Source organism: Molossus molossus, unplaced genomic scaffold (assembly GCF_014108415.1).
Source record: "Molossus molossus isolate mMolMol1 unplaced genomic scaffold, mMolMol1.p scaffold_m16_p_2, whole genome shotgun sequence".
NCBI classification, from domain to species: Eukaryota; Metazoa; Chordata; class Mammalia; order Chiroptera; family Molossidae; genus Molossus; species Molossus molossus.
Genome location: NW_023425355.1, coordinates 138846982 through 138986371, shown reverse-complemented (window position 1 = coordinate 138986371; position 139390 = coordinate 138846982). Strand labels below are relative to the sequence as shown.

At 38.6% G+C, this 139390-nt stretch overlaps 2 protein-coding genes and 1 pseudogene across 4 annotated transcripts; all 3 read right to left on the bottom strand.

The window, feature by feature from the left end:
• Positions 1 to 5233: 5233 nt before the first annotated feature.
• ACE2 (angiotensin I converting enzyme 2) lies at positions 5234 to 54177 on the bottom strand. 3 transcript variants are annotated; one of them, XM_036271599.1, is made up of 19 exons: positions 53983 to 54177; positions 53044 to 53332; positions 45399 to 45557; positions 38977 to 39070; positions 38413 to 38556; positions 36891 to 37003; positions 34855 to 34960; positions 32462 to 32559; positions 29690 to 29859; positions 26111 to 26337; positions 23806 to 23950; positions 21304 to 21402; positions 20478 to 20600; positions 19899 to 20068; positions 18702 to 18760; positions 11277 to 11377; positions 9508 to 9624; positions 7222 to 7416; positions 5234 to 5461 (listed from the first exon to the last, which is right to left on the bottom strand). In XM_036271599.1, the coding sequence occupies exons 2-19, from the start codon at positions 53227 to 53229 to the stop codon at positions 5353 to 5355; spliced, it is 2415 nt and encodes an 804-aa protein (XP_036127492.1). In that variant the 5' UTR covers positions 53230 to 53332; positions 53983 to 54177; the 3' UTR covers positions 5234 to 5352. The 3 variants fall into 3 exon arrangements, with proteins under 3 accessions (XP_036127492.1, XP_036127493.1, XP_036127494.1); XM_036271600.1 differs by lacking the exon at positions 53983 to 54177 and adding an exon at positions 27827 to 27833 and having other exon boundaries at positions 5353 to 5461; positions 26111 to 26330; positions 53044 to 53229; XM_036271601.1 differs by lacking the exons at positions 11277 to 11377; positions 18702 to 18760; positions 19899 to 20068; positions 53983 to 54177 and having other exon boundaries at positions 5353 to 5461; positions 53044 to 53270.
• Positions 54178 to 83415: 29238 nt separating this feature from the next.
• Positions 83416 to 119329, bottom strand: CLTRN (collectrin, amino acid transport regulator). Its single transcript, XM_036271602.1, has 6 exons — positions 119192 to 119329; positions 118827 to 118885; positions 115043 to 115128; positions 97717 to 97830; positions 92829 to 93023; positions 83416 to 84196 (listed from the first exon to the last, which is right to left on the bottom strand). Exons 1-6 carry the CDS (start codon positions 119247 to 119249, stop codon positions 84040 to 84042), a joined length of 669 nt encoding a protein of 222 aa, XP_036127495.1. The 5' UTR covers positions 119250 to 119329; the 3' UTR covers positions 83416 to 84039.
• Positions 119330 to 133467: 14138 nt separating this feature from the next.
• LOC118636491 lies at positions 133468 to 134214 on the bottom strand (annotated as a pseudogene).
• Positions 134215 to 139390: the final 5176 nt, after the last annotated feature.

The window sequence follows — 139390 nt, the reverse complement described above, 5'->3', positions numbered from 1 at the left end:
TTAGCATAATACTCTCCAGGTCCCTCCATGTCGTCTCAAAGGATAAGAGATCTTTCCTTCTTACAGCTGCATAGTACTCCATTGTGTATATATACCACCGCTTTTTTATCCACTCATCTACTGATGGACACTTGGGTTGTTTCCAGATCTTAGCTATTGTAAATAGTGCTGCTACAAACATAGGGTTACATATATTCTTTCTGATTGGTGTTTCAGGTTTCTTAGGGTATATTCCTAGAAGTGGGATCACTGGGTCAAATGGCAGTTCAATTTTTAACTTTTTGAGGTAGGACCATAGTGTTTTCCATAGTGTGTGCACCAGTCTACATTCCCACCAGCAGTGTGTGTACTAGAGTCCCCTTTTCTCCACACCCTTGTCAACACTTGTTGTTTGATGATTCTTTGATAGCGGCCATTTTGACAGGTGTCAGGTGATACCTCATTGTTGTTTTAATTTGCATCTCTGATGATTAGTAGGGTTGAGTAATTTTTCATATGTCTCTTGGCTATTTGTATGTTCTGTTTGAAGAGGTGTCTATTTAGTTCCTCTGCCCATTTTTTAATTGGGTTCTTTGTCTTCCTTTTGTTGAGTTGTATGACTACCCTATATATTTTGGAAATTAATCCCTTATCTGATGCATCATTGGCAATTATGGTCTCCCATATAGTGGGTTCCCTTTTCATTTTGATGGTTGTTTCTTTTGCTGTGCAGAAGCTTTTGAGTTTGATGTAGTCTCATGTGTTTATTTTTCCTTTGTTTCTGTTGCCTTAGGTGTGTCAGTGAAAATTCTGCTGAATATGTCTGAAATTTTGTTGCCTACATTTTCTTCTAGAATTTTTATGGATTCACGAGTTACATTTAAGTCTTTTATCCATTTGGAGTTTATTCTTGTGTATGGTGTAAGTTGGTGGTCTAGCTTCATTTTTTTTTTTTTTTTTTTTTGCAAATAGCTGTCCAGTTTTCCTAACACCATTTATTAAAGAGACTGTCTTGACTCCACTGTATGCTCTTGCCGCCTTTGTCAAATATTAATTAAGCATATTGTCTTGGGTCAGTTTCTGGGTTCTCTATTCTGTTCCATTGATCTATCTGCCTGTTCTTGTGCCAGTACCAAGCTGTTTTGATTATAGTGGCTTTGTAGTATAACCTGAAATCTGATCCCTCCTACTTTGTTCTTTTTTTTTTTTCAAGATTGCTGTGGCTATTTGGGGTCTTTTTTGGTTCCATATAAAGTTTGGAGTGTTTATTCTAGTTGGTATTTTGATGAGGATTGCATTGAATCTATAGAATGCTTTGGGTAGTATGGACATTTTAATGATGTTAATTCTTCCAATCCATGATGAAGGTATGTGCTTCCACTTTTTTATATCTTTCTCTATTTCTTTTTTCAATGACCTGCAGTTTTCTGTGAAGAGATCCTTTACTTCTTTGGTTAAGTTTATTCCTAGGTATCTTAATTTTTTTGCTTCAATGGTAAATGGGATTGTTTTTTTAGTTTCCCTTTCTGTAAGTTCATCATTGGTGTATAAGAATGCCATCAATTTTGTATCCTGCTACTTTGCCAAATTCATTTTAATAGATTCATTCTAATAGATTTTTGATGGAGTCTTTAGGGTTTTCTATGTACAATACATGTCATCTGCAAATAATGACAATTTCACTTCCTCCTTTCCAATTTGGATCCCTTTTATTTTTTCTTCATGTCTAATTGCTATAGCTAAGACTTCCAATACTATGCTGAATAAGAGTGGCGAAGGTGGTCATCCCTGTCTTGTTCCCGTTCTTAAGGGGAATGCTTTTAGTTTCTACCCACTGAGTATGATTTTGGCTGTAGGTCTTTCATATATGGCCTTTATTATGTCGAGATATGATCCCTCTATTCCCACATTGCTGAGCATTTTTATTAAAAATGGGTGCTGGATTTTGTTGAATGTTTTTTCAACATCTATTGATATGATCATATGGTTTTTATCTTTCCTTTTGTTTATGTGGTGTATCACATTTATTGATTTGCAAATATTGTACCATCCTTGCATCCCTGGGATGAAACCCACTTGGTCATGATGAATAATTTTTTTGATGTATTGCTGGATTCGATTTGTTAATATTTTGTTAAGGATTTTGGCATCTGTGTTCATCAGGGATTTTGGCCAGTGGTTTTCTTTCTTTGTAGTGTCTTTTTCTGGTTTTGGAATTAAGATTATGCTGGCCTCATAAAATGAGTTTGGAAGTGTTCCATATTCTTGGATTTTTTGGAATAATTTTAGAAGAATGGGTATTATATCTTCTTTGAATGTTCGGTAAAACTCCCCCATGAAGCCATCTGGGCCTGGGCTTTTGTTTGCTGGGAGTTTCTTAATTACATCTTAAATTTCCTTTGTTGTTATTGGTCTTCAAGTTTTCTATCTCTTCCTGGTTCAGTTTTGGGAAGCTGTGTGTTCCTAGAAATGTGTCCATTTCTCCTAGATTGTCCAATTTGTTGGCGTATAATTGTTCATCGTGTGTTTCAATGATCTTTTGTATTTCTGTGGTGTCAGTTGTTATTTCTCCTCTTTCATTTCTGATTGTTTATTTGGTTTCTCAGAATCTATATTTTTAACAAGCACCCAGATGTTCCTGTGCAAACAAAACTTCACTAGGGGACCTCATTATGTGGTGGGCATCATTAGGTGGTCCATAATTCAATCCAAATAATACAATTCTCATATGATATCCAAATTGTAACAATGACTTTCTGTCAACATGTACACAAATAGAACACTAAAGTTCAACAATATTATTTTATAATATATTAACTATGTTTCACATACAGCAAATTTTCAAAGATGCTAAGATATAACTCAGTGCCTTTTTTCTTACCCTTAACCATTATCAATATGAACTCAAGTGTAACCATGATCTTATATCTAGAATTGATTAGATTGTTGCTTTCTAGTCATTTTAAATACTTGAGTTCGGGGCCCTGGGGTTTCTAGCCAGTTTGAGAACTGTAGTTTCTATTTCAGTCTTCCTTCTTGACACAAAGGTACAAAAGTATGAGTTTAGTTTCTTGAAACTATTATTAAAACATACTTTAGCTTTAAAACTCTTCTTGGGAACGCCCTCCTTCACAGCCTACAGCTGAACCCATAGGTTTTTATCTTTTTTTTTTTAGTCCTTCCATGTCATTTCTATGTCAGGAAGGGAAAGAGAGAGGTTATGTGGAGGGCACTATTACAATGAAAAGACACCCAATTAACCCTGCTACTACTTTTCAGCTATAAGTTAACAATCTTTTTTTAAGAGACATTCATGCCCTTTCTCATCCCACTCACTCCTTTACCCCCCAGCTATTTCGAATGATCCCTCCTTGTTATTTGTTTCTTGACATTTAAATAATAATCCCTTTCTTTTCTGTACAATTGACTTATGATAATAGTCTTCTATTTTTATAGAGGTACACAAATCTCAAGTTATAATAAAATGGAACTTTAAAAATAACCACTAGGGTATTTATACATTCAGCGAGCATTTATTTAGCATGCTCTATGTGCCAGGTTCTTTCCTACCAGAGGTGAAAGAAAGAACAAGTAACACAGTACCTCCTCCTCAGTGGGTCACAGTCAGATGGGAGTGTGCCAGTCTTGCTGTGCTCTGTGATTCTGTCCACAAGGGACTGTGACCCCTCACACACAATGAATTTTTTCCAGGCCCAAACTAGGTCTTTCTGTCCCCTCCTTGAAGCTTGCCTTCCCTTTTTCTTTTTTATGTATTTGATCTTCTAAAAATAATCATCCTTATAATTAAAGTAATACATGCTTGTTGCAAAAATTCAAACAATACAAAATTGCCTGGCTTAGAAGCCTGTCTTCAAATATCAAGTCAAGGAAGATGTGGAGGTTTATCAGAAAATACGTCCGGCATTACCAGAGGAGCCAGGTAAAGGAACAATATTCATACTATTTAAAACATGCATGAAAATAATTTAGATGCTGCTTAACTGTGTTTAGTGGTGACACCTGGCATTTATTGTTGTTATTGTTTTAAGTGAGGGAGCTGCTTATGCTTCTTGCAAGTGAAGAAAGTGTTCATCCTCCCGTGACTTGGCTAACTGACCCATATTTCTATAGAATTTATTAAGAATAACGTTATCTAACATTTTGCTGATCATCACACAGAGTAAGTTGATGGGTAGAGTTTGGATATTTTCATCTATTTAATTTATTTTAAATCAGTCTTCACGTATGCTCAGAACTGGGCTAGGGGCTCTGAGATATATGTAAAAGCAGCATCAGGTTTGGTTCCTAACCTAAGGGTGTATATCATCTTAACACAACTCTTTTTCAACTGAATTTGCAATCGCTTCATACAATAAATAAATTTAAGAAATTGGGATACATTCCAAGACCTCTGGAAGGTCCAGGGATCTAGACATTCAAATGGTAACCTAGTCCCTAGAAATAAAAAGTGGACAGAATCCACAGAAGCCCCACTACATAAGTACGCATGAGACCACAAGCGTGTGCAAATCTAGTATTTATTGAGTGTCTGCTTTGTGCTCAGTACTACTCAAAATATTTAAGAGATTGGGTGCCCTCTTCACAGGGTGGCAAGCAGTTGGGATTTCCATTTACTCCACGGTTAGAGAACAATGGAAGTGAGTTTCTACCGGGTATGCTGGGTGGGGTATGTCATGGAGGCCCCATGGGCTACTTTAATATTGTCAAGGAGATAATGATCAAGTAGCTTGGGAGTGAGAAAACAACATCTTCTGACACTCTCTGGATTCTTCTCTTCTTTAGACGTGTCCTGAGGAAGGCATGGCCTAGTCCTATCATCACTAGGCAAATTGCTATAGTACTTAGATTAAGTTAATGTAGATTAAGTTAATTTGAAGACAATGTGTCATCCTTTACACTTGAAGTAAAATAAAATGAACAATGTGTGTCATTCTCAATCCCTGCAGCTCCATCAGTTCATGTGCACTGTTCTTAAACGCCATTCATCCGGACTCCAAGCAAGGCTCTTATGCTGAATCCTCTCACCATATATGCTTTTTTTTTCAACTCCAGCAACACAACAAACATTTGCATCTCCATTATCTCTGAAAAGCTAAAGACACACTTTCTCTATTATTCTCAAAGATAAATATCTGTTCTAGGAAGTAGATGAGAAGTCAAATTTGAGGCAGAAGTAAATAAAAGCAATGCAAGTGAAGAGGCCCTCTCCTCAGCATGTCTTTATACAATTTTCCTGAACAGAGCCATTATTTTGATATTTTATGACATCTTCATAATCTCATATTTTCTGTAATGTGAAATTAACATTTACATACAATAAAATCACCTCAAGAGGAAATAAAATAGATTTTTCTAAAATGAAGTTTGGACATCATCACCACTTTGGAATCCTGGATTATTTTCTCCTTTACTCAAATTCACAGAAGAATAAGGATTTTCTTCACTACTTGCTTGATTTTTCCTGTTAAACGAAATGAAGTCATCTTAATATAATGATGTTAGAATGACACTGCCTCCCTTGCACTCCATTGGGCCCAGGCATCTTTTACATCTCGACATCTAATCACTGGTGTATTTGTTTGTGTATCAGTCCCCTAGTAATAGACTATAAACACCTGTAGTACATTAAGGTTACTTCTTTAGCTCCAAGATTGTCACCATGCCTGGCAGAGCATAAGAGTCTAGTTAAGATATGAGCCTGGAGTCAGAGGGGGGGGGGGTGTCTCTGTGCCCAGATTTTCCTGTTCAGAACATGATGGCAATTATGTGGGGTCAATGAAATAATGCTGGCAGAGCATTGACAGTACCTAGCATGTAATCCTCCATAAGTATTAACCATTATTATTATTTTTAGGAACTCAATGGTCATTTGGCCAATTGCCTCATATTAAAGAGCTTCCCTACAATATTAGCAACTTCCATAATATAAAGTTCAGGGTAAGACAGTTTTGTAATACAACAACCAGCTTTGAAAACTGGGTATATATCCCAATCTGTTACTTATTATCTGTGTAAACTTGAGAAAGTCACTTGGCTTCTCTGAATCTCAGTTTTACATATACATGAGAATAATTATACATTTATATCATAGGTTTGTTCAAAACATTAATGTATGAAAGTAATGAGCAAGGTAGGCAGTCTTATTTTTCTGTGTAAATACACACTGTGTGGCATGAAGGAGGTGTCCCCAAATAATGTATTTAATTAATTAACTTTGGAATAGTATCTCATGTGCAAATTTTTAATATGTAGAAGAGTGCTTCTCAAACTGTAATGTGCATACAAATTACCTGGGGTTACTTAGTAAAATAAAGATTCTTATTCAACAGGTCTCTAAGAAATCGATAACTTGGGTTGGCTTTATGAAGGGAACTTGGAGACAAAGAGTGACAGAGAGACTCTAAGTATCCTTAGAGATTCTAAGTATCCTTAAAAATGTTTTTATTAAAAAAAATTTAACCATATGGATGTATTCTATTCAATACCTAATTTGTTTAAATGAAGCTACTTTGGGGAACTAAAAAACTCTATAATGAAGAAAGTTGAGCAAAGTAAACAATGCACATAAAAATTCTATCAAGAACATGTTTAAATAACCTGAAGTGTGCATAGAGTTCTATTAGGTGCTATAATACATTATTAATCTTAAATACATAAGCCCAACAAAAGTAAATGATTTCTCAAGACTAGGAAAAAATCTAGTGGCAGAGAAAGACCATAAACCAGGTCTTTAGAGATTTAACTACTCAGTGAACCTGGATCAAATTAGAGGGCACTTGACCCATGAACTAAGGAGATAATAGTGAGTCTGTGCTACCCGTTAAAGAATGAAGATATTAATGAACGGTAGTTTGAAGCAAATCTCAGAGCTCATTCTTGAATATTTCACAGTTCAAACCTATCACCAATCCAGTCTCCAGGGTCATGTCTAGACCAAGGAGCACTCATCAGTAAGGATAACCCCCTGAGCCAGCCCACTGCTGAGTTTACAGTGCCTCTTGGCAGTAGGAAATGATGCTGTGGCCAGGATGGAGTTTACCAGGGCATGCTAGTAAACCCCAGCCTGGGCCTCTACTCTGTGGTAGGGCTTGCTTGGAAGGTGAAGTGCTGATGAAATGTGGCAATTATCCTGTACAACCTACCACTTACTGCAAATTTTCTAGTTAGTTTTCCCTAAACTTTTCTGTTTTAGGATGGGTAAGTCTAGGAGAGGCCACTTACTTCCTTCGGTCTCTGATCCCGGTGAAGATGAGCACAACAATACCAATCACTACCACTCCCATCACAACCCCAAAAACAATCAGCCATATGGTGACAGGTGGCTGGTAAGGCGGTCCCAGTGTAGGCTGAATACCCAGAAACTCCAGGCTGTTGTCATCCAGTTGAAAAGCAGCATTGATACGGTCCCGGGACATCCTATTCCCAAAAACAAAACACTTAGGCAAAATAAAATGGTGTGTAATTATTTACTCCTTATATCATTATTACTGAAAGGATTTGATGAGGCTTATCCTAAGAATGTACACCTTAAATAGCAATAAAATCAAAATAGATCACCAGGTCCAAGGATAGAGATGACTTTTAACAATTATAAACCTTTAATATCTTGCAACCTGAATTAGGTTTGGCAACAGCTTCATTGGATAATTGTGTGCAAGTGTGGAAACATGCAAATGGTTGGCATTTGTTCATTTGTGATGGTTATGTTGCAAAGGAAAAGTTAGCATATTTGGCAAGAACTTCCCTTCTGTCAGAGTATGTCCAATGACTTTATATCAAATAATGAAAAAGGACAATTAAATACATCTCTTCTACAAATGAATTGGGTCCTGTACCCAACTGTATTTTCCAAATGAAAGGTGTTGACATTTGGAAGCAGCACCGTGGAGGAACATAGGAAAAGGGCCTTTGCCAATTTCTCCAGCACTGGGATGGCATATGGCAGAATTTTACAGATTAAAAAAAAAAGGATGAAGATTCTTTTAAAAACAACAACAACAAAAACAGTGAAATGGAGAATATTCTGGATCAAAAACCAAAGTGTCTGGCATCCCATCCTTCTACCCTTGAGTATAGTGCAGGTCAGGAGGTCAGAGCCCACCCAGGGAAGGAGAGAGGTCAAAGCAGAATTAGTTGTGTAACCCTTGGCAATCCTAGCCTGAAAGTGTCTAAAGTGATTCTGGAAAGAGGGAATTTGAGGCCTCCTGCAGCTTGCAGGAAGGCTGGGCTCTTTCATGATGATCTCAGATGGCACTTTCCCCCAAAACCAAGCCAAGTCATTTGGAGGCAGTCAGTGAGTTTCTGGGTGTGGTTAGGTTTTACACCCACTTAAGTCAGATTTTCTAGGCACATACACTACCCAGCAGGTCTTAGTTCTACTTCCAAAGATGAACAGCTCAAGAGAGCCACCTAGTGAGCTTTCCCTTAGCAGGGTATCCTAAGCTTTTTTTTTTTTTTTAATTCACACTTTTATTTTATTTTTTAAATTTTGTGTTAGGATATTCTCTTTCTATTTTTGTTTTTTAAATTTATCTTTATTGTTGAAAGTATTACAGATGTCCCCCTTTTTTCCTCCATTGACCCCTCCTCCCTGCTCCCACCCCACCCCTGCCTTTACCACATTATTTTCTGTGTCCATTGGTTATGCATCCTAAGCTGTTTAATACAGGGGGAGCCATCTACATCTACCCATTCTTCACGTTTGCTGTTTCAGGAAACAGCTGAGGCAAATTAGACAAGCTGTTTCTTCTACTTACTGTCCATAGCAAGTTTCTCTCCTTGTGTGGAGGCTAACCAATGTATAAGGAAACCTATGCTTGCCTACTTTGTTCCAGACTTTGGTTAATTAAATAAATCCTACATCAAAGTCCCCACAGCAAATGATGGTAATACCTATCCCTGTCTCTTCTGAATGTAAACAATTTTCCATGAGTGTTGGCCAGACTTTCTTCAGCTGGTACCTGCTGCCTTTGCCTGAGAGCATTCTCAGGCCACAAGATTCTACCCTGTTTGCAGTCCAGAAATGCTGGGGAATTCATGTCACCTATAAGCAGTTCTCAACCAACGACTGATGGGAAGTGGCGAATAAATACCCGGGATCTTCTGGGACAATTTAGGTGCACAATCTACATGGTCTCCCAGAATTCCCCAGCAAAATGGAGCTCTGGTTGCCCACATTATAACTGGCTCAATAACATTTGATGTATTATCTTCTTTCCATTCCCCGTCTGCTGTCCACATTTCTCTACTAGAGCTTCTTGAGATCACCTCCCTAATAAACTACTTATACTCAAATCCTTGTTTAAGGGCCTGCATCTGGAGGAACCCAAAACAAGACAATTCCCTTGCTATGAGATCCTTCTGGAATTAAAAACCCAGTTTTTAAGATTAGATAAAACATGTAAATGACTCAGACCAGTGCCTGACACACAGTAAGAGCACATTCAATATTATGGTTAACGCATTTTTTAACCCCCTCAACCTAAAAGTTTGAAAATAAAAAATCACCTGATGGCGTCTTCAACTTCACTTCTAGGGATGAAGTCAGACATATTATTAGGCGAAGTGACATAGAAGTTGAAGGAGATTCTTGGTTTGACATCACTCACCCACACGTCCTCTACCCTGTGGGGAAACAAAAGAAACATCCCTTGTTTAGTACAGAGGATACAATGAGTAGAATGAAGACTTCTGCTGGTCAAAGGAGATTGGCAGAGGACCACGGGGTTAAATAGAGAAATATGGATCACGGCAAATAATGGAAGGATGTAATTGTCCAAAAAATGCTTAACATGGCCCGAAGCACATGAACTCAGCTACAGAAGTTGTGATAGCATGTTTTGGCACTATTGGTTCTGCCACCATATAAAAACCACATTTTTTTTCAATTATAAAAAATTCAAACACAAAGCACCAGTAGAATCAGTGAGGAATTGCTGGTGACTCAGGATTGTGATAAACAATATGGTGGGCAGTGACAGCTTAGTAACATGGACAGATCTTGCCCCCCTCAGCAGAACTGTCATGTTACACCCACAGGTGTGGGTAAGGAGTGGGGTTTATAATACAGTTTGATGAAACTGTACTCTCACAGCTGCCAGAGTCATCCTAATAAAATCTAAGGCAGATCATGTAGCTCATAGCCCTTCTCACTCAGGATAAAAGCCTAAGTTCTTAGGAGGGCTTGTGAGGCCCACATGAACTTTCTTCTCCTCTTCCAACCCCCATGTCCCAATACTGCCCTGACTACAGTGTCTCTTATTTGACTTCTAGTAGTTTACTATGCTCTAGCCACAGTGATCTCCTTGCTGTTCCTTCAACATGTGAAGGATGTGTGTTCCTCAGGATCCTTTCACCTGCTATCTTTCCTGACTGAAACATTTTAGCCCATTGTCTGCATTACTGGCTCTCTCTCCTGCTTCAGATATTTGCTCAAATATTACTGACACCTTTTCTGACCATTTTTATTAAAACTGAACTCTATACACTCACACACACACACACACACACCAGCACTCCCTAGCCCCTTTCCTGTTGTATTTTTCTCCCTAGCACTTGTCACCATCTAATTCTACTATATTTTACTTATATATTTTTTGATTGTGTATAACACACACACACACACACACACACACAAAACATATCCATTAGAATACAAACTCAGTGAAGGGAGGTTTCTGGCTTTTTCTTTCTGTGTTGAGGGTGGGTGAGAGCATTTAGGGGAAGAAAAGAGAGAGGATAAAAGAAGAGAGGAGGGGGCCCTGGCCAGTTTGGCTCAGCGGTTAGAGTGTCGGCCCTTAGACGAGAGAGTCCTGGGTTTGGTTCCTGCTAAGGGCTTGTACCTCAGTTGCAGTTTGTCCCCTGGCCCCGATTGGTGTTGTGTGGGTGGCAACCAGTTGATGTGTCTCTCTTACATCAATGTTTCTCTCTCTCTTCCCCCTCTCTCCTTCCTACTCTATCTAAAGATAAATGCAAAAATGTCCTTGGGTGAGGATAAAATATATATATATTAAAAAAGAGAGAGAGGAGGAAAAGGGAAGGGATGGGAGAACAGAAGGTGTTGAATAAGAACAATGTTCTTGCAATCTACAAGTCAAATAAGCCACAATCATCTCTACATAGACTGGCCTACATTCCAGGATATCAAAGAAGTTTAAGTTAGTAGGAGGGTTTTCTTAATTTCACTTGAATAACAGGTTAAGCATAATATCTTCTCAGACCCAACAATAAGGGAAGTACTGGTTGGAGTAACTTGAAAGCATAGCAAATTAACTCACCTAAAAGGAATCGTCTGGTTTTTCTTTTTTGAAAAGTACTTTCTCATGGCATATGCAACCGATGATTGGAACAAGTACATTTCATTGTCATCCCATTCATACTGCACATTCAAAAGAAAAACACTGCTCAGTAGGGATCATAGGATACATGAAAGGATTGAGAGCCCACAAACATTATTTTTAAATTGTCTAATATTCCAAAGACTCTTGTTATTAAGTCAGTGACTTTTCACTTGAGTCTGCTTCAGCATCACCTGGCATCCTTGTTAAACCACTGCATACTGAGTCCCACCCTCAGAGTTGTAGCTCTAACAAGTTACCAGGTGATGCTGCTGCTGCTGGTCAGGCAACCACACTTTAAGAACCACTAGATTCATGGACATAGACAACAATGCTGGGGATGGGGTGGGAGGGGCAGGGATAGGGAGGAGGGTGTCAATGGGGGGAAAAGGAGAAACATCTGTTACAAAAATAAATTAATTTAAAAAAAGAACCACTAGGTTCACTGATTCTTTAACTTTAGTTTCATGTAACATGAAATAAACACTCTGAAGGCAGGTTTATAGATGGGAACCACACAAGTCATGGGTTTGGGTTAAAATGTGCATATATTTGTAGATAAACATGCTGAGTTTTTGCTATTTTATAGTAAGTTCTCAAATATTTATAAGTGTAAAAGAAAAAGAAACTTGACGTTCAAAGGGGAAAAAGAACTCTTTGTAAACAAGGTAATTTGTTCGTTCTTGTTTTTCAATGCTAAACAAATGTCTTGTGTATTTGCATAATGTATGAAAAACTTGTTAAAACGGAAAAAAATGCACTCTTTCCTTCAGTACTTGGCAGTAGAGATTAATGAATGGCACAAATTTTGCATCTCTCCTTTTTCTTTTAAGAAAGACAATTATAAGATTTCACAAAAGAATTGTTACATTAGCTTCATGAAGCTTGATATCACTCAGGTTCTGGAAAAAGTTGCTTTAACAGCAATAATATTATTAATATTTACTACTAATAATATTCTGGTTACTATTTCTATATTAAAAAACACAAAGGATGCGTTTTCAAAAAATCTGATTGAACTTTGCCATGAAATAACTTGAGCTGGACAGACATTCTAGCCCTGATATGTAGTAGATGTGCTAGAAGTATGGTTCTGGTCTCATCAGAGGAGCCTTTTGCTCAGTAAATCAGATTCAGAATATTCAAACCCTCTGAAGACTATTTACCAATTCCTCACTACATGTAAAGAACACATGGGACAAATGTTAAGAAAAAAGAAGATAATTGAAAAGGAATACAATCTACTGGATACTTTAAAGTGATTAAAAGTTATGAGGTCAAGGGAGAGCTAATAATGACAGACAGAGAAAGAATCCCACAGACACTTAATGATTGTTAAGAAATAGAAAGTTGCCTAGCCAGTGTGGCTCACTGATTAAGCATCAACCCATGCACCATGTGCTCTCTGGTTCAATTCCCAGTCAGGGTAAATGCCCAGGTTGTGGGCCAAATCTCCAGTGTGGGGCATGCAGAAGGTGACCAATCGATGTTCTCTCTCATTGATTTTTCTATCTCTCTCTCCCTCTCCCTTCCTCTCTCTCTAAAATCAATAAAGACAAAAAAACAGAAAGTTGATCTTTTAGGATTTGGGAAGTAATGCATCTCCATTTTTATTATTTTTCAAATGTTTATTTTTACTTCTACTATGTTACTTATATTCAGATGCCTTATTTATGAAAATTACACTACAACTAATGTGGACTCTTGGATAATATTTAACCTCCTAAGGAAAGTAAGGGGGTAGAAATGCAATCTTTGGATCTATAGTGCAAATAGCAGTTTACTATGGCACCTTGGATTGTTTTATCCAATAGTCCCAGATTGTCCTCTAATCCTGCAGAGCCTTCAGAGTGCCATGCCCCCTCCCAGGCCTTTGATCCTCATCTTCCTGCGACAACATTCTCCTCTTTACCAACCAAAGCCACTACTTCTTCAGACTAGGTAACCTGAAACAGGCGCTGAGAAGAAAGCACTAGCTGACCAAAGTAATTCACAAGAGAGTGTTAGTAATATGATTTTCTGTAAAACATTTTGCTATTCAGGGGAGAGCAGCGAGTTGCTGAGAGGTAGTGTTCCAGGTGCGAAGAGGAAGCCAGCTTGCCATCAGGAAGCAATTCTGTGTAATAAGCATGTCTGTTAAATTGCTTAATACCATTCAGAAGAAGGGAAATCAATCTCCGAATCTCCAGTAATTTGTGGTGATGTATCAGTGAAAATTCTGCTGCGTATGATGTCTGAAATTTTATCCCCTACATTTTCTTCTAAGATTTTTATGGATTGGAACTTTTGAAATATTTGTTCTAATTCTGTGAAGTATACCGTTGGTATTTTGACGGGGACTGCATTGAATCTATAGATTGCTTTGGGTAATATGGACATTTTAATGATGTTAACTCTCCAATCCATGAACAAGATATTTACCTAAAGAAATTGAAAGCGGAGAGGAAAAATGGCGGCAGAGTGAACGGAAGCTACACAGACCGTCTCCCAGAACCAAACTGGAATTACAACTATAACACAGACAAATTGATGGGAAAAAGCAACAGAAAAGCAGCTTGCAAGGACAATATAATGAAGGACACTGACTCCATCCTGGTAGGCTTGCGAAGGCACGAGACGGGGCTGAGAGCCCACGGTCGCCAGCTCGGCAGCGGCCTTAGCTGAAAGCAGAACCCTCAGGTTACATTCCCAACCGGCTACTATGAACAACTATATGGAAACAAATTCGACAATCTAAGCGAAATGGACAAATTTCTAGAAACACACAGTCTCCCAAAACTATTCCCGGAAGAGATAGAAAACTTGAACAGACCAATAACAACTAAGGAAATTGAAGAGGTAATAAAGACTCTTCCAGCAAACAAAAGCCCAGGCCCAGATGGCTTCACGGGGGAGTTTTACTGAACATTCAAAAAAGAACTAACACCCATTCTCCGCAAACTCTTTCAAAAAATTCAAGAAGGAAGACTTCCAAACTCGTTCTATGAAGCCAGCATAATTCTTATTTCAATACCAGAAAAAGACACTACAAAGAAAGAAAACGACAGGCCAATATCCCTGATGAACATAGACGCCAAAATCCTGAACAAAATATTAGCAAATCGGATCCAGAAATACATCAAAAAAATTATTCACCATGACCAAGTGGAATTCATTCCAGGGATGCAAGGCTGGTACAATATTCGCAAATCAATAAACGTGATACACCACATAAACAAAATGAAGAATAAAAACCACATGATCATATCAATAGATGCTGAAAAAGCATTCGACAAAATCCAGCATCCATTTCTGATAAAAATGCTGTGTAATGTGGGTAGAGAGGGATCATATCTCGACATAATAAAGGCCATATATGAAAGACCTACAGCCAACATCATACTCAATGGACAGAAACTAAAAACATTTCCATTAAGAACAGGAACAAGACAGGGATGTCCACATTTGCCACTCTTATTTAACATTGTACTGGAAGTCTTAGCCACAGAAATCAGACATGAAGAAAAAATAAGCCCTGGCCGGTTTGGCTCAGCGCTTGGAGCGTCGGCCTGCGGTCCGGAGAGACCCGGGTTCGGTTCCCGCTAAGGGCGTGTAACTTGGTTGCGGTTTGTCCCCGGCCCTGGTTGGTCATGTGGGTGGCAACCACTCGATGTGTCCCTTTCATATCGATGTTTCTCTCTCTCTCTGTTCCTCTTTCTCCCTCCCACTCCACCTGAACAAAAAAAAAAGAAAAAAGGGATCCAAATTTGAAAGGAGGAAGTGAAACTGTCATTATTTGCAGATGGCATGATATTATACATAGAAAACCCTAAAAACTCCATCAAAAATCTACTAGACTTAATAAATGAATTTGGCAAAGTAGCAGGATACAAAATTAACGTCAAGAAATCGACGGTATTCCTGTACACCAATGATGAACTCACAGAAAGAGAAACTGAAAAAACAATCCCATTTACCATCACGCCAAAAAAATTATGATACCTAGGAATAAACTTAACCAAAGAAGTAAAGGACCTATTTGCAGAAAACTACAGGTCATTGAAAAAAGAAATAGAGGAAGATATAAAAAAGTGGAAGCACATACCCTGTTCATGGATTGGAAGAATTAACATCATTAAAATGTCCATACTACCCAAAGCAATCTATAGATTCAATGCAATCCCCATCAAAATACCAACGACATATTTCATAGAACTAGAACAAATACTTCAAAAGATCATATGGAACCAAAAAAGACCCCGAATAGCCACAGCAATCTTGAAAAAAAAAAGAACAAAGTAGGTGGGATCACAATACCAGATATCAGGTTATACTACAAAGCAACTGTAACCAAAACAGCCTGGTACTGGCACAAGAACAGGCATATAGACCAGTGGAACAGATCTGAAAACCCAGAAATGGACCCAAGGCAATACGCTCAATTAATATTTGACAAAGGTGGCAAGAGCATACAGTGGAGTAAAGACAGCCTCTTTAATAAATGGTGTTGGGAAAATTGGACAGCTACATGCAAAAAAATGAAACTAGACCATCAACTTACACCCTACACAAAAATAAACTCAAAATGGATAAAAGACTTAAATGTGACCCGTGAATCCATAAAAATTCTAAAGAAAATGTAGGCAGCCCTGGCCGGTTTGGCTCAGCGGTTAGAGCGTCGGCCTGCGGTCTGGAGAGACCCGGGTTCGGTTCCTGCTAAGGGCACGTACTTCGGTTGCAGTTTGTCCCTGGCCCTGGTTGGTCGTGCGGGTGGCAACCACTTGATGTGTCCCTTCACGTCGATGTTTCTCACTCTCTCTCCCTTCCTCTCTCTCCCTCCCATTCCATCTGTACAAAAAATGGAAAAATATCCTCAGGTGAGTATAAAAAAAAAAAAAGAAAAAGAAAATGTAGGCAACAAAATTTCGGACATCATACGGAGCAGAATTTTCACTTATACATCACCTAAGGCAACAGAAATAAAGGAGAAAATGAACACATGAAACTACAGCAAACTAAAAAGCTTCTGCACAGCAAAAGAAACAATCATCAAAATGGAAAGGCAACCCACTGTATGGGAGAACATCATTGACAATGATGTATCAGATAAGGGGTTAATTTCAGATATATATAGAGTGCTCATACAACTCAACAAAAGGAAGACAAAGAACCCAATTAAAAAATCTGCAGAGGAGCTGAATAGACACCTCTCCAAACAGGACATACAAATGGCCAAAAGACATATGAAGAAATGCTCAACATCACTAATCATCAAAGAGATGCAAATTAAAACAACAATGAGGTATCACCTCACACCTGTCAGAATGGCCGCCATCAACAAATCATCAAACAAGTGTTGGCGAGGGTGTGGAGAAAAGGGGACTCTAGTACACTGCTGGTGGGAATGCAGACTGGTGCAGCTGCTATGGAAAACAATATGGTGCTACCTCAAAAAATTAAAAATTGAACTTCCATTTGACCCAGTGATCCCAATGCTGGGAATATACCCTAAGAAGCCTGAAACACCAATCAGGAAGAACATATGTACCCCCAGGTTCCTAGCAGCATTATTTACAATAGCTAAGATCTGGAAACAGCCCAAGTGTCCACCAGTAGATGAATGGATAAAAAAGCTGTGGTACATATACGCAATGGAGTACTATGCAGCTGTAAGAAAGAAACATCTCTTATCCTTTGAGACGACATGGAGGGACCTGGAAAGTATTATCCTACGTGAAAGAAGCCAAGCAGAAAAAGACAAATACCACATGATCTCACTTATATACGGAATATAATGAACATAACAGTCTGAGGAATACAGTAGACCCAGAAATATGGAAGTAGGGCACAGACTGACATCCCTCAGAAGAGGGGGTGTGGGGGTGGGGGGTGGGAAGAGATAAACCACAGAACTTATATGCATGTATGCATGACCAATGGACATGGACAACTAAGCCGGGGACAGGGCGGAGGTGGGGTGGGGTGGGGGGTGCCAATGGGGTAAAAAGGTAAAATATCTGTAACAAAAAAATAAATAAAAATTCATTAAAAAAAAGAAATTAATAAAAAACATATTTAAAATAAATAAATAAATAAAAATATTTTTTGCACTTCAAAAAAAAAAAAATGGGCAGAGGAGCTGAATAGACACCTCTCCAAACAGGACATACAAATGGCCAAAAGACATATGAAGAAATGCTCAACATCACTAATCATCAGAGAGATGCAAATTAAAGCAACAATGAGGTATCACCTCACACCTGTCAGAATGGCCGCCATCAACAAATCATCAAACAAGTGTTGGCGAGGGTGTGGAGAAAAGGGGACTCTAATACACTGCTGGTGGGAATGCAGACTGGTGCAGCTGCTGTGGAAAACAATATGGTGTTACCTCAAAAAATTAAAAATTGAATTGCCATTTGACCCAGTCATCCCACTTCTAGGAATATACCCTAAGAAGCCTGAAACACCAATCAGGAAGAATATATGTACCCCGATGTTCATAGCAGCACTATTTACAATAGCTAAGATCTGGAAACAGCCCAAGTGTCCATCAGTAGACGAATGGATAAAAAAGCAGTGGTACATATACACAATGGAGTACTATGCAGCGGTAAGAAAGAAAGAACTCTTATCCTTTGAGATGACATGGAGGTTTCTAGAAAGTATTATCCTAAGCGAAACAAGCCAAGCAGAGAAAGACAAGTATCATATGATCTCACTTATTTGTGGAATATAATGAACATAACAGTCTAAGGAACAGGGTAGTCCGAGACGTGGAAGTAGGGTACAGACTGACAATCCACAGAAGAGGTGATTTTGGGGAGAGATAAACTACAGAACTTATCCGCATGTATGCATAACCTATAGACATGGACAACAAAGCTGGGGACAGGGCAGGGAGCGGGGGGAGGGTTTCAATGGGGGAAAAAGGAGAAACATCTGTAACAAAAATAAATAAATAAATAAAATAATAATAAAAAAAGACTTTCTTTTTCAAGAACCAAAAATATATGTGTGTATATATATATATATATATATATATATATATATATATATAATCATGTTCTCTTCCTCAAATACAAGTAATGGTATTAAGAGTGAATACTAAGGGTGGGTATTTGATATTTAAATTTGGATATTTTCTCATTGGTCTTCATAACACCTTTAAGGTAACAAGGAAAAAGTAGATATAGCCAATCAAATGAGGAATGTGTTATTGAAAGTAAACAAACAAACAAAAGCCAAAGTCCAGAATCTGGGACTTGTGACTCCTAAGAGAACCATGCGGGCTCTCACCTTTTAGACCACACTGGAATGGACTTATTATGTCCTACTTAAGGGAGTGCACTGAAATGTCATGGACACATTGCCCAGAATACTCACTGCTTTTTCTCCAAGAGCAGATTTTAGGCTTATCCTCACTTTGATGCTTTGTTCAGCATCTGATGAAAGAGAAATCACAGGCTGTTGTTACAGATGATAGATTGACGATGTGTGTTTATCTTCTTCCCCTCTCAATATCTCATTAAAATGATAGCAAATGAGTTTTTTAAAAGATATAAACACACTTTTGGAAAATGAGAAGTAATGGAAGAATGGTAAGTGCTTTCTCAAGGCTCAGGAAGCCATTGCCGAACGTGTACACAAAGGCAGTGCAGACCTCAAAAGTCCCAGAGAATCCTGGAGAAGCTTGGGATTCAGGTACAGCTGGGGGTGGAGAGACGATACCAACTATTCCAATATACTCATTCTTTTCTATTTCTTCCCTTTGCTGCTTTTCTGAGTTGAATCCACTGTTTCCTGGATTCTGTTTTCTTCCTTGAATTAACTCCTTTTTTCTGGCAATTACTTTTATATTTCTAAACAATTTGCTTATATTGTTATGTCTTTATTGCTCAGTTTTAGACATGCACTTCTGCCTATCCTTCCACGTCCCTTTATCACAAAAAGCCATAAAATAGTATATTACTTGGTTCTACAGACATAATGATGTAAATATTGATCATTTCTTTACTAAAAATCATTATTAAGCTTTATTGTCTTTCTAGAGCAGGATTTGAGTACAGTAGGTTCGGGATTGTTATACTCTTTTATTTTAAATATCAGGCTAACAAATCAGTAGTTGAGGGGTAGTTTTCTCTATACATAGTAAGTACTCAAGAAATATTGTTTCCTCCCCAATAAAATGGCAGTTGCCATCATAGCAGTCAAAAGCAGACTGAGAGTGAGAACATATTCTGCTGTGTCACAGCCCCATAAGACTAGGGCCAGGGAAGACTAGGGGAAGCAGAGAGGAAGCGATTTTATTTTTAAAATTTTTTTTTTATCCTCACCCGAGGACATTTTTCCATTTTTTATTCAGACAGAGCAGGAGGGAGAGAAAGGAAGAGGGAGAGAGAGAAACATCGATGTGAAGGGACACATCGAGTGGCTGCCACCCGCATGACCCAGCCAGGGCCGCGGACAAGTTAGCGGGAACCGAACCCGGGTCTTTCTGGACCTCAGGCCAACACTCTAACTGCTGAGCCAAACTGGCCAGGGTGAAGAAGCGATTTAAATGTGGCAACTGAATGAACTCACATGGACTCCAGTTGGTGTTCCATCCCACAGAATTCCCGTTCTGCTCTTTCAGCCAGGTAAACAAAGGCTTGAAGTAGTTGAGCAGTGGTTTTGCATCCATACTCTTCTTTTTTACAATACTCTCTAATGCAAAGGTCCAGGGTTTTGATTTTCCAAGTTTCAGCATTTGGCTACGTGAAAGAAAGGGTAGGATAGGTTCAGAACCTTTTGAGTGATTTCAGGTATACATATATTTACATGTATAATCTATGGTTTCTGTTCGTTGGCTTAGGTAAGTTTGCTCCTGGCAGATAAGAAAATAAGGTATGTTAATGGATGTATTCATCCTTCAATCTCTCCTCCCTTCCAATTACTTCAAAGGGAACTCAAGTAATGACATGGAGAAAGGAGGTGGCCTGTCCAGTCATCACATGGTCTAGATTCCTGTGTGACCACAAAATAAACATTTAATTAGTGGATGAGAACATTTTGAGGCCAACATTTGTTTTTTTAGAAGAAAGAAATCAAATTTAACCCTAGGCATTCAAATGAGTAATTTTGGATAGTAGGAGAGGTTCAACATTTTGAAGCATTTCTTACAGCAGCTCTTCCCCAGCTTTTCTGGAATTTGAGATATCACATTTATGCAGGGGACCTTCATGGTTAGCTATTTGACAAAGGGCTTCTTGAAACTGGAATTGAAAAATGGTCCTTGTGAAATAACTGTAAAAGAGACAAAGAAACAAAACAAGCAGGCCCATGTTTAGTTTCTGTGGTAGAGTCATAGATTGGGGTATATATTTACATTCTGAGGTCCTAATAATCAAAGAGATACTCATCAAACCTCTTTCTCCAGAAAGACCCAAACATGAACCCTTACAGACTCATCATAACCTACTTGCATTTCTGTATCAGCTCATGAAAAGGCACTATTATTTTGTTAAATGTTAGCTCACATTTGTATTGTGTTTTACAGATTTATAGCACTTTCATATAAATTATATCAATCAATCTCTACAGCAGGTCAATAATATAATTTCCTCTATACAAATAAAGAAACTGAGGCTCAGCAAATTCAAGATCTGGGGCTCATAGGTGAACAACATAGATTTTAACACTTCATGTTACAATCACTCTGAACTCTGCCAGTACCAAGGCAAGCAAAAATACTTGTTTGTTTTTATCCCAAGGAAACTATAAATTCCTTTATGGAAGAGAAAATATCTCACAGTTTTATTTAACACAATAAATTGTATTGAGTTAAACTGAATGAAAATTAATCATCTATTTTGAGGTTTTAGGGGGAATGTGGTTGGATATAGAAAGAGAAATTATAGCCTTCGCTTCATAGATCCCTATTTCTCTGCCATTATCACAGCTTTCCACAAACCCTACAAGTCAAACAGTGAAAAGAAACTATAATTACCGGATGAATGAGTAATCACTAGCAACATGGAACAGAGATGCGGGGTCACAGTATGTTTCATCATGGGGCACAGGTTCCACCACCCCAACTATATCTCGCCTTTGGGGAAAAAAGAAGATACATTAGCTGTGGGTCACTCACCATGAAAGGGTACGGTTGAGTACAGTTAGTGCCATTTGATCAGCCAATGGTATTTATACCAGAATTGGTTGTCAGGTGAAATAGAAACTGTGTGAAAAATTACAGACTAAAGCCCGTTATGTGGTTATCTCTTCCTGTTTTAATTCAGCCAGACTATACCATTAGAAAATAACTGTGTCTTCAATACACCAATTGAATAAAAACATACAGTGAAAGTCCTAATGATTCCTCTCTTGGCGTCACAGTTTATGTGCAGACAGAATTTTATAAAATTGAAATCTTACTTATTCTTCAAAGTTAGCTCAAATGTTCCCTTCTTTGAGGCCTGCCCCTGTTCCCACCCACCTAGCGACACAGTGAACCTCTCCAGCTCTCTTAGCCTTCTCTGGCTGTGCCTTCTTTGCCATGTATCTCTCCATTTTATAATTATTCACATACAGGTCTTTCCTCCATTGCAATTATAGAAATGACCAAGATAAGGGCAGGGCTGTGTCTTGACACTATAGTTACAGTGTCAAAAATGGTGTTTAATGCTAAGGAAAGACATCATGTGTATTTGTTGAATGAAGAGAGTAATTAATGCTTTAATGAACTATTTTAAGGGTCTTATTCCATGTACCTTTAGAAATAAACAAAAGAAATCAAAACATAATTTATTTAGAAAAAAAAAAAAGGCAATCACGCATTTGGCCTTGTTTAAACTTAATACCTTTGGCCCTGGCTGGTTTGGCTCAGCAGTTAGAATGTTGGCCTGTGGACCAGAGAGTCATGGGTTTGGTTCCCACTAAGGGCACACGCCTCGGTTGCAGTTTGTCCCCGGCCCTGGTTGGGGTTGTGTGGGTGGTGGCCACTCGATGTGTCTCTCTCACATCGATGTTTCTCTCTCTTCCTCCCACTCTCCTTCTCGCTCTTTCTGAAAATGAATGCAAAAATGTCCTCAGGTGAGGATAAAAAATTTAAAAAATAAAAAAAAACACTTAATACCTTTGTCCTATTTCAGTGTGGCATCATTATAAATACAGTTTCAGTAATACTCAAATGCTAGAAATTCCAAGTAGGATCTGTGTTAACAAAGATAATATTGGCAAAATAGTGGCACTAACTTAAACTTATGGATATGGGGCTGAATATTACATAGGTAGATATCTACAAAAAGGACAAAATAATAAAAACAAAAAAATGACAGGAGTTTCACTAATAGATAGTGGGGAAAAGATTTTCCTTCCTTCCTTTTTTCTTTCCTTCCTTCCTTTCCTTGTTCCTTCCTTCCTGTGTCCTTTTGTAATCTTTCCTCTAAAACCAATTTACTTCATGTATTCATGTGTCAGGCACTGTGCAGAGCACTGGAGAAATAGTGACAAATAATGTAGTGCTAAAACTATTGAAAAGGATCATTATCTGTTGCCCAAATGTGCCAGGCTCTCACTAGCTTGGAAGTCTCTCTGTCCCCCTCTACATATACCTGGTTAACTCCCACACCTTTCTCAGAACTCAACTTGGATACCTCTCCTCATCTGACCCATCAGACTGGGCATTGAATCTCTACTTGGCTGCTCATGGATCCCCATTCCCTCTCATCATAACACAACATGTTGCAGTGGCTTCATTTTCCACATCTCTCCATAGACTAAAGTTCTTTGAAGTCAAGGATAACATCTGAAATTATCAGCATTAGATCTCCAGGGCTTTGCCTAAAATGTGGAATCAATATTTTTGTTTACAAGAATAAGTAGAATGAATTGATCACTTCCTAAATAATATCACAATTTCATGGGTGACTGAACACTTAAGAAGACGATGTAAGAAGTTGTGTCACCTGATCCTGCTTGGGTGGGGGGCAGAGCCAAAGAAAAAAGTTATCTGAGGAGAAGGCGCCCAAATAAAGACTTTTAAAAAGTGGAAGCAGTTAATGTGTGACAGTAGTGGTGATGATGATGATGTGTGTGTGTGTGTGGTGTGTGTGTGTGTGTGTGTGTGTGTGTGTGTGTGTGTATGTTGTGTTGTGTCTGGTGATGGCATTTTCTGACCCTAAATGCATTTCTCTCTCATTTTCACATATTCAGCCCACCTCAGAACATTTCAAGATTTAATTGTTGAAATTCAAGTTATTCTGACTATAAAGAATTCTCTGAGAACCCTAATCCTAGTTGTTTTAGATTGCATTATCACAGAAACAGACCCTGAGACAAAGTCATGAGAAATGACCCCAGAAAACATTGGCAAAAGAGTGAGAAAGTGAGACAGGGAAAGAAAAGCTGTCCTTAAAAGATGTGTTATCAAGCAAGTTATCAGTCAAACACTTTTAAATAAACAGCAAACTCATAAGAAAACATTTTACTGATTGCATATTCATTGACTTACTTCATTTCCCACCACTTTTGCATCCACTGCTCTTTAGGAATTTCACCCTTAAAGACCATCCACCTCCACTTTTCTAACATGTAAGTGAATGGTAGAGTTCCAACAATACTAAGTGCTTGTTTGAATAGAAAGTTTATTTCTGTTTCTGAAAGTAAAACGGAAAAGGATAAATATTAAAATGAGGATGACAGATGTTTTTTGTTAGATAATTTCCTAAACTCAAAATATTCCTCAAGATATATTTACTATAAGGATGATTACATGAAAAATATTGACAGGGGACATAATATGTATATATTCATTTTCTCAGCTAAGGTTTCAGAGTAGAGTGAAGTCTTGGATTAGAACAGATAAGGTAAACCCATAAGTAACCCCTAATCCTCATCTTTTATTAGTTTCAATTGCCTTACTCAAATACTTCTTATCAGAGCTAATCAAAGCTGTGCCATCTACTTTCCCAGTTATACTGCTTATTTTTTAAAGTTCCATGAAGGTAGTGACTGGTGATGTTTCATTCAAGACTATATATCTAGCCTGATGTCTACTACATGATGCTCTCTGTGTCTTTGTTAAATAGACAAATAATAAACAAATATGGCCAAAAGCCAGCATATCAGGAAGTAAAACAAACAAGAACCTCCCTAGAAGAAACCATCTACTGGATAATTAGAAGTACAATGTGCTTTAAATGTACTGACATTTTCCTTACCTGAGTTAACAATGCTTTAAGAAATTGTTATTTCCTTTATCCTTTATTAGTGATGTAAAATGGCAGTAGAGCCCACTCCAGTGTACAAATGAAGTTCATTGAAATGTAACCAGGGGAATATTATGTATTTAGCACACCACCCTATCTCTGGTGTCCAGAAATATTTCTTGCACATAGTATGTGCTCAATGAATATTTTCCAAGTAGAAATGGAGAGAGAGAAGGCAGGAGGGAGAGAAGAAATTAAGGAACTAACTTTTTAAATATAATTCACCAATCAGGGCAGAGCCAAGAAAAGAAGAGTTTTTCAAACCAGTGATTTAACCATGTTTAATACTATCTTTGTGATTCAGCCATTTCTTCATGCTGTCAGGAAATATAGTTTTAAATAATAAAACAAATAATTGCCTATTAATTGACTTGAGAGTTATATATATTTTTTGAGAATGATATTTTAAAATTAGGAAACAGTTGTGATTATTATGGACTCCCTTTTGTTTGTTGCCCCCTTCATGGGAGGATGCCACAACTCATCTACTATCCATTGGGTCTGCTTACAGTAACTTTTTCAGACATAATGATAGCTTAATCTGACCTACACCCAGGCTCTCATGAGCTCACTAAGGTCTAGAACTAGAAATTACAGCCAAGTGAATTGCCCACACAAGTAGGGAGCTCATGACCTTGACCTCATTGACCAGACCTTCCAGCCAGCAGAGGTGATGTTTATATTTCAAATAACTAAAATGAGAGGAAAGAAATACTCAAAAAAGAAGAAAATATTTGGCTCTAAGTATCCTTCTTTTACAAAGAAGAATTAAAAGCGATGGCATTCTCACTGAAGAATCTGGATCTTGTGAATGTTTGTCGTGTTCTATCAAGTCTAAGCCATCCAAAGACAAACAGGCTACCTCAAGCAAAGATGTTGAAAACTAACATGGATCTGCAGGAATGTTACAGGTGAAAATTCATGCTTCCTGCAGATGAACAAAACATTTTAGTCCCTTCTAATCATGATATTCCACCATCTGTTCTTTAAGAACTACCAAATTTCAAGTTATATTTACTTTGCATAATATTATGGAAAAAGCTTTAGATTAGGGCTCTGGTTCTGCTTTGGTCATGTTGCTTTTTTTTACCTTGGGCTGGTTACTTTCCCTCTCTTGTCTTCAGTTTGCTTCCTCTGCAAAATAGTGTTTAGAATCTGTTCCTTCTAACATTTGGGAAGTTTTTATCTAGAATCTGAAGGATCTAGTGAGAACTCTAACACTAATTAGCTAGGCAACCTTGGAAAGTCATTTCAGTTCTGTGGGCCTGTCTTAGCATCATTTAAAAAAATCTCCTGTTAGATGTTTCTTAGAGTCCCAAGACCATTCATTGTTACCACTCTTATGCCCTTTTCAAAGATATAAAACCACAAATTGACATGTCATGATAAAGACTTAATTTTTTTTTACCAGTTGAAATTTCCAGTTGCCCACAAACACTTTATACTTTATGTGGCAAAAAATTAAATATATCCAATCATGATAATAAATAACTTTTCCTACATCAGACTAAAGAATCCCCAAAACAATCCATGAAAAAATATCTGTACCATTGTCTTCATTAAAATCAGGTTGCAGAAGACCAATGACTTTCAAATGCTTAGGTGTAGCTACGGAAAGTGAGATGACTTCCCCAACAGCTTCATGGAACCCTTCATTAGCTCCATTTCTTAGTAGGTAGGGTTGTTCGGCATATGCCATGTCATACTTGATGTGTCCCATCTCATGATGGGCTGTCAGGAAGTCCTCCATTGTCACCTTTGTGCACATCTTGATCCTGAACATAAAAGGACAAGATTAAAATGAATCTCACTAAATTTCATTTAATCATCACAGTAGAGTTGTATGTGATTTTGATAGCATGGATCATCTTTCCAAGATTTATTCACCAGTGAATGTTGAGGACCTAGCTTTTATTTATTTATTTATTTATTTATTTATTTATTTATTTATTTTTCTTTATTAATTTTAGAGAGAGAGGATGTGAGAGGGAGAGAGAGATAGAAACATCGATGAGAGAGAACATTGATTGGCCACCTCCTGCACGCACCCCAGTGGGAATCGGGCCCACAACCTGGGCATGTGCCCTGACTGGGGATTGAAATGATGATCTCTTGGTGCATGGGTCAACACTCAACCACTGAGCCACACAGGGTTGGGCGAGGACCTACCTTTTAGGTCCTGGAAACTATACTAGGTGCTGAATATAAAATAGTGGCCAGGGTTGAATCTGGTTCTCCTCCTCACAGACTAACAAAGAAAAATAAGCAGAGTCCTCTACTACAAAAACTCTGAGACAAGTACTCTATACATGATCAGTAGGCATGGCTTTGAGCATAACAATGAGTGAATGCAGGCACAGTGTCCTAGAAGTACCAAAAAGGGCATAACTGAGGAGGCAATGAGCAATCTGGACCTTGATTAGCTTGCAGAAGTTTGCCAGGTAGATGGCATGGAGAGACAAGAGGTTGACATATCTGGAGGTGCTCAGTGAGAAAGGCTTAAGAAAAGAATGTGCCATATGGGACACTGCAAGCAGTTTGGTATAGTCAGAATAGAGAAGTAGTAGGAGAAGGAGCTGGAAATTGACAGTTGAAAATCATTAGCCTGTAAGTCAGGGAGTGGATGTGGTGGCTCATGAAGCAGGTACAGGTAGAATGGCAAAAAATTAAGGGCCAAAGACAAAGCCCTAGGAGGTCCCAGTATATACAGAGTGGGGAGATGAAGATGCCTCAGAGGAGATGGAGAAAAAAGTAAAAGAAGTCCAGAAGAGGATGACAATGCAGAGGCCAATAACAAATAGTGTTTCAAAGACAACTTGTAAATGTTATCTAATACTGCCCTGGCTGATTTGGTTCAGCAGTTGGAGCGTCAGCCTGCAGTCCAGAGAGACCCCGGTTCAGTTCCCGCTAAAGCAAGTACCTCAGTTGCAGTTTGGCCCTGGCCCCAGTTGGGTTTGTGTGGGTGGCGACCACTCGATGTGTCTCTCTCACATAGATGTTTCTCTCTCTCTCTCTCCCCCCCCCCCCACACACACACACACTCTATCTGAACAAAAAATGAAAAAATGTCCTCGGGTGAGGATAAAAAGAAAATGTTATCTAATACTGCTGTGGCCCAATGAAATAAGGACTGCATTTGGCAATTAGGTAGTGGTCCTTTTCAACTTGGCAAGAGCAATTTCATTCTGGTTAATGTGGGAGGTCATATTTCAGTAGGTTCCCAAATTAATTTTCCTACCACTCTGACCATATCATCTCCCTGACAAATATCCTTTGGAGTCCCCACTGCTTAAGAATAAACTCAACCTTCTTCATATACTCCAACATGTCCTGCTTTTCTAACTTGGTTTTTCTCTATTTTCTTTTGGAACAATTATAAGAATAGCTACTATATATATAAAATGTCTACTGTATGTAAAATCCTGTGCTAGGAAATTTACCTATACTTATTTTTAAACCTCACTCTAGTGAACTATGGCCTCTGGCTGACCACCTGTTTTGATAATAGGGCTTTATTGGCACACAACCACACCCATTTGTTTATGTGTTTTCCAGGGCTATTGTCATGCTAAATAGTTGCAACACAGACCTGAAAAACCTAAGCTATTTACTATAGGAGCCTTTACAGATACAAAAAGCATTGCCAACTGCTACTCTAGTGGATGCTGCTGGGGTCCTGCCCAGATCTACTTTAGCAGGCACATCCATCCACCTCCCACTTGCCTGAGGCATAGCCCTTAAAGACCAATAGCTGCTTCCTTCTTCACTGTTTTTGGCTAAATGGGAGTTGCCTCAACCAGGAGGTTATGTCCTCCCCACCACTTAGGCAATGAGCGGCTAATGTAGGAGCACATATTTGTCTGTTACATACATCTTGTCTCAAGGTGTGAGCAACTAAGGTACAAATCATGCTCCAGAGAGCCCTGTGAGATGATGCTGAAGCAAGTCTCCAGCTGAGACCACATCCTTACTTAGGTCCTTCTCCATCCTCACTCAGCTTCCTTCACTTCCCTTTGCCTGAGAACTCTTGCTCAATGCAGCACTTGTATAAGAGTCTCCATCTCAAGCTAGAGAATTTAACCCAAGACACTCACAAACCTGCAACCTGGAAATTACTATTCCATGTTATACATAATGGCACTGAAACTCAAGAAGGTTAAATACCTTGCCCAAGGTTGCCTAGTCATTAAGTGGCACCTGGGATTTAAAAGCCTGTGCTCTTCACCCAGCTGGCATAGTTTAGTGGTTGAGTGTCGACCCATGCACCAAGAGGCTGCCGGTTCAATTCCCAGTCAGGGCAGGTGCCCTGGTTGTGGGCCAAATCCCCAGTGAGGGGCATGCAGGAGGCAGCCAATTGATGTTCTCTCTCTCATCGATGTCTCTCTCTCTCTCTCTTTCTCTCTCTCTCTCTCTCTCTCTCTCTCTCTCTCAAATTAGTAGAAAAAGAAAACAATAAACAAACAAATAAATAAAAGCCTGTGTTCTTCATGCCCTATCACACAGACCCTTCTTCACAGGCCCTTTATTCTAGCCTAATTTGCTGATTCCAGGACACAATGTCAGGTCCTGCCTGTCTGTATTTAATCCAACTTCTACCAGCTTGGAGTACTCCTCCAAGCTCTGTCTGTCTGAACCCTTGTCTTTCAAGCCCAATTTAAATGCCACTTGAAAAGCCCTTTCTGAGCCTAACTGCTATTCCAGGTGTGGTCAGTTCTCTTCCAATTCCCCCACTGAGTGTTCTCTGTCACCTCTTATGACACACACCACTTTCTTTTATCCTAGCTTATTTATTCACCTGTCCTATCTCACTCAATGCCTGATTCACACATCCACCTTCCATAAATCTTAGTACCAAAAGTTTCCTAATGGGGCACCACCATATCCATGACCATGCAACTCTAACGGGTTCATATTATTTCAAATGAAGCAAATTGTCTAACGGTGCTGTTGACAAACCCCTTTCCCTGGGAAAGCCCAGACACGCTCTCAAGGACTCCCAGCCTTCATTAAAAGGAAGTTCATTCACTTCTCCTGTGCTCAGAGAAGCAAAGAAAGAACCTAAATTCATCCTCTTCCCTGCCTCTATTATATCCCATTTTAGTATCAGTTGTGTATCAGTCTCCCTACCTGAAGTCGTTATTCCCGAGGTCCCAAGCTGTGGGGTGGCAGACCACTTTCCGGCCGTCACTTGGCTCAGTTAGCATGGAGTTATCCCAGAATCCTTGAGTCATATTACCAAGGCCAATAGAAACAAAGAACTCCTCAGCCTTCTTGAATATCTTCTCTGCATCCCAGGACTGGAAGAAATAGAACAGCGTTTAATTCCAACATTAAAACAACAGCATTCTTTCTATTGGATGTGTACATAAGCATAACCTTTCTGGATGGCAATTTGGCAACATGTATGTACAATTTTCAAGATTTTTATACTCTTTGTCTCAGAAATCCTATCTCTAGAGAACTAACCTAGGAACTCAGAAATTAGTGCAAAGAATTAAATTTTAAGTGATTTTTTTTGTTTATTATTGTTTTATTTTTTTATTTTTTTTTATTTATTTTTTTTTATCCTCACCCAAGGATATTTTTCCATTCTTTGTACAGATAGAGTGGGAGGGAGAGAGAGGAAGGGAGAGAGAGAGAGAAACATCGACGTGAAGGGACACATCGAGTGGCTGCCACCCGCACGACCAACCAGGGCCGGGGACAAACTGCAACCGAAGTACGTGCCCTTAGCGGGAACCGAACCCAGGTCTCTCCAGACCGCAGGTCGCCGCTCTAACCGCTGAGCCAAACCAGCCAGGGCTGTTTATTATTGTTTTAAATTGAAATATCTTTGACATATAGCATTGTGTAAATTTAAGGTGTACAACATTAAAAATGATTTTTAATAACAAAAAAGTGTAAACCATTGGAATGGTTAAATAAATAATGACTTTGTAAAATGGGAAATAGTAGAATATATAAACCACTTACATAGAATATAATCTTAATGAGAAAATGCACAAAAATATTCAAAGACTGGGTGACATTATGTATGATTTTTTGGTCTTTATTCTCTATATTCCAATTATAACATAAACAACAATGACTTCATTGCTAAAAATTATTGAACTCAAGTGAACAATTGTGTTTTTTTTAATTTATTTATTGATTTTAGAAAGAGAGGAAGGGAGAGAGAGAAAGAAACATCGATAAGAGAGAACATTGATTGGCCACCTCCTGCGTGTCCCTCACTGGGGATTGGGCCCACAACCTGGGCATGTGCCCTGACCAGGAATCAAACCAGAGACCTCTTGGTGCATGGGTTGATGCTCAACCACTGAGACACACCGGCCGGGCTCAAGTGAACAATCATTGATTGAGCTCCTTCAAGGAGTAAGGCCCTGGTATTAAGCTCATTGGAAGACAAAAACATTAAGGTGGACATGAAGTCATGGGCTTTTGAAAGCAAAAAGGCCCACATATAACCCACTAGCAAATGTGTAGTTGTGTCTTGGCTTCATAGTCTGTATGGGAATCTAAACTTCAGAATATTCTGGCACCAGACAGGGGCAGCAGTAGATGTCTCCCATCCAGCAAATTCTTCTGGGAGCCAGTGTCCCTGGAGCTGACATTTCTTTGGAGATAAGGCCCACATCAGACAAACTAAGTCTGTGTAATTGGCAGATACTACATGAATCACTTCTAGTGACACAGAAAACTTCCTTTGATCTCAAAGACCAGTCAAGTCTGGTTTTTCTCCTATGTCAGCCCTGGTGATATGAAACAGGATATGACACTATGGCTTTTTAAAATAATTGATCTATAAAGGCTTAATATCAGGCAATATTGTCTTGAGCAGAATGAGTGTATACCAAAACAGTGTAGACTAGTAAGAACAGTTAACATCTGTTAAATAAAGAATAAATTAATATAAACCCATACTGGAAATATTAGGAGTTCTGAGTTCAAACCTTAGCTTCCACTGACTGTCTTTGTGACTTTGGCAAGTCATATACCTGAACCTCAGTTTCTCACCTACAACATGGAACTATCACAATGCCTGTCCTGATAGTTTCATAGATTTACTGTAAAGATAACATTAGGAGATATGGTGGGTGTAAAAGCACTGTAGATAGGCTAAGGGGTTAAAGATAGGCCTCTGCTGCTGCTCAACTACAAAATAGGGTTAGAACAGCCGCAGGAGTCTGGAGGCCCTTATAGCTTCACGTTTTTATTTAGCTGTAGACTTTTCCCAGGAATGTGTTATGTATGTGAAGATGTTCATTGCATTGCTGCTTACAGATTTAAAACTATTAACAAGCAAAAAAGTCCAGCAATACCTAAAATGTAAATTATGGTGCAACTATCTGAAGACATTTTATACAGCCAATAGAAGTATGACTATGAATTCTACACAGAAATGTAAACTATTATCTGAATTTAATAATATATTATAATTTCATCAATGGAAGGGAACACAAAGAATTTAAACAATTATATCAAGATGGCAACAGAAAGGTAATTTTAAAATTATTTTAAAGACTTTTGTAATATTTTTAACAATAATAAATTTTAAATATGCAAAAATATTCTAATGATATTCTTTTTTCACTAGTCATACAGATTACTTAGCAATGACTAACTTTGGAAAGAGTGTGGCCAACAAGTTGATAATTCCACATCTCACTGCTTAATGGAAAACTTAGGTCCTCTCCATTTTCAATATCTCTCAGTAAGATCAATACCCTAGCTGTTATTCAAGGTACTTGATGTTATTGACATTGTAAACCACTTTTTCATGAGCATGAAAATATTTATTTATATAGTTTCATATACAACAGATAGGAAGAGAAAGATGGCCTAAAAAGAAATGAAGTTGAGGGTTTAGATTTGGTTTTCAAGACCTCTTCTTCCTACCTGGTTCAGCATTGCTTCAGTAACATCTATGTTTGGTTTCTTTCTAAAGGGGACTGTCAAAGGGTACAGATTTGTCCAAAATCTACCCCACATATCACCTATTTAAAAAAAGATTTTGTTAATACATGAGAAAGACAGCAGCAGTATAGACCTGATATATACATAGTACATAAGGTGAGATTGATAAACAGGCCACATAGTGTTATAGATTTAATCTAGCTTCTATGCTTCCTTTTTACCACCTCTTTTCTCCTCTCTTATTTTAAAGTTTCAATGCTCCCTTCTTCTTCTATCTCCTCTAAAAGGTTAAAATGGCAGAAAATTATGTGGTTAAGCAAAACTTGTTAGGGAATCATCCCAGTGTCTCCCATTTAAAATTAAAGTTCAAAGTTCAAAGCCACCGTTTATTAAATATATGGGACATCATAGCTAATATAGATTTGAAACATTTATATAATCTACCATTCAAGGGAGAAAATACTAAAAATTAAACAATTAGTAATCCCTAATGTTGGATGCAAGAGAGAACATATAAGATAATCATTCAGGAATCTCTACTAACTTGTGACTAAATTTCACCTTTATAACTATAATATAGTAATATACTTAACTGGGTAATTTTTTCAAACATTTCAAATAAATATTAAATTGGATTTCAAGGCCAGACCCTAAAAGGGAAGATGGATCTAGAAAAAATTAATCTAATAGCAGGACCAGAATCCTGACACCAAAGGAATGGGGCAACATAACTAACACAAAGAATACTCCAATGAACTCATGTTTTAAGAAAAATCTACCTATCCACTCTGGAACCATGTGATATGTGACATCAGGCTGAAATACAGCCCACATGTAAAAGACCAAAAGGGGCCCAACAAACAGTATCGCATTGCTTCCAAAACCCAAATATGACCTTAACATAAATGAATGGAATTATAGTGTCTAGAACACAGGAAGCCATAGTACCATTTATACTCTATGTTGGTTAGACCTTATCTGGAATGACTGTTCAGTTTTGAGCATGATATTTGAAGAGAGATATCAACAAAGGATATCTTATACAAAGGAGAACAATTAGAAAAGTAATATTCTAAAGAATGCCTTAAAAAAGCTGTGTAAGATATTTAACTTAAAATAAGAAAACAGTGTATACATGATGATAACAATAATATTCACAAAAAATATATTAAGTACATATGATTGTGCCAGGTACTATGTTATGTCTTCTATGATGGTTATTTACAAATATCAGAAAAGCCATCTTATAAAAGAAGAATGGATATACCCTGGGTAACCTCATAACATAGAATTTGGTATAATGAATGGAAGGCATTAGATGTATGTTGATTCCGTTCCACACAAGGTAAAACTTTCTTATAATTAGTGCCATGAAGCGATAGAATAGTCTACCTTGGAAGGAAGAAAAAGTGTCACACCAGGCATGTTTAAGCAGAAACTGAATTACTGAAGAATACCTGCCAAAGACATTGTAGAGAGTATTTATATATTGCTTTAGAGTAAAAAGTTTCCACAGGTCCTTTGTCCATATTCTCTCCCACTGAGAGAGGCTTGGCCTTGGAGAAGAATTATCTGCCAGTAACTTAGCTTGTCTGTAGTAGGAATGCTATGTATACATGACATGAATTTTTCAAACACATAAATTTTATTTGGCCTCAACTTCTGTGGTGATGGAGAGAGAAGTGGAGGACAGCCACTCTCTGGAGGGGAATTGGCAGGTTCAATAAACAGCCCTAGGTCATGCATGGTCTACAAAGGCTCCATGGCAGGATCCAAAGTTTTTGGAAGATTGATTTTTCTCCTAGGCAAGGCATCTTTATTCATAATGAAGACTTCATTCATTACTCATCTGATTTCAAACCAAATATTTTCCAACAAAGGTAATTGCTACAGTTTAGAATGAACTTATGAAGCTTTAACTCAGGCTATACCTTAATTCTAGAAAGCCTTTCTCTCATGACTGACTACCTCCAGCCTACCAAGCTTCTTTCCCCTGACAATCTGATACTAAAATCCCAAATTCCATTTCAAGAGAAATGGAATTATCCAACCAACTTGAATATTAAGACTTATTTCCCCCCATTTACACTCTCATTTGAACTTGGAGTTCCTTCTCTAGTTATCTTAAATCACCCTTTTATCCTTTGGACTACAGCCAACATAATTGTTTATGCACAAAATAAAATAATGCAATAGAGAACAATTTTTAAATGACTTTTCTATTGAAGACAGTGCTTTCAAAATGTGATTTGTATAATATTACTAATTCCATTCACAGAATTTTTCAAAAGTTTTATGTTGGTCCTCACTCCAAAAAAACAACTTTATTGGTGGAAACAAATAGAGCAAAGTACACAATTTGTGGAATTTCTTACCAAGCAAATGGGCAGGGAGGCATCCAGTCGGACTGATATGGGAAGGGTAGGTATCCATCAACTTGGCCCTCACATAAGCATGAAGGTGTTCATATAATGGTTTAATCTGAAAAGCCCAGGAAGAAAGTTTAACACCAAGAGAAGCCTGCTCCTGTTTCTAGTCCTCATCACTAAAAATAGAAGCTTCTTTAGACAAGTAGAATTGCCTTAAATTCCCATTTCTTTTCCTCTCAAGTGTTCTGGAGAATTTGAAAACATTCCTTCGGTCCAGATGTTGATGATAACTAGCCCCATTGCATAAAGCAATAAACACACCTGGAGGAATACACATTCCAAATTGAAAGCAGATGCAAAAATACTCATTTCTAAGATGCTACCAACTTCCTTTGTTTTTTAATTGAAATACCATTTACATGCCATAAAATTCACCCATCTTTAAGGGCATAGTTTCATGAGTTTTAGTACATTTATATAGTTGGACAACCATTACCACCAACAAGTTTTAGAACATGTCTTTACCCCCATAAGTTCCCTTGTGCACATTTGCAGTCTATTCCACTCCCATCCTCAGCCCCAGGTTATCACTGAACTAATTTATGTCTCTGTAGTTTTTCCTATTCTGGACATTTCATTAAATGAAAGTATATAATATGAGACCTTTTGTGTCTGGCTTCTTTCATTTAGCATAATGTTTTTTAGGTTCATCCATGTTATTGCATGTATCAGTAGTTCATTCTATTTTATTACTGAGTAGCATTTCATTGTATGAATACATCAATTTGTTTCATTTAATATCTCATGGATAAAACTCACCAGTTGTAGAATAACTAGGTTGTTTCCAGTTTGGGGATATTATGAATAATGCTTTCATGAACATTCATGCATAAGTCTTTGTATAGATATACATTTTCATTTCTTTCATATAGACAGCTAAGAGTGGAATACCTTAGTCATATGGTATGTGTGTGTTTAACTTTTAAGAAATTCTCAAACTATTTTTCAAAGTGGCTGTAGCATTTGACATCTCTGTCAGCAGTGTATGAGGGCTCCAGTATCTTCATATCTTCACCAACATTCGGTATTGTCAGTCTTCTTTAATCAAAGCTCTTCTGGTGGGTGTGTAGTGATTTTTAATCATGGTTTTAATTTTAATTTTTCTAGTAATGCTTTACTTGCTCATCTGCCATTTCTTTGATGATCTACTTTTTTCAAATATTTTTCCCACTTCTCTTTTTTTGTGGGGGGAATGTTTGTCCTGCTTCCAATTTTTATAGCTCTGCCCAACCATGGCTAGAGAGAGTAGCTACACATAAGAAATTTGAAGGCACAGGAGTAAGGGGAGAAGATTTGGGGATCAAAATGAAGGAAGAGGGAGACATTAAAAAGTGTCAATGGGACACTCATAGGCCTCTCCCTTCCCTATAAAGACTTCCTGCTGTCTGGTCTGGTTCAGCGGATTGAACATCATCCCATGGACTGAGAGGTCCCAGTCAGGGCACATGCACGGGGTTGTTGGCTCAATCCCCAGCAGGGGGCATGCTACAGGCAGCTGATCAATGTTTTTCTCTCACATCCATGTTTCTGTCTCTCTTTTAAAAAAATCAATAAAAACATATTTTTTAAAAAAGCTTCCTTAGTCAAAGATAAGGAAACAATTGTATTGATTGTTCTGTGTAAGGAAGGAAAACCGATGGCTCTGCTAACTGAGGAAGACAGTACTGGCCCCAGGTAGCTCACAAAGACCATTTCTTCTTATAATCTAAAAGATTGCTCCTTCTATAATCTTTCCTTCTTATAATTTTGCTGTTGGTGATTGCTGGTTAGGAGCTGAAAAGGGGAAGAAAGTAAAGCAATTCTGATCATATGTAGGAGTTGCCCTGTTATTCTTTAAAATATTTTCAGCTCTATTATTACATAACTCTAATGCCTAGTAATGGCTGACCAGTGTGTTACAACAAGACAGAATGCCTTTGGTCACTTTCCCTCCTTCCCATGCACTGCCCTACATCTGTCTCTGGGTATAATTCCTTGGTTACCTCTAAAAAGATACGTTCCACATCTTCAATCAATTGGTTGCGGCTATAGTTATAGCCATCTGCACCTTCTGTTTCATAATCTCCTCTCCAATAATCCCCATAATCCTCGTAATCTGTTTAGAACATAAGGGAAATAAAGAATAAAAGTACAATATACATAGATTAACCTTGCCTGAAAATGTTTTAAAAATCCAAAGATTTGTCTTATTTTTATTGCCCTTCTAAATATCAACTCAAAGGAATGCAAATGAATAATAACACTAGCTAATGTCTGTTCAGCACTTGCTCTGTGCCAGAAATTTAAATGCATTGTCTCATCTAATAAACTCAAGCACTCTACAAGATTGACATTATTATAATCTCCACTGTGCAGATTAACAGCCTGCTCTTAGATGGTCAAATCATTTGTCCAAATCACACAACTGGTAAGGTGCAGAGGCACATTCCTAGTCTCCTAACCCTGGGTCTCTACTCTCTCCATAGAGCAATTTACATCTTTACCTTTAAAACATGCAATTGTATCTGAATTTTTTAAATTCTCATTTTGTTCAGGGACTTATATTTTCAAATCCAACCCAACTCATTTCAGACATTGCCACAATGGGTCTGTGTTTATTTGAAAATCATATGTATACACAGTACATCCATATCTGTTTAATGTAGTATCTTATCATTGGGAAACAAGAGCTTGTGTTAGGGTATTAGCTAAGAAAGTTTGCCAATGTATATTAATAATTTATATTTTTACAAGTACATTGGTAATGAATGATCAGGAAGATAAGGAGAGAAATAAATACTTGGATGGAAAGATATGGTGATGAGTTACTGTCTCCAGCTTACCTATGGCTTGAAAATATGAGTTTAAGTAGCAGTGAAAGACATTTAGAAACAACAAATGAAAAAAATTCTTCCTTGCTCAACCCCAAAAGGTAGCGAATCACCAAAGCATAAAGTCATTCATAATGCCGTGGCTTCAACACATTACTCAGGCAGGAGAGTAAGTTAAGAGATATGGAAATTCCTTCCCATGTTAAGATTATAACCACATGATTTGAGTTATGACTACAACTGGAGAAAATAATGGTTTTCCAGCCTAAATTAATCTGAGTTTTTCTTTCTGTGACACCACCCTGAAGTAAACACACAAATTACCTTTGAGAATGAACCATAGCTAGATGGGAGTTTAGGTGAGAGGCGGTGTCTCTGTCTCTCATTCTTCCTGAGAAATAGAACCCCTACTCAATCCCCAGATGACCTCAGGAACCTTGGGGGGGCCTGAGACTTTCCCAGACAAATGATTTGTTTGAGGTCCTATAATTGAGCTCTTTAACTGTAGAATGTCAAGTCACCTTTCCTTATTCCCTAGTAGTTTCTTCTTTGAGACAGGCAACATGAATTGTTCAGCAGATGATCATTAATTTAGGGATACACCTTATATCAAAGGGCAGCCTTGGTGATTCATGAGAAATAACTCCATGGCCTCAAAGAAAGCTTCAGGACCTCTACAGACAAGCAAACTTACTGTTTCCTCTTGCCATCTCATTTTTCAGGACAACATACTCTTCATATAATGGCCTCAGCTGCTTGCCGACCTGAGACCTCCAGCCTTCCCAAGCCCAGAGTCTTTGATTGTAATCTTTGCTGTTATGCATTATGTCTTCCAAGCCTGTTATTGCAAAGCACCCAAAAGTAAATAAACATGCATTTGTAAACAATTACATGAACTTTCAAGAATTAAAAGTAAGGCTGGCAGACATAAAGGTCATAAAGTTATAAAATAAAATCTCATGATTCATTGATTTCTTCATCCTTATTATAGTTCCAAAATACTTTTCAGAAAAAATAAACCACTGACATCATTTAACTACTAACTTAATTAAATTACTGGCATGTGACAGACTTTGCAGATGTGGTTTTGTTAAATGTTAAAAGTCCATCTACATGCTGAAACCTACATATTTGGAATCTTCTCACCTTTGGATTATCCATCTGAAAGGCACAATGTCATTATCTAACATCAATTTTATTTCTAAAATTGGAATAAAAAAGTGAATTTCATAATCACTGCTCAAAATTAATAGCTTACCTGTTGCAAGTAATAAGCACTCCTGTGCATTATTTGGGTTACAAACTTTTCCAGTACTGTAGATGGTGCTCATTGTATTTAGAATTGTGCTCAACTGTAAATTAAAGATAATAAACACAGTTAAAAATAGGAAATATGCTAAAGAAAGTGATCATGTAAAGATGTCCTTTTGGCCATGTTATTTTTTATGCCTCCAAATACAGCAGTTAACATCTTCTTTACCAAGTATCTTCCTTTATGTAGGGCAGGAATATCTCAGTTAAATCTCCCCACTATCAGCTAGCACAGAGCCTTACAAACATGTAATAAATATATGTGGAGTGACTAAAATAAACAGATCTACCAAAATCCCAAAATCATTTCTCACTTATGCATGCACAAAGTGCAATTGTTGTTTCATTCAGCATTCATTGAGTACACATTTATTGAACATCTACTATGTCCTATACTCTGACAATTCTGACATGAACAAGTCACTGGTCCTCAAAGACCCCACAGTCGTGGGACAGTGAGGCAGCCATGACACCAATAACTACATAACAGAGTGACAAGGGCTATAACTGGCACCAAAAAGTAATGTGGCCAATATGGGGAGGAGATTCAGGAATGGCTTCAAAGAGGAGGGGACATCAGAGTTGTGTCTTAGAAGAGAAGCAGAAATTGATCAAGTATAAAAGAAAGATGGAGGGCAGAGCCTAAAAGGTAGAAGGTGGATGCTCAACATCACTAATCATCAGAGAGATGCAAATTAAAACAACAATGAGGTTTCACCTCACACTTGTCAGAATGGCCGCCATCAATAAATCATCAAACAACAAGTGTTGGCGTGGGTGTGGAGAAAAGGGGACTCTAGTACACTGCTGGTGGGAATGCAGACTGGTGCAGCCACTGTGCAAAACACTATGGTGTTACCTCAAAAAGTTAAAAATTGAATTGCCATTTGACCCAGTGATCCCACTTCTAGGAATATACCCTAAGAATCCTGAAACACCACTTAGAAAGAATACATGTACCCCTATGTTCATAGCAGCACTATTTACAATAGCTAAGATATGGAAACAGCCCAAGTGTCCATCAGTAGATGAGTGGATAAAAAAGCAGTGGTGCATATACACAATGGAGTACTATGCAGCTGTAAGAAAGAAAGATCTCATCCTCTGAGACGACATGGAAGGACCTGGAGAGTATTATGCTAAGTGCAACAAGCCAAGCAGAGAAAGACAAATATCACATGATCTCACTTATTTGTGGAATATAATGAACTAAACAAACTGCTGCACAAAATTAACCCAGAGACATAGAGGTGGGGTACAGACTGACAAGCCTCAGAGGAGTGGGGGTTTGGGGGGAAGAGATAAACCACAGAACTTACATGCATGTATGCATGACCAATGAACATAGACAACAGAGCAGGGGATGGGGTAAGGGGGAAGGGGAGGAGGGTATCAATGGGGGAAAAATGAGAAACATCTGTAACAAAAACAAATGAATAAACAAAAAATAAATTTAAAAAAAGGTAGAAAGTGGTTGGGAAAGACGTGACATTTTCAGAGAGTGATGACATGATGTAGAAAACTAGAGTAGTAGTGTTGGTTGAAGGAAGTGGAGGATGTGGGAGTGGAGAAGTAAGCAGGAGCCAGATTATGAGGAACCCTCCATGCCATACTGAAAAGATTAAACTTTACCTTGCAGTTAGAGTTTAAAGGAGAGTAAAGGTAATAGAGTAAAGGAGTGCTACTCAAAGTATGGCCTATGAATCAGTGCAAGTCAGTAAATGATTTGTTTCCATTCTGTGATAAGTACAGTAACTGTAAGAATAAATATTTATAAACTTTTAAAACCGTTTAATATTTCCATGGTATTTAGGCATGCAATTGATTGATAATAAAAGAAGAGGAGGAAGGGAGGGCTGGTTCTCTCCCACAGATTCTCTCCCACAGATGATTTAAGAAACACCAGATACCTTTTGAAAATCTTGGTACGCCCTTGGCTGCAAGATTAATGTGAAGGCTGAGTATATCAAGCTGAGTATTCCCATAGAAGACAAGTGAGTGGAAACCTACATCAAGGTGTGTTTTAAGTTTTGTTATAACTCATCAGAGTTGTGGTAGAGACAGTGTTTGTTTCAACTAATGGGACATTTTAACAAAAAATTCCATGGTAGACTTCCGGTCAAGATGGCAGCGTAGGTAAACGCGGTATCCCATCCTCCAACAACCACATCAAAGTTACAACTAAACTACAGAACAACCATCATTCAAAACCGCCTGAAATCAACCTGAATGGAAGTCCTACAACTACGAAATTAAATCAGCAGCCACATCCAGACTGGTAGGAGGGGTGGCGGCGCGACCAGCTGGTCCCACACCCACGTGTGGCGGATAAAAATCAGGAGGCTCCCGCGGCTGGGAAGGTCCTTCCTGAGGACTGAGGGGTCCCCGTCCTACACCAGGTGCCCCGCTCAGGTTTCCAGTGCCAGGAAGAGAATCCCCATCACTTCTGCCTGAAAAAAACAGCGGAAACTGAGGCTCAGGGAGGCTGAAGCGGCTGGTGCCCCAGGCAGCTCCCTAAAGGGCCCGCGCATGGACTTATCGGACTCTCTCCCTCTGAGCTTGGAGGGGAGGCAGCTTGAGGGGCGCCAGAGACATACAGGGAAGAACTGAGCTGTTTGGCACTGGAGCGAGGGCTGGAGAGGGGGCTTTCTTGGGGACAAATGTGCTGTTAGAGGCCTTTGTTCTTTGGTGAGCCCTTCCCCGGGCGGGGCGCGGCAGACAGTCTCCTTATCTGGGACTCGAGCAACCTGGCTCACACTGGTAGCCCCGCCCTGCTGACTCCCTGAGACCCCGCCCCGCCCCACCCAACTTTTAAGCCCACCCAAGCTGTTGCCACTCACTTAACCATAGGATTGGCCTGTCTTGGATCCTGCTTTAGGTTTTTCCTAAATTCTTTCAAACGAGCAGCATCAGGTCTCAGCGAGCCCCATACCTCTCATTAAGTAATACACTGAAATAAACACAGGGAGGCAGCCAAAATGAGGAGGTCCCAAAGAAAAGAACAGAACAAAACCCCAATAAAAGAACTAAGCGAAAGGGAGATAAGCAACCTAACAAATACTGAGTTCAAAATACTGCTTATAAGGATGCTCAATGAACTCAGTGAGAACCTCAGTGAACTCAGTGAGGGCCTCAAGAGCATTAAAAGGACCAGTTAGAAATCATGGATACACAGTTAGAATTGAAGGAGGCATTAACTAAAATAAAGAATAATTTACACAGCTTCAATAATAGAGTATGTAAATCCAAGGAGCAAACCATCGATTTGGAATATAAGGAAGCACAAAACACCCATTCAGAACAGCAAAAAGAAAAAAGAATCCAAAAAAATGAGGATAGTGTAAGGAGCCTCTGGGACAACTTCAAGCGTGCCAACATTCGCATCTTGGGGGTGCCGGAAGGAGAAGAGAGAGAACAAGAAATCAAAAACCTGTTTGCAACAATAATGGCAGAAAACTTTCCTAACTTGGTGAAGGAAACAGACATACAAGTCCAGGAAGCACAGAGAGTCCCAAACAAGATGAACCCCAAGAGGCCCACACCAAGACACATCATCATCAAAATGCAAAAGGTTCAAGACAAAGAGAGAATCTCAAAAGCAGCAAGAGAAAGGCAGCTAGTTACCTACAAGGGAGTTCCCATTAGGCTGTCAGCTGATTTCTCCAAAGAAACTTTGCAGGCCAGAAGGGAGTGGCAAGAAATATTCAGAGTGATGAAAAGCAAGAACCTACAACCAAAATTACTCTATCCTGCAAAGCTGTCATTTAGAATCGATGGCCATATAAAAACTTTCCCAGACAAGAAAAAGTTAAAGGAGTTCATCACTACCAAACCGTTATTATATGAAATGATGAAGGGTCTTTTTGAAGAAAAAGATAAAATGTATGAACAAAGTGGCAATGAATACAGATCTATCAACAATGGAATCTACAAACAAAATGAACAGGAAGAACAGAAACATTCTCATAGATACAGAGAACATTTTGTTGGTTGCCAGTTGGGAGGGGGGTTGGGGGAATGGGTGAAAAAGTTGAAGGAATTAAGAAGTACAAATTCATTGCTAGACTGACAAACCTCAAAGAGAAAGGGGTTGGGGGGTGGGAAGAAATAAACCAAAGAACTTATATGCATAACCAATGGACACAGACAATAGTGTGGGAAAAGGTGGGAGGGGGGCGGGAGTGGGGAGGAGGGGGTCAATGGGGGAAAAATATGGAACATCTGTAATACATTTTACATCCAACAATAAAGATTTGAAAAAGAAAAGAAAAAAAAGAAACACCAGATAAAAGGCCCTGCTTCTATTATTCCTTCACTCTGCTACAAGAGTGCTACAGGAGTTGTTATGCTAAAACATAAAATAAATTCCGTGCTTAAAACTTTAACAAGATCCCATAGTTCAAATGAATCAACCAAAATTCCTTACCATGGCACAAAACCACTCATGGTCTCTTTCTCTGCCTGCTTTTTCAATCTCCCCCTTATTTCTATCCATCGAATTTATGCATCTTTGAATCTCCCCTCTTCCCAAACACTTCAAGCTCTTACATGCATTTCAGTGGCTTTCAATCCTAGCTGCACATTAGAATTATCTGAATCTTTTAAAAATGCATGTCTGGGTTCCACCTAGGATAGACCAGGCCAATGGGAAAAGTTTCACGTGATATCTTTGTGGGAAAGATAGAGAAGCATGAAATGGATAAGATAATGTGGATTAACACTTAGTTAGATAAGTAGATCCCAAGAATGCAGAATAATAAACATCAACTTGTAGGGTGAGATGGGCCATATGGTTTCATCTTTCTTCTTATGCATTTTTTTCTTTTTATAGATGCAGACTAGACCACAGAATTCCAGAGGATAAGCAACTAAGAAATAAGACTTTGATGTTAAATAACAAAATATTTTAGATACAAATATTTCATTAGATGAAGGATCAGTAAACTATGATCTGCAGACCAAATCCTACCTGCTTCCTATTTTTGTAAAGTTTTATTGGAAAACAGCCATACCCATTTGTTTATGCATTAGCTGGTTTCCCTCTACAACAGCAGAATTGACTCATTGTGACAGATAATACGGCCCACAAAACCTAAAATTTTTGCTATCTTTACCTTATAAAAAAAGAGTTTGCTGACTCCTGGGCTAGAGAGATAGAATGAGAAGTGCTATGTTAACAGGGGTGAATATAGGCTTTCTTGAACTTGGGCAAACTAGCTATCTAGGAATAAATTTTTAAAAGGTATCCTTTCAGAGCAATATTTGGAGACTTCATGGACAGTGATGTTGATATGAGCCAACCATGGAACTGGATTGTAAACAAATAAACAAACAAACAATGAAAACTAATATAGTCTAGATTGTCTTAGCAGATGTAGAGCACAGGGTGTAGAATGTCACATTGCTTCTCACCTCCATGCAGACCAGAAACAGCTCAGAGTGCTGTGTTTGGTTCAAGGATATGGATAAAATGAAGACAATAACTAAGACTGGTTAAGGGACTCAAAACCATTATATAGGGGGAAATTGACAGAGTAAAGAATGTTTATCCTAGAGAAAAAACTCAACTAGTTTTAAAAAATAAATGCCTTCATTTATTTAAAGTCTATTATAGGAAAGAGCAATTTGGCTTTAGAAGGCAGAACAAAGTGGAGGTAAATCACTTACCACTCAATGGAGGGAGTATCATTCCATCAATTAGAGGAACCCATATTTGAAACTGATGTCTTGGAAAGAGGTAAATCACCCATCCCTAAAGCAGTTTGAGCTGAGGTTGTCAGCCACTTGTTAAAGAGGTTGCAAAGGAAAGTCAAGAATGAAAGGAAGAAAGGATTAGACTACGACACAAGGCTTCTCAAGTTTGGCACTATTGACATTTTAGACCAGATAATTATTTGTTTTGGGGAGTTGTCTTGTGCACTGTAGAATGTTTAGCAGCATCCCTACCCACTGGATGCCAATAGCACCCCTCCCAAGTTGTGACCACCAAAAATGTGTCTAGGCATTGATAATGTCCCTGGAAGGCAAAATTACCCCAGTTGAGAACCACAGACATAGACTAAGTGTATTCTTCAGGCTTCCTGGTCCTCAGGAAGGTGACCTCTGTATAGGGTGTCCTTAAACACTGCACTGCCCAGACAATCTCAGTTTAACTCTACGTCCTAACATGATTATTATGTGTCTTCCTCCACTCTCAAAAAAATTCTAGTTTGGATGATACATTATACGGTCACCCCACCTAAGCCCAGAGCTCTTTTTAATGTCAGTATGCCACTCTTTGCAGATAAAGGAAACAGCCATGGGTGATATTAATTTTTAATATTCCCCAATATTTCAACTCTTGAGATCAGTGCTAGAATGTTTACATACTCGTTTGCTCTTGTCTGCTGTGAGCACTGATGGCTGATTCTGCTGAAGGATCTGCAACTGGCGCTTGACTATAAGATCCTGAATTTCTTGTAATGGATACATTTTGGCTTGATTGGACTGTTCTTCATAAAAAGCAGACCAATTGTTGCTGGCCTCATTCTGAAATGACAAAAAATAAATAAAATTAAAGTCAGAATAACACTGCTTGAACAGATAGAACAGAAGATAGGGTCCAAAAACATCTGGTGGAACATCTTATATTTCCTAGATGGTTTAGTTCTCTACTTTGCTGAAGGTCGAGGCTTAGGTTAAGAGTGACCAGGCCACTCTTGGTCACTCTCTCTTTCTGGTTCAGTGCCTAGTTTTCCCAAGAGTCCTGTCCCCAGAACTGGAAGTGAATTCCCACAGATGATTCACATTGTAGGGCCCTGGAATTTATAGCTTTAGCACTGTGACGTGGGAGAGTTAATCAGGATTCAAGGATGAATGTTCTAAAGGGAGAGCCTAGTAAAGCTTACTATGGACTTAATTGGCAAACAGCCTCTCATGACTAAGGGGACCATGAGAAATGAGCACCAGGTTCCAGTAAGCTACATGGTGCCATGATTTACCAGAGATTATGATCTTAAATTATGTTCCACAAAGAAGGTTGCCCAGAATATGTCCATTTGATAGCCATGGTGATTTTTTACTACCAAAAGAAATCAACAAGCACTTGATGGCGCCAGGGCTCACTTCTCCCCCATGTTGAAATCAGCAGGCAAGTAGATTCCTCTGGACTTCTCTAGTGCAGTCTTCCCTCAATGCACAAATTTCTATTTATCAAAGACTAAAATGAACCACTACTTTGTATATTGTACTTCTCTAGACCATGTAAAAGAGATAAAATATTAGGCAAGTAAGATCTCCATTCCTGGAGTCAGACACCTCTGACTAGCTGTGTGACCTTGCACAAATTACTTAGCCTCTCTGAGCTGCAGTTACCTTATCTGTGAAATCAGCATAATAATAAAACTTAAAGGGTTATTTTAAGGATAAGAAGAATGAACAAATAAGAAAATGCTTATTAGAGTGTCCAATGACTCCTATGCATTCAAAAAAAGTTTTATTATTTATAGTAAAAGGTCTTTGTTCTTAAGTTGCTTTCAGTTTTATCATACAGATAAGATATGCATCATGAATGTTTCATTAATGATACATAACAGCATATGATAATGTATAAACTATGAGCAAGCCAAGCAGCTTCTGTTAAAGGAAAAGAGAAATTCATTTAGACAACTAGATTTGGCCAAGCCCTCGTGGAGAAGGTGGGATCTGAGACAGACCTTAAAGTAAGCAGGAGTTGGATGTGTGTAGAGTACTTTGCAAAATAATTTACCTCACTTGATCTTCTTAATAATCCCAGGAGATAGAAAAATCATTCTGTCACCCTGGCCAGTTTGGCTCAGCGGTTAGAGCGTCGGCCCGCGTTCCTTTCCCACTAAGGGCACGTACCTCGGTTGCAGTTTGTCCCCGGCCCTGGTTGGGGTCGTGTGGGTGGCAACCACTTGATGCATCTTTCTCACATGGATGTTTCTCTCTCTCTTTCTCCCTCTTTCCCTCCTGCTCTATCTGAAGATAAATGCAAAAATGTTCTTGGGTGAGGATGAAAAAAATCATTCTGTCTCCATTTTTTATATGTGCATTAAGGGGCTGAGAGAAATAAATAGTGGAGCTGGCGATCAACTGCCAGCATCTGGATCTTGGATACTATGGTGGACAGACTCTAAGATGACGCCCATGATCCCACTTCCTAGCAGTACACATTTGTGTGATCTCCTCCCCTTGAATGTACAGGACCCACTTCTAACCAGCAGCATATAACAAAGACAGGATGTACATATTTATGTTATATAAGATTGTAATTTTTATCTTGCTAAAGGATTCTATCTCCCCTGCTGACTTTGATGCAGCAAGATGCCATGTTGTAAGCTATCCTGAGGAAAAGGCCCACAAAGCCTGAAATATTTACTATCTGGCCTGTTACAGAAAAAGTGTTCTGACCTCTGCCCTAAATCTATACATTTATAGGAAATACAGGGGACAAAAAAGCATGTAAAGCGACATTCAGAGGGCACAATCAGCAAATCCAGAAAGTGGAAGTTTCTATAGTACCAACAATTCAATTTCTCCATGAATAAATTGCAAAACAGAAGTGAGGGAGGGACACTATAGATTAAAAGACACTTAAAGTACATTCATCAAAACTAATGAAAGGAGAGGACCTTGCTGGATTCTGAGTCAAATAAACTAGCTGATTTTTAAAAATGAGACAGTAGGGTGCATTTGAATATTGACAAGCTATATGATGATACTGAGGAATTATTGTTAAGTTTTTGGCATAGCACTGTTATTAAGGGTGTTGTAAAAATTCTTACTTTGAGAATCATAAGGTGAAGTATTTACACATAAAACTATATGATGTTTGGGATTTACTTCAAAATAATCCAATAAATGTGGGATTGGAGAGAAAAATAAAATTGGCCAAAGTGTTGATTGATAATTGGTGAAGCTGAGTGATGAGTATTAGGAGATTTAATATAATAGTCTTTCTTCTTTTACATGTTTCAAATTTTTTATGATAAAAATTAAAGAAAAATCCATACAATGGAATACTATTTGGCAATAAAAAGAACAAAGTAATATTACATGCTACAACATGAAAAGTGAAAGAAGTCAGTCACAAAGACCACCTATTGTATGAGTCCATTGATAGGAAATGTTCAGAGTAGGCAAATCTGCAGAGACAGAAAGTAGATTAGTGGTTGCTTAGGGCTGGGGGTAGGAGGAAGAGTGATTGCTACTGAGCAGGTGGTTTCTTCTTGAAGTGGCAAAAATGTTCTAAAATTAGATGGTGGTAATTATTGTGCAATTCTGTAGATATACAAAAAAGCATTGAATTGTATGCTTTAAATTGGTGAATTTTATGGTGCATTAGTTATATCTCAATGAAGCTGTTGTTTAAAGCCTGCAATAGTAAACGCAAATAAAAAATCACCTTGTTCCCTAAGACCTATAACAAGGTCTGAAATTCCCATGGAACTGCTCTAAACCAAAGGATTTAGCCAAATTAATGTAATGCTTTTTCACCCAGTTACCTGGTGCACATTAAGGAGTGACAGTTCCTGACCACCAGACTACCCTCCCTGGATGTAGCTGGTGGTCGCCTGGCATCCTGTCAGAGTGCTTAGATCAATGAATGATTGTGCCAAGTTTGAGTGTATTTAAACATGTCATTTTGTGTTGCTCAAGCTTAATTTCCCCGAAGTTACATCGCTTAACTGGGATATTATCAAATGTTCGTGACAAAAAGAAACTAGTAAGAACAAGGCCCATCTTAGTACACTTGACCCATGTTAATTATCTACATGAGGAACTTATCCACTCACAATTGTTATCTACTAAATAATCTTGGCTGTGCCCAGCTACACCCTTCCATTTCAAGAGACAAAGAAATAAGTGACTTGCCCAAGGTATCACAGCCAGCTCAGAAGAGAGCATTGGATTTCCTGAATTTCATTGTCATTTCCAGCACAATGATCTTTCCCCACCCTGTACCTGTGTGTAGGTATTTGTGTGTGTTAGGCAAGGGTGGGACAGAGTCATTGGAGACAGGGATAAAGTCTGCATTCTTCCCTTGGGTATATAATAGCAGTTTAAAGTTCCCCTGTTCTAAGTTCACTGTGACTCCAGCCCTAAAGGCAGAGGAATCAAGGTTTAGGAATCAGGTATGCCCAAGGACTTTCAGGGGCCCCAGAAACAAAGGACTGAAGAAGCCCTAGAAAGCATCCAAAGGCTACATATGGGCCTCCTGTTCTCTCTTCATAGTTTCTTACAATTTGCCAAGAAATATTTATTAAATGTTTTTAGAGACTTTCAAGGCTTCAAGAGGGCATTCTTCAACACCCACTTCAGCTGCACGGACAGGAGTTTGGGGCAACTGTATTAGTTACTGACAAACACTGGAACAATGAACCAGGATGTCTCTGCCACAGTAGAATCCTTTTGCTCTCTTCCAGGAATAAAACTGTCCAGGGACTTCCTATGCTGCTAGAGAGCTTTTGACTTTGAAAAAAAAAATCCTTTAGATTTAAAATGGACTGTATTTCAAAAATCGCCAACAATAAACTTACAAAGAAGGAACAATATAAAAAAAAATTATCATTTTACTGAGTAAATAATTACAGTTTAATTGTGAATATTTAGTTTCAAACATGAGAACTGCATTTGGTATGAAGTAAGGGGGCAATTTATTATATAGCATATGACAAGTGTTTGGTAACTAATTTTTACTGAATTTCTGAACTGTTTGGAAACCTGTTTTGAACCAAGCTTTTCTCCTTAGCACTATCTGATGGAACTCTCCTAAGTAGGGAGCATTTAGGATACTGCACTGATCAATTTTTGAAGTATTTTATTATTTTAAGGTATGTTCACAAAACTTGATTTAAAAATCACCATGCTAGGTCAGATCCGAGACTAACAAGACCAATATTCTGATACTAAAATATGGCCCAAATTTCCCTTATTGTATTATCTATTGCTAAAATAATACTACATAACAAATAACCAAAAACCTTAATTGTATAAGTGTTTATTGTTTATGTGCCTGGAATCACTAGAGGTTGCCAGGTAGCTCTGCTGATCTTGATTAGATTGGCTTACCACTTTAGGGGGTTGGTTTCTGCTAGGACAACTACTTCATGTGTCTCTCATTCTTTAGCTGGCTTGGCCTCATAGCAAAGGCAAAGGAGCAAAGGACAAGCCCCATTGTTCAAATCCATTCCAAGCGTCCACTTGTATCATGTCTGCTAACATCCCATTAGTCAAAGTACGTCACGTGATCACGAACGCAGTCACATCACCTTCAGTAAGATGGCACTGCAAAGTGACATAACCTTGGGCATTGATATAGGAAAAGGTAAAGAACTGTATCCATCAATGTACTTGGCCATACTTCCTTACCCAGAGTGGGTCTGCAATCCTTACATCTGCATAAATACTTTAAGAATCTATTTATAGCTTTCAATGTTTCACTGTTTCAGATTAAAGAATGGCCTAGTCTATTACTCAGCAATAAAAAGAAATGAAATCTTGCTGTTTGCAATAACATGAATGAACCTAGAGGGTATTAAGTTGAATAAAATAAGTCAGACAGAGAAAAAAACATTGTATAATTTTACTTATATATGAAATCTAAACAAAACAAAACAAAAACAGACCCATAGATACAGGGAACAAGCTGATGTTTGCCAAAGGGTCGGGAGTTGCGGGGGAGGGGAAAAAAAGAATGGCCTAGTTTTACAAGTCTTGCCTGTTTTACCACTTGTAAAGTAAATAGCACCTCCTTCCGTTTGTTGTAAATTTTTTAAAAGATGTTTTTATTGATTTATTTAGAGAGAGAGAAGGGAGAGAGAGAAATAGAAACATCAATGTGAGAGAGAAACATCCATCAGCTGCCTCCTGCATGCCCTGAGCCCACAACCTGGGTATGTGCCCTGACCGGGAATCGAACCGGGATCTCCCAGTAAATGGGATGATGCTTGATCCACTGAGCCACACTGGCTAGGCTTATTTGTTGTAAATTTATCTCTTTTGAGCTTTCAAAGGCACCACATTTCTAGTATGCAGAGATTTGGCCAATACAACTGTGAACTGCTATCTTTTCTTATTCTCCTCAGACTAAATTTTTTTTTTCTTTTTGAGTCAGGCTTTGTACAGCTAATTCTGTTTTCCCTCCTCTCTCTCTCACTCTCTGATATTCTTAAATCATTCCAGTTGCTCCCCTTTGGGGAACGTTCTCCATTTCTAAAATGGTCAAAAGCAGCATACCATTTCTAAGCATCATCTTGGTACCTCCTCATAGCACCTGCCACAGTGACTGTTTCATTAGGGGATAACAATATATGTAAGAAGAGAATAGAAGAAAGGGCCATTTCCCTCCCTGCCTATTGCCTCCCTCCCTAGGTGAACTCACACAGGTGCACCTAAGTGCACTAATTCACCCTTCACCACTGCTTGCAGAAGGAGATATTGAGGCCCCTGCTTACTTCTTGCATTCAAATATTTTCACTTTCCTTTAAGAGGCCCAAACTTTCTGCAGTTTGGACACACTTCATAATTTATGTTCTTTCATTTCTGACCTTTGCTCTGATCAACAGGTGCAATTCAAAAGTAATAGCATTTAATGATCCAGAGATGATTTCAGTAAACATCACTACATATCGATCTATAACAGGACTTCTCAGCCTCTGGGCACTCAACAGAAGTGTTACAAGTCTCTTCAGCAATTATAACTCCCTCTCACACTAATGAAAGTGATATCTTATTGTTCCCCCATGCTCACAAGCATCAAGCCCTATTCTGGTGGTTTTGTGTATTAATTCAGTCTTCACAATGACCCTATGAGGTAAACATGATGAAAAAACTAAAGTGCAGAAAGGTTAATTAACTAGTTCAAGTTCACCCAGACAGAAAGTTGTGGAGACAGGATCTGGAGTTTGGCAGTCTGGTTCCAGAGCTCTTAGGAATGATGTCAGTACACATTCATCACCGCCTATAGGACCATTCAATTGAGCATGAAAACAAATACACAATACACTATAGGCACCTCCGACAGAGATCAAACAAAAAGTGAGAAAAAAAAGAAACAATGAAGAGATAAAAAGAGGTAAGACAAAAATATGAGACAAGAAAAACATAATCTTCTATAACAACACTGGGCTGTCAAAATCTGGATTTCTTTGAGCTTTAGAAAAAGAAAAAAAACAACTCTGTTGGTAGATTTCAAATGAGGCAGTAGGTATCAGATTTGATCTGTACAGTGAATGGCAGTTATTAAATTTAAACATACAAGCTACTAATCATGTTAAAAAATAAACTTCTGAACTACATTTTTGAAGGAATGCATTGCTGTACAAGTGTCACTAAAAAAAATCCTTTCTTAAATAACGTTGCTTAATTCCCAGCACTAAATGTGGAAGGATATTTCTTCAGGATCTTAAGAGAAGAAACCCCAAACCCTTGCATTCGTCAAACAAAACATCTTGCTTTCCCAGAGTATTCTGAAATTTGTCAGAACTGTTTTAATTATATTTTTTCTTGAAGGACTCTGGGTGGATTCTGTGACCTTTGGAAGTCCCTCAGAGCTCTGTGACTGAGAAGGAAGAAATCCCAAGTCCAGCCTCACCCGAACAATTGTTAGATAATTACTAGCTAGCTCTTTCACTAAGCCCCCAGTTGCATTCTTCAGGTAACATATTTTAGAGAGTCATTAGATATTCCTGTTCACATCACTAACTTATGACATTTCTATGAAATGCTTTAGAACCCTGCTTATGAGGAGAATTATGCTGGCAATTTGATAAAACATATTCACTGGTTTCCAAGAATCTGGACTGACCATTGAATTATTTTATAACAATTTTCCCAATGAACCCCAAGTTCAATTAAGTTTTGTCATCTGGGACTCCAGAATCAGAAATACTGAGGCAAACATCCAACCTCCCAGTTCAGAGTATTTTTTTGATTTCCCTTTTCAGTTGTATGGGCAGTCATTTAAACTTGAAGAAGTAACAAATACTCCTATGTAGCCATGAGCACTCACCATTTTTTGGGCATTCTCGTCGGTAATATTGGTGTTATAATTCCAAGAAGCAAGTGAACTTTGATGATGCAGTTCTTCAGCTCTAATGTTAAAATTATCCAAAAATATCTTGGCCTTTTCCTCAGTGGAGGATTGAGCGGCAGTTACAGCAACAAGGCTGAGAAAGAGCCAGGAAGTGCCTGACATCTTTCCCTGTGCACCAAGATCCCATTCACTGAGCAACTTTCCCTAGAGTAAAACCTCTTCATGAGTTTTTCTCTCTCATCAGCCTTTGAACTTGGGTTGGGCACTGAGCAGGGGAAGACAGAAAAAAAAAAGAAGAAAAAGAAACAGTAAACAATTTGATGAACCAATATAAAGTTCATCCTGGAGAGGACAGATATATAAGCATAGTTTAGAATTATTTTTTTAGAGTAAATCAAATAAACAAATATTATGCATTAATCCCAGAGAATCATAGCTCTCCTAGCTTTTATGGCCAAATCAAAATTGTGTATTTGGTTAATAAGTTCCTAAAAATCTCTTAAAGACACACATAAGGTGTTATAATTCTACAGTGACCAAAGACCCCTAGAAGTAAGGATCGTGGGAGTAATGGTTTTATATGGTTTTCAGGCAATTCTATTAATAATAAGTTATCCCTACTTCCTTCTTTTAATTTCAAGCTCATATTCACAAGAAACTCTCTACTTGGGTAACATTTTCCCTTCCTAAATAAATGATTTAGCCCTTGTCTTTGTGGAATTCATTTATTTCTGATAAGTTTTAATTTTTATGATCATTTTTAAAAATAATAACACTACCCTCCACACCACAGTTTAACTCACCTGATCTAGTTTGGGAAAACTTAAAAAGATTCATTTTCTATTTCTGAGATGACCATGTTAAACACTGGTTCTATGGCTGACTTCACATTGTGCCTCCTTCCCTTTCACTTACCTGTTCAAACTCAGTTAAGGTCACAAGGAAATAAGAATGCTTCTTCATGGTATGAAATTCAAGGAGTGTCCATGTCAGGCTCTGGTCATCTTGAGCCACAGGATCATAGCAATATAGAGTTCAAAGAAACTACAGTGGCTATTTTGTCAAATCTCAGGAACTGGATCAGTGTCCTCATTCCCAGGGTGTAGGTATTCATGTCACAGATAAAAGAGAGGAGCCACTTTAAATGTAAATGTTCATGGGCCTGTTTGAGTGTGATTATGAAACCTTCACACAGGGAAATATTTCTTCATCTAGAAAAACAAGTCTTCCAGGTCCAGGTGACATGGCAGTAATGAAGCCTTTTAAAAATGTTCTCAGTACTTTCCCTTACTCCATCGTTGTATATATTATTGTAGAATAGGAAAAATAATTATAAATAAGTGTTTTCCATTATTATATGTCATTTAAGCATTACAAAAAACCTAGAGGTAAATATATTTTTTTAATTTTTATTTATTTTTCTGTTACAGATATTTCTCCTTTTTTACCCCATTGGCACCCCCTCCCCACCCCACTCCCGCCCCGTCCCCGGCTTAGTTGTCCATGTCCGTTGGTCATGCATACATGCATGTAAGTTCTGTGGTTTATCTCTTCCCACCCTACCCCCCACCCCCTATCACCATTATACAGATTATGAAACTGAGACTCAGAGAACCTAAATTACCAAACCTCACTCAGCTAGTAAGTGGTAGAGCCTGGACACAAATGTAAGTAACTACAATAATGAATGTTAAAGAATCAGTGAAATTTCTCCCGCATTTGAGGAAGCTGAGATCCACTCACTTCTCACAGGCAATAGGAGAATAACCAGTCAAAAGAAGGGGGTGGACATGGCATAAGGCTCTGAACAAAGAGCTGCACTGTTACTTTAATCAAAGCTTAAACAAAACTCTACTGGGTTTAGAAAAAAAAAATGAGAGTAGTCCAACTTCAGTTCACTGAGGCAAAAAAATAAGATTAATGTGATCAAATTAAAGTGGAGAAAGCAGGATGTAAAATCTGAAAGCTAAAAACAAAAGGACAAGGAGCCTGAGATAACAATTAGGCAGGAAAATTCTGGAAACCACGAAATTTTGGGAAGCAAAGGAAATAGATAACTGTTCACAATAATTCTGTAGGAAAATGAGCTCAGTGATGGCCAACTGCAAGCAGTGGCTGTATTGGTGGAATTTTTGTTCACTCTCCGTTGGAAAGATGTTGCTGTTCTACCTGCTGAAACGCATTCTCTAGGAGCCCATTCTGAAGGTGGAAAGAATCCACTAAAGACCCAGGGGATGGGACCCATATAACAACTGGCCTAAAGGAATGATTGTCTTTGAGAAAGAATGGAGCCAGAAAACATTAGGAGACTGGAGATGCAGGAAACCTATTCTATTTTTCAAAAGGGCTGGAGGGTGAATTTCATATAGGGTAGAGGAAAGAGCTCTTGATATTGACATTTCACAAAACTATAAAATATAATTTTTAGAATGTGGTTTGCACTTGGAAAATATGTATCTTTGGTCCTAAATATACTGTATACCTAGAGATTTACTAGGAAAAAGTCAAATGCTGCCTGTCTCACTCTCTTTCTGATAAAAGAATAGAATAGTGAATAAACAAACAAATACACAGTATATCTTCCATTTCAATAAGGGATTTAGCAAAGTGTTAAGTTCTACAACCAGATAAATCAAATGTCCCCAAAACAACCACACACTGTAGAATTAAGCAGTCCTCTGATCAACAATAGTTCCTGTCCAAAACAACAAGAATCTTGATTCAACAATGATTTCTTATCTACCTACTATATGACAGGCACTATTCTAGATATTGGATATACATTAATAAGTAATACAGGAAAAGTTCCTGTGGATATTATTTTATATGAGGTGGGGTAGCGGGAAGAAACAAATCACTGATGATAAATGCTATGATATAGAAATAAGCAAGAAAGGAGGATGCTAAATGATAGAGTGGGGATGAGAGGGGTAATATTTGAGCAAATGCCTGAAGGAAGGGATGAAAGCTGTGTGAATATGTAGGGGAAGACTCTTCTAGGCATAGGGAACAGCAAGTGCAAAGAGTGTATAGGCAGCTCTCAAGAACATGAGAGGCCTTCGTGGCTGGAGCCCAAGCTGGGGGCCATACCAGGAGGGTCTTACAGACACTTGTAGGACTTTGGCTTTTACTCTGAGTAATGTGGGAAGACATTAGAGAGCTTCAATCAGAGAAGTTATCTGGCAAAAGTTTTAATGAGATCCCTCTCACTGCTGATTAGTAAGTAGACACTAAGGGGTAAGGGTAGATGCAAGGAGTCCAGCCAGGGAGCTACTACAACAGCCCAGTCAAGCAGGTAGAATCAAAGCTTAAAATGAGCTGTAAATCCAACTTGACTGCCCAAGAAAAGGTAAATCCATCTTACACTCTCTTAGACTTTGTTAATACAAGTATTAGATGCAAAATAATTTAGAGCATCATGCTCATTTCTGATAACCATAATTTTAGGGAAGACACAGGAAAGCATCCAGAGGAAAATAAATAAATGGGTCTAAAATAATGCCATTTGAAGCACAGTTCAGACATGGAAGAGAAGACTTAAGGTGGACAGCTCCTCCATCATGGGGCTGTCATTTAGAAGATTTAGGTAGCATAACAGATTTACTCTGTCACTTATTAGCTATGTGACTTTAGGCAGGTAATATTCCCCTGCAACTAATTTCCTTATCTCATAGGGATGATGTATTATATGAATTAATATTTGAGAACATAGAGAAGAATGCTGTGATCCTAGTAATAATAAAAGCCACTCGAAATGAGAGGAGCTGTGTCATAATTAGGAAACTTTGAGAAGTGAGGAAAATGGAAGAATTGTCCATAGAATTTCTGTAGGAAAATGTTGTATTCCAAGAATAAGCAGGCTGTACTGCTTGGGTTATATTAGTTTTATATTTTTAAACCATTTAAGGTAGAAATGTTTCTAAATTATATTCCATCTTACTCAGGCCATTGCCTGTACATTATTTTGTACGTCTTTTTTTTTTTTTCAATGACTCGCTATCATCAATTTGAACATTGTTTACTGACTAGGCTATAATGTGACAATATCTTCAAGGCTTTACATTAAATGGCTCCAAACAACTTTATTGCTCTTAACTCTACTGTCTATGTAGTCTCTGGATTCGCTGTTAACTTCTTGAAGAATTTACTTCTAGTAGTCCTGCCCACCATAAACCTCCTCCCTGTTTCTTATATGCTACCTGCTAAAACCTAAATGCAAACTAGATAACCATGGAGTTCAATCAGAAAGCTACCTCTTCATAGGCTCAGACCTGAGGGTGGGTCTCCACTCTGCTGGAGCAAAGTACATAAACTTTGAGATCCATATTTCCCTTAGTGCTCAACTTTTCACATACTTCCAACAGTCATAAGTTGTGAGATTGTCAAATAGCTATAGCAAAAAATTCTTCTAGTTTCCCAAGTTGAGAGGATAACTTTGGTAAACTTCAGAGGAAAAAAGGATGTTTTGGGTAATTTTTTATCTTAAAGTTGATAGAGAAATGCTTCTAACAGGAATAGAGGATATTAGGAATATAAAGCACAGAGTATTTAAAACTTACATGGCCTTGCCTGGCCAGTGTGGCTCAGTGGTTGAGCATTGACACATGCACTAGGAGGTTACCGGTTTGATTCCCAGTCAGGACACAAGCCCAAGTTATGGGCCAAGTCCCCAATGGAAGGCTTACAGGAGGTGGCCAATCAATGTTCTCTCTCATTGATATTTCTATCTCCCTCTTTCTTCCTCTTGCTCTAAAATCAATTTTTAAAAGTTAAAAGTTAAAAATTAAAAATTAAAAAATAAATAAAACTTACATGGCCTTTGCCCAGATGGTGTGGCTCACTGGTTGAACATCAACCCATGTACCAAGAGGTCGCCAGTTTGATTCCCAGTCAGGGCAGATGCCCAGATTGTGGGCCTAATCCCCAGTGGGAGGCATGCAGGAGGTGGCCAGTCAATGTTCTCTTTCATCGATGTTTCTAACTCTCTCTCCTTCTCCCTTCCTCTCTCTCTAAAAATCAATAAAGAAAAAAAAATAAAACTTACATGGCCAAGAATTATTTGCACTTAGTACAATTGATTTTGACTACATAGTCATCATATAAAGTGAATTTATAAGTACTTTACAGAAAATAAATAGTAAATTGACTTTTAACCCAAAGGAAAAACTAAAGCTCTTTCCTATTTACATTTCTATTTGCCTAGCGATCATTTATTCCTATAGATAGGACAAAGATAATCTTCATTAACCAAACTGACAAACATTTCCAACAGAGTTCAAATTTGTTAGGACAAAATGGATTCCAGGGAGTTTGCATTGATTATTACTGGTCTGAATTTATGATAATACAGTGCTTGCTTTGTAACGCAAATGTATGTTCATACCCAAACTGTACAAAATATCAGATAACACTAGAGCTACTAGCATAAATTTACATCTAGAGCCTTAGGAGCAAAACTTGAGCCTTTATCCTAAGTAAAATTAGAATCCATGGTAGAGTTTGAACAAGGGAATGACATGATCGCACTTACCTTTGCAAAGAACCACTGTGGCTACTGTATGGAGAACAGATACATAGGGATAAGACTATAGGCAGAAAGACAAGGAAGGAAGCTATTGAAATACTCTAGGTGAGATATGATGGTGACTTGGTGGTAGCAATGAAACTCGTGAGAAGTAGCTGGATCTTGAATACATTTTGACAATAAAACAAATAGGATTTACTGGTGAATTGGATGTGGGCTTTGAAAAAAAAAAAAAAGAGAATCGAGGATCACTACAGGGTTTTTGGATTGAACAACTAGAAAGATAAGGTTAACATCAATTTAGATGGAAAAGGTTGCAAGTAAAACAATTTGGAGGAAAGACTAGGAGTTCAGTCAAGATTGTGATATCTGTTAGAGACCCAAGTGAGGGTGATAAGAAGGCAGTTAAATAAACAAAACTGCAGTTTGGCAGAGAGGTCAGGGAAGGAGATAAAAATTTGAGAGTCGTCAGCTAGAGAAGGTTAGCCAAATATGTCTTTTTAGTTAAGCCCAAGAGGAAACAATTTTACTTCTTCAGAATCCCAATGTGCTGAAAAATATTACTTAGCCCAGACCTTGGGAGGAAATTTGGATGGATAAATGAGGTGAAAAGTTACTTGAAACAACCCCCAGCCCTAAGAAGCCATCTGTGGACTAAACAGGGAGGTTCATGAACTTGACCAGAGCAATACATATCTTCACTGGTTTATAGTACAGTAGACATATCTTAGGAAGACAGGAAGGTTGAGTTGAAGCAGCAGATTCAGAGAATGCAGCTGACATGAGATGGTGAAAGTCTAGTGACTTAGAACAAGTTCAGGTCAAGGCCAAACAGGCATTCAAAGCACAGAAAACTCCTTTTGGAGACAGCTTCTGCTTCCCAGCTAGAGTTTGGGGGTGACTGAAGACTTTTACACTTTGGTTAATACTTCCCAATTGGCTCTAAATATCTTAGAATAAGACTGAATCCCTATTGGCCTCTACCTCAGACTTCAGATTGAGTATAAGGGCCATGTTTTCTGATCCAACTAGAAATGTCCAACAGTAATTGTCTTCTTAAGGTCTAGCAGGCTCTTTTGGAGACAATGTAACCTCCCTTCCTCATCTTTTAAGACAGTGATTTTCAACTTTTTTCATCTCATGGTACACATAAACTAATTACTAAAATTCTGCAGCACACCAAAAAATATTTTTTGCCAATCTGATTTTTAAAATAGGTGTAATTTTGATTGGTCTACAAAAAAAAAAAAATAATAGCAATATTAATTACTTAAAAAAGTCACTTTTTGCTCTAAAGTGACTTTCTATAAAATCAAGTGCCTATAGTTGTAGATAATAATTTTTGGTACGAAGAATTAACCAATCGGGGTCGGGGGGAGTGGCAGCAGGTTGAATGCAAGCTACACTGACCCTCTCTCAGGACCAAACTGGAATTACAACTAAAGTATTTAAAAAATCAGCCAGAATAGCCAATTGAAGACCAGCTGGAGAGAACCCTTATAACAAAGGATGTAAAGAGGAATGGTAGGAAGTGCAGAGGCGAAAGAAGACTGGCTGCTCACAGGCAGCAGCTGATGTTCCAGAGGGATATCTCACTGTGGGAAGACCCCCCTGCAAAGTCTGGGGTTTAAACCCCAAGCTGGGCTCCCCAGCCCAGAGTAGCAGAACTGGGAAAGGTGCCCACATAACACCTGACTCTGAAAAACACCAGTGCAGGGGTTCTGTCCAGCAAGGAGAGACACTGGAAACGTTTTTATGTTTCATGTTTTCCCACAGCTCTCTTAAACTGTCCTCATGTTTTTTCTTTTAGGTTCTCTCATTGAGTGATGTTTTTTCTACTCTGACTTCTAATTCACTGATCCCTTCCTCAGCTTCCTCTAATCTGCTGTTTATTCCTTCCATTGTGTTCTGTATTGGTGCTATATCATTCTTGATTTCCATTTGGTTGTTTTTCATTGTTTCTAAATCTTTTCTCATGTTGTTGAGCATCTTTATAATAATTTCTCTGAACTCTATGAGAGCTTGCTTATCTCTAATTCATTTAGCCCTTCTTCTGGAGAATTCTCTTGTTCTTTGATTTGGGGGCTTGTTTCTTTGTTTCACCTTTTTGGCTGCCTGTTTGTGTTTTTTTCTAGGTATTAGGTAGATTTGCTATGACTCCCAGTCTGGGTATGGTGATCTTATGTTGTAGATGACTTGTGAAACCCAGTGGCAATCTCCCTGATCACCAGAAAGGGATATTCTTTTTTTTTTTTTTTTTATCCTCACCCGAGGACATTTTTCCATTTTTTGTACAGATAGAGTGGGAGGGAGAGAGAGGAAGAGAGAGAGAGGGAAACATCGATGTGAAAGGGACACATCGAGTGGCTGCCACCCCCACGACCAACCAGGGCCGGGGACAAACCGCAACCAAGGTACATGCCCTTAGCGGGAACCAAACCCGGGTCTCTCCGGACCGCAGGTGGACGCTCTAACCGCTGAGCCAAACCGGCCAGGGCCAGAAAGGGATATTCTAATAATGTCTCTTGTATGCTTTGTGTGGGTCCTCCTGTTGTGATGGAGTCTTGATTGCTGTTGGCCCATTTGTGCATGGGCTCAACCCTCTGGCTGGCTGATAGTGATGCTCAATCCCCAACACAGCGAACAGGCTGCTTTGCAGTCGCTTATGACATGAAGTACTATTCTCTCTCTCTCTCTCTCTCTCTCTCTCTCTCTCTCTCTCTCTCTCTCTCTCTCAGAAGGCCAAATAGCCACAGAGTGAATAAGCCTGAGCTAAACTTCTGGAGAGTGAAAAACCACTAGAGCAGAGATGAGACAATCAAACCGAGGCCATTCTACACCAGCCAGCCTCCAGCATCCCTGATTTCACATGCATGAGTAGGAGCAGCTGAGACCAGAGCTTCCCAGGTGAGCACAGACAACATTTTCAACCCATAGAATCATGAACTAAATAAATAGCTGTTGTTTCAAGCCATGGAATTTGGGGTTGGCTTTTAATGTAACAAAAGCTAACTGATATATTCTCTTAAGAACTTCACCAAGGTCTTTCCACATTATCTATTCAGTCAGGATGCTTTTGGACTGAAAGTAAGAAGACACTCTTATGCAACAGCTTAAACAATAAGGAAAACATTAACTTATACATAAAAGACCATGATAGGTTAAATCCAGACTTAGTTAATTTAGTGGCTTAATGATATCATCAAAGACTTAGATTTCTTCCATCTTTCCACTCAGCATGTTGACCTCTGTTCTGATTAAAGTTTCCCTTGTGGTTGGTCACAAGATGACTACATTCATTTCAGGCATCACATCTAAAAATGACAATGTGGAAAAAGAGGAACTGTATCTTCCTGTGAATCTCTCTTTTTTAATGATTTTTTTAATAACAAGAGAATTTTTCCTAGGGGACTTGGATAAATGGATTAGATTAATAAAGATTTATATCTGATTTATGTTGAAGAATGGTAGACATCCAACTAAACATGACTCTGTCTTAAGTAAGTAGGAAGAGATGCCTTTCATATAGGTAACATAGATAGTGCTTCCCCCCAACCCCAACTGTAGAAGTGGTTATTTCTGTGGGCATTTTCTGTAGAAATTTTATTCCAAGCATGAGTTTGGATTCTTATTAATTTCGGGTGCAGAAGACAGAATATGCAAGGTCTTCCTGAAGTATACCTTGGTCTAGAGGGAGTTTCCATCTTATCATCAGTATCATGTTGATGCCTCTATCCGCTGACTATATATGATATAACCAGATAAGAGTGGCCAGACAGTGTTAATTACTTACCCAATAAATGAAATGGATTAGAGAATGGTAATCATGTAGAACACATAATTTTTGGTTCATACAACCTTTGTTGTTCGAAAAATTTACTCAGATGACACAGATAAAAGATGATGTGAATAAACTCTAATTTGTAAGATTACAAAACTTCATGATTTTAGAGAATTATAAGGTCAGTGTGGACCCTAGGACTCAGGTAAGCTTTCTGAAGATGAGACTTTGAATCATAAAGACTAACACTACCAATAACAGTAACAATAATATCCAAGCTTTGTTGAGTGCTTATTACATGCCAGGAAGAGTTCATTGCTTTATATGTGCTCCTTCATTTAATCCCCACAACAACCCTATGCAGTAAAGAAGAGCACCATCCTCATTTCTGGGTGAAGAAACTGAGGCATGGAATCAAGATCACAAAGCAGGAAAGGAATGAACTGGGATTCAAACCCCAGCAGTCTGGCTTCAAGTCCACATTCTTTGTGGTCAAAAAGAGCTTTTTGAAACAATTTGTATTGCAGGCATGAATGAGAGGGACAGTCAAGACATGAAGAAGCATAAAAGGTGTGGCTGGACAGCTCAAAAAATGGTCCCAGGATGGCATCAAATTTGCATTACTTGCCCTGGCCGGTTTGGCTCAGCGGTTGGAGCGTTGGCCTGCGGTACAGAGAGACCCGGGTTCGGTTCCCGCTAAGGGCACGTACCTTGGTTGCAGTTTGTCCCTGGCCCTGGTTGGTCGTGCGGGTGGCAGCCACTCGATGTGTCCCTTCACATCGATGTTTCTCTCTCTCTCTCTTCCTCTCTCTCTCTCCCACTCTATCTGAACAAAAAAATGGAAAAATGTCCTCGGGTGAGGATAAAAAAAAAAAAATTGCATTACTTGCAAACAGTTTCTCCTTGCACTTCTTATAGTGCACTTATCATGATTTTCACTGAGAGGACACTATCAGTGCTCTATCCTATCTTGGTTAAAAACTATGTTTTTCTCAGTAAAGTGAGAATGTTCAGGAATAGAAAATAAGTAGAGATTATAGATTCACAGATGACAACTTCAGATAGCATGGCAGTAATTTTGTTCTCTTCAAAGCAAATCCCTATCAGTGGTATAAAGCAGTGGTTCTCAACCAGGGTGATTTTGCTTCCCAGAGGACAATTGGCAATGTGTGGAAATATTTTTGGTTGTCACAACTTGGAGGAGGGTACTACTATGTCTAGGAATGCTGTTAAACATTGTATAATGTACCAGACTGCTCCACAAACAATAATTATTTGACCCCAAATATCAAGTGCTGAGGTTACAGGACCCTCATCTAGATAGTGTTATAAACATAAGTGCTCAAGAACTAACTTGTGTACATGATTCCATTTCTACACATCTCAATCAGGGCCAAGCAGAATAGTAAACTACTTGCTCTCAATAGCAAAGCTTCCAAGGCATTGAAGTACAAAGTATCCAATCCTGTTTAGACAAGTATATGTGTGTATATACACTGATCTAATTACATACTGGGAGTGTAATTTACAACATAGGAAACAGAGTCAATAACATTTTAATAGCTATGGTGAACAGGTGGTTACTAGACTTGTGGTGATCACTCTGTAAGTTATGTTGAATCACTATGTTGTACACCTGAAACTAATATAATACTACGTGGCAATTATAATTAAAAATATTTTTTTTATTGATTAATTTTTGTTACAGATGATTTTCCTTTTTATCCCCCACTGATTCCCCCTTCCTCTCCCCTCCCCGCCCCTTCCCCAGATTGTTGTCCATGTCCACTGTTCATGCATACATACGTATAAGTTCTGTGGTTCATCCCTCCCCCACCTTCCCACTCCTTAGGGGATTGTCAGTCTGTACCCCGCTTCCGCGTCTCTGGGACTACCCCATTCCTCAAACTGTTATGTTCATTATATTCCACAAATAAGTGAGATCATATGAAACTTGTCTTTCTCTGTTTGGCTTGTTTCACTTAAGATGATACTTTCCAGGTCCCTCCATGTAGTCTCAAAGGATAAGAGATCTTTCTTTCTTACTGCTGCGTAGTACTCCATTGTGTATATGTACCACAGCTTTTTGATCCATTCGTCTACTGATGGGCACTTGGGCTGTTTCCAGATCTTAGCGATTGTAAATAGTGCTGCTACAAAGATGGGGGTACATATATTCTTTCTTATTGGTGTTTTATGCTTCTTAGGGTATATTCCTAGAAGTGGGATGACTGGGTCAAATGGAAGATCAATTTTTAATTTTTTGAGGTGACACCATATTGTTTACCATAATGGCTGCACCAGTCTGCATTCCCACCAGCAGTGTACTAGAGTCCCCTTTTCTCCACACCCTCGCCAACACTTATTGTTTGATGATTTGTTGATGGCGGCCATTCTGACAGGTGTGAGGTGATACCTCATTGTTGTTTTGATTTGCATCTCTCTGATGATTAGTGATGAGCATTTCTTCATATGTTTCTTAGCCATTTGTATGTCCTGTTTGGAGAGGTGTCTATTTACTTCCTCTGCCCATTTTTTAATTGGATTCTTTGTCTTCCTTTTGTGGAGTTGTATGAGCACTCTATATGTATTGGAAATTAACCCCTTATCTGATACATCATTGGCAATTATGCTCTCCCATACAGTGGGTAGCCTTTCCGTTTTGATGATTGTATTTTTCGCTGTGCAGAAGCTTTTGAGTTTGATGTAGTCCCATGTGTTCATTTTCTCCTTTGTTTCTATTGCCTTAAGTGATGTGTCAGTAAAAATTCTGCTGCGTATGATGTTTGAGATTTTGTTGCCCACAGTCTCCTCTAGGATTTTTATGGATTCATGAGTCTACATTAAGTCTTTATCCATTTTGAGTTTATTTTGGTGTAGGGTGTAAGTTGATGGTCTAGTTTCATTTTTCTGCAAGTAGCTGTCCAATTTTCCCAGCACCATTTATTAAAGAGGCTGTCCTTACTCCACTGTATGCTCTTGCCACCTTTGTCAAATATTAATTGAGCATATTGCCTTGGGTCCATGTCTGGGTTCTCTATTCTGTTCCACTGGTCTATATACCTGTTCTTGTGCCAGTACCAGGCTGTTTTCATTATAGTGGCTTTGTAGTATAACCTGAAATCTGGTATTGTGATCCCTCCAACTTTGTTCTTCCTTTTCAAGATTGCTGTGGCTATTCGAGGCCTTTTTTGGTTCCATATGAACTTTTGAAGTAATTTTTCTAATTTTGTGAAGTATGCCGTTGGTATTTTGATGGGGATTGCATTGAATCTATATATTGCTTTGGGTAATATGGACATTTTAATGATGTTAATTCTCCCAATCCATGAACAGGGTATGTGCTTCCACTTTTTTATATCTTGCTCTATTTCTTTTTTCAAAGACCTGTAGTTTTCTGCAAATAGGTCCTTTATTTCTTTGGTTAAGTTTTTCCTAGGTATCTTAATTTTTTTGCCACAATGATAGATGGGATTGTTTGCTTAGTTTTTCTTTCTGTGAGTTCATCATTGGTGTATAAGAATGCCATCTATTTCTTGACATTAATTTTGTATCCTGCTACTTTGCCAAGTTCATTTATTAAGTCTAGTAAACTTTTGGTGGAGTCTTTGGGGTTTTCTATCTACAGTATCATGTCATCTGCAAATAATGACAATTTCACTTCCTCCTTTCCAATTTGGATCCCTTTTATTTTTTCTTCCTGTCTGATTGCTGTGGCTAAGACTTCCAGTACTATGTTAAATAGGAGTGGCGAAAGTGGGCATCCTTGCCTTGTTCCTGTTCTTAAGGGAAATGCTTTTAGTTTTTGCCCATTGAGTATGATGTTGGCTGTAGGTCTTTCATTTATGGCCTTTATTATGTCTAGATATGATCCCTCTATTCCCACACTGCTGAACGTTTTTATCAGAAATGGATGCTGGATTTTGTCGAAGGCTTTTTCAGCATCTATTGATATTATCATGTGGTTTTTATTCTTCATTTTATTTATGTGGTGTATCACATTTATGGATTTGCAAATATTGTACCAGCCTTGCATCCCTGGGATGAATCCCACTTGGTCATGGAGGATAATTTTTTTGGTGTATTGGTGGATTCGATTTGCTAGTATTTTGTTCAGGATTTTGGCATCTATGTTCATCAGGGATATTGGCCTGTAGTTTTCTTTCTTTGTTGTGTCTTTTTCTGGTTTTGGAATTAGAATTATGCTGGCTTCATAAAATGAGTTTGGAAGTCTTCCTTCTTCTTGAATTTTTTGAAATAGTTTGAGGAGAATGGGTATTAGTTCTTCTTTGAATGTTCGGTAAAACTCCCCCGTGAAGCCATCCGGGCCTGGGCTTTTGTTTGCTGGAAGAGTCTTGATTACATCTTCAATTTCTTCTGTTGTTATTGGTCTGTTCACGTTTTCAATCTCTTCCTGATCCAGTTTTGGGAGACTAGGTGTTTCTAGAAATTTGTCCATTTCGCTTAGATTTTTGAATTTGTTGCCGTATAATTGTTCATAGTAGTTGTTAACGATCTTTTGTATTTCTGTGGTGTCAGTTGTTATCTCTCCTCTTTCATTTCTGATTTTATGTATTTGGGTTCTCTCTCTTTGTTTCTTGGTGAGTCTAGCTAAGGGTCCATCAATCTTGTTTATCTTTTCGAAAAACCAGCCCTTTGTTTTATTGATCCGCTGAATTGTTTTTTTTGGTCTCTATGTCGTTTATTTCTGCTCTGATCCTTACTATATCCTTCCTTCTACTTGCTCTGGGGTTTCTTTTTGTTTACTCTCTAGTTCTTTAAGTTGTGAGGTTAGGTAGTCTATTAGAGATTTTTCTTCTTTTTTGAGGTAGGCCTGTAGTGCTATGAACTTCCCTCTCAGAACTGCTTTCGCTGCATCCCATAGATTTTGTGTTGTTGTGTCCTCATTTTCATTGGTTTCCAGGAAGTTTTTTATTTCTTCCTTGATCTCCTCGGTGACCCATTCATTGTTTAATAACATTCTATTTAGCTTCCATGTGTTCAAATGTCTTTGTATGTTCTTCTTGCAATTGATTTCTAGTTTCATACCATTGTGGTCTGAGAAGATGCTTGTTATAATTTCAGTCTTTTTTAACTTGTAGAGACTTAGTTTGTGCCCTAACATGTGGTCTATCTTTGAGAATGTTCCATGTGCACTAGAGAAGAATGTGAATTCTGTAGTTTTGGGGTGTAGTTCTCTGTAGATATCTATTAAATCCATTTGGTCTAGTGCTTCATTTAGAGTCTCTGTTTCCTTGCTAATTTTTTGTCTAGAGAATCTATCCAGTGATGTGAGCGGAGTGTTGAAGTCCCCTGCTATGATTGTATTGCTATCGATTTCTCCTTTGAAGTCCTCCAATAGTTTTTTAATATATTTTGGTGCTCCTATATTGGGTGCATATATGTTTATCAAGGTTATATCTTCCTGTTGGATAGATCCTTTCAATATTATATAGTGGCCTTCATTGTCTCTAGTTATGGCCTTCAATCTGAAGTCTATTTTATCAGATATAAGTATTGCTACCCCAGCTTTTTTTTCTTTTCCATTTGCTTGAAAGATTTTTTTCCATCCCTTCACTTTCAATCTATGTGAGTCTTTTGTTGTGAGGTGGGTCTCTTGTAAACAACATATAGATGAGTCATGCTTTCTTATCCAATCAGCTACTCTGGGTCTTTTTATGGGAGCATTCAGTCCATTTACATTTAAGGTGGTTATTGATATGTACTTATTTATTGCCATTTTTGTTTAGTGTGGTTCTATTTTTCTTCCCATTTCTACTGCTAATTACACCAGTCCTTTTAACATTTCTTGCAGTGCTGGTTTGGTGTTAATGTATTCCCTTAGCCTTTTTTTGTCTGAAAAGCTCTTTATTTGACCTTCTATTTTAAATGATAGCCTTGCTGGGTAGAGTAGTCTTGGATTCAGATCCTTGTTTTTCATGACCTCGATTACTTCATGCCATTCCCTTCTAGCCTGTAGTGTTTCTTGTGAAAAGTCAGCTGAGAGCCTTATGGAGTTTCCTTTGTAGGTAACATGTTGCTTATCTCTTGCTGCTTTTAGGATTCTCTCTTTGTCTTTAATTTTTGGCAGTTTGATTACTATGTGTCTTGGTGTGGGCCTGTTTGGGTTCTTCTTACTTGGGGCTCTCTGAGCTTCTTGAACTTGAATGCCTTCTTCCTTCACCAAATTAGGGAAGTTTTCTGTCACTATTTCTTTGAATATATTCTCTAGCCCTCGCTTACTTTCTTCTTCTTCAGGGACTCCTATGATGCGAATATTATTCCGTTTCCAGTTGTCCCACAGTCCTCTTAAGCTCTCTTCCTGTTTGTTAATCGTTTTTTCCTTTTGGTTTTCTGATTGGTTGATTTCTTCTAGCCTGTCTTCTAATTCACTGATCCGGTCCTCAGCTTCCCCTACTCTGCTTTTTAGACCTTCCAGTGTGTTTTTCATTTCTGATATGTCATTCTTCATTTCTTCCTGTTGGTTTTTCATTTCCAGCTGGTTGATTTTCAACATTTCTATGTCTTTACTCATGTTGCTCATGTCCTTACACATGCTGTTGAGCTTCCGCAACATCATGGCTCTAAATTCTAGTTCTGTTAACTTGCTTAACTGCACCTCATTTATTTCATCTTCTGTAGAGGTCTCTTGTTCTTTTATGTGGCTTTTGTTTCTGTTTCTCACCATTTTGGTTATCACAGTGGGCTTTGGAGTCTGTCAAGTTTACCCAGTGGGTGTTGGTGTCCTGCTACTTGTGGCTCCCTCTCCTGGGTTTGGATGCACCAGGGAGGACCCACTTTAAACACTACCGTCAAGTCCTAGCCTTTCTGGTTAGTGTTGCACGCCCAGGGAATGGTAGTTATCCTCTACCTTTTTTTTTTTTTTTTGCCTGAAGGCTATTAGTAGAGGTCACCTGCAGACCCTTGGTTTCTGAGTTGCCTGGAAAACTCCCTCAGGTGCTCAGTGTATGAGGATTTCCTGAGAGTGAGGCAGGTGTTTGTTGTTAATGGGCCTCAATTAGCATTTCAATGGCCACCAGGTGTGGTTGAATCTCTGAGGGAGGGGCCACCGCCTCTCCCCAGGGCCCTGAGAAAAAGTAAAATGACCACAGTCCTGCGTGGCTGCACTCAGCAAAAGCTCTGAGCACCCTCCAAAAACCGAGTGTCCCCACACAGTTTCAGTCCAGTCTGCCTTCCCTCCGCCGGAACCCAAGGTGAGTGGCTGCTGCCAATTTAGCCTCTGTCTGGACTCTGCGTCCTGGAGCCACCTGGGACTTTTAACCCGAGGGCGCTGCTTCCAGCCAAGGGCGGCTGCAGCTGTGGCACCAGCTGAGGGAGTTGCACTCAGCAGAAGCCCCAGGACTGAGCCGCGCTAGCGAGACACTGCAGAGGTGGCAGTAGCGTCTAGCACAGTCCCCTGGTCCACGTGAGTCTGCGGGGCGCCCGCCGAGGGCTTAGCACGCAGAGTTCGCAGGACTCAGCCTTGGTAGCAGAATCTCGCCGAGTCCCCTGGTGCCCGCGAGTCTGTGGGCCTCAGCAGAGAGCTTTGCAGGCTGCAGAGTTCCCAGGGCCCATTCAGGGTGGCAAGGGAGGCGGTAGGAGTAACTTCCCTCTGAGTTCCCTGGTCCCGCCGAGTTCCCTGGGACCTGCGAGTCTGTGCGGCTCCAGCGGAGAGTTTAGCTGGCTGCAGAGTTCCCAGGGCCCATGCAGGGTGGCAAGGGAGATGGTAGGAGTAACTTCCAGCCGAGTTCCCTGGCCCCGCCGAGTCCCCTGGTCTTTGGGAGACTGTGCGGCTCCAGCCGAGAGCTTAGCAGGCTACAGAGTTCCCAGGGCCCATGCAGGGTCGCAAGGAAGATGGTAGGATTAACTTCCCGCTGAGTTCCCTGGTCCCACCAAGTCCCCTGGTCTCTGCGAGTCTGTGTGGCTCCAGCCGAGAGCTTTGCAGGCTACAGAGTTCCCAGGGCCCATGCAGGGTCGCAAGGGAGACGGTAGGATTAACTTCCCACCGAGTCCCCTGGTCTCTGCGAGTCTGTGCGGCTTCAGCGAAGAGTTTAGCAGGCTACAGAGTTCCCAGGGCCCATGCAGGGTGGGAAGGGAGGCGGTAGCAGTAACTTCCAGCTGCGTTCCCTGGCCCCTGCCCAGGCCGCTGCGGACCCTGGGCTCTCGGTCCCCTCTCGCATCCTCGAAAGCCTACCAGGATTGAGTGGGTGTTTCTGGTTAAGTGGTCCTCCAAGATGTCTTTTGGCTGCCCTTTCCTGACGATTTGCCTTTATTTTCATTGTAAATCCAGTTTGGTCTTGGGAGATGGTCTGTGTCGCTCCATTCACTTCGCCGCCATTTTCTAGATCCAAAAACAATTTTTTTAAAAGGAAAGTTACAGTTCTGGTTGCAGTGTTACTGTAGCCTCTAAAATGTGCTCTGCATTACCCACAAGCAAATCATAAATAGCAAATGACCTAAATCAAGTGTAGTACAGAAATGGCCAACAAAATTGAAAGTGCTATATAAATAGTGAAGCCAAAATATGATCCTCATTTTTTTTTAAATTTCCAGTTGTGAAAGATATCCAATCTATTTAAGATTCTGATTTCCCTCCATGCCACTGCCCATGGTATAGTGTTCAGGTTGGACAATAATCCTAGGGATCACCCTGCACATTACTCATCATGGAGTTTCAGACATAGCAATCCCAGTTCTTGTCCTTCATTGAGTACACACCTGGCACAGCATAGATGATATGTGCAAGTTATTCCAGGAAGAGGAGTTGATGACAAAGTATTTTTTAATAGAAATAAGCTAAAAGTAGAACATTAATCATTAAAACATGGAAACTGAAAGAATCAGTCCCTATGAATCCTATAATACAAGTATGAACATTTTTAAATACTGTATAATTTGGGCAAGGTATTTAAATTGGCTTAACCTTTGTTTCTTTTAAGTAAGAATAGTAACACTTGATATTGAATGAAATAAATAATAAAAATCAGTAAAAATTAGTGAATAGAATGAACCCTGTCAATAAAACTTTTATATTCTTTATAAAAACTGATATTGAAACAAGTCCACAGAGAAAAAATATTTATTGAGAGAAAATATTTTCCTATTTGGATAAATATTCATATACACAATGACTAAATCTTACAAGTAAGATAACCTATGTATCTGGAAAGAAACATAGAACTGGCAGGGAAATGGTGAAAGTGAATACATTGATATATGTAAGGCACCTATTTGGATTCCCAACACACACACAAAAAAAGAACTACAAAACTGTGAGAAAAACTGCCAATAACATTGATTTATAGCCCCCACAATATCCTCAATTCTCCCCAAAAAGGACTCTGGTATAATCCTTGGGGCGGTTTTGTAAATGACATTTTAGCTGATCTATTGGAATGTGCTGTGTCAAAGCATTTTGTTTGAAACTATAAACCTGAGGTTTTCTGCAATGATTGTACAACTAAAATGAACTTTGGTATTCCCCTTTATGGCTAACCAGATGATAATCTAACAAGTAAATACTATAATATGTGATGGGAATTTAACATGAGCCTCAATCACCCTTGGAACGATGGCGAAGATATTAACATTGGCAAGCCTCTGTCAGTTTTGAGCAAGCAGATTTACTTCTTATATTCATTAGTTTAATTTTGCTTTAGTTCTTCCGAGAACATATTAGATTATCCATGGAACTGTACTAAATAAAAGCTAAAGTCTTATCATATGAATGAATTGTTCCACTGCTGGCTCTGGCCCCGTCCTCCCAGGGACCTTTGAATCTGCTTGTAAGAGTTCCAAGAAATGGAAAAAATAGGATAGGTGACTCATCCCCACATACCTGGAAGATAAGTTACAGGCTCCAATTCTCAACATATGACAGTCTAAATATCATTAGAATTTGACTGCATACACAATGTTCTACCATATTGACTAGTTAATTCGATGAAACAGCTTGTCCATTCAGTCAGATAGAATTTTTTAACTGAATTGATTGCTAGGCTAGTTGATTCAATAAATATCAACTGATTCAATGATAGTCATAAAGTCAAAAAGAGAGTAATCATTTAAAAACATGATCATCATTACCTAATTGAGTTAAAGTTAATACTGGGATAATTAGCTGAGTTATCACAAGTTTCTCTCTGTCTCTGTCTCTCTCTTTAGAGATTATATAAGTTGATATCCTTTGGGGGGGTCAATTATGGTATTATTGGGGTTAGAAGTGATGTGTACTTGAAAGATTGTTTTGGCAGGGTTTTTGTAGGGTTTTCTTTCTTTTTCTTTGTGTTGAAAATGCCTAACCTCTGTCCCCTTACCAGATCTACATATGGTTGTGTCTTTCTAGATGGTTAGGTTATCTACTTCTGAAATTCAACCACTGTAGATTTTAATATATATATATATATATATATATATATATATATATATATATATATAAAGATTTCCCTTGGCCCTGGCTGGTTTAGCTTAGCAGTTGGAGCGTCGGCCTGTGGACCAGAGAGTCCTGGGTTCAGTTCCCGCTAGGGGCACACACCAAAAAAAAAAGATTTCCCTTAAATGAACACTTTTATTCCTGTTCATACCTCAAGTTGAGTAGTCTCAATATCAATATTAAGAAATAAAAATTTTATTTACAGAGCATTTTCTTTATTAATTTTGCTTTTTAATTATTTATTTCATTCTAGTCTCGCAATAACCCTTTGGGCAAATAGGGCAAGTATTAGTTCCTTCTTAAAGCTAGTCTATTGACATCAAATGGAGAAAAGCTATTTCACTGGATTGCCTTCTCTCCACTTGTATGAATTCCTACTTACCTGGGGCCACCCAATTAGTAAATGGTGTTAGAATGAGAACTCAGGCAGTACAGGTGATACTGTGCATATACCATAAATTAATCTACTCCCACTAGAATTCTATTACCAAACAACTTAAATATTTCTACATTCAATAATATCAAGTACGATAAATAAAGATCATATGGAACATTTTATGTGTTCAGGTCAGGTGTTGCTGCCAAATGGTTTTCAGAGGTTTTTGGATTTTGAAGTTGCAGATAAGGGATTGTGGATATGTATTTCTCCAGCCCTGGTACTCTCCACCACTATGTGAAGAAACTAATCATTTAATAAACAATGACTACTTGCACACCTTTTCTCTCTTACTACAAGGCGTCTCTGGATAGAAACCTATTAGTGATGTTGAGAAAGAATAATTAATCCCAAGTATTTTCTATATCGCCTTCATTATGCACAAGCAGCAGTTCTCCTCTTTCTTTCACTACTGAGAACTAGACTACAATTTACACAAAATCACTCAATTTATCACCTGTTTACTTCTTTCTCTTTCAACTTCTCTATATCACAGAAAATTCAAGAAGGGGGTTCAGGGTGCCCCCAACACTGTAAAATGAGTCAAAGAGATTTAGGAGGATGATGACGACTAAGAAGCTGTGACCTTGACAACCAGAAACTCACTAGTGACCTTTGAGGGAGCAGTTTTCTCAGGGTTATGGGAATGGAAGCCAAAATGCAAAAGTTGGGGAGCAAGTAGATGATGGTGAAGCCAAGGCAGTAAATATAAACCTATTTTTTTTCTTTTTTATTAATTAATTTTTGTTACAGATGTTTCTCCTTTTCCCCCCACTGATTCCCCCTCCCCCTCCCTCCCCGCCTTGTCCCCAGTTTGTTGTCCATGTCCACTGTTCATGCACACATGCATATAAGTTCTGTGTAAACCTAATTTTTAATTAGCCAGAATCAATGTCCTTTAAATGTCTTCAGAATGTCTATAAGTTCTTTTTTCTAGTTCCATGTAGTTCCTTATTCTTTCATCAAAACCTTTTCCTCAAGCACTGACAATCAAAATACAACCAAAGCTGGTACTTACTAAATTGTGTTTTTTTTTTCCTTTTGTTTTCATTGGCTTTCTGGCATTATAACAGTTTGTCTAATATTTTACATCATAAATGTTTATTTCAATTATATCATGAGTTCATATGCTCTTGTGAGCTGGCCTGAAGGCTGTTTTACATAATATATTTATATGAAACATCTTTCCAAAATTCCAAAGAGCTGACTAGCAAATTAATTGCTTGATCATAAGAAATTATCATTTTTCTAGGTCAAAAGTATTTGTGTAGCAGCAATTTCATATGGTTCAACCTCATAAGTTTTCAAATACAACATTGATAAAAACTGAATATTGCCACACTTCATTGTTCACTAATTATGGTGGGCTGTGAACCGATGGTTTAGAATGACCAATGGAGTCCAAGAGCAATTGAGACAGGAGTGCTAACTGAATTTTTGCTAAATTTTGCAAATAAGGGCCATTTGTTCACTGTAGCAAGGTGCCTGATAATGGCACCTTCCAAGCTTGCCTACCACCAGTGGCCAGTGCTGACCTTTGTTCTATGCCATTTCCAAGAGCTCTTGTTCCACCCTTTCCAATGGGCTTGGATATGACCTCTCCCTGTTGTTCTGGAAACTTACTTACAGATTGGGACAAAAGACATCAGACACTTACAAAAAAACTAGTATCACTCTCTCCAGGTCTGATTAAATGTCTCCCTTTATCCAATACCCTACATCCATATTATTGTTATATGTTCACTAATCTTCAAAAAATATAAGCACCATCAAGGAACAACTATGGAAAAATGACATGTAGGGACACAGTTGTCATTTCTTTATTGGCCAAACTCTCCTACTGCCCAGTAACACCATAGAGACTTATACCAACTACTAGTAGTTATACCGACTACTACTGCTACCACTGTGTTAGAATAAAGAGGGAACAAATACCATGCTTTATAAATTGGCTCTTACTCTGTACACATAACTGATTTTAAAAATCTTTTTAAAACAATGCTATGAAAATAAAGAGCAAAATAACAACTAGACATTATTCACTCATTCATCTGTTCATTCATTCATCAAGCCAAAATTCCCAAACAAGAATAATAGTCTTAGTAACAAATTTAATTTTGGCATAAATAATGAACCCTTCTAGGACATTCTTTCTCTGTTTATGTTTCCTGAACCTTACATGATATCTTACATCGAGTGAACATTCAATAAATTCTTGAGGCAGGCAGGAAGGAAAGGGCAACGAAAGGATAGTAGGAAAGAAGGAAAGAAAACTTCCATACATTTGCTTATATAATTGAGGTAACTAGATAAATAACATTTTTATGAAGGAAAATAAGATGTAAAATGGAAAATAAAATACTGTTAAGGGGTCTTATGAATTTGAAATAAGGACTAGATATTTGGACTGTAAGGACTTTTTTACTATTTTTGGTTCTTAACCTGGGTTCTCTCCTATTCCTTGTTCCTATCCAGTAATGATAAATGTGCATATTTCACTTGGTGATATTCACATTTGAAATCTGATCATGTATCATTCTAAATTCAAGAACTCATAGCATCTTTTATATAGTGATATTTTGTATTGGTTAGTCCTTATGGAAAACTATACCTCCCCAAAAAATGTGCGTTTACAACACTTCTGTAAAACAAATCCAGATATAACCATCCCAGCTCATTTTTTCTGTAATGATTTGGCTTTCAGACACTTCCATCTTTCTGGTTTCACTGAAATTTTTGCTAAGGACTTGGAGACTTGAATGACAGCTATATTCCCAATTGCTTTACAACATTTTATTTCCAGTACATATCACCTCACAATGTGTTCCCTTGTGGCACATAACAGCATCATTAAATTAAAAATGGAAGGTGTAGTTGATGATTGCTGCTCTCTAATTACCCAGAGTGTTTGCCAAAGGCAGTAGGCAGGACACATAAGCTCCATTTTGCTGTTATATTGACTGTTAGGTTTACAGCACATCTTTGTTAGCATAGAAGACTTACCCAACAAGTATATTTAGTGGAACAGACCTTTGCAACTGGAATAAATCCCCCTTGGCATCAGAATAAACAGACAGTGGAGAAAATGATTTAATGATCAAATTGGTTTATCTACGCCTTAAAAATAAGAAGCCTTTCTAGGATCAGTGTTTCTCAAACATTTCTCCCATTATTGAGATTTTTAAGACATATTTTCCTAATAGCTCACTCATGAAATCTTAATACCATAGATATACTTTGTATCTGTTTATGTCCTGTGGTCCTTTGGAGGACTATAAACCATTGTTATATCTAAACTTTTTCTCCCAACCAAGAACAATTTCCATCCTCTTGACAATAGATGTTTTGTATTATGCTTCCTAGTACAAACTGATTGAATTTAGATGATATTTCATCAATTCTCCATGCAAGCTACCCTATTCTGCAGTAAAAAAAACTCAAGCGGGTGTAAGAAAATAGTTCTTTAGTAAATCATATATTGCCAACCAGAGATCAAATCTCATTCCTCTGCTAAAAATAAGGAAGCTTTAATAGTATTAAAGAGCATATGGTTCCCAAGTAGAAATGGTGTCCAAGTCAAAAATCTTGCACCCACAAATTCAAACTCCTCCATGTACAGAGAGAAGGGCAGCTTTTGCTCTCAGAAAGGATAAGACTATGAGCTTGCGAGGTGGCAGCCCTGGTGCAATGGCGGGGTCAGCGGGGCTCATGGCCGAAGTGAGCCGGACGGTCTTGGAGGGGAGAGCCCGGGCCAAGCACTCAGTTGTGAAAATTGCTGTAGTTTAGCCTGTGACGCTTATGATTAGAGCCAACAATTTGAAATGGCCAGCTCACCTGATGCAGTCGTCTCTTCTCCGCCAGCTTTCTCAAGGTCTGGCTCAGTTTATGAACCTCTTAAAAGCATTAATCTTCCGAGACTTGATCATGAAACCCTGTGGGATAAACAGGATCATTATTACAGAATCGTCAAGTTGACGGTGCTGCTGTACCAGAGTCCCACCACGGGCCTCTTTCCCACCAAGACCTGCAGCAGTGCCTGCGAGGTGAAGGTCCAGGACAGCCTGTACTGTGCCGCCGCCACCTGGGCTGTGGCCCTCGCGTACAGCTCTTAACAAAGTGGGTATCGAAGGAACATATCTCAACATGACAAAGGCTGTATATGACAAGCCCACAGCTAACATCAGACACTGTGGTGAAAGCTGGAAGCCTTTCCTCTAAGATCAGGAACAAGACCAGATGCCCACCAGCCCACTTCTGTTCAACAGAGCATTGGAAGTCCTAGCCACAGCAATCAGACAAGACTAAGAAATAAAGGGCATCCGAACTGGAAAGGAAGAACTAAAACTCTCATTATTTGCAGATGACATGATGCTATAGAGAGAACCCTACATACTTCATCACAGAAACTATTAGAGTGAATGAATGACTTCGGTCAAATTGCAGGACACAGAATCGACATCCAGAAACCTGCCGCATTTCTGTGTACCAGTAACAAATGACCAGAAGAAATTAGGAAAATGATCCTGTTTACAGTTGCATCAAAAAGTATAAAATATCTAGGATTGAATTTAACCAAAGAGGTGAAAGACACCTGGAAAACTATAAGACACTGAAGAAGGAAATTGAAGATACAAATAAGTGGAAGGATATACTTTGCTTGTGCATTAGAAAAACTAATATCATTAAAATGTCCTTAAAACTTCCTGAACTCCTCAGTCTTACAAAAGCTGTTAAGAGAAAGTTGAACCTATACTTTATGTCATATTAAAATGTGTCATGGAGGGTTTTTGCAGTTTGTTTCAAGAATAACTTCTGGGGGGAAAACATGACTTTATATTAGGGTTTAAATATGGAATCTCATTATTTAAGAAGAGTAATGATTTTTATTAAAGGACTCTATTTATTTATTTATTTATTATCCTCACCCGAGGACATTTTTAACACTTATCTTCAAATAGAGCAGGAGGGAGAGAGGGAGGAAGAGAGAGAGAGAAACATCAATGCGAGAGAGACGCATCAAGTGGTTGCCACCCACATGACCCCAACAGGGGCTGGGGACAAACTGCAACCGAGGTGTGTGCCCTTGGTGGGAACTGAACCTGAGACTCTGGTCCACGGGCTGATGCTCTAACTGCTGAGCCCAAACCAGCCAGGGCGAGTGGTGATTTTTTAAGAGTACTGATCTGAAAGTGCATGTTCAGACTGGTTAAATGGGTGTGAATTGGACAGAAGAAGGTCCAGGCAAGCCTTGGGGAGATACCTTGCAGCCGTGGTCCGGAAAAGAGGAGCTTCCCTGCAGGGCCTTCTCCTGTTCCCTCCCAGGTCCATTTACCTCTGCTTCTGCTTCGGGAGGTGAATGTAGCAGGTGTCCCCACCTAGAGCTGGTGAACAATGAAGTCATATCGCTGTGTCTGCCCAACAGTATTCTGATTTTACTTTCCTTGAAGTTTGCCTATGGGGAAATAATGCACCAATGACAGGATTCGAGTGTCTACTCTTTTCAGCAGTTATATATTTATAAGTAGGGAATTCTGGTTTAGATATAAAATTAAAACTTTATATTGTAGAAATATCTTATGACTACTTACACAAAACTTGAGATCAATAAATTGACTAGAATTAAAAAAAAAAAAGACTATGAGCTTGCAACAGTTACCATCTCATGTACTTGTCTATTAGCACACCTTTATTGAGCTCTGACTATGTAGAATTTTAGCTCTATGAGGGCAGTGATTGTGTTCAATTTTGTTCACTATTGTAGAATAAAAGAAATAAAAAAGAATGAGAGAAAAGAAGAGAAGGAAAGAGGAAGACAAAGCAGTATGCTAAGTGACATGAAGACTACCTCTAAGAATATTATATTTAGGGAGAAGATAGATATGTAAACAAATAAATAAAATGAAATATTATAAATCATTATAATTTAAAAGTTGTATAGATATGGTGAGGTTACAAAGCAGTGGTTAATTCTATCTGATCAGTGATGGGAGCAAACTGAAGTGGGTTATGAAAATGTTTAGAGAGACAAGGCTATATTAGGACTTTTGTGGGCCCTAGAGCACTCTTGGTTTGTAGTCTCCTTCTTCCATAAAATACATTTAAATATAATTATAGTACAACAAGATGAGCATAATTATCTGATCATTCTAGAAGTGCATAGCCAGGAGGTCTAACAAATATCTCCAGGAAGGCAAGATGTTTAAGTAATAGAGACTCTAAAGATAAGCTACAGGGGTGGCTGAGAGACAGGGAAGAGAGTTCTAGGTAGAGGGAACAGATTGCTCAAAGGCCTAGAAGTGAGGGAACTATTTGATGAAAGAAAGGCAAAGAGACAGAAAGGGGAGAAGGAGTTAGAGATTAAGTTAAAGAGGAAAATGAAGGTCAAACCACAGTTGGCCCTGTGTTAAGAAGTCTGGTTTTATCCTAAAGATAAAAAGAAGCCATTTAGACTTCCGGTCAAGATGGCATGGCGGCGTAGGTAAACGCGGTATCGCGTCCTCCCAAACCACATCAAAGTTACAACTAAACTACAGAACAACCATCATTCAAAACCGCCTGAAATCAAGCTGAATGGAAGTCCTACAACTACGGAATTAAAGCAGCAGCCACATCCAGACTGGTAGGAGGGGCGGAGGCGCAAGAGGCTGCTACCGCGGCAGTGTGACAGGCTGGTCCCACACCCACATGTGGTGGATAAAAATCAGGAGGCTCCCGTGGCTGGGAAGGTCCTCCCTGAGGACTGAGGGATCCCCGTCCCACACCAGGTGCCCCACTCAGGGTTCCAGTGCCAGGAAGAGAAGCCCCATAACTTCTGGCTGAAAAAACCAGCGGGAACTGAGGCTCAGGGAGGCCGAGGCGGCTGGAGCCCCAGGCAGCTCCCTAAAGGGCCAGCGCACGGACTTATTGGACTCTCTCCCCCTAAGCTCAGAGGGGAGGCAGCTCCACGGGCGCCAGAGACATACAGGGAAGAACTGAGCTGTTTGGCACTGGAGCGAGGGCTGGAGAGGGGGCTTTCTCCTGGACAAACGTGCTGTCAGAGGCCTTTGTTCCTTTGGTGAACCCTTCCCTGGGGCGGCAGACAGCCACCATATCTGGGACTCCAGCAACCTGGCTCACACCGGTAGCCCCGCCCTGCTGACTCCCTGAGGCCCCACCCCGCCCCACCCAACTTTCAAGCCCACCCAACTTTCAAGCCCACCCAAGCTGTTGCCACTTGCTTAACCATAGGATTGGCCGGTCTTGGATCCTGCTTCAGGTTTTTCCTAAATTCTTTCAAACAAGCAGCATCTGGTCTCAGCGAGCCCCATACCTCTCATTAAGTAATACACTGAAACAAACACAGGGAGGCAGCCAAAATGAGGAGACAAAGAAACAGGTCCCAAATGAAAGAACAGAACAAAACCCCAATAAAAGAACTAAGCAAAATGGAGATAAGCAACCTAACAGATACTGAGTTCAAAATACTGCTTATAAGGATGATCAATGAACTTAGTGAGAACCTCAGTGAACTTAGGGAGGGCCTCAAGAGCATAAAAAAGGACCAGTTAGAAATCATGGATACACAGTTAGAAATGAAGGAGGCATTAACTGAAATAAAGAATAATTTACACAGCTTCAATAATACAGTACGTAAATCCAAGCAGCAAACCATCGATTTGGAATATAAGGAAGCAAAAAATGCCCAATCAGAACAGCAAAAAGAAAACAGAATCCAAAAAAATGAGGATAGTGTAAGGAGCCTCTGGGACAACTTCAAGCGTGCCAACATTCGCATCTTGGGGGTGCCGGAAGGAGAAGAGAGAGAACAAGAAATTGAAAACCTGTTTGCAACAATAATGGCAGAAAACTCTCCTAACTTGGTGAAGGAAACAGACATACAAGTCCAGGAAGCACAGAGAGTCCCAAACAAGATGAACCCCAAGAGGCCCACACCAAGACACATCATCATTAAAATGCAAAAGGTTCAAGACAAAGAGAGAATCTTAAAAGCAGCAAGAGAAAGGCATCTAGTTACCTACAAGGGAGTTCCCATTAGGCTGTCAGCTGATTTCTCCAAAGAAACTTTGCAGGCCAGAAGGGAGTGGCAAGAAATATTCAGAGTGATGAAAACCAAGAACCTACAACCAAAATTACTCTATCCTGCAAAACTGTCATTTAGAATCAATGGGCATATAAAAACTTTCCCAGACAAGAAAAAGTTAAAGGAGTTCATCACTACCAAACCGTTATTATATGAAATGATGAAGGGTCTTTTTGAAGAAAAAGATAAAGTGTATGAACAAACAAAATGGCAATGAATACATATCTATCAACAATGGAATCTACAAACAAAATGAACAGGAAGAACAGAAACATTCTCATAGATACAGAGAACATTTTGTTGGTTGCCAGTTGGGAGGGGGGTTGGGGGAATGGGTGAAAAAGGTGAAGGGATTAAGAAGCACAAATTCATTGCTAGACTGACAAACCTCAAAGGGAAAGGGGTTGGGGGGTGGGAAGAAATAATCCAAAGAATTTATATGCATAACCAATGGACATAGACAATAGTGTGGGAAAAGGTGGGAGGGGGGTGGGAGTGGGGAGGAGGGGGTCAATGGGGGGAAAATGTGGAACATCTGTAATACATTTTCCATCCAACAATAAAGATTTGAAAAAAGCCATTTAGTGAGCATACAATACAGCATACAGATGTCAAATTATAAAGATGCACAAATGAAAATTATAGGATGTCACTGTCAACCAATGTCAACTCCAATAAATATAATTTTTAAAATAAAGAAAAATAAAAGCTTTTATGTTAAGAACCAACAATATTAGTTTTGCATTTTGGATATTCATTCAAGCCACACTAGCCAATGGACTAAAAAGGGTATGGGAATATTCTGGAGTTCCATAAGGCCTCGTCTTCAGGGCCCACGTACCCACCCCAGCTTCTAGAAATATTGGTTTTTGAAGGCTCACAGCTGAGTCCTTTAATGGGAATTGCCCCCAGCCACAGGGAACTATCCTTCCCAAGGGCAGACCCTCTCCCAGACAGCACCCATGACCATAACTAGCTAATGAGATACAAAGGCCCAGCCATCTTATCTCAATAAGGGACAAACTCAGCTCCTAAGCTCCCTGAAGGATTAGCTGAGGCCTCTGTTGTAACCATGTTGCTGGTCACTTCCTCTGTCCATTCCCACTCTATTAGTTCCCTATTGCTACATAACATCTTAAGACAAATGTGGTAACTTAAAAACACACATTTATCATCTCACAATGCCCAAAGTCAAGAGCCTGGACACAGCTTAACTGGGTCCTCTGTAATCAAAGTGTTAGCCAGACTGCATTCTTATCTAGAGATTTGATTCCACTTGTTGACAGAATCCGTTTTCTTGTGGTTGTAGGACTGAGGACCCCAGCTTGTTGCTAGCTGTTGACGAATTCAAGGCTGCCTTCAGTGCCAACAGGCGACCAGCAATTCCTGGAGGCTGCTCACAGCTTCCTTCATGTGGGCTTTCCCAACATGGCCACTTACTTAATCAAGTCACCAAGGAAAGTCTCTAGAACAAGTCTGCTCGTAAGACAGACCTAGAACTAATATAAAGTTATTGAGGAAGTGATGTTTTATCACATTTTCTGTATTCTATTCATTAGAAGCAAGTCACAGGTCCCATCCTCACTCCAGGAGTGCAGATAGCATGAAGGTATAAACATCAAGAAATGGCAGATACCTTAAAGTCTGTCTGCCACACTTGCCTTCCTCACTTCTTTGTTACAGGTGTATTTCCTGAGAGCGGGCCTCAATAAACCTTCTGCATGTAACTATCCATCTTAGAGTTGATATCCAGGGAGCAATACTGTTGGTAGGGAAGAGAGCTAGAAGACTGTTGCTATAACACCAACTATTGGCAACAGCAGTGGAGGACTGGACAACAAATTTTCTTTCTATTAATAAATGTATACTAATTATTATTAGAATTTAGAATGACACACAGTCTATCTGAAAGGAAAACCAATTTTAAAAATTACAAGGTGTCTTCAAGCAAGGATACACACAACAAAAATAATTCACTTCTAGGTCTACAGAACAGATTAAATATAACTAATAAAAATTAGGCTGTGTTTTACAGTGTGAAAATAAACCTCAGACCACACTCAGTCACATAATCAAAAGGAGATAATTAGCACTTTATTAAATTAGCATAGATTGTACTTTTACAAATTGCAGATACACTCAACAAATAGAGTTGCGCTATTAGACTTATAGAAAAGACATAAGCAACTGTTGGTATGATAACAGGATCAAATTCCACCTTGTTCATCAACACTCCCATTTTTATCCATCCCATTTACAATAATTACTTTAATTACTTTTATTCTTGCTTACTTAGTCATATACAGAGTATATAAACAATATTCATAATGATTTCCACACCATATTATGGGTAGTCTCCATTGGAAAAATATTTTTCCTTAGGTCTTCAGAGTATAAAATATATATAGTGGCCTGACCTTATTTCTGGAAATGCTTAAATATTGATGAATTTTTAAATCAGTGATTACAAATACCACATGACTACACTTACACACTATGTTGTCAGGGAAATATTTTAGAATATTCGAAGTAGTCAACAGCTTATGATTCCAATGGTTTTCATGGGTATAACTGATTGCCTTTAATTTTCACACACATTCAAAATTTCTTACAAAAGAATGGTGAAACAAAATATGTAATCTGTCCTTGATCATTTGTGATGCTCAACAGTTACACAGAAGCATGTGTTGAGTTTCTTGATAAGCAAAACAGCAGCCCTTCAAAGAGGGGTGAGCCGCTCATCCTCTGTCATGAAGGTGTCATTAATGTGCCATCCCTTCGTGTCCAGGGGGTCACAGGGGATGCCATTTTCAATTGTGATGGTGTTTTCACACTTATCTTCAGTGTCATCCACTTCAGACGGTCCTTTGTTCTTCCTAAATGCACATAAAAAGAATGATTGGGATCCAGGAGGAGAGAGCATGGTCTTTTGCACAAACAGGGAGAGCAGGAAAGGAAAGAGGAAACTTAGAAATGATGAAAAATTGATGCCTGTGTATTTTCAAATAAGTTTCAAAGATCATAAAGAGCTGATGCGGTAAAAAGATGCGATCAAGATCATAAGTCTGCATGGATGATATATACATATTGATCAAAACAAGTGGCCTTACTTGGAATACTAAAATAAATATATATGAATATGTATATGAATGTATATGATGTACCATTTATATTAATGAATATGTTTGTGTGTGTGTGTGTATATATATATGTGTGTGTGTGTATATATATACACATTAACACACATAACTTGCATTAAGAAATATTAGGAAAATGTATAGTAAATTGGCAAGTTAAAAAATTTGACTCTAGGAGAACAAAAAATTGAATTTAAAAAAGTAATACAGCCCTGGCCAGTTTGGCTCAGTGGTTAGAGCGTCGGCCTGCGGTCCAGAGAGACCCAGGTTTGGTTCCCGCTAAAGGCACGTACCTCAGTTGCAGTTTGTCTCCGGCCCTGGTTAGGTCATGCGGGTGGCAACCACTCGATGTGTTTTCATGTCGATGTCTCTCTCTCTCTCTCTCTCTCTCTCTCTCTCTTCCCCCCTCCCTCCCTCCCTCCCACTCAATCTGAACAAAAAAATGGAAAAATGTCCTCGGATGAGGATTAAAAAAATAATAATAATACATTGCTCTCACAAGATTTGACAAATTAATGGTCTGCAAATGTTGAGTGAAAATTAAATTGAAATGAGGTATCAAGAAGCAAACTCATGCCTGGCCTGTGTGGCTCAGTGGTTGAGCTTCGACCCATGCACCAAGAGGTTGCTGGTTTGCTTCCTGGTCAGAGCACATGCCCAGGTTGTGGGCCACATCCCCAGATTGTGGGCCACATCCCCAGGTTGTGGGCCACATCCCCAGGTTGTGGGCCACATCCCCAGAAGGAGGCATGCAGGGGGCGGCCAGTCGATGTTCTCTTTCATCCATGTTTCTATTTCTCCCTATCCCTTCCTCTCTCTCTAAAATCAATAAAGAAACATTAAAAAAAAAAAAGAAGAAGAAGCAAACTCACGTTACTTTGTAGAAAGGAAGTAACCATTATAAACTGTAGGTATTACTGTTTGGCTCTACTCATCACAAAACAATTGTGTCCATTTGTAAGCCAGGTTTTTTGGAATTCAGAGCACATTTTACTGATTATATTACAACTCATAGCTGAAATTCCAGATCATTCCAAAAAATACCCTATGACAAGATCATTTTTTCAAATGTATCTTTATTGTTGAAAGTATTACAGATAACTCCCTCTCTTCCCCCATTAACACCCTCCTCCCTGCTCCTGCCCCCTCCTACCTTTACTGCACTGTTGTCTGTGTCCATTGGTTATGTATATATGCATATACGTTCTTTGGTTTATCTCGTCCCACCCTCCCCACCCCACTTCCTTCTGAGGTTTGTCAGTCTGTTCCCAGCTTCCATGTCTCTGGATCTATTTGGTTTGTCAGTTTATTTTGTTCATTGGATTCCACATATAAGTGAGATCATGTGATACCTGTCTTTCTGTGACTGGCTTATTTTGCTTAGAAGAATATTCTCCAGGTCCCTTCATGCTTGACAGGATCAATTTTGAGTTTCTTATTCTCAGATGCTTTGTAGACCCTGGTACCCCAATCCAAATGGTAACCAGACTCTTAATATTTCCTTGGAGTGTGGAAAGCTGTAGCCCTTAAGTCAAAGGTTCTTTCTGTCTTTTGTAAGACCAAAACAGCTGAGCCAATTATGCTTGATATCACAGAAGTTGGGGTAAAAAATGAGAAGTGGGTACCTCTAGGCAACTACAGGGAGAAAGAGTTTCCCTAGGGCTTATCACAAGTTAGGTGTTGGGGCATGATGTTAAACATAAGGCTCCCAAACTTACCAAAGATTATATAGACCCAGGAATCTAAGAAAACTCCCAAGAGGCAGACCTGAATGGTTCTCATGGCTGGGATGATGGGCATTGCTGTGGTGACCAGGACAGACTCCCACCACTATGAAAGTGCCTTAGAACCTTAGTGAGTCTCTGGCAGGTGAGGAGGTAGTGAAGATGCCCCAATGATGACTGAGGTAGTTTCTTATAAGTCCTATATGAAACTCCATTTTAATATGCTTTAAAGACTATGGTGTAAGAAGAGAGAGCTCATGTTTACAAAAGAATGGCAGCTAATACAGAGGAAGTAACAGAAACAGAAAATCACTACTATAATAATACTTGATTCTGGTGAGTCTCATCAATGGATACTAAACAACTGAGTAAGAAATGGTTTGGGAACAGGACATTTACATGGTCTTAGTGTATCACCTCCATAAACAATGTACTAATTATAAAGAGACATTTGCATTTTGTCAAGGGAGGAATTTGGTGAACATCACCAACAACCAAGACAAATTGACAAGTGCCTATAGATCTGACACACTAAAATTACATATTACATATTTAATTCTGTGTTCTTGCCCCACCCCATCACCATTTTTTTTTTACCTTAATCTCTCAGGAGGATGTAATCAGAAAAATCAAAATCCAAATTTACAGATATTTTATAAAACAGCTGATCAGGACTCAGCACAGAGTAGGCTTAGAAATGGATGAACAGACACATGGGTGGCTTGCTAGCTAGTTATACAGACAGATGGATGAATGGAAGGATCAATGAATGTATATCAATGACTGAATGGCTGGATAATAAATTGATGGATGGATGGACTAATGCTATAGACAGTTACTCAGACAGAAGCCCAAGGTAGATCTTGAATTGGATCCACTGCAAGAAAGGAAGGAAGGAAGGAAGGAAGGAAGGAAGGAAGGAAGGAAGGAAGGAAGGAAGGAAGGAAGGAAGGAAGGAGGGAGGGAGGGAGGGAGGGAGGGAGGGAGGGAGGGAGGGAGACACATGTGATATTTCTTTTATCTCTTGTATTGTTATTTTTTCAAATGGGTGGAGGAAAATATTCATTATCCTACCTTAGGAATTAGGAGTTAGTATAGATTTTGCCAGGCTTCATTGACAGTTTAAAAGATCATTTCAAATAGCTGGAATTCATACTGAAAGATAAACTAGTATCTAATACTATAGATTCCACTGTCATCACTTGAAAGTATTGTGCCATTATACATGCCACTGTCAAATGTGTCATTGCAAACCCAATGCTGGGTTGACAGTTGGCAGTTATAGTCCCAGAAACCTAGGAAATGATAGGCTGCTGTGTTTTTCCATCCTTAGTGATCAGTGCAGATTGGGGTGGGCACAGATTTCCTGTGGTAAGAAGGTCCTCAAGCCAGGTGAAGTCACTTATCAGAGAATTAGAATACTTTGGCCCCTCCTCTTATAGACAGGAGTATCAGTACTTTCCATGTCCTACAGAAAGGAAAAGCAATTGACATTCTATAACCATCAATCACATCATTTCATTCATAGTATCCAACTTTCATTCAATAACTATGCTTTAAGTTATATGGGAAGAGACACAGTCCATATCCTCAAGTGAAAAGAAAGGATTCAATAAAAGGGCAAAACTCCAAATTTCACTCATGCTCCATCCTACCATTTTTATGGATTCTAAATAAATAAACAAGCAAATAAATAAAAATTAAACAGTCTAATCTTACCCTAAAATTTCTGTATGGTCATACTTAACATGGAGCAGTCTGAAGTAGATGGCAAATGCAACACAGTCTTAGAAATAAGGGTTGCCAGTGTTTATTTACCAGTTTCTTCACTTAAAAAAATGTTTTCATAAAGTTAGAAGAAAAAGTGCAGAGAGGAGAACACAAGCAGATCACAGCAAGAAATCTTGCCTCCCCCTCCTCAATCACAAAGGAAATCCATCAGACATCACAAAGAAATGGGGAGGAGCTAAAAGGGAAGAAGTAAACAGATGAGGACAAGTTTTTCTTCTTTAGAAAAAGGATTCCTCAACCAAAAAGACTCTGACTGAAACTGCTGTAGAAGTGCAGCAAACTGAGCTGTGTCAGTGGCAAAGTAGGTACATATTGTTCTTTTGTGACCTTACAGTTAGTTGTACAGAGTCTTAGTATTGCTGGGCATCACAAATTGCAGTGTCAGTAATGTGCTGACTAGTGGACATGATAAGCAGCTCAAAGGTTATCTTACAGTAGTAATATAGCACTTTGTCACGTTTCGTAGTGTGTACTGTAATAAACTGATTCACTGCCTGTGCATTGCTCTTACTAAGAATAATAAAACTTAACTGTCTTTATGAATCATTCTGATTTGATGTTCTGCCAAAAACATGAATTCTTTATCCTGAAAAATAAAATGGAGTGTTAATGACTTCCGCTGTTCCTGCAATTTCAGGTAGTTCAGGAAGAGGATTTTTTTTTTTTAAGTGACTAAAATACCTGAAACTACCTCCTAGGAGCCTTGAGAATGAATAATCTCCCACAGATCCAAACAGAAGAGGGGACAAAAGAAGTATCAAAGTATCGAGTAGCCCTTAGAATTAGGTGGGCTTAATGAATAGGGTTTGCTCCAGATAAGGTAGTGGTGGCTAAAAACAGAAAGAATACTTCTGTCTTCCTTCATCAAGACAGGGCTGAAGAGCCAAGGCCCAAGAATAGCCAGAAAAACAATAGAGAACAGACAAATATGATTTTTAAAAACAGAATCAATTATTGGAGAACTAGGAATGTCCTCATAATCAATAGGGATGATTCCTGGGGAAAATTATCTTGCTGGAACAATTTCAGTGGGCATTGCATCACAGTGAGATCGTTGGGCTTTGGGATCAACCCCATCTGGTTTTAAATAATGATACTAATATTTTCTAACTATATGACCATAGGCAGGTCACTTTATATCTGCCATGTAATAGCAATAATAATAATTTAAAAAATAATAATAATAAGTATCTATTCCATGGCAGAAACCAGTGCTTTGCATACATCATCTCATTTAATTCCCAGTGCAATATTATGAAGATTGTAAAAGTATCCCTCTTTTTCAGATGAAGGAGTTCACATTCGAATATATAAATTGTCCTTCAGAATGGAACAAGATTGGTGAAAGGAGTAGATCTAGAACTCCAGTCTCTCAGTCTTCACTCAAAATACATATTTGATTCCTATTGAGTATGTATATTTTTTCCTTTTATTTATTATTTATTTATTTATTTTTAATTAATTAAGTTACTTATTTTGTTACAGATGTCCGTGCTTTTTCCCCACTGACACCTTCTTCCCTTCTCCCATGCCCCCACCCCACCTTCACAGTATTTCCTGTGTCCATTAGTTATGCATATATGCATGTAAATTCTTTGGTTTATTTTTTCCCACCCCACCCCCACTCCCTTTCCCTCTGAATTTTGTCAGTCTGTTTCTTATTTCCATGTCTCTGGGTCTATTTTGTTCATCAGCTTATTTTGTTCATTAGTTTCCACAAATAAGTGAGATAATGTGATATTTGTCTTTCTCTGTCTGGCTTATTTCACTTAGCATAATACTCTCCAGGTCCCTCCATGTCGTCTCAAAGGATAAGAGATCTTTCTTCCTCACAGCTGCATAGTATTCCATTGTGTAAATGCACTACAGCTTCTTTATACACTCATCTACTGATGGACACTTGGCATATGTACATTTAAAAACAGTACAGAAAAAATCAATTATTAGCTCTAAAATTTCTGCAACAATTGGGGAGCTAGGTAAAAAATACTATTTTCATTTTCCATATGTGACCTACTCAAGGTCACTCAGCTAATAAATGCCAGAGCCTGAAACTGGAACCCAAAACCAAGACACATCAAATCATGAACATCATCACCATTACCAGGATCACATCACCCTCACTATTATAACCATCATTGTCAACATCATCATCTACCATCACCATCACCATTATCACTACCATCACCATTACCATCATCATCATCATCACCACCACCACCACCACCATCATCATAATGCTGACAACAGAACTAAAATATCTACTTCTGGACTGGGGCTAGACACAGATCTAGTAGAGGCATCATTGTGAAGTATATGCAGTTCATCTTGTCTCCCTCAAGACTAAAGGTTTTGGGGGCAAATCATATCTTTTCCATGATTAGAAAGGGCTTTCATCACAATTATCAGGGTTCTCCCCACTTCAAACTGCACCCTCTCCTCACTTTGAAGTAATACTCTGTGCAACACAAACCCACCACAGATTGTATCAAATTTAAAACACAACAAATCCATTTATCTTCAGAACATTGTCATAATAGTCCTGACTATATTTGCTAATTATTGATGCTCTCCAGGCTTACAAAGACATTTGTCCATCTGTTTTCCTAGTTTGAACATGAAATGAATTTGTAAAGGCAAAGCTGTGACAACAGCCTCACTTCTCCCAGGCAACAGATTATGATGCTACACACCCAATTACTATATTACTATAGAATCTGCTCAGAAGGAAAGAGATCGCTGATCCCAGCACAAACTAGCTGAAAGGCCAGCAAATGGCAGGATAATAAAATAATAGTAACAGCTAACACTTATTGAGCGCTCACGGTATGCCAGGCACCACTCTAAGCACTTTACTATATTAACTCTTTTAATCCCACCAAGTTAATTATTTCCAGTATACCTTGCTGTCAATCTAGCAAAGTTATCTATACACAGAGGAAAAGAAACTTAACCAACTTGACTCCAGAGCCACAAATCCTATTCTCCTGAGCTTGATTTCCCTGACTCATTGCCTGTGCTTCCTGATATCCATATAGTTAATGGATTATATATAAGAGCAGAATTAGGTGATAAACACTTGGAATCTAAGCAGTGTATCTCCAGAGTCCATTTTTCTAACTTCTATACTATATTGTCCTAGTGAAAAAATTGGAAAACAAGAAGTCAATTCACAAAGGTTACAATCAATAGAAACCATAGAATTATAGCACTTTACGATTAATACAAAACTTAAAAATACTAAATGTAGGTATGCAATATTGCAAGAGAGTATGTCTTAATATTTTTTAAAAGATTTTTTACATTTTTTATTGACTTTAGAGAGAGAGGAAGGGAGAGGGAGAGATGGAAACATCGATGAGAGAGAACATTGATTGGCCACCTCCTGCATGCCCCCCACTTGGGACTGGGTCCACAACCTGGGCATGTGACCTGACCAGGAATTGAACTGGCAACTTCTTGGTGCATGGGTCGATGCTCAACCACTGAGCCACACTAGTTGGGCTCTTAATATTTTTTTAAAATCATAACAAATAACTTGCACCAAGTCTCTTTGCATCACATGTCATGCCAAGCTCAAGAAAATCAAGCAAGCTCAACTTGATCTTAATATTTTAGTTGAATTCGGGGATTAGACACAAATTTATTCCACAGCATTTCACTTATCATTTGTGAAAAAAATTACAAAGCCCACAATTTAAAATGATTCCCTTCTGTTAGTAACTAATGTGAAAAATGGAAAGTAGTAAACCTCAGGAGAAACAATTAGTTGAATATACACGTGGCCAAACACATCTCACATGTCCTATCTGGGCATCAACCCTTTTGAAAGCAATGCATATCTCACTTACCAGAATTCCACTTTTTTGGTATCAGAAGGAAAGGTTTAGAAGCACCAAAATGTCTGGTGAAGAGTTGAGGCCTTCCTCCACTTCCCCTCTAGGTCAGAGTTACTTGTAAACAAAGTGCTCTCCTTTCATCATGCTGAGAAATCCTGTCTCTTCTCCCCCTGCCCCACAACCTTAGTAACTCTCCCACTGGTCTGAAATTATCTCTTGAAGTAATTTCAGTCATTGAGACAACAAAATTTGCAAATGTCCCAGAATCCAGGTAAATGAACTGGAGAAGTGGGAATCTATACATAAGTTGCTAAATTGGAAGCTCTCAAACTAAGTGAGTTAGAATAACCTGAATATTCATTAAAATGCATCCCACTCAGAGAATCTAATTTAGTCAGTCTGTGATAGAGCCAAGGAACCTACATTTGAAACAAGTGTTCCAGGTGAGTCTGATGCAGGGAGTTGATTCAAAGGCCACTTTGAGGAACACAGTTCTACATCATATTATAAGCACTAGAGGGATGAGTGTCCACCAAAGGGAGGAAGTATAAAACAGCAAAAAAGCATCCAGGACAAGATGGCAGCTGCAGGCACTGGGCCAAGAAGAAGCAGGCCAAGGTGGAGAGGCATGGAAAGAACTGAGGAACTGCTAGCATTTGGAGGTGGGTGACTATCAAAGATTAATTCTGCCTACCCAAAAAGTCTGCTTATCACTGTATATACAGCTTACAAAATCATAACACAGATATTAAACTTGACTCTGGATATGTAACATTCAGATGGTGCAGAACAGAGAGAATGATGGTAATGGAAAGAGCCATAATTAAGTAAGAAACACTGGACTCCAAAAAGCCTCTAAAAACAAGAACATAAGTATTATTTTTAAAACCACCAACTTTTTTCAAAGTTTCAGATATAAGGCATTATCTTCAGGTAGGAGCAAATCCTCTCCTTTTTTTTCCAAGTCACGAACAAATAGAAAAACACTCTTTAAATCATTCTCTTTCAATATCTTACCTTCTACGTTGCCGGATTCCTGATAAAATCAATAGTGTGATTGCAACTATGACAATACAAAATACCACACCAAATATAATAATCCAGATGGGCACAGATGGGTCAGTGGGTGGTGCAAGAGTAGAAGGAATTTTTAAAAATTCCAGAGTCTGGTCATTCAAAGAGAAGGCATTGTTGATCCGGTTCCTATTCATTCTAAAATACAATGACAATAAAAATGAACAAAATAAGACAGGGGGAAAAGAATACAGAAGATGCAGACCTATCTCTCCATGATTATAACTCTTTGTATAAACAGAGCATCCTCTTAGAAAGAGACTTCAGGTTCAATAGACAGTTTGAGGAGGGTAATTATGCTATGGTATTCTTTTCATAAATTGCTGTGCTCACTGCCAAAACAGGTGCTCTTCTATGCCCTACTGCCCTCCGTTGTTACAAATGTCCTAGAAGTAACTAGAAGTCCTGAACTTTCAGCTCTGCCCACCATGTTTTATTTCCTGAGAGGTAGCATCTAGATTAAAATGACAGGACTCTATTTAAGGTGATTTACATAAATACCAACTGCCCCCAAATATATGTTAAAAAGTGGGTGATGAACATGAGAATAAAACTAGGAAGAGGGAAAAAAATAAATCAAGGAGCAGCTGCAAATCCATCAATTTGATCTTTTTTCCCCCCATTAATTCAATAATCATTTGTGGAAAACTTACTAAGTACCAGATACTGTGCTAAGTGCTACAGATATAAAGTGAAATAAAAATACTAAGGACCTTACTGTCTAGAAGAATGACTGATCAACCCCTCTACAATCATAGTGCAATGCAAAATTTTCTATGGAAGAGGCAAATATGGGCACAGTGGGGGAGTACAGCAGAGGGCTAAGCACATTATAGTGAGAAGTCAGGGCTGCTTTCCTGAGAAGGCAAGTTTTGAGCTGTGCTTTGAGGAACAAGTAGGAGTTCTTTATACCACAGTGTGTCATGAACACAGGAATGGAGACACGGTAATAGTGTGATTTTCTCAGTAAACTGCAAGCAGTTCCATATAATGAAAGTAAATGGTGCCTTAGGAGACCAAAAGTCTAGGAAACATAAAGGTAAATGGGCTACTTTTCCTGGGGGAAATCTGCATTTTTGGTGGTGGTAGCAGTTAGGGAAGGCTTGGTAGCAAGGACTTATTTGGCTGAAACCAAAAAAGTTCACTTCTAACTGAAATTTGAAAACTATATAAGATTTCTTGGAGATATTGTATGGCCTTTACCGAATTCACACTAGACAAGTTGACTTCATCTACCTCTAGAGCAACCCTAAAAAATAGAGATATGATGTGAGTCTCATGTATGACATAAAATTTTCTAGGAGCTGCATTTTTTAAAAGTAAAAAGATACAAGTGAAATTAATTTTAATGATATATTTTGCCCAATATATCTAAGAAAACATAATTTCAACATATAATCCATATTGACTTAGTTCACATTTTATTTTGTACTGTCTTTGAAATTCAGTGTTCTTTACACTTAGAGCATATCTAATCCTGGACTAGCTACATTTCAAGAGCTCAATAGCCACATATGGCTGCTGACTACTAAATTGAACAGTGTGGGCCTTGAACTTGACAGTAAAGGCTTGGAAATCTCTGCAGATCTGTACCAAGCTATCAGGAAAGACCTCCGTTAGCAAATAAAATTTATGCTGAGGCATGATTATTCATGAATATAAAGGAAAATCTCAACCAGATAATCTACAGCAGGGAATAATTTCAATGTAATTTTTACCAAACTATATGATGTTTTCTTTTTTAATGACCTAATACTGATAACCTGGGAACACAAACCTTTCCATAAAATAGTGAATCCCACTACTAAAGTCTAAAGCAAAGTAAAATGAAAAGTTGTTCTGCATTCTCATTCTATCTACCGGATTGGCTAACACTTTGCTATTCTGTCACCTCTCAGGCTGATTAGAAGTTCTAGTTCGGTACAGACTAAACCTCAGTCCACCACTAAAATCCCCAACAGTAATCAATCAACAAGAATGTCTTCTAGCCATGATTGGCCTTGAATAAGCGCAGGCCCTCACAACACAGCTAAAATACACATCTTAGAACTGGTCAGTCATTCCCTTACCTAATTCGACATGTGTAAACACTCTAGTATAGAGAGAACAAAATCACTGGACGTGGTGGCAGCATGCCTGAGTTCAAGTCCTTGCTGTTTATTTTTCTAGCATGGTGGCCTTAGCAAATCAATCTCCCTGAGCCCCATTTTCTCATTTATAAACGAGGAATAAAAATAATGACTCAAAAATGACTAGTGTTGGTATTCAATGCCACAGATGCATTAGAACATGCCCGTGAATCAAAAAGTGTTATGCAAATATTAGGTGAAACTAGTATTTTGCCAAACCAAGGAGATTCTTCAGCCTTGAAATTCCTCTTATCTGTGCTCTAAGTACCACCTCCTTCTTTCCACTCCATCCTTCCCTCCTGGTATTATTTTTTTTATTTTCATACGATCCTGATGAGCCCTATCCATTCCCTGACATAAATTCCCATTCTATTAGCCATCCTCATGCCCTGAATAGTTTCTTCTGCTATTTGAAACAGACATTTTTGGGGGAACATATTCATCTACATCCTTGACCTTCATCCCAAACATTCACTCTTCCTCCCCACACAAACTGAAGCCTGGTTTAACCACAGTGCCTCTACTGCCCTTGTAGCCCTCCCAAATCACAGGGCTTGAATAAAATCCCTTTTCACATGAAATATGATATTCCTAATTCTTATTACCTAAGTGGTGGGTCTTAGCAGTATTTTTAGTAGCAAAAGTGTAGGAACAATTTAATTCAAACCCTCTTGTTAGAGCAAATTAAATCATTTCCGGTTGGTATAGATCATCAATGACTGCTTCAGCAAGGGAAATAGATTGTTCACACAAAACCTTTGGTACTTGATTATATGCTCATTATCTTAAATGTTAATATTTTACAGAAAGCAAATGAGTTATTTCACTAGGTATTTCTCCTTTGTAAAGAGAACAATAAGCATTTTAGTAACATATAAATCCTTTGCAAAGAGAGGTACTTTGTTTCATTCTTTCTTTTTTGGGAAATAGTTTGTTTCTTTCAATATACCTTTGCCCAGTGTCAATCATGTGTGGGATTTGAAGTTGTGACACATGAAGTGCACAGTAATTGAAATAAAAACAAACTGTATCCTTCTGCTTCTCTGAAGGAAAGACTACATTTCACTTTTGAAAGTTTGTTATGATCACAAGGAGAGGAGGAGGGGAACTGTCAGGAAACATTATAAATCTTGAAATGGGTAAAAAATATCACTGAGTATTTGGCAAGAACACCTTTCTGGACATTTTCTACCTTTTATTGTTTTGAGTTATTTTGCAAGTCTGCAAGTTGTATATAAAACTAACGTAATGTAAATTATTCCTGTCCACAGAAAATCAAGTGAATTGTGTTTGGTGGGACACAATTGATGACTACCTGATGAATAGACTGGTGACTCTTTTTATAAATGAACATCACCATTCCTCGATTCCTGTGTATGCATGTTTTCTTGAAGTCTCCTTTGAACAAGTTTTAACATTTTACTAGTTTCCTCATTAATCAAAGAAATAATATGGTTTTTGATAGCATTTATTTATTTGTACGAATCATAATTTTATTTTTTTAAAGGTCTCTTTTACAAATTGGTAGTCACAAAACAGTCATGGGGATGTAAAGCACAGCACAGGGAATACATTCAATAATATTGTAATAACTATGTATGGTGCCAGAGGGGTACTAGAAATATAGAGGAGACCACTCTGTAAAGTATATGATTGTCTAACCTGAAATACTGTACACCTGAAACCAATACAAAATAATATTAAATGTAAACTGTAATTAAAAATTAAAAGGCATCTTTTAAAGGTAAAAACTGTACATTGACTAAGGAAGGTAAGTTCTTAGAGACCCAAAAAATGTGAATATTTTTATGGTTTTAAAATAAAAGTCAGTTCCGGCCAGTGTAGCTCAGTGATTGAGCATCGATCCATGTACCAAGAGGTGGCCAGTTCAATTCCCGGTCAGGACACATGCCCAGGTTGTGGGCCTGATCTCCAGTGGGGGGGCATGCAGGAGGTGGCCACTCGATGTTCTCTCTCATCGATGTTTCTCTCTCTCCCTCTCACTTTCTCTCTATCTAAAACCAATAAAGGAAAACAATATTAAAATAAAAGTCAGAGGTATGACATGTGCCTCAATACACCTTACATTTAATCTTCTCAACAACTGTGAGAGAGGGGTATCATAATTATTCTCATTTTATAAATGATTAGAGAAAACCAAAAGGGGAGAAGTAATTTGTCTATATTCAAATAATTAGCAAGAGGCAAAACCAGAATTAATAACCTGAAGTACTCGGTCTCCAGAATCCATGTGATGAACCATCACAATAGTTGTGTACAAGGTGTTCTTGCTAAAAGAAGACAGTACTAACCATTCTTAGCTAATATTTAAACCAGGGTCTCTCAACCACAGCACAAGTGACATTGGGGTCAAATAATTCTTTGTTGTGAGGTGCTGTCCTGGGCATAGTAGGATGTTTAGCAGCATCCCTAATTACTGCCTGGTGGCCATCTCCCTCCTTCCCCTAACTATGACAACAAATATGCCTGGAAACATTGCCAAATGTCTCTTTGGAGGCAAAATTACGTCTGGATGAGAACCACTGATCTACATTAATCTCTAATACAAACAAAATAAAATCTTTGATACCTTATTTAACAAATATTGTGATGCAGAGATAAAATTCTTTAATGCCTATGAAAAGAGTTCAATTAACCAACAAGTTGATTTACTGGTAGAAGGCAGATTTTTCAGTGATTACCTTATTGCTGACTGTATCTCATCAGCAGGAAGGGTGTGGTTATTCACAGGATCTATAACCACAAACCAGAATGACACCCGCTGGGTTACATTGCAAAGTAGGACATGGGAAATACTGCAGATAACAAAAAGAAGAAGAAAAAGAAAAAAACATTATAAGTAAATAATACCAAATTTCATTAAACCATCCACTCTGGTGTAATCACCATTTTAAGAGATGTCTTAGCAATAAATGAAAAGTCATTTCTACCATTATGAAGAAAGGTCTTACAATCAGAGAAAGACAAATATCACGTAATATCACTTATTTGTGGAATATAATGAACATAGAAGCTGATGAACAAAATAGACCCAAAGACAAAGAAGTAGGGTACAGACTGATAAACCTCAGAAGAGGAAGTCATGGGGGAGGGAAGAGATAAACCACAGAACTTATATGCATGTATGCATAACCATGGACATAGACAACAATGCTGGGGACTGGGGAGGGGGGGTCGGGAGGAGGGTGTCAATGGGGGTAAAAGGAGAAATATCTGTAACAAAAATAAATTAATAAAAAAATTAAAAATAGAAAAAAAGAAAGACTGTGGTCATCCCCACAGTAGTTTTTTTTTTAAAAAAGAATAAAATTATATAGGAAATTTCCTTTGTTTCAAACTCATGCACCTGAGGACCATTCCGTTAATTAGAGACCTACCAAAAAATAAAAACAAGAAGGTTACTTAGTAGAGAGTTTTCGAAACCTCATTCTCCATCACCTGTTAGCTGATAGCACTCCTGGCCCCCAAACACCTGGCCTCTCTGAACCACAGAAGATTCTCAGATACAGATAAATCCATTGTCCACTCTTGATCCAATAGTTGCTCTTGATGGCCACTATTTCTGTCCCTCTCCCACTACAGTATTGGAGCAGGACCAATAACAGATTTCCAAACTGAAGAGCTATAATCGGTTTACCATAAGCCTATGAACACCGACTTTGCATTTACCTGCTTTCCAACTATAACTGAGAAATGTGCCTCTCTCTACTAATATACATGGATTACGAGTAGAAATGACAAGAAATAAATGGTATTAGTGTTTAGACTGGAGGTGATCTATACATGAATGTATGAAGTTTATGAAAGTTGAAAATTATCTGAGAGTCCATATTAAATCAACATTGTTGGGGCTAAAACATAAAATCCTGAATGGTTTTCATCACTTACTAAAGAGCAAAATCTCAAAAAGTGACATTAGCAACCATTCTAGAAGGATAAAACATGAATCCCCTTTCTACTAAAAGTAAATCCATTGTTTTTCCTTAAAATAGAATACAAGTATATGATGTTCATTTTTACCATAATAAAAGAAAGTGTCCTTCTATCACGTTTTTGTACATTTCAGAAGCCAGTAGAAATTGTTATATTTTCTCCCTTTAAATGTCAAATACAGAAGTCAAGCCCTCCCCCGCCCCTCTGCCTAGAGCCAAGGCCTGGGGCCAGCAGTGAGAAGCTGGAGGCTTCCTTGGCCTCAGAGAGCAGGGGGCATTCCAAGAGGTTACAGTGTGTGCAGGGTGCAGGCCTAGTACATGCAGGACCCAATACACAGAGGCTTCCCACAGGTCAACACCCCACCCACTGTCCTTGCACCCTCATACCAACCGTCAGCCTAGCCCTACCCACTTAGAATCTCTAAACAGCAGGAATGTCTGGGAGCCAAATCCCCCCTGGACGATGCCAACCCTGCTGCCCCACAATCATGGGCAGCTACTTGAGCAGCTAACTGGGAAGGTACCTAAGCACAGATTCATAAGATAGGATTTCTTCACACCCACTTTCTCCACCTTGGCACTGTTAACATCTGGGGCCAGATACTTTGTTGTTTGTTGGATGCTGTCCTCTGCATTGTAGGGTTTTAGCAGAATCCCTAGTCTCTACCCTCTAGGTGCCAGCACCATACCTACATTGTGAAAATAATGTTATTGCCAAATATTCCAGGGGGGAGGGGAGGAGGGGGGAGGTTTGGAGGCTTGTGGGGGGGGGAGAGAGAGAGAGAGAGAGAGTCACACTGGTGGAAAACCACTGAGGGACAGTGACCTCTACTGGCAGAAACAGTCAAGCTTGGTCTCCCAAAATGTGTGATTTTACAGTATATCAAAGTTACAGAGATGAACAAAATGAAGTGGTGCGTGCCTGGCAAAAATATTTCCCCCAATCTTATAGAATGCTGTAGCATGTGAATTATTCATGGTTTTGCCCTTATTAATAATGAGACAGTGTAAAGGTTTTTTTAAAAATGGGTTACTCATGTAAACTCTTCAGGTTGGCAAAAGTTAAAAAGTAAAATAGCAACAAATGCTGGTAAAGATGCAGAGAATTGTAATTTCAGGCAGTGCTTTGGGTGTCAGTGGGTTCAGCCATTCTGGAAGTGTCTCCTAGAACACTGTGCAGATACCAGCAAATCTGGGGGTTGGGAGGTGGGCGCAGAGAGAGAGAGAGAGAGAGAGAGAGGGAGGGAGGGAGGGAGAGAGAGATATCAGTGAGGATGTTCTTTGCTGAACTTTGTCAGAGCTGAGAATTGGAACAGCCTCAATGTCCACCAGTAGGGGGATGGATCAAGCAAATCTGGTATGTGCTGTCAAACAAGCACTAGTCCACAGATTCAAGGGAACAAAGAGCCCAGGGCATCTGGACTACTGAGCCACACAATTCTGTGTTGGACGGCTGTGCTGTGCATTGCAGGATGTTTAGCAGCAAACCTGGCCACTATGGAGCAGTTGTCATTAGGCCACCACCAGTAGTGACAATCAAAAATGTCTCCAGGCGCTGCCAAATATCCCCTGAAGCACAAAAGTCACCCCTAGAGGGAAGCTACTGAACTAGAGCTACACATTTTTAAATAAAAGGCTACATCTCAAACTTACGCTAGTGAATGGAAAAGGTGGCAGGTGTAATGTTATGTGTAGCACATGACATTTATACAAATTAAACAAATACAAAGTAACACTGCTGGCATAAGAGAGGGGGCCAGGAGCCAGGTGAGAGGACATTTGGACACTTGCCTATTTTCCTTTCCATCTAAAGTCTCTTTAAATAATGCTCAAACATGAATTTCATGGTATTTTTCTTTAGATAGTCAGAGAATATGCTGTAAACAAACCAAAAAGAAAAAATCCCTTCCTTCTTGGAGCTTGATTTCTAAAGGGGTGGAGACAGAAGCTAACCAAATAAATAAATACACATGCTGCCAGTTGGGGAGAAGTAGTATAAAGAAAAATAAAAGAAGAGGAATACATATATTCCACCAACACAACGGTGGCCACAAATGCTTCCCTCTGTCTCCTTCACCATGGAACTACACTGTCCTTACTATAAATTCAAGTTATTTATTCAGTGTTTATTCTGCATGCCAACTCATGCTTTAATATAGCACCTCGGCAAATAAAATTAAATTATTTTATCAGCTTCGAAATAAAGATTTTCAAGAGATTAAAATGCTGCTGAAAATACTAAACCCATCATTTTCAATGAAGACAGTTACTGTTAGATACAAATAGTCTTGGATTGAAACTCTACAGATAAAGCTTTTCTTTGGAAGATTACTTCCTGTCATTTGCTAGACTTGAGACTAGGCATTTCACTCTAAATGGGTTACTAGAAAGGGTTTGAGACCTTAGCCTGTCAATGAGAGTGCTGCTGGCATTTTGAGTAGGAAATTCTTGGTTATGTGGAAATGTACTGAGATTGGTACCACATTGATTATCTCTCATCCCCACCCTCTAAATACCACAACAATCTCCAGTCATAGATATAATCCAACAAAACACCACATTTCCAAATGCTACCTGGATATGCTACCATTATTACCATACCCAGATGAGAAATGCTTATAAATCTCTTCAGATGTGTCAAGGTCATAAAAAAAAAAAAACAAAACCAAAAAAAAACAAAGTAAGATAGAGAAACTATCAGATTGGATCAGCCTAAAGAGGAATAGATTCTAGAACAGAATAGAACATTAGTCCAAAAGAGGGAAATCTGAAAAATTGCCATAGTTTAATAATATAAAGCCAATATCAATTTCTTAATTTTGATATATCTACCATGATTATTTAGCATAATAACATTAGGAAAATGGGTGAGGGTCTAGAGTAGAAATTTTCAACCTCAGTGCTATTAAATTTTAGGCTGGACAACTCTTGCTTGTGAGAAGCTGTCTATTCTTTTGAAGGATGTATAGGATCATCCCTAGGCTCTACACACTTGATGCCAAGAATGCATCCAACTGTAAAAAAACAAAATGCCTCCAGGCATTTCCAAATGTTCTCAGAATCAGGGGAGGGAAAAATAGCCTCAGGATGAGGACTACTGGTATGCAAAATCTCTTTGTATTATCTTTGCAACCCTTATGTAAATGTATTTTTTCCCCAAATTAAATACAAACACATACACATACAGGAGCAAAGTAGTTATTTTTAAAGTTCCCTGGGCACACTAAAATGATCTACAAGAACACAATAAGGCAATGGATTAATAATAGTTCTTCCTGGCTTCATTGATAAAGAAATAACAGATGTGCATATATTTAAAAAACAAGGAAGAACTGTATTCAAATGCAAGATAATGGCATCTGTCAGCATAAGGGTGCCTTTAATACTATGGACATTTTTTTAAATGTGTTATGTTGTGTATTCAACAGTATCAAGTACTTGTTAGGATACCTCCCACTGTATTAGTGTCTTAGGAAGTACCATTTCCATCATTTACCCAAGACTGATATTAGCAAAAAAGGTTAATACTTTTAGGCTGCTTAGGGTCTTCTTCAACAAAATACTAAGTATTCCTCCTGCATGACGCTTCTGCCAAGAAAAGTAAGTCTGAGATGTTAAACAACAAGAAAGTCAACTTGTGTTCAACAAATACCAACCATAGAAATATAATTGCAGAGATGTGTTTATATGTTGGTCAGATATAGGCAGTTGAACTAGTAATGAGTAAGCCCACCTCCTAAAGTAGTTAGGTGGGGGGAAGGACCAGGGGAAGCAAACCACTGTTTCTAGAGGGAGCTGCAAGGCAAAGGTCATAGAAGGTGGAGACACACATGGACTGGGGCTTCCTCCTGGTTTGCATGATGCATTAAGAAATCAACTGATGTCTTGTCTCCCCCAAGAGTAAGGAACTGAGGTCCAACAAGAGATAAAACCCAGGCAGTGGGGAGCTACTTCAACTATGGCCATTCTTACCATATCCACCAGGGGAGTATCCTCCCAGGGGACCAAGGTGGAAGAAGAGAAAGAAATGGTGGGTGAGGCACTGTTTGTCTGTAACTATTGTGCCCCCAAAGACAGGCCTCTGGTTTAAGAGCCAGGATGTTAAGCATGCTGCATTAACTAACAAATGTTTACTGAAAACCAACATTGATTACATAATATGGTTAGGGATGGTTAGAAAAAAGAGTTGATACTATAAGGATATTTAGATTCCATGACCCTGTCCATAAATGGCAGATGAAGGAGTTTAATATTACTAAGACTCTCAAAGACTGAGACTCTAGAAAAATGGTGGTGAAATGAATGGAAGCTACATAGAATGTCTTCCAGGACCAAACTGGAATTACAACTAAAATAAAGACAAGTAATCTGGAAAAATCAATTGAAGAACAGCTTGAGAGAACCCTTATAACCAGGAATATAAAGAGGATCCCAAATCGAGACAGATAAGAGCTTAGGAGATATAAGAGGGTTGGCTTGGTGCCCATTTGCAGGAGGTGAGGGCTGTCTTAGCTGTGAGCAGTTCCCTCTGAGAAGTCAGAGGTTAAAACCCCAAGCCAGCTCTCCAGCACAGAGTGGCTGAACAGGGAAAGGTGCCCACATAATACCTGGTTGAGAAAATTACCAGAGCAGAGATTTTGTCTGGCAGGGAACACTAGCACATCCCTGAAGGGCCAGTACACTAAATTACAGCTACAGCCACTGACCCTGGGCTGCAGCGGAGGAAGGGCGAACTGGACTGGAACTGTGTGAAGAGAGTCTGGGGTTCAGGGCACTGGGGAGAGAGTTAGGAAGAAGGCCATTAGGAGCTCTATGCTGAGTCACTCCCCCACAAGACAGTAGCCATCTTACTCAAGAAGCCCCTTCCCACAGTGGCTTTAGACTGAAGAAGAAGCAACTGCTCCTCCCTCAGGAATTTAACACCACTCGGCCCAGAGAAGTACAACCTGAGGCTTATTAAGTAACTGGGATAATTGAATCTTTGCTTGGCCTGTGTCTCTACCCAGGAAGTTAAGATTAGGCATTGGTGTTTAGCGTGGTCCATTCCATACTCATTCAAACCCAGCAGAGGAAGCCACAATCAGTGGAACACCAAAATTCACAGGGAAGATTTGGCAGGCTCCAAACCCTGCTGAGACAGCCAAAATGGTGAAACAAACAAACAAAAAAATCCCAAATGAAAGAACAAGAGAATTCTACAGAAGAAGAGATAAATGAAATGGAATTAAGCAAGTTATCAGAAATAGAAATCAGAGTAATCATTATGAGGATGCTCAACAGCATGAGTAAAGATACAGAAACAATGAAAATCAACCAATTGGAAATGAAAAACCACCAAGCGGAAATGAAGAATGACATAGCAGAAACAAAAGACACATTGAGAGAGATAACTGGCAGATTACAGGAAATCGAGCACTGGATCAGTGAATTAGAAGACAGGGTAGAAAAAGTCACCCAATCAAAGAACCAAAAAGAAAAAAGAAAAAAAAACAATTAAGAAACATGCAGACAGTTTAAGAGAGCTGGCGGTCAGCATAAAATGTAACAACATTCACATCATAGGAGTACCAGAAGAAAAAGAAAATGAGCAAGGGTTAGAGAATATATTTAAAGAAACAGTGACGGAAAACTTCTCTAACTTGGTGAAGGAAAAAGGCATGCAAGTTCAGGAAGCACAGAGAGCCTCAACTAAGAAGAACACAAAGAGAACCACATCAAGACACATAATAACTAAAATGCCAAAATTTAAAGACAAAGAGAGAATCTTAAAGGCAGCAAGAAAAAAGCAACAGGTTTTCTACAAATGAACCCCCATAAGGGCATCAGCTAATATCTCAACAGAAAAACTACAGAACGGAAGGGACAGGCATGAAGTATTCGAGGTAATGAAAAACAAGGATCTGAATCCAAGACTACTCTATCCAGCAAGACTATTATTCAAAATAGAAGGTGAAATAAAGAACTTCCCAGACCAAAAAAGGCTAAGGGAGTATATTAGCACCAAACCAGCACTGCAAGAAATGTTAAAAGGACTGCTGTAATAAGAAGAAAAAATAGAGAGAGAAACATAGCCATCATAAATAAAAATGGCAATAAATAAGTACATATCAATAATAACCTTCAATGTAAATGGATTAAATGTTCCAATCATAAGACACAGAGTAGCTGAATGGATAAGAAAGCATGACACATATATATGTTGTTTACAAGAGACCCACCTCACAACAAAAGACTCACACAGGCTGAAAGTGAAGGGATGGAAAAAAATTTTCTAAGCAAATGGAAATGAAAAAAAAAAGTGGGGTAGCAATACTCATATCTGATAAAATAGACTTCAAAATGAAAGCCATAACAAGAGACAAAGAAGGCCACTATATAATATTGAAAGGATCTATCCAACAGGAGGATATAACCTTGGTAAACATATATGCATCCAATATAGGAGTACCAAAATATTTTTTAAAACTTCTGGAGGATTTCAAAGGAGAAATGAAGACCAATACAATCATAGCAGGGGACTTCAACACACCCACTGATATCATTGGATAGATCCTCTAGATAAAAAACTAACAAGAAAACAGAGACTCAAAATGATACACTACATCAAATGGATTTAATAGACATTTACAGAGAATTATACCCCAAAACAGCAGAATTCACATTCTTATCAAGTGCACATGAGACATTATCAAAGATAGACCACATGTTAGGACACAAACTAAGTCTCTACAAGTTTAAGATGATTGAAATCATATCAAATGTCTTCTCAGATCACAATGGTGTGAAACTAGAAATTAATTACAATAAAAACACTCAAAAATATATCAGATCATGGGGAGGATAAATAGCATGTTATTAAGCAATGAATGGGTTACCGAGGAGATCAAGGAAGAAATAAAAAAATTCCTGGAAATCAGTGAAAATTAACACACAACAACGCAAGATCTATGAGATGCAGCAAAAGCAGTCCTGAGAGGAAAGTTCATAGCACTGCAGGCCAACCTCAAGAAACAAGAAAAATTTCTAATAGACTAACCCTACAATTTAAAGAACTAGAAAGTAAACAAAAAGAAAAACCTAGCCCTGGCTGGTTCCACTCAGTGGTTAAGCGTCAGCCTGTGGTCCAGAGAGACCTGGGTTTGGTTCCTGCTAAGGGCACGTACCTCGGTTGTAGTTTGTCCCCGGCCCTGGTTGGTCGTGTGGGTGGCTGGTCATGTGGGTGGCAGCCACTCGATGTGTCCCTTTTGCATCGATGTTTCTCTCTCTCTCTCTCTCTCTCTCTCTCTCTCTCTCTCTCTCTCTCTCTCTCTTCCTCCCACTCTATCTGAACAAAAAATGGAAAAGTGTCCTCAGGTGAGGATAAAAAGAAAGAAAAAGAAAGAAAAACCTAGAGCAGGTAGAAGAAAATAAATAGTGAAGGTCAGGGCAGAAATAAATGACGTAGAGACTAAAAAACAATCCAAAAGATCAATGAAACAAAGAGCTGGTTCTTTGAAAAGCTAAACAAGATTAATGAACCTTTAGCCAGACTCACCAAGAAACAAAGAGGGAGGACCCAAATAATCAAAATCAGAAACAAAAGAGAAGTAACAACAGACATCACAAAAATACAGTGGATTGTTAAAAAGTACTATGAACAATTATACACCAACAAATTGGACAACCTAGGTGAAATGAACAAATTTCTAGAATCACACAGTCACCCAAAACTAAATGGGGAAGAGACAGAAAACTTGAACAGACCAAAAACAACCAAGGAAATTGAAGCTGAAATCAATAAACTCCCAGCAAACAAAAACCTGGGTCCAGACAGCTTCACAGGGGAGTTTCACCAAACATTCAAAGAGGAATTAACACCCATTCTCCTCAAACTATTTCAAAACATTGAAGAAGGAAGACTCTAAGCTCTTTTCATGAGGCCAGCATAATCCTAATTCCAAAACTAGATCAAGACACTAAAAAGGAAGAAAACTACAAGCCAGTATCCCTAATGAACATAGATGCCAAAATCCTCAACAATGCATTAGCAAATCAGATCTAGTAATACGTTAAAAAAAAATTATTCACCATGACCAAGGGATGCAAGGCTGGTACAATATTTGCAAATGAATAAATGTGATACACAACATAAACAAAATGAAAGTAAAAAACAATATGATCAAAACAATAGATGCTGGAAAAGCATTTGACAAAATCCAGCACCCATTTCTGATAAAAATGCTCAGCAAAGTGGGAATAGAGGAATCATATCTCAACATAATAAAGAGGCCATATATGAAAAACCTACAAAAAAAAAAAAAAAAACCCTACAGCCAACATCATACTCAATGGGCAAAAACTAAAAGTATTTCCCTTAAAACAGGAACAAGACAGGATGCCCACTTTCCTCAGTTTCATTTAACACAGTAATGGAAATTTTAGCCACAACAATTAGAAGAAGAAAAAGTAAATGGGATCTAAATTGGAAAGGAGAAAATAAAACTGTCATTATTTGCAGATGACATGGTATTGTACATAGAAAACCCTAAAGACTCCATCAAAAGTCTACTATATTTAATAAATAAATTTGGCAAAGCAGCAGAATACAAAATTAACATCCAGAAATCAATGGCATTCTGATACACCAATAATAAACAATCAGGAAGGGAAACTAAAAAAACAATCCATTTACCTTTGCAACAAACATAAATAAAATACATAGGAATAAACTTTATCAAGGAGGTAAAAGACCTGTTTTCAGAAAACTACAGAACATTTAAAAAAGAAATAGAGGAAGATACAAAAAAGTGGAAATATATACCATGTTCATGGATTGGAAAAATCGATATTAAAATGTTCATACTACCCAAAGCATTCTACAGATTCTATGCAATCCTTATTGAAGTACCACCAGCATATTTCACAGATCTAGAACAAATACTCCAAAAGTTTATATGGAACCATAAAAGACTATGAATAGCCACAGCAATCTTGAAAAAGAACAACAAAGTGGGAGGGATCACAATACCAGATATCAAGTTATACTACAAAGCCATTGTAATCAAAATAGCCTGGTACTGGCACAAGAACAGGCATATAGGTCAATGGAACAGAACAGAGAATCCAGATATTTACCCAAGACAGTATGCACAATTAATATTTGACAAAATAGACAAGAGCATACAATGGAGAAAAGACAGTCTCTTCAATAAATGGTGTTGAGAAAATTGGACAGCTACATTAAAAAAAGTGAAACTAGACCACCAACTTACACCATACACAAGAATAAACTCAAAAGGGATAAAAAAAAAAAACTTAAATGTAACTTGTGAAACCATAAAAATACTAGGAGAAAATGTAGGCAGAAAATTTTCAGACATCATACGTAGCGGAATTTTCATCGATACATTGCCTAGGGCAAGAGAAACAAAGGAAAAAAAATTAATAAGTGGGACTACATTAAACTAAAAAGTTTCCGCAAGGCAAAATAAACCAGCAGCAAAATGAAAAGGGAACCCACTCTCTGGGAGAACATATTTGCCAATGATACATCAGATAAGGGTTAATATCCAAAATATATAGAGTACTAATACAACTCAACAAATGGAAGACAAACAATCCAATTAAAAAATGGGCAAAGGATCTAAATAGATGCTTCTCCAAACAGGACATACAAATGGCCAGAAGACATGAAAAATGCTCAACATCTCTAATCATCAGAGAGATGCAAATGAACTGACTATGAGGTATCACGCCTACCACAATGGCTACCATCAACAAATGACCAAACAAGTGCTGGCGAAGGTGTGGAGAAAAGGGGACTCTAGTACACTGCTGGCGGGAATGAATATTGATGCAGCCACTCTAGAAAACAATATAGTGTTTCTTCAAAAAATTAAAAATGGAACTGCCATTTGACCCAGTAATCCCACTTCTTGGAATATATCCCAAAAATGCCTGAAATGCCAATCAGGAAGAATATACACACCCCTATGTTCATAGCAGCACTATTTACAATAGCTAAGGTCTGGAAACAATCTAAGTATCTATTAGTAGATGAGTGGATTAAAAAGCTGTGGTACATTTACACAATGAAACACTATGCAGCTGTAAGAGAGATCTCTAACCCTTTGAGACAACATGGAGGGACCTGGAGAATATTATGCTAAGTGAAATAAGCCAGTCAGAGAAAGAGAAATACCACATGATCTCACTCATGTATGGAACATAATGAACAAAATAAGCTGTTGACCAAAAGAGATCCAGAGTCATGGAAGTAGGGAACAGACTGACAAACCTCAGAGGGATGGGGAGTGGGGGTGGGAAGAGATAAACCAAAGAATTTATATGCATATGTATACAACCAACAACAGACACAGACATTAGGTTGGGGAAAGCAGGAGCAGGGTAGGAATGGGAAGGAGAAGGTTAAGGGGGAAGTAAGGAGGGACATCTGTAATACTTTCAACAATTAAAAAAAGGCACTTTTTTCCCTAAGCATGCCCTACCAGGCTGTCCTTCTGTGGTTAGATCCAGTCTGGGGCTTTTGGCCTTTGAATAGGAAAAACTCATTCCAGACATTTCATAATCCCAAATTATTACCTTTTTTTCTTTTGTGTTAATAAAAAAATGGTTATCTTTAAAAAAAAAAAAAAAAAGACTCTTGTAGACCAAGGTCACAATGTCCTGAGGCCACTAGAATATTAGAAACCAAAGTGGAAGCCAATAAGACCTGAGATGCCAGAATCTGCACACTGGACTCCATTCCCTGTCTAAGAATAGAACCAGGACCGTGGGGAGGGCAAAGGGCTTCTAAATTTCAGGTGGCTTGTACACCGTCATTGTCAGAAGGATCTCCCATCCCTGCCCAGACTGGAACTTCATTGTCTCCAAGCAAAGACCATCCTTTTAAAATGTATTAGCTGAGAGTCACCAGGGAGACTATCAAAGATGTTGTCATCTGCCACACAAGACTTCTCTGGGCCCTGGGACATGAAGATAAATAGATGTTGTCATCTGCCACACAAGACTCCTCTGGGCCCTGGCCCCAGATCTGTCCTACCCTGTGAGCTCCTGTATTCCTGACGTGTGGCCCATGTGAGCACTTAGTGACTATGAAATGAATGGGTGGATGAATGAATTATAGAATGGAGTAATAAACTCCCTTGTTTCTACTCACTGTGCTTTATTCTAAGAGGGACAAACGGAAAGTAAATTGGGTCAGGACTGTGAAAATAAAAAAGGGGGAAAGGAAAGGAGGGAGATTACTTCCACAGAACTTCATTTACCCGCTCAGAGATATCCAGACAACACACTAACACAGATTACTTTCCAGTGTAAGAAGATTCCCGAATATAATGTAGATAGGGGTAGCCAAGAGGAAGCGTATATGTGAGGAAATTTGGTGCTAAAATGGAAGTAACATGAACCCTGATTGTACTTTAGTGGTTAACCCAGCAACCAATGGACACAAATTCCTTCCATTTATAGATTGTATGCAAATAGGGTGACTTCTTCCATGTTCTTTCATCCAAATGGGACCACACTCAAGTTCCTCAAATGTTTGCACAAAATGAAAAATTAATCAACACACAAGCAGTTATTGAGCTAAGTATGCTTTTGAAACTGTATTTTAGCCCTGGACAGTTTTGCTCAGTGGTTAGAATGTCGTCTCATGGACCAATGAGTCACAGGTTCGATTCCAGTCAAGGGCATGTACCTCAGTTGCAGTTCGTCCCCAACCCTGGTCGGGGTCATGAGGGAGGCAGCCAGTCAATGTGTCTCTTTCACATCGATGTTTCTGTTTCTGTTTCTCTCCCCCCCCCCCCCGCACTCTATCTGAAGATAAATAGAAAAATATCCTCGGGTGAGGATTAAAAAAATAAAATAAATAAATAAAGTATATTTTAATATAATAAACTGAAATACCATTAGCACAGCTAAACAGAATATCTACATTTTCAGACTATACATATAGGTGGGTCTGATGGGATTCTTTAAGTTTACTTCAATGATCATTTTGATCAATTGTTTTTACCAAGAAATGATTTTAACCATACACAAGTGGCTTCTTTCAGCAAATCACTCAAAAGGTAAAAGTGTCCACTGCCTTTTCGCAAGTGTGGGGAGCCCTGGACAGAAGGTGATTCTCTAAGAGTTGGCCACACTGCGATTTCTCATCAATGGCGCCAGACAGGGCCAACTGCATCCAAGGGATGGTAAGAATCAGGCTCTTGTTTCTGGAAATCAAAAGGACTAAATAGGAGCTGGGCTGCTGTCTTACAAGCACAAGACTGTTAATCCCCTTACCATGGATACAGCAGCACGTTGTTCCTGTTTTAGATCATAAGACTTATCCTTGAATAAGTAGGCAGAGAGGGAAACTCATTCCATGCCCTACACCATTTAACTCAGAAAGAAAATATCATGCCTGAGTTAGACTTCCACCTCTCTTGCTAAACATGATAAATTATCTTAAAATCCAATATTTGAGTAAAAGAGGCAGATAAATTTCCAGTTTATTTGGGAAACAGACTAAAGTTTAAACTTAGATTATATTTTCCATAGAAATGACTTTCAATATTTTAAAGTTCCTATGAAGCTACTTTAGTAAATCTATTGTAAAATCTTGAAAACACTGTTGTCATCTTCAATCAAAATCCCAAGAAAACTTCAAGTAACCTGACATAATGAAACCAAAACTTTCTATCATTTACATTTTTCTATCCCTCTTCCATTCTGCTTTTAAGAAAATCCAAAAATAGCAAGAAACCTACTTGATATCAAGATTTGTAAGTAATGATTCCAAAAGAATCATATTTAGTCCATTGTCCTATAATTTCTGCCAGGGCCAGATTCGTGGGGGCGAGTGGGACATGCTGTGTGGAACCTGGTTTTACTCATTCTATAAATATCAGTGCCTACTACCTAGTACACTTTCAATTCTTAATTTAATTCTGTGGATCCAACCACAGCAATGCGGTTCAACAGGCTCGCCTCAGTAGACCACTATAAAGAAAGAGGTCCATGTTTCTCACACCATTTCCTATGGGCCCCCTGTCAGCTCTTGCTTCCCCACTGCTTGACAGCATTTGGAGCAGTTGGATAGCTTGTTACTTCTGGTTATTAAAAAGTTCAGGGCAGTCTGATCAAAACTCAGATCAAAACTGTCTTCCCGACTCTGACACACAGCTTCTCCTTCCAGAGGTGCTGGCCTGAGGGTCTGCTCCATTCTTTTACTCTCAGTGCTCCATGTCCTCCTGCACATCGCCCCTCTCCCATCCCCCATTCTGGCATACTTAGGGATGGAAAAGGGAAATGGGAGAGGGCAGGAGTCAGAGAAGAAAAAGCAAAGTTCTTTTTCCTTAGCCAGGGCTCTCTGTGGCCCCTCTCACTGCTATAGTGGGTGTTCTCATGTTCTCCATTCAGAATGCACTTGTGGGCCCTTTGGAGACTGATCTGGGGAGTACACCTTCCCCTGACATGGGTGTGGCACTCTGGCCAACTTGTTCCATCTCACCCTATATTCTGCCTTCAAGGGTGACTTCCAGCCTCACTCTACCGCCTTCTCTTTGTCCTGCAATTGGTTCTCGGCCCCAACAGGCAGTGACTCCGTGCAGCTCCCTTCAGGCCTCCACTTGGCCCCAGGAGCACATTCAAGTACAGACTACTCACAAAGCCGCCCTCTCTCACCGCAGTCACATGGGGCTGAAGCCAGCCTTGCACCTTAGACTTGTCTGGCTCAGAAGCAGGCACCAGTTTCCATCCCACAGTATACCCTCGATGACTGGGGATAGCATCATAACCTCTAGGACACCAAGTGCTGCTGTTCTGGTGGCAGCTGCAAATAGTCCTGACAATGTATGCACTACGATGCCCCAGGTTCTGAGGAAAATTTTTTTTCATAAGTGAATTCCTCAGAATTAATCTGAAATGTTTAAATGAACTTTTTCTAAGAATAGAAGCATCTCATTTAACATAGTCATTCATAAGATTAAATGTAGGCACTTGGAGGAAATAATAGCAATATTAACACAGTAACATATAAAACCTGCTGAACAAGAAGAACTAGACCAATTGAGGGATTAGTATTGTGAGATGACCAGTAGCTTTTATCCTTATATTTTTTCTTTTGAATTTTTGTAATGCTATTATGTAATATTTATTGGAGAAGGTTATTATAAATAGTTATAGAAAGAATGCTAAAGTTTAATGGCATAAGATTAAAGCAAATACATTTTTTCTAAAAATCTATAAAGTAGGAGTAGAGTTCACTTAGGGTATAATTTTCTTTTGCTACAGAACCTGTTCTTTTAATTTCTTGAATCATTAATATATTACCTATTTTTAAATATATATGCATATAGATGTGTGTGTGTTTACACACAAATACATGGATTGTATATTTATTTTGCTCCCCCAAATTCCACTCTTCTACTTTATCCTTTGTGTTCACAGCCCATGCATCATATATTGTGTAGGTTTGGGGGAGACCAATAAATAGCAATACTCTTTGCCAACTTCTAAAGCATTATAAAATTAATACAAAAGAATAAAGCAGATAGGAGACCAAAATAAAAGGCTGGGTTAGAGGATATGACTTTAATCAGCAGACAAATTTCCTTACTAATTAAAAAAAAATCCAGAAATGAGATCAATTCCTCTACAGTGTCCCATGTAGAACTGAACTAAGGCAGGTATCGCCACATACTGGAGTCATATGCAAGATATTAAACATCTTATGATCTGCACCTACCAATCTAAACAATCCTCAGCTGTAACCAACACACACAGCCTTCCAGGGTTATGCGCCTACCCAGCCTACCCATGCAGGGCCAGATTCTGTACTTAGCATAGGAAGCTGCACAGAAAAATAGCTGCAATCTGAGGGCAGGAAGGCTCTGAAAGACAAGGCAACCCATGCCCAATTTCTCCTTCCAGCTCACCAATCAGATCAGTCATTTCACCTCTCAAAGGGAAGAATAAGGGACAGAATAGAGAAAAACCAGATGTGTTACCTTAATCGCAGATAGAGATGGTAGGAACCATCACAACTAGAGAAAATTCCTCTGGAAGAATATATAAAAATGTAAAGCTATTAAAATTGTACTATAGCTGTTAAGAAAATAAACAAGGTGCTATGATAGATACCATCAATACATATTTATTTTCAAAATGAGTGCTATGGACTTATTTGTCCCCCTACCCTCAAATTCATATCTTGAAGCCCTAACCCCAAATGTGACTGTATTTGGAGACAGGGCCTATAGGAGGCAATTATGACTAAATTAGGTCATAAGGTAGAACCCTGATAATACAAGATTAGTGTCCTTTGAAGAAGAGATACCAGAGAGCTCACTCTTTCCCCTTCTACTTCCCCCTTAATAAAGAATAGGTCAAATGAGCACACAATGATCTGGGGGCACCTGAAAACCAAAAGAGGAGCCCTCAGAATGAAACCTACCTTGGCAGCACCTTGAATTTGGACTTTCCAGCCTCCAGAACTGTGAGGAATAACTTCTGTTGTTTAAGCCACCCAGTCTGTGGTATTTTGTTATGACAGACCAAGCTGACTAATACAATGAGAGTAGAGTTCTTATCTATCCTATCTATTTATTCATCAAGAGAAATATGTATATAATAGAAATGTAGAAAGCTTATGACATATGACTACAATGTTTTAATATTTGTCTTCATAGTACCCATTGAATGAAGAGCATTGTTAAAACATGACATAAACTGTAAGCTGAGCTAGATTACAAGTTGTTGTTGTTGTTGTTTTAATGTTAAGCAAAAATGTGGATCCCTTACAGGGGTGGGGAACATCTGGCCACCAGACTGTGTAAGGTCTGAGAAATCATTACCAGCTAACATCACACGCCTCACCAAATTAGCCTAACTAAATATAACAGGCTAATTTTTAAGTTAATAATTTTGTATGGCCCAAGAATGATATTATAAATATCCAAATGGCCCTTGACAGAAAAAAGGTTCCCCACCCTTGCTAGTAAAATGAAATGAATGTTATTTTCAAATAATTTCAAATTCTCAAATAATATAGCAAGTTATCAATTAAGATTTGTCACTGTTTACTTACTCTGTTTTTTCTCTCTTGAGAACTTTTCTCATGGAGAAAGCCACCATTGCTTTGAAGAGATATTCTTCATTAGTATCCCAGGCATACTGAAGACAAGTAAAATAGAAAATGAAAAGCAAAGAGGCATGAGGTAAAAAATGGTACACTGGGTTCTAACTGTGGCCACAGTGGGGGGGGGGTGTCTCTCTCTCTCTCTCTCTCTCTCTCTCTCTCTCTCTCTCTCTCTCTCAGTAAAAACTGGACACTGTGATAAATCACATTAACATAATGTTCAGCATAGAGTTTCTTGGACATTCTGTGTTTCCCATTGCATTATCTTCTTCAGAATCTGCGGTATTAGTAACCGGTCAATAAATAGGACATTTGGACATTTCATCCTGAACAAATACAGTCGGTTCCCTTCTTCCCTTTCTCCCTTGCCTCAGAACCTGATTCCCTGTCTCAGCTTCCCTTCCTTTATTAACATCAGTACAAATGTTCTTTTTATTTTCTTAGCTGGAAACCTGAGTGTAAATGCATGTTATGGGCTGAATTGGAACACCCCCTTCCCACAAAAATTAATTTTAAAGTTCTATCCCAGTACAACCTCAGAATGTAGTCATATTCTGAGGTAGTATCTTTATGAAGATAATCAGGTTAAAATGAGATCAGTAAGGTAGGCCCTAATCCAATATGACTGGTGTACTTATAAGAAGAGGAAATTTGGATATACTGGAGGAAGACATGTGAAGATACAGGGAGAAGACAACCATCTACAAGCCAAGGAGGGAGGCCTGGAACAAATCCTTCCCTCGTGAAACTCTGAAGGAACCAACCTTGATGACGCCTTGGATTTCTAGCCTCCTGAACTGAGAGAAAATAAACTGCTGCTGTGTGAGTGACCCAGTCTGTGTTACTTTGTTACAGCAGCACTAGTAAACTAATGTGGCCGACCTCACATTATAGGTGAGCAATCAAGTATTACTGGAGAAAGTCACAAAAGGGTTTATAGGTTTAACTCTGAATTCATGGTAACCTACTCCCAAACTGCCTGAGTTATCTCCATCAGTTTTCTCTCTCTCATGGTTCACAGTGACTATTTCAGGCCCTCTTCAGGCCCTCCAAATCTCACTGCTTTCCCTCACATCTCACTCTCACTAGATGTTCTTGTTTCATAATTTATAGATATATCTCAAGTCATCAATTTAAACTCCCCAATCCTCTTGTCACCAAATACAAAACTTCCTCCATAGACACACATCCTATCCACATCCTTCCCTGAAGGGTGAAAAGTAGTATTTCTCCTCCTATCAATAGCAGTTCCACTCACTCCTATTAGGAACACTTCCCTTCTGCCCTTCTCGGGATCTAAACAATATCAGTTTCCCCGCTCATGTTCTTCAATGCTCACTTAAGCCTGTCCATTGACTTTTAACCACACTCAACTATTTCCCTTTAAAAGAACAGCAAAAGCAAAGCCAAATCACTTTACTCAATCTTCCTCCTTCCACCTACTTCTGTCTCTCACTGGTTCTTCACAGCCAAAATTCTTGAAAGAGTTGTCCTTTCTCATTATATGTTCACCACCAACTTCTTCGTAACCCCTTTCATTATCTGCCTCCCAGTTCTACCACTCTAAAAAAAAATAAAACCGTTCTCTCTAAAGTAACCAGTGACCTCCACATTGCTTAACACAATGAGCATTCTCCAGTCTCATCTTGCTTGGCCTCTCAACAGCATTTGCGACTCTTGAAAACTCCTCTCATCTTGAAGCACTCTCTTCTCTATTACGATACAAGAGTTTCCTGGTTTTCCTCCTGCGCCTTACCCCCCTTACAGTTTCACCCTCTTCTACAAGGGCTTCAAATTTTAGAGAAACTCAAAGCTTCTCTTCTCTTGGCACTCTACATTTACTCAAGCTTTCCATTATCACCTAAGAGCAAATGACTCAGGAATGTATATCTCAAGCCGGCTCTGTCTTTGCCTATTTGTCAATAAAAGCACAAACACAAGTTAAAAATTAAAGCCTGTTCTTGTCTTTACCTGGTTGCCTGATCATTAATAGGACATTACCCATCCAGTTACATAATTAGAAACAAAAGCTTCATCCTTGACTCCTCCTTCTCCCTTTCCTTGTCATACCATCCCTGTGGCTCTCGAATCCCTTCACTACTCTCAAACTAACATCACCTCTCACCTATACTATTCCAATCACCTCCTAACTGATGCCACCTTTCTACTCTAGTGCCCTCCAATCTGTCTTCCACACTGTGGTTAAATTGTCTTCCAAACACTAATTCTATCATGACATCTCTTCCATAAAACCCCCACTTGCTTTAAAGATATCAAAATTCCCCAAACAGTCCACATATTCTTTGGCCTGACCCAACCTTTCTCTCTAAGCTCATCATGTGTCATGCTCTTCCTCACTACTCCAGTTCCAGACACCTCAGTCTTCCTTCCACCCTTCACTTTCACCAAGTTCCTTCATGTAATAAGCCTTTGCACATACTGTTTCCTCTGCCATTTTTTCTTTTAACCGAGTTCGCTTCTACTCATGCTTCAGACCTCACAGCAAATGTCAAGTACTGAGGCTCCTGATGAGGCCAAAGCCCCCTTGTACTTCTCCTTCCTGTAATACTTGTCCAGGTTGCACCTTTGCATTCAGTTCACCATTTAATGGACAACCAATTCTCCCACTGCTATAAGCCCCACAAGGGCAGGGACAAGCCTGATTTTAGCTGCTCTGCATCCCCAAAATCCAGCATGGTGCCTGCTCTCAGAAGATCCTAAGATAACCAAGCCTATACACTGGTAGAGAGAGTGGATGCTGCAGCCAGGCTATCGGGGTTCAAATCTTACCTCCGCTACTTGCTGATATGAGATCTTGAGCAGGTCACTTAATTTCTTTGCACCTCTCACCCATCTGGTGAAAATAAGAATACCTGTACTACCTTCCTCAGAGGGTTGTTATAAGGGCTAAATGAGCTGATGTGAGCAAAGTGCTTAGAAGCGGCCCAGCTAAAAAGTAAACTAGGTTCTCAATAAATGTTGGCTGCCATAATGATTATTACTCATTGAGTGAATAAAATAAAATATCACCTCCAAACAAAATAGTTCTAAGTTTCTTTACCACTCCTTTACTGTTTCCAGACTAAGGCATCTCAATATCACCTTCTATTGGGGGCAATTTTCATAGACTATACTGAAGAAATGAAAATAGAATTACAAAATAACATCTTATTAATTCAACACTCTTTACTGTTCCTGTAACTACATGAGCTCTATGAGTGTTTACTAAATTTCAGTTTTGTAAGTATATATTTTATGTTATTTTTATATTTAAGAAGAATTAAAGAAACTTCACATTAGAATTTGAAAATATTGTGCTATGAAAGATCTTATGTGAGTGTAACATCACCTCTTTTCAATGACTATGAAACTGAAGCTAACAAAATTCAAATGACCACAAATGTGAAGCACAGAATCCAACCCAGACCAACTGCATGACTCAGGTCCCTTTACTGCACTATGCTGGATTCAAGGGTGCAAAATTGTTTTGTGTAATACAAAACTTCACATATTTTCTAGCATAAACTGTAGATAAAGTAATTTAGGCAACATCATTTTATTAATAATTTTGATTTTACATTAATATTTTTACTTTAAGAAGATATTAGATTTGAGGTCCTTAGAAGCAATCTGTACAACTTTAAGATAACTACGCAGAGAGGCTGATTATTAGAGGAAGTACAATGTTACTAGCAAACAAAATTTAAAATGAACATGCAGGTTCTTCACTTACTGCTTTATCTCCCAGAGCTGTTCTGATACTAAGTCTCACTTTAAAAGCATTTTCTGCATCTGCCAAAAAAAAAAGAGCAGTATATGATAAAATCTGACAAAACTGGACCTAAAAATCCTAATATTTAATGCAAATCAAGTCAACAGAACACAAGTGCAATTAAACTGCCCCAAAAATTCCTGAAACTTTAACTGTAATCACCTTAGATGGTCTAGATTTTTCTTTCAAACTCATAAAACAGTCACAGCTCAAGTTTCAAGCCATAACACGTCTATAGATTTTGAAAAATAAAGAGGTCTTTCAGTCAAAGACATATCAAACATTAGAAAACCATTAATTTATTTTGAAGTTTCAAGGCTACATACCTGGTTGACAGAATTCAGCATGAATAGCAGTCACAAGAAAAAAGAACAGCCACAACATTCTTTCAGAGAGGAAAACACAAGACAAACCAAGGGAAAAATAATCCACCCTCCACTTAAAGCTGCTTTAGCCATTCTGTGACCCAGATTAGAATATCAGAGAAACAAGCAAGCCACCAGCTACAAGGTTTAATGATTAACCCCCATCACTTGGGTTAATACTTTGATAGAAGCAGCCCATCTCCTGTCAGTTATTTACGAAAAAACTGTTTGGAAAACAGGTTAACTGTCATTTGCAAACTCTACCTTGAAAGAATGTTTCCTCTGCTGACACAAAGTCAGAATCCCTCTCCACCCCCCTCCTACCCCCACCCCCACCACTCTGTTGTTTGGTTAAGTGCAGGGTGGAAGAACTGAGTCTTCTCTGGAGGTTTCCCTTGGCATGAACTTTCCATCTTTTCAGGCCTAAAGGATCTGGTTGACAGATAAGCTATCTTCACTTGGGAAGCTAATATCACTCCTTTCTATCTCTGGTGAACAAAGGCCTTGCAAGAATGGCCTTACCCGACTCACACTTCTGCAGGTAAACATCCTAGCAGAGCTTCCAATTCAAAGGGAATGATTGTGGTCAGTCCTGAGGTGTGGCAGTTGTGCAAAACCACAGCTGATGACACAGAGCAGGGCTGTCCCATGGACGCTTCTGTGATGATGGAAATGTTCTATAGCTGTACTATACGAGGTGGTGGCCAGTAGGCATGGGTGCCTGGTGTGCACCTGAAAGGGGGCTAGTACTGCTGTGAAGTGGAATTTTGGAATAATTTAAGTAGCCACATGTGACTAGTGAGTACATTGGTCAGTGAAGCTACAGAGCAGCAATTAAGAGCAACCTACCATGACCTAGGTCTTCTGGGTTCTTTCCTTGATCCTCCAAAGAGCACCTCACTGGTGCTGTTGTTATACTTATCTTACAATGAGGAAATCAAGGCTCTGGTGTCCGAGGCATTGGTGGCAATGGGAGGGGTGGACTAGGTGTCACTCGAACCCTCTCTCCACCACACTGAACCACATCACATCTCGAGTCATCGTTGGTAAAAACTGAAATTGCAGCAAAGCCTCAGAGATGCTCTGAGTAACAGAAACAGAGGAAAATAATCTTTCCCTGGTGAGCACTCTACAGAGGCCACTAAAAGCCCCCACAGAGGGCCGATGTCAGGGCTTTCCTCTCTACCACATTGCCCCTTTATGAACTGGGTCCCCCAGTTCCACCTTATTGTTTGAAAACCATGAGTGGAAAAAATAGGTTGGGTGACTGATGTTAAACACAAAGTTTGGATTTTTAAAGCAACAATGAGAAAAATGTCAACACTTTGAGAGTCACATCATTTCCCCTCCTAGATACGGTGGTCTTTTATCATAGATGACCCATTTGTGTTCACTAACTCCACCTGAGGAAGCCTTTCGCCCTTCCTCCAGCCTGGTCGCCAGTGCACAGAGTCAGAAGTTGTACTAGAGGGAGAGGCAGCCAAAAGTGAGCCCAGTCATTCTAGAAATGTCACTATTAGGTTAAATGGAAATTTCCTACAAGGAAGAGCTCACATAACTACAAACAAAGTCAGACTAGATAAATTTATCTTGGCAAATATTAGACAAGGTAAAGTTATCATGGGAAGGAAAAGCCAATAGATAGAGATTGTAACAAAACTGATAACTGGCATCAAGGAACAAAGCCATGTTAGAGACAAAAGTCTTATTTAGCTTTCCTTTAACCATAAATTTCATAAAAGTATCAAATGTCTTTTTCACTTTTACTTAATCATCTAGGATTGACAACAGTAACATGCTGAATTGCAGTCTAAGCCATTCACCTGAATATAAGAAAATTTCTTCACTTTTGAGTTATGATTTTTCAATGTTTATCTCATTTTAAAAACAATATAAAAAGACCAATACAAGTTCTGTACAGAAAATACAGAAAAGCAAAACAGAACAGTATAAAACACCCATAATGCCACTAGCACAGATTACCAATGTTAACATATTTTAATTGTTGAAACACAACTTCCTTAGCCTTAGATCTTCTCGTGTAATGTTGCTGTTGTTTTGTCTCATTATAGCAGCACTCTCAGAACAGGGTGATGTAATGGGAATAACATGGACCTTGTCATCTTCCTTACTCTAATGGGATTGCTGCTCTTCAACAAGATCTGGTGAGTCACATTAAATGTGATGCACTGTAAGATAAAAGTCTCCTTTTATTTCTAGTTTACTAAAATTTTATTTCATCAATAATTGATGTTGAATTTTATCAACTGTCTTTTCAGCATCTCTTAATATGAACCTAGAGTTGTTACCATTTGTTGCATTATGTTAATAAATTTCTTTACATCGATCCCTTAGATATACTCATTTAGATGATTTTTAACATGCTTCTAGACTTCATTGCTGCCTTTTTTAACCTTGGATTTTAAAATCTATTTTCATAGAAGAATATCATGTAGGTTCCTTTTCAAGTACTGGTTCTCGAAGTTTTTTTTTGTTTTTTGTTTTTTTTCCTGCTCTTACATTACCATCTTGAAAATGTTATGGAAAGATTTCTGACATTGTCTATGCTTAAAAATACTTAAAATGCAGAAAAGATACAAAGTGCAGAGTGAAGAATATGAACCACACATATTTTGGAAGAAGGGTTCTTTCAAAAGTTTCATTTCCTGTACTGTCATGTATTGTATTGTTTCATATTTCTTTTGGAGTCTATTTTGGCTATTGATAATTTTCAAGAAAATTATTAATTTCATTAAGATTTTCCAGTATTCTTATGGACTTCATATATTATTTTCCATAAAATATCTACATTCGTTGCTTATATCCCCTTTATATTTTCTGGTATGTATATTTTTCTCATTTTTCCATTATCTTGCCAGAGATTTATCTAGTTTTGTTGTTGTTTAATCAAAGAACAAGATCTTGAATTTAATTTTTAATTCTTTTCTTTCTTCTTTGTGATTCATCAGTATTTACATTCATTATTAAGTCCTTACCCCTGTTGTCATTTTACTGGTTTTCTTTCTATAACTCTTGAGCTGGTAAATAGGCTTATTTCTTTTTCATCTTTCTCAGTTAATAATGAAAATATCTGTGGCTATTAATTTTCCTTGGAGTATTCTTCTTGCAAGTGACATAATAAGTATAGATGTACAGTGATGTTCTTTTTTAAAAAGTCTATAATTACAGTTTTAATTTTTCTATATTTCAGTATTTGCTTTGAAAAGTATTTGACAATCACAAAGGAAACAGCAGCTCAAAATTAATTGATTTAAAATTTCAACTTTTATAGGTCCTGTCAGGAGAATAGAAAGAGAAATCAAAACTATAAAGTAAGACATTGACTTAAAATATGAGGCCTTTACAATGTATGGATCGCTTCAAACATGCTAAAAATGATTTAATAAAAAGCTTGATAGCTCAATAAAATAGGTGGAACACAGAACTAGATACTGTTGTTCTTGCCTCTTAACATACTGTCTTTAACTTTCTTATACTTTTCAAAATCTTGTATATATTTAGTCTTTATTTTCATGCACAATTTTAAGTATTAAACCTCCAGAGAATTCACATCAAACTTGCTTCATACAATGCTCATTTCAGCAATTCCACATATAAAAGCCTAATAACTTATTAGTAACAGTAGTAATGATGACAAATAAAGCCGTTTCAATCATTCTGAATATGTTACTACTGAGTTCCAATGTTCCAAGTTTAGAGAACATAAATAAAAGGTTGAGATTATTGTTGCCATGAGCAATAGGAAACACAGTGAATCTCCTGTGACAGGAAAGAGAAATTGATTTTTCTGTTTTTACATACTCCACAATGGTATTGAAAAGCAGTTTCTCGGCACATAACTATTGATCTACTTACTGCTCTGGAGGGTAAATTAAATATGACATCACGTGAAAACCTGTAGGTCATTCTTTTCATTCATGTGAGATGCCTTTTAAAGATCATCAGAGCTGCCTTGGCTGGTTTGGCTCAGCGGTTAGGGTCCAGAGAGACCCAGGTTCGGTTCCCGCTAAGGGCACGTACCTCGGTTGCAGTTTGTTCCCAGCCCTGGTGGCAGCCACTCGATTTGTCCCTTTCATCTCTCTCTCTCTCTCTCTCTCTCTCTCTCCTCTCTCTCTCTCTCTCTCTCTCTCTCTCCCCCTTCCTCTCTCTCCCTCACACTCTGTCTGAACAAAAAATGGAAGAATGTAATCGGGTGAGAATAAAAAAAATAAAATAAAAATAAAGATCGTCAGAGCTGTAAAAGCACGTGGGGATATATATACTGAATTTACCTTCAATAAAACAAGAGGTAAGAAGAATAAGTGGTGCTTTTAAATTTTGACCCTGATTATTGTTTCATTATCACATACAGGTATGCATAAACCCATAATACTGAAAACTAGTAAACTGTGAAACCATTTCAAATACAACTTTACTCTGTACATTTTTATTGGGTTTTGAGAAATGTACCTAGCTATGACACACTAAAAGAAATCAAATCTTTAATAGCTGAACATTTAAGTTTTTATAAGATAAAAACCTTGTACTTTTTAAACTAATGGCTCCACTCACTCATTTTCTAGAAGTTGCAGAATTTTGAATAAGTGTGATTCTTCATTTAAACTGAAATAAAATTGATATACTATAAAATAAATAGCATCAAGATGTTTATAATAATTAGCCTAATCTTTTCAGTATGATTAGGAGATAAAAAAATTTTTTTTATTCTCTTTAAATTTTCCGTGTTAAGCTGCATGGGAAGATAAAAGTATTTTGTCTATTGTGAAAAATACTATATTTTAACTCATGGTTGTCAATGGGGTAGGGGTGGTGGATTTCTTTTCTTATAGAAGGGTTTCTATGGTACCTTTTTCTCCTTGTATTTGAGTTAATGGAAATAACTCACAAAAGGAAGAACAGGAGATAAAAGGGAACCGTGTGTGTGTGTGTGTGTGTGTGTGTGTGTGTGTGTGTGTGTGTGTAAAATCAAGCATACAAACAATTTTAACATCATTTGTTTCATATTCTGAAATTATTATTAAAATAAACTCATCTTTTTCTTGAGATGGCTAATAAGAAAGAATAATTGTCAGGGTGCTGGACCCAGTCAAACAGCCCATGATTAATAAGCACAGACACATCTAAAACTCACTGTCATGGACTGTTTCTACATTCCATTGTCCCTCTTCTCCTTATCATTTACATTGAAGTAATTTACACATTAAAATCTTCATTAGAAGCCCAGGGTCTATGTCAGATAATCCAAACTCGTGAAACTGTAAGATCTGAACCTAATTTGGGCTTTTCAGATATATCTACACTAATGCCCCGTCCCAATCTCCTCTCAGCCATTCTGCCTGCTAGTCCCTGCAAGTGGGTCATGTCCCACCTCCATTCTTTGTGTGTTTGTTTTCACACTATTTCCTTAACTTTAATACTGTGAGCTTTCCCCATTTTTTTTTTTTTTACCTTTAAACATATTAGCCATTGTTACAGGTCTATCTCAATACCATCTCTTTTGAGAAAACTTTCTTTTGTTTTTGTTATAGATTTTTATTTCTTGTAGACTTGTCCAATCTACTTTCTATTCTCTCGTTCTCCTGCATTCCTGTAGCATTTTGTTCATAGTTGTACATGCATCTGTTGATAACATGATTTACTGTTGTATCCTACAAACTTTAAGTTCCTCAAGGGCAGGAACTATATTTGGTCAATTCTGCATCTCTTATGGCCCATGAATATTTGATAATTTAATAAAAATGAATTGACTTCTATAAATTATAAACTAGCATTCTAAGAAGCTCGAGACTGTGGAAATGAGGTATCAAGATGTACACTGCAATTTGTTTTTACCTTCCTAGCCACAGAAAAACAACTTCATTATCTTTGATAAACAAGAAATCCTGGGCTTTGAAATGTTTTTGTTTCCACTCTCATAATTTATGCCCTTTTTAAGATGACAAAAAGAAATCTGAAGGCTCATCAAATTTTGTAGGTTAATCAAAAGCCATAACCATTGTGAACTTTGTCTCTTCCTTCCCCACCCCAGGGTAACATTTTTCTAGTTCAGAGAAAGTTAATCACTACTGTGTGGAAATAAAAATTAATTCAGACAAATGGAGTGAGTGTAATCCTGCCAACTTAATATTCCTATGGTAGGGATTTAAAGGACATTTTCTTAAACAGAATGCATGTATGCTTGTCTGCATGCCTCATCTTGTGCATGAAGACCAATACATGAAAATGAGTCCCATGTAGTAAAAGCAAGACTTTACTAACATTTCTTCCTAGATGCTTAACTCTTTCCAATGTTATTTGGTTGTTATACAAAGAGTATTCTCACAGTTTTGGTAGTCATGATTTTTTTTCTAGGCTAAAATAACTGCAGCCATGCCCTATGGAGTAGCATTTTCCACCCTTAATCTTCTATTTGACTAGCAGTTAGTGTCAACCCATCATGATGAGCCCTGTCTATAGGTATTTTCTTTGCCAGCCTTTATAAAGAGTTGGAGGGGCCATTGGGCCATGTGTCTTTTTGGTTAGATGTTCTCGTTTTCATAACAGAATATTAAACTAACTTTGTTCTGGTTGCTATACAAAGCATATGAGTTAATCAACATATCAAAGTTTCTGTCCTTAAGTTTGGCCAGCAATAATGACCTTGATCCTTCTATTGTCTGAAAATCATCAAAAGCTTATAGTAAGAAATGTTTTTGAGAACTGCCTAAAAGATGTGCAGGCTAGATCTCTATTACTACAAAGGTTGCAGTCACTCATCTATCCTGCATCCACCACAGTCATTGTCACTCTATTACAGAACTTTTTCCTTCTGAGCAAAGACTCAGCCACAAAACTTCCACAAGCGGCGTTATTCAGTCAGTTGACGTGTTAGTTGAAACTTACTTGCCATCATGGGGAATGGTGATCTAAATGTTGCCCCGAATATAGCCTTGATCTCAAATGAAAAGGAAGTTTGGGAGTTTCATAGACTTGATTTAATGTACTGTGCTTTGTGGTTGTGGCAAAGGTTTACATTGAAGGTATCGATAAAAAACTCCTTAAGATACTTTGTTTCCTACTTAATTCATGATATCATGATGAGGAATCAGGATTTCCCTTGGGACTAAAAGTCAAGAAAAACTGTGTTTCTCAAAAACAAACAAACATGGACCTGGAGGGCATTTTGCTAAGTGAAATCAGTCAGACAGAAAGATAAATACCATATGATTGATCTCCATTATATGTGGAATTAAAAAAAATTGACAAAAGCAAAGAAACAAACTCAGATACAGAGAACAGATTGGTAGTTGCCAGAGGTGGGGTAAGGAGTGGGGAGGGTGAAATGCGTGAAGGGAGTTAAAAGGTACACATTCCCAGTTATAAAAAAAAATAGGTCATGAGATGTAATGTAAAGCATGGCAACTACAGTTAATACTGTATTGTAATTTGAAAGGTCCTAAAGAGTACATCTTAAAAGTTCTCATCACAAGAAAAAGAATTTAACTATGAGTACTGATGTATATTAACTACACTTATTGTGGCAATCATTTTGATGTATATGCAAATATTGAATCCTTATGGTGTACACCTGAAACTAATATGTTATATGTCAATTTTATTTCAATTTTTTTTTACTTCTTCCTAATCTTTTTATTTTTATTTTTTAATTAACTAATTTATTTTTGTTACAGATGTTTCTCCTTTTTCTCCCACTGATTCCCCCCTCCATCTCCCTCCCCACCCTGGCCCCAGCTTTGTTGTCCATGTCCATTGTTCATGCATACATGCATATAAGTTCTGTGGTTTATCTCTCCCACCCACTCCCACTTCTGGGGATTATCAGTCTGTACCCCACTTCCACGTCTCTGGGACTACCCCATTCCTCAGACTGTTATGTTCATTATATTCCGTATATAAGTGAGATTATGTGGTATTTGCCTTTTTCTGCTTGGCTTGTTTTGCTTAGGATAATACATTCCAGGCCCCTCCATATCGTCTCAAAGAATAAGAGATCTTTCTTTCTTACGGCTGCATAGTACTCCATTGTGTATATGTACCACTGCTTTTTTATCCATTTGTCTACTGATGGACATTTGGGCTGTTTCCAGATCTTAGCTATTGTAAATAGTGCTGCTACAAACATGGGGGTACATATATTCTTTCTGATTGATGTTTCAGGCTTCTTAGGGTATATTCCTAGAAGTGGGATCACTGGGACAAATGTGAGTTCAATTTTTAATTTTATGAGGTAACACCATATTGTTTTCCATAGTGGCTGCACCAGTCTGTATTCCCACCAGCAGTGTACTAGAGTCCCCTTTTCTCCACACCCTCGCCAACACTTGTTGTTTGATGATTTGTTGATGGCAGCCATTCTGACAGGTGTGAGGTGATACCTCATTGTTGTTTTAATTTGCATCTCTCTGATGATTAGTGATGTTGAGCATTTCTTCATATGTCTCTTGGCCATTTGTATGTCCTGTTTGGAGAGGTGTCTATTTTGTTCCTCTGCCCATTTTTTTTTATCCTCACCCGAGGATATTTTTCCAATTTTTGTTCAGATAGAGTGGGAGGAGAGGGAGGGAGAGAGAGAGAGAGAGAGAGAGAGAGAGAGGAGAGAGAGAGAGAGAGAGAGAGAGAGAGACATCGATGTGAAAGGGACACATCAGTGATTGCCACCCGCATGAACCAACTAGGCAACTAGGGCTGGGGACAAACTGCAACCGAGGTACATGTGCTTTGCGGGAACCGAACCCAGGTATCTCTGGACCACAGGCAGATGCTCTAACCGCTGAGCCAAACCGGCCAGGGTTTCTGCCCATTTTTTAATTGGGTTCTTTGTCTTCCTTTTCTTGAGTTGCATGAGCACTCTATATATTTTGGAAATTAACCGCTTATCTGATGTATCGTTGGCAATTATGCTCTCCCATACAGTGGGAAGCCTTTCCATTTTGGTGGTTGTTTCTATTGCCGTGCAGAAGCTTTTCAGTTTGATGTAGTCCCATGTGTTCATTTTCTCCTTCGTTTCTGTTGCCTTAGGTCATGTATCAGTGAAAATTCTGCTGTATATGATGTCTGAAATTTTGTTGCCTACATTTTCTTCTAGGATTTTTATGGATTCATGAGTCACATTTAAGTCTTTTATCCATTATGAGTTTATTTTTGTGTATGGTGTAAGGTGATGTTCCGGTTTCATTTTTTGGCGTGTAGCTGTCCAATTTTCCCAACACCATTTATTAAAGAGGCTGTCTTTACTCCACTCTATGCTCTTGCCACCTTTGTCGAATATTAATTGAGCATATTGTCTTGGGACCATTTCTGGGTTCTCTATTCTGTTCCATTAATCTATCTGTCTGTTCTTGTGCCAGTAACAGGCTGTTTTGATTACAGTGGCTTTGTAGTATAACCTGTAATCTGGTAATGTGATCCCTCCAACTTTGTTCTTTTTGAAATTTGCTGTGGTTATTCGGGGTCTTTTTTGGTTCCATATGAACTTCTGAAGTATTTGTTCTAGTTCTGTGAAGTATGTTGTTGGTATTGTGATGGGAATTGCATTGAATCTATAGATTGCTTTCGGTAGTATGGACATTTAAATGATGTTAATTCTTCCAGTGCATGAAGAAGGTATGTGCTTCCACTTTTTATATCTTCCTCTATTTCTTTTTTCAATTACCTGTAGTATTCTGTGAATAGGCCCTTTATTTCTTTGGTTAAATTTATTCCTAAGTATCTTAATTTTTTTTGCTGTGATGGTAAATGGGATTGTTTTTTTTTTAGTTTCTCTTTCTGGGAGTTCATTATTGGTGTATAAGAATGCCATTGATTTCTTGACGTTAATTTTGTATCCTGCTATTTTTCCAAATTCATTTATTAAAGCTAACAAATTTTTGATGGAGTCTTTGCGGTTTTCTACGTATAATATCATGTCATCTGCGAATAATGACAGTTTCACTTCCTCCTTTCCAGTTTGGATCCCTTTTATTTTTTCTTCCTGTCTGATTGCTGTGTCTAAGACTTCCAGTACTATGTTAAGTAAGAGTGGTGAAAGTGGGCATCTTTGTCTTTTTCCTATTCTTAAGGGAAATGCTTTTAATTTTTGCCCATTGAGTATGATGTTGTCTGTAGGTCTTTCATATATGGCCTTTATTATGTCAAGATATGATCCCTCTATTCCCACATTGCTGAGTGTTTTTATCAGAAATGGATGCTTGATTTTGTCAAAGGCTTTTTCGGCATCTATTGATGTGATCACGTAGTTTTTATTCTTCATTTTATTTATGTGTTGTATGATACTTATGGATTTGCGAATATTGTACCAGCCTTGCATCCCTGGGATGAATCCCACTTGGTCATGGTGAATAATTTTTTTGATGTATTGCTGGATCCGATTTGCCAGTATTTTGTTCAGAATTTTGGCATTTATGTTGATCAGGAATATTGGCCTGTACTTTCTTTCTTTTGTAGTGTCTTTTTCTGGTTTTGGAATTAGAATTATGCTGGCCTCATAAAATGAGTTTGGACATCTTCCTTCTTCTTGAATTGTTTGAAATAGTTTGAGGAGAATGGGTATTAATTCTTCTTTGAATGTTTAGTAAAACTCCCCTGTGAAGTCGTCCAGGTCTGGGCTTTTGTTTGCTGGTAGAGTCTTGATTTCATCTTCAATTTCTTTTGTTGTTGTTGTTGGTCTCTTCCCGGTTCAGTTTTGGGAGACTATGTGTTTCTAGAAATTTGTCCATTTTGCTTAGATTGTCTAATTTGTTGCTGTATAATTGTTCATATTTGTTAACGATCCTTTGTATTTCTGTGGTGTCAGTTATTATTTCTCCTCTTTCATTTATGATTTGGTGTATTTGGGTTCTCTCTCTTTGTTTCCTGGTAAGTCTAGCTAAGGGTCCATTAATCTTGTTTATCTTTCCAAAGAACCAGCCCTTTGTTTCATTGATCCTTTGAGTTGTTTTTTGGTCTCCATGTGATTTATTTCTGCTCTGATCTTTACTATTTCCTTCCTTCTACTTGCTCTGGGGTTTTCTCTGAGTTTGCTTTCTAGTTCTTTAAGTTGTGAGATTAGATAGTCTGTTAGAAATTTTTCTTGTTTCTTGAGGTAGGCCTGTAGTACTATGAAATTCCCTCTCAGAACTGCTTTCGCTGCATCCCAAAGTATTTGTGTTCTTGTGTGTTCATTTTCATTGGTTTCCAGGAAGTTTTTAATTTTTTCCTTGATCTCCATGGTACACCATTCATTGTTCAATAACATCCTATTTAGCCTCCATGTTTTCAAATGTCTTTGCATGTTCTTATTGCAATTGTTTTCTAGTTGCATGCCATTGTGATCTAAGAAGATGCTTGATATTTCAATCTTCTTGAACTTGTAGAGACTTAGTTTGTGCCCTAACATGTGGTCTATCTTTGAGAATGTCCCATGTGCACTTGAGAAGAATGTGAATTCTGCAGTTTTGGGGTGTAATTCTCTGTAGATATCTATAAAATCCATTTGATCTAGCGCTTCATTTAGAGTCTGTGTTTCCTTGTTAATTTTTTGTCTAGATGATCTATCCAGTGATGTCAGCAGAGTGTTGAAGTCCCCTGCTATGATTGCATTGCTGTTGATTTCTCCTTTGAAGTCCTCCAGAAGATTTTTAAAATATGTTGGTGCTCCTATATTGGGTGCATATGTTTACCAAGGTTATATCTTCCTTTTGGATGGATCCTTTCAATATTATGTAGTGACCTTCTTTGTCTCTAGTTATGTCCTTCATTTTGAAATCAACTTTATCAGATATGAGTATTGCTACCCCAGCTTTTTTTTGCTTCCCGTTTGCTTGAAAGATTTTTTTCCATCCCTTCACTTTTAACCTATGTGAGTCTTTTGTTGTGAGGTGAGTCTCTTGTAGACAACATATATGTGAGTCATGCTTCTTATCCAGTCAGCTACTCTGTGTCTTTTTATCAGAGCATTCAAATCATTCACATTTAAGGTGATAATTGATATGTACTTATTTATTGCTATTTTTGTTTAGTGTGGTTATATTTTTCTTCCTATTTCTTCTACTAATTACAGCAGTCCTTTTAGCATATCTTGCAGTACCAGTTTGGTGTTAATATATTCCCTTAGCCTTTTTTTTTTTTGTCTGAGAAGCTTTTTATTTGACCTTCTATTTTGAATGATAGCCTTGCTGAGTAGAGTAGTCTTCGATTTAGATCCTTGTTTTTCATGACCTTGAATACTTCATTCCACTCCCTTCTGGCCTGTAGTGTTTCTTGTGAGAAGTCAGCTGAGAGCCTTATGGGGGTTCCTTTGCAGGTAACCTGTTGCTTATCTCTTGCTACCTTTAGGATTCTCTCTTTGTCTTTAATTTTGGGCATTTTAATTACTGTGTCTTGGTGTCGGCCTGTCTGGGTTCTTCTTAGTTGTGGCCCTCTGAGCTTCTTGAACTTGAATGCTTTCTTTCTTCACCAAATTAGGGAAGTTTTCTGTCACTGTTTCTTCAAATATATTCTCTTACCCTTGCTCATTTTCTTCTTCAGGGACTCCTATGATGCAAATATGATTATGTTTTCAGTTTTCCCACAGTTCTCTTAAGCTGTCTTCCTGTTTTTTCATTGTTATTTCCTTTTGGTTGTGTGATTGGTTAATTTTTTTCTACCCTGTCTTCTAATTCACTGATCCGGTCTTCAGCTTCCTCTACTCTGCTGGTTAGTCCTTCCAATCTGTTCTTTATTTCTGCTATGTCATTCTTCATTTCCACTTGCTTGGTTTTCAATGTTTCTATATCTTTACTCACGGTGCTGATGTCATTATTCATGCTGTTGAAGTTAGGATAAAACCACATGAACTAGAGGACTAATCCTAGATATGTAAATGGAAAAGATAATAACAAGAAGCACAGAAATACCAATTCTATTCTAAACTATAAGTTCTAATTCTAGCAACAATTCAATTAGCAGTAGCTTAGATGTTATTGTTCTAAAAAGTAAAACCATTTGTTCTTTCATTAGTTTTCAGACTCTATCCAGTGAATAATTATCAAGTCTTCATATTCTTTTTTAATAACCCAAGAATGTGATTTATATGTAACAGAATCATTAACAAAAGAGGCTTTCAAATATGCTGCTGAATGCTGCAATAACTTTGGGAGCCAGATTTCAATTACATAATATTACCATTCATAAAACACTTATGACACCCAGTACAATCATGATCAGAGATGTTAACTCAGAAATATCCCATCCATTCTTGCCATCAGAGAATTACTGACATGGATGAAATTGTTATGACAATTCTACAAGGCCTCCAAACAGGACTGCACTTAAAATTAAATAATTATGAATTATGATACAATTGTGGCAACATGGCAAGCTTATAGAACTGAATTTTTCACTGTAATAATAGCACTGCAAAGCTACAGTGACCGTTAAATATCAGAATTATTTTTCCCTGCTACTGGCTAGAAAAAGTTTTCTCACTATATTTTTGATGAACTGACCATCTTTGAAATAAACACTAGGGAAAATTGAAAAGTGAACAAAATGAACTCAAGTACACTTTTCACAGATATTAACAACAAAAGCAAAGTAGTTTACAAAAAAAAAAAATATCCTAAGATGAAATAAATATAAGATGAAATCAATCATTTTTGAAGAAAATAAAGCTCCCTTCCAAAAGTTCTATTTGGTTTTTGACTAGACTTGAACATATTAAAATAAACCAGACAGATTCCAACAATAGTGACTTACTAGGCAGGATTTGAAAAAAGCACCTAAAGTTTTAAGCTGAATATTTCATTCTCTCCTTTATTCCTGGAGACTGTAAATAAAGAGAGAAAGGGGCTTTTGCAAAAATAAACAAAAACAAAACAAAACCAACAACCAAAACTAATCATATAAGGAAGTCTTTTTCTTTTTAAACACTTCAGTTTAGTTGGTCCTATATCTAAATAAGGTTTCTACAGCAAGGACTTCACTTATCTTTCTTTAGTCATTTTCATGTTTTTACCAAACAAGTCTGTGTGTTCCTAAGTTAGGTTGAGTCAGAGGTAGCTTTAGGATGCAGTATACTTGACTGCAGTATGTAGTTAGTTCAAATGAACATGTCATTCTAAAAGTATTACAATATATAAAAATGCAAAAAGAAAAAAATGCACAGCCCTCACTGCCTTGCACTAAGAGAACAATTTTGAGAAACTGAGAAACACTAGAAGCCAGGAAACAGGCATGTGCCACATCTTCCAGGAGCTCCTTCAATGCACCAGTGCAGGCTGGTTTTCTACGAAGGGTAGCACCCCACTCACATAGTAAGCAATACCAAGAGACAGCAAAGCAATGACAAAGATCAAGAGCAAAACCCTCCAGAAGCCCAGATCCTCTACAAACTCCTGCCACGTGGTTTGGAAGCTGGACAGGACTCTCACCTTGCTGTAAGTTAGGATTGAGGAGAGAATGGCTTTCCATGGCGCTTTCACTCTCAGCTGTCTGTTTTGAGTGGGTTCCTCTGTTAAATCCTTTTACCTCCTGTTCTTCCAAAGATTCCAGCAATCACATGACATCTTTATTCACTCCCCTGTGCTTTGCCAGGACTAAGGGTGTAGCACCTTGATGATTGCAAATATCAATTTTAAGTCCCTTGGAAACTAAGAACTGAATAGTATCCACATGACCACAGAGATGATGAGCTGTGTTCCCTTGATAATCTGTGGCCAGAAGATCAGCACCAAATTAATGCAACAACTGGCAGATGTCTACATTCTCATGGGCTGCTGCAAGGTGAAAGCTTGTTCTGCCCCTGCTGTCACGAATATTTAGGTCAAAGCCACTTCCAAAAGCAGCTTAGAATAAAGTCTCCGACAATACCAGCTTGTAGCAAGGGCACATTAGTCTGAGAAGAATCATTTACAAAAACGTAGGACATTGTTCTGATGTGGTGGATGCGTAAGCCTTAAGATTAGATCTTTTTTCAGTGGTCACCTTGCAGTTTCTTTGAATTCTTAAGGCTCAACAGGATATCCAGAAATGTACCAGCAAGGATCTTACAGTCCACCAACAGAGGTGACAGCAGCTGCACCTTCCCTCATTTCAATTTTTAAAAAGACCACACTTACCAATTCCTTTTTAATCTATTAACCAACTTCCATACCACACTTTCCTTAACTTTCTCATCAATTCTTGTCACATCTAAACTCAAGTGAGAACAGAGAAAGACAAATGTCATATGATCTCACTGATTTGTGGAATATAATGAACATAACAGTTTGAGGAAGGGGGTAGTCCCAGAGACGCGGAAGCGGGGTACAGACTGACAATCCCCTAAGGAGTGGGGAGGTGGGGGAGGGATGAACCACAGAACTTATACGCATGTATGCATGAACAGTGGACATGGACAACAATCTGGGTAAGGGGCAGGGAGGGAGGGGGAGGGGGGAATCAGTGGGGGAAAAAAGGAGAATCATCTGTAACAAAAATTAATCAATAAAAAATAAATAAATAAATAAATAAATAAATAAATAAACTCAAGTGAGGAAGCTTCGGTCTGTAAGCTTCTTGTAGTTTTCTTTTTTAAATTAGGATTAATAGCCTTTTTATTTATTTATTTATTGGTACACGCCCCTAGCGGGAACCGAACCTGGGACTCTCTGGTCCACAGGCTGAAGCTCCAACCTCTGAGCCAAATCGGCCAGGGCATCTTGTAGTTTTCTTATTTGTCACTGAAACATAGTACTTCATAAATACAATTTAAACTGATGTATACCTGAATGGCCAATGGAAAGTGCCCTGCCCCCAGGTGTATTCTTGCAGAAATTTCCAGAGAGGAAACAAAAAAAAGAGCTAGTGATAATCGCTTCACTTTTTCTTGTGGACCCATAATTGTAACTGGAGGAAGTAAAGATTAATCTCAGAGCAGGGGGCTGTAGGCAGAGGTCTAAGTGTAGTGTTGTCTCCACAGGCCCTGGACAACAGCAAGGCACTAGGTACCTTGGAAAGATCATCTGAAAGCCACGTCAAGAAGCAGAGAAGCATGCTTACTCCATGCAGCTGCCTAGCACTAAATGTCACCTGAAGGACTGATAGAAACACAGTTCCAGTAGGTTCCCTGTTATGTTTCCTATCCGGATTCTGCTCATAGTTGTGATGTTTGGAGCTGGAAGAAATATGAAGTCAATTAGACGAGGATCTAGGATGCCCAGGCTTGTTCCATTATATAAACGCCACTGAGGTGTGGCTCTCAGACCTGGAAGGTTTTCTCTGGAAACTCGTGGACACCGCCTACTCCTCCATGGCTTGCCAGGACCAGGCTCTGCCAGCGGAAGGAGAGCAGGAGGCATGGACTTAGTCAGCGTGGAACCAAAAACGGGTAGCCTGGGAACGCAGGGAGCAGCCAGGTCCCAAAACTGGAAAACGCTCAAGAGCCGGATAAGCCTAGCCAATGGGTCTTGCCGCATATCAGGGGCAGAACGGCGGGATTGGCCAGGACAGAGGTGCGTGAAATACCTAGGGAAGGAATAGAACCCGAGCCGGAGGGGCGGGGCCTGGAACTGTGGGAAGGAACTTGGGCTCGGGCCCTGTCGGTAGGGGCGTGGCCTAGGCATAGCCCAGGGGAGTGACCGAAGAAAGTGGGACTAGGAGCATGAATGGTGTGGCCTCTAGTAAGGTCTTGACAAAGTTGGTTGAGATTGTGGGAGAGGTAAACTCAGGCAGCGGAATTACTAGAGTTAAAAGCAGGAACATGGGCGCAAGGGAGAGACGTGGAATTAGGATGATAGTAAACACCAGTGGAGAGGCAGGGCCACGGAGTAGCATAAGGAACACAAATGACGTAACAGGAAGGAGGGGCATGGTTGTAGGCGGAGCACAAGGACGTACCACCACTGTGAGGGCCAGGCCTGTATGTGGGGAGTAGCTTAGCTGCTCTCAGAGGCCTCCCAAACTTGCTCAAGCTGGAAGGAGGGTTGGACCCAGGCGGAGTGCAGGGGCGGGGCCAAGTTAGGGCGCAGGGGTGCAACCACAGCAGTGGCTCAGAGGCTGAAGCAGAGATGCCAGTAGGGAGTGTGGCCAGGGCGGGACTTAAGGATTACTGGGCTGACGGAGGCGAGACGTGAATAAGCGAAATGACGTGTCCTCGCGAGAGGGGCGTAGTGAGGCGTAAGGGGGCGTAGCCAAGATGGCCGCACGCCTGAACCTCTTCTCTGTAGCGAGTGCAAAGGTTTGCGCTCAGAGAAACATTTGGGTAAGGGTCCGCGGGAATGTGGAGCGTGGGCAGCAAGGGGACCCGCCCACATACACGATCACGCTCTGCGACGTGTCCCGGAGCCGGGACAGCTGTGGACCTCGCGAGAATGGCCACAGCTCCCGCGGGACTTCTCTGAAGAAAGGTGGGGAGGGAGCAGGGAATTGCCCTTCTCTACTGTGAATGTCTTTGTACAGCTATACCCCCTTAGAGTTCCGTCCATTTAAAAGTAGGACAGGCCTGGCCAATGTTCAGTGGATTGAGTGTTGTCCCATGAGCTGAGAGGTCTGGGTTCGATTTCCGAGGCCCCTCAAGCTGGGACTCACGCAGGCCTGCAATGATCTTTCCCCTGACTGTGCCCAGGGCTGTGGAAAGATTCACAGCCACCCCCAGAAGGTCAACAACATAGCTGTCATTGGGACAACTCTGAGCCTTCTCTGCTTCTCAATTCTTCTTTTCTTTTTCTTTTGTATCCCATACCAGGTCCTGGAGGGGAAGAACCTACGAAATACAAACATTGTTGGCCAATGATTCTTTGTGGCAGGAGTTAAAAGCCACTGCGCTGAGGCTTCTGGAAACTCGTTATTATAATCAGTGTAATACCCCGCCCCCCTTTATTTTTGCTGAGAAAGCTTGAGAAACATGGGGAGATAATGAAGATGTGTACACCTTAAATTGATTAGGATTTATTCTCTGTCAGACAGTGAAAACTGAAAACCACATTGTTTTCTGCTTTCTCTTTTTCCTTTACTTAAGTCTGGCTATCCACTTTGCTATTTAAAAGTCTTGCTGCAATATGGAGCAATGTCAGAAATCTCTGATGGGAAGCTGCCCCACACCCTACCCGTAATCTGCCCCTGCACATCCCTCAGAAAGGTTACAGTTCTTAGCCTGCATTGGCATCTACAGTGAACCAAAGTTCACCCCCACCCACCTTCCCTTCCAGGCCCTGGTAAAGAACTGCACTATTCTTGACTATTTTGGAAGTGAAAACCATTCAGCTTTCTAGGGCTTTCCTCCTTTACTCAGAAATTGTAAAAACACTACCAGGACTGAAATTCCCTAAAGGCCAAATTGGTCAAGGGCTCCATTCCTGTTCCTGTACACACCTGCTATACAAAAGGTTACCAGCACTCATAGTTGGAACACAGTAAAAGTTAAGTGAATTTTGGCTGAAGGTGAATATTGCAAAAATCTTGAGGAAAGAGGAAAGTGCATTTCATATCATAGGCTCCACTGGGGCAGCATACAACACAGGTTAAGAAATGTATTTTGAAACCTTTGGCAACCCCACATTAGGAACATCCTCTCAGAAAAAAAAAAAAAAGTGAGAGGAGAAAGCTAAGCTTTCTCAATCAAGACTTGGAAACAACCTCTAATTTAAATTTAAGAGGATTGCAAGACGCTTATTTCCTTTCTATATCAGGAGGTGAGGAAATGAAGAGTCAATCTAATAAGAATCAAGGAATTTTTTTCATTGTAATTGTAACCTTTAGTATGTTGTTTGTTTTTTGCTATGTGTGTGTATACATATACACACACATATATATGACAGGTCAAGAGCTGAAGTATTTAATAAGTACATGGTTTATAAATGATATTTAAAGGCTATTAGACTTTTTTTCTTTTAAATACATTTCTAAGACAGCAAAACAGATGAGGAATGTGTAAGTAAATTTTAACGTCATAAATAAATAGTCAGTGATAGCAAAGGGCGTATAGCACAGAAAGCTTACCTTCCCTGCAACCCATCCAGTCTATGGTCCCATCTTTATTGACAGACTTAAGGACAGACAGATTCTCTGAAATCCAGTAATATAGCCTAGTAGTTCATTGTTTTGTGCTATGTTTGAAGATTAACATTATTTGTAGTTCCACAATCTTAGGTTGTATGAGATCTGTGGATAATTTCGAATAACCACATCTCGATAAACAGGTACTTTTAATTTAAGAACTGTGATTGGCTTTAGGCAGCAATGCTTACCTTATACAGTATATACCTCATCTCTAAAGTTTCTATCTTTTTATGTCTTGGTGTATAATTTTTATCTTATAGCCAAAAGGCCATAACTCACTTGCAATTACTGAATGTTTGACAAGGTAAGCATTATTTTATATATTTGAAATCCTATCATTTTAAATATGTGGTTTTGAGAAGGGGAAGTATATTTGTTCTAAAATTTTATCCAATGAACTATTTTTCATTCATAGACAGTGATCAAAAGCAATATTAAAGTTACAAGTTTCTTCAGTGTTATCCATTTTTTTCTGTACATGTACTAAAAAATATAACTTATTGAGAAAGTTAATTCTCTGTTGATACATTCCAAGACTTACCTGAAGGCTATTTTGTAATTACTATTAGTATGTTTTCTTAATTTTTTTTCTTTATTCATTTTAGAGAGAGAGGAAGGGAGAGAGAGAGAGAGACAGAGAGAGACATCCATAAGAGAGAACATCGATTAGCTGCCTCCTGCATGCCCCACTGGGGTTTTGGTCAACAACCTAGGAAGTGCCCTGACCAGAAATAGAACCTGCCACCTCTTGGTGTATGGGTCAATGCTCAACCACCACACCTGCTGGACCTATTAGTATATTTTAATGACAAAATTTGTAATTTATACTCTAAGTACAAATTCATAAACATTATTCAGATAAACATCTTTCTTCCTGAAGCATACATCTGGAATTACCTCATGTATTCCTACCAGTATTGTACCCCAGCCAGCATTAGCTAAATTGAGTTTCTGTTTCTTTGGATTTTCCTAGAACCCTCCTCGCCCCTGACCGTCCTTGCTCTATTGCTTCCTTCTTATGTATTATGTTTGATAACTAAACATTATTTGCGGTTTCTCAAGCTTGGGTTTTATGAGATCTTGGGCTAGTTTAAATAACCACCTCTATAACTTTTAATCTAACAGAGGAGATTTGCTTTAGGCTTG

Coding starts and splice junctions, on each gene's coding strand:
- ACE2 (XM_036271599.1), bottom strand. CDS start 53,229: ATGTCAGGCACTTCCTGGCTCTTTCTCAGCCTTGTTGCTGTAACTGCC. Junction 39,071..45,398: donor CAGCAGACAAGAGCAAACGA/GTATGTAAACAT, acceptor TTTAATTTACAG/TTGAGCACAATTCTAAATAC. Junction 38,557..38,976: donor GTGCTTATTACTTGCAACAG/GTAAGCTATTAA, acceptor TTGCAATAACAG/GCTTGGAAGACATAATGCAT.
- CLTRN (XM_036271602.1), bottom strand. CDS start 119,249: ATGTTGTGGCTGTTCTTTTTTCTTGTGACTGCTATTCATGCTGAATTC. Junction 118,886..119,191: donor TGCTGAATTCTGTCAACCAG/GTATGTAGCCTT, acceptor TTTTTTTGGCAG/ATGCAGAAAATGCTTTTAAA. Junction 84,197..92,828: donor GGAATCCGGCAACGTAGAAG/GTAAGATATTGA, acceptor ATGTGCATTTAG/GAAGAACAAAGGACCGTCTG.